The sequence below is a fragment of the Aquarana catesbeiana genome, linkage group LG11, assembly GCF_042186555.1.
Source record: "Aquarana catesbeiana isolate 2022-GZ linkage group LG11, ASM4218655v1, whole genome shotgun sequence".
NCBI classification, from domain to species: Eukaryota; Metazoa; Chordata; class Amphibia; order Anura; family Ranidae; genus Aquarana; species Aquarana catesbeiana.
The window spans coordinates 212,579,312-212,723,490 of NC_133334.1; the positions used below are offsets into that span (position 1 = coordinate 212,579,312).

The 144,179-nt window shown below is 44.2% G+C and overlaps 1 protein-coding gene across 1 annotated transcript; it reads left to right on the forward strand.

Annotated features, from left to right (window-relative positions):
* Positions 1–35,956: 35,956 nt before the first annotated feature.
* CTSW (cathepsin W) lies at positions 35,957–107,824 on the forward strand. The gene is made up of 11 exons (XM_073605270.1): positions 35,957–36,189; positions 36,281–36,335; positions 50,170–50,283; positions 51,693–51,832; positions 71,655–71,748; positions 77,458–77,538; positions 81,451–81,567; positions 84,171–84,235; positions 84,318–84,408; positions 102,766–102,824; positions 107,662–107,824. Exons 1-11 carry the CDS (start codon positions 36,118–36,120, stop codon positions 107,752–107,754), a joined length of 981 nt encoding a protein of 326 aa, XP_073461371.1. The 5' UTR covers positions 35,957–36,117; the 3' UTR covers positions 107,755–107,824.
* Positions 107,825–144,179: the final 36,355 nt, after the last annotated feature.

Sequence of the window (144,179 nt, forward strand, 5' to 3'; positions counted from 1 at the left end):
GTCATTTGGGGGGGTTTTGAACTGTCCTGGCATTTTATGCACAACATTTAGAAGCTTATGTCACACATCACCCACTCTTCTAACCACTTGAAGACAAAGCCCTTTCTGACAATTTTTGTTTACATGAAAAAATTATTTTTTTTTGCAAGAAAATTACTTTGAACCCCCAAACATTATATATTTTTTTAAATCAAATGCCCTACAGTTTAAAATGGTGGGTGTTTTTTTTTTTTTTTTCACACAGTATTTGCGCAGCGATTTTTCAAACGCATTTTTTGGGGAAAAAACACACTTTTTAAAATTTTAATGCACTAAAACACACTATATTGCCCAAATGTTTGATGAAATAAAAAAGATGATCTTAGGCCGAGTACATGGATACTTAGCGCGAGAGCAGGGGGGGACAGGGGTGCTTTTTTTTTTTTTTTTTTTTTTTTTCTTTATTATTTTTTTGCTTTTTTATCTTATTTTTAAACCGTTCCTTTCATTTTTTTTTTTAAATCATTTTTATTGTTATCTCAGGGAATGTAAATATCCCCTATGATAGCAATAGGTAGTGACAGGTACTCTCTTTTGAAAAAATTGGGGTCTATTAGACCCTAGATCTCTCCTCTGCCCTCAAAGCATCTGACCACACCAAGATCAGTGGGATAAATTGCTTTCCCAATTTCCCAATGGCGCTGTTTACATCCGGCGAAATCTAAGTCATAAAATGCTCGTAGCTTCTGGTTTCTTAGGCCATAGAGATGTTTGGAGCCACTCTGGTCTCTGATCAGCTCTATGGTCAGCTGGCTGAATCACCGGCTGCATTCTCAGGTTCCCTGTTGAGACAGTAGAGCCAGAGAAAAACACGGAAGATGGTGGGGGGGGGGCATTCCCTCCCACTGCTTGTAAAAGCAGTCTAGAGGCTAATTAGCTGCTAGGATTGCTTTTACATGAAAGCCGACCGCTGGCTGAAAAGAATGATACCAAGATGATACCTAAACCTGCAGGCATCATTCTGGTATAACCACTCAAAGTCGTGAATGGCGTACCTGAAGACAAAAAAAGGTTAACAATAAAGCACAGTAAACAGTAAAGTATAAAAAAATGCATACCTGAAAAGCAAACATGATAAAACATAATAACAATAAAACATTGCAGAACAGAATACAGTAAAAAAGAGCAGAACAATAGAGAGAGAATAGAGAGAGAGAGAACAATAAAACGACAACTATTTTTTTTTATTATATATTTTTTTTTGTGTTTTTTTTTTTTTTTTTACACTGTTTTTGTAACTGTAACTTAATAACGGTAACCGGTTCCAGGTTCGGGTCTCTCAAAATGCGATGGCATCTTGGGAGACCCTGTGAAAGTGTGCCTAGTCTGTACAATGCTGTACCCTACGCTAATACTGAACTAGTGTATGGTAGCGTTCAAAACATTCACCAATGCAAAGACCAGGATTGTCAGGACAGGAGGGACAATAATAGCGGGTGTCACGCCTATATCCGCGCTTGCTGCAGACACAACATCTTTATTGGGGGATTCATTGGGTAGGGGTACTCGGGAGGACATAAAGAAAATGCCTCTCATGCAACCGACTGCATTTGGTTGGAGATGTGAATGGGGGAAGTACGGGTGCTGCAGAAGTGGTGGGTTCCCAATTAGGATTGGCGAATGTAGCAGGAAGGGCACTATGGGCACCACGGGCCTGTGTTTGTCTTCTTGGTGGCAGCGGGACACTACTTGTGCTTGCCACCTCACCAGCTTGAACTGCACTTATGGGACTCGACACGTCACCAAGTGTTACTGCAGTGCTGGTTTGACTACGACCAGGGTGTACTAGGCCGCTGGTGCTTGCCAGTTCACCAAAATGCTACCAAAAAAACTGTTAGCGATCGCAGGGATCAGGCCTGACTCTGCGAACGCTGCAGTTATGCGTTTAGTGTTTTGTAAGTGACAGTGATCGATCGATACTGCACTTGGGTGGGCTGGGCTGGGCCGGGCGGAGGGGCAAAACGCAGGTCCTAGCAGGTATCTGGGCTGATCCCGCTAACACTGCGTTTTTGGGAACCCTAAACTGCTGGGGACACTAGTATAGGTCTGATCGGATCAGATATTGATCCGTTCAGATACTATACCACTAAGGGAGGCGTATGCTGCGTGCGTGGGTGTTAGCGGTACTGGCGCTAACCTGACGCTGCTTGGGGCTGGTGCTTGCCAGTTCACCAAAACGCTACTAAAAAAACTGTTAGTGATCGCAGGGATCAGGCCTGACTCTGCGAACGCTGCAGTTATGCGTTTAGTGTTTTGTAAGTGACTGTGATCGATCGATACTGCACTTGGGTGGGCTGGGCTGGGCCGGGCGGAGGGGCAAAACGCAGGTGCTAGCAGGTATCTGGGCTGATCCCGCTAACACTGCGTTTTTGGGAAGCCTAAACTGCTGGGGACGCTAGTACAGATCTGATCGGATCAGATATTAATCCGTTCAGACACTATACCACTAAGGGAGGCGTATGCTGCGTGTGTGGGTGTTAGCGGTACTGGCGCTAATCTGACGCTGCCTGGGGCGACGCATATCACCGCCGGGCGATCAGGGGGCTAAACCTTTATTAGGTAATAAACGGCGGGTGCTCTGACACTATAAAAAATAAACGAACTAACCAGCGTCCCCCGTAACGGTTATACGGTGATCAGTGGTGAAAGGGTTAACTAGGGGGCAATCAAGGGGTTAAAACATTTATTAGGTAGTATATGGGGGTCCCTGTCGCTATAAAACGCTGACGACGTACGGTGTTAGGGGGGTACCCTAGACCTAAAGGGGGCTAATACTAACTGCCCTAACACAGTAACTGTCACAAACTGACACCATGCAGTAATCAGAAAAAAAAAAACTGCTTGGTGTCAGTGTGACGGGGGGAGGGGTGATTTGGGGGTGATCGGGGGGCGATGGGGGGGGGGGATCGGGGGTGTAAAGTGTGCCTGGCATGTTCTACTGTGAGGTGTAGTGTTTGTGCACTTACATTACAGTCTTCTCTCCTCGGCGCCGGAACGGAAACTGCCGAGCCGAGGAGAGATGACATCACATCCTCTGCCTGTGTGTACTACACACAGGCAGGGGAGGATTCTCATTGGCTGGGAGCGATCGCGAGGGGGGGGCCACGATCGGATGGCCTCCCCCTCATCTCTGATCGCTGCCAGACCAACGGCGACCGCCTCAGGCACCGGGGGGGGGGGGGGTCCGATCGAAGGCAATCATGTACCAGGTACGTGATTTTGCCTGCCCGTGCCATTCTGCTGACGTACATCAGCGTGAGGCGGTCGTCAAGTGGTTAAAAATTGTAATCCTATGCGATCCTCCCAATGACAACCCGTGTAGCATACACACCTCGATATGTCCGTGTCCATGAAATTTGCATCCCTGTATGATAATTGCAATAATTGCAGTGACAATCTGTAATTTACATCAAACTATATAAAAATGCATCAATATACAATAATCAATATAGAAATAAAGTGACCCATGTTTAAAGTGCTCTAGTGCCAAATTAATTCATGCATTAATCTGTGTCCACAGAATCGCAACATTAAGTCCATTCATAACTACTCCATTCTTCTAGTACTGATTGCAGCTGATAAAACAGATGATAAAATAGTAAAGTGCTCGTGTCCACTCTTGTGCTCCCCCTTTGGTGTACACCTAAGCTCGGTCAAACCACGCTTTTAAACCACCTCTGGGTTTATGGTCAGCATTCAGATGCTTGGATGGTTGCTACAATATTCATATGGAAAACAGAGGAAACTGGATAGTGTATTACCGTTTTAAAAGTTTTATTAAAAATGACAATATTCCCTATATTAGGGTACTCACATTTAATAGGTGCTATGAGCGCACCACTCTGTAACAAGCCAAACAAATATAAAGACGCTGTACTGGTGTGTCCTCTCCCACTCTGAGAACACTCCACTGTCTCACAAACCATCCTGTCCCCTCTCCAACATATGCTGATACCGGGAAATAACGTATCTTCCTCAGGGGGAATTCAATATATAGGAAATATTGTCATTTTAAATACAACTTTTAAAACAGTAATACACTATCCAGTTTCCTCTGTCCTTTCACCAACTCTTGGCATTTTTGACCCCCTATATTAAAGTGGTTTGACCGAGCTTAGGTGCAAGGTCACACGCTCTAAACTAGCCAAATGACCCTGATCAAAAGTTTACATGCCCCAGGTCTTAATACTGTGTATTGCCCCCTTTAACATCAATGACAGCTTGAAGTCATTTGCGGTATTTGTGGATGAGGCTCTTTATCTTTTCAGATGGTAAAGCTGCCCATTCCTCTTGGCAAAAAAGCCTCCAGTTCCTGTAAATTCTTGGGCTGTCTTGCATGAACTGCATGTTTAAGATCTCCCCAGAGTGGCTTAATAATATTGAGGTCAGGAGACTGAGATGGCCACTCCAGTACCTTCACTTTATTCTGGCAGGTCAACTTGGCCTTGTGTTTTGGATTATTGTCATGTTGGAATGTCCAAGTAAGTCCCATGCGCAGCATCCTGGTATGCAGCTTCCTGGCTGATGAATGCAAATGTTCCTCCAGTATTTTTTGATAACATACTGCACTCATCTTGCCATCAGTTTTGACCAAATTTCCTGTGCCTTTCTAGCTCACACATCCCCAAAACATCAGCGATCCACCTCTGTGTTTCACAGTAGAAATGGTGTACCTTTCATCATAGGCCTTGTTGACTCCGCTCCAAATGTAGCGATTATAGTTGTGGCCAAAAAGCTAAATTTTGGTCTCATCACTCCAAATGACTTTGCGCCAGAAGGTTTGAGGCTTGTCTCTGTGCTGTTTGGCATATTGTAAGCGGGATACTTTATGGCATTTGAGTAGTAATGGTTTTCTTCTGGCGACTCGACCATGCAGCCCATCTTTCTTCAAGTGTCTCCTTATTGTGCATCTTGAAACAGCCACACCACATGTTTTCAGAGAGTCCTGTATTTCACCTGAAGTTATTTGTGGGTTTTTCTTTGCATCCCAAACAATTTTCCTGGCAGTTGTGGATGAAATTTTAGTTGGTCTACCTGACCAAGATTTGGTTTCAACAGAACCCCTCATTTTCCATTTCTTGATTAGAGTTTGAACACTGCTGATTGTCATTCTCAATTCCGTGGATATCTTTTTATATCCCTTTCCTGTTTTATACAGTTCAACTACGTTTTCCAGCAGATCCTTTGACAATTCTTTTGCTTTCCCCATGACGCAGAATTCAGAAACGTCAGTACAGCTGTCATATACCAGATAAGACCAGAACTGTGTGGACTGCAACAGAGTGAACCAGACATAAATAGGTGAAAGTAAGTTTATTAAGGTAAATGCATATACATGTGAACACACCACCAATACAGAGTGAACAAACCAAACAACCAAACAGTGATAATACACAACCAGCATATGTAGCAAAGGGAGTACCAGAATCGTAGTCAAGCCAGGCCAGGGTCATAAACAGGAGATCAGTAGCTGGGAAGGGAAACAAACAGGACAAGAGAGGATGGATGGATCACAGGAGGGACGGGTCAGGTACAAGGCTCAGGGTTTAGGTAACAGACAGGAAACAGGATCAACAGGTTCCAGGAATCAGGCTTCAGGTTCAGGAATCAGGTTTCAGGATCAGAGTAACAGGATGCAGGCTGCAGGTCAGGGCTCAAGGACAATACCAGGGCAACATGAGTGTGCACTTGCCGGGTATTTATTCTGCACCTGCTAATTAAAGTCAGGTGACACCTGTCTGCAGAGGGGAATACCTGCTCCATACTGCCAGGATTTCTCCGCTGGTAGACGCCAGTACTGCGGTCCAAAGGTGACAGAATACCAGCAGGAAAAAGCTCTTCTGACAGCTCAAAACTGCCAGGAGACACCTGCTAGTGGACCTCAGTACTGCACGCCAAATCATCAATATTACCAGCGGAGGAGACCTTTCCTGACAGTACTGGATGAAAGATGCAAAGGGTCTGTCAGGAGTCCAGAAACTCGTTGACCTTTTATACACACAAACGCTAATTACAAGCAAACAGATCACAGATGAGAATGGTTACCTTTAATAGCCATTCAAACCCCTTTGTGTCAACTTGTGTGCATGTTATCCGGCCAAAATCACCAGGGTATGTAAACTTTTGATCAGGGTCATTTGGGTAGTTTCTCTTGTCATTATGATTTAAAAAGAGTAAACACAGTTGATTGATAATAAATGGCTTCAGCCAAACGCTAAACATGAGTGAAAGAAAAGTTTTTGTGTTATCATTCATATTCTCTGAAAAATGGCCAAGAAATCATAAATTCTGCCAGGGTATGTAAACTTATGAGCACAACTGTACATGAGTGAACCTGGAATATCTGTCAATCACTCCCAGCCAGGAGCAGCATAGGGATGTAAAGATACCCTATAAACTACCTAGACTATACACATATAAACGAAAGTCCGAGAATGCCACCCCCTTTCATAGTTATCTTACAGCAACTTTCTTAGCATGTCCTTTCAGATAAACACATAGGGGGTTATTTACTAAAGGCAAATCCACTTTGCACTACAAGTGCACTTGGAAGTGCAGTCGCTGTAGATCTGAGGGGGACATGCAAGGAAAATAAAAAAACAGCATTTTTGCTTGTACATGATTGGATGATATAATCAGCAGAGCTTCCCCTCATTTCAGCTCTTCCCCTCAGATCTAAAGCGACTGCACTTCCAAGTGCACTTGCAGTGCAAAGTGGATTTGCCTTTAGTAAATCAACCCCATAATATGAATAAGAGTTTGCTTAGGTTGGCACCGCTCATGCCACCTGGTGGTCAGTATATGAAACAAATCTTGGTACACTAGACAGTCCATCATTCAAAGTATGAAGTAAGAAATGTGCCCCTTTTTGCCACAGTCTACTCTATCTAACTAACTACACACCCCAGTGTCCTTGAAGCTTCAAAGTCCTTCAATATATACAGTGGAACTTTGGATTACGAGCATAATTCGTTCCAGGAGAATGCTTGTAATCCAAAGCACTCGCATATCAAATCGAGTTTCCCCATAGAAGTCAATGGAAATTAAGATAATTCGTTCCACATTGACTTCTATTGTATGCAGTACCACATGTGGCCAGAGGTGGGGGGGGCGCCGAAGAGACTCGGAAATGCTCGGAGCCGCTCGGATGCACTCGGAAACCCTCAGTGAGGCTCGGTAAAACTCAGGAACTAGTATTTTCGAGTGTTTCCAAGTGCATCCGAGCAGCTCCGAACAGCTCTGAGTGTCACCGGAGCCCCCGCACCTTTAGCCAAATGCGGTACTGCACACCGCAGAGGTTTGAATCCTGCTCGTTTTGTGAGACAACACTCGCAAGCCGAGTCAGGATTTTTTTAAAGTAACAGCTTGTATTGCGAAACGCTCATTAACCGCATTACTCGCAATCCGAGGTATTACTGTATATATTTTTAAAGCAATGTTTCCCAGCAGTTTCCCTTCTTTCAGGGACAACTCCGGGGATAAGAGGCATGACTGCGATCAGGCAACAAGCAGCCAGTCATGGTGCAAGGGACGGCACTTCTGAACACAGGTCCCCTTGCAATGATACGCTCAGTCTGTCCATATAACAGCTGGGGACTGAGAAAAGGGTTCTTCATTGGTTGAAGAACAAACGTGGAAAGTCACATCAAAAGGTAACTTTTCAGAGAGAGACACATTGGCAACCTCATAGCATTAGCCAGCGTGACTCAAGTGGGCACTCCCTGTATCTGCCAGCAGCATTCAGTCCCAGCAATACAGCCAACAGGAGTGTTCCCCACTAGCAACAATTCTTATACAAAAGTGGAGTGGCCTCTCAGCATAGCGTCCTAACTTCACAAAGCACACACTTGTAATCCACAAGGTATTGGTGAAACACAATTCAGTATTATCTACCAGTAATATCTGGGATCTGGCAACTTCAGAGCCTTTCCTTTGGTATTTACTGTGGTAATGTAGTGCCAAATATACTTCTTGTTGGGCCTGTTGATGATCACACTGTCTAAGTTGATTTTGTGACTATAGCCCCAGGTGTGTACTGAAATGTACCTTTCGGCTATCTTGGGTGACAATTTTGGAAAGTCCACCCACAAAGGGATCTGAAGGAAATGTTGCACAGCTTCATCCACCCATTGTGTTTCCTTGTCTTGAATCTCTTCCTCCAGATGAGCCGGTACATAATATACAGGGGATACAGTTATCCTTATTCCTCCGCCACTTTTTTTAATGATCATGCGCTGCATTTTAGACAGCCTGAGCAGCATTTTAGGGTCTCCATACCCAGGTAGGACGCGTGCATCTGGTGCATGCTGAACCGGGTATCCTGCAACAGCATCAGGTTTGCAGTCAAACTTAGTGACATCTATCGGTTTTGCAGGGATCACTTTAGAGACCCAATTTTCCCAGCGATTCTCCTCAAAAGATTTGGTAACACGCACGGTTGAAACGGTATTAGTAGATAATTCAATTCTAACATTTGCAGTAGGCCCCAGAGGAATCTCATCCTCTTCCAGGTCACATAACTGCTCCTCGTCACTATCATTCCACTTTCCAGTCCAAGACAAATTGTCTGAAAACAGTTCAGAGATCCCCTCAGAGGGGTTGTCAGAAATGGATATAGTGGAGCATTCTTCGGCTGGGAGATAGTTGCGCGTGGATCTGGCTTTAATTGGCACAACCGCATTGTCTCCCTTAATGGCCACAGGTATCACCTCTCCCACTGGCACACCACTTTCACCTCTTGCAGGCTTACCCAACTCCGATATCATTTTTCCCAGTGACTCCGACATCAAGGAGAGCAGGTGGGCCCGACCATGGCCTTGAGGGGCAACTGGAGCGCTGGGTCCGGAAAAACAGTCGAGACAGGAGGAGCAGCTTCTCACACAACTCGGGTGATGGCAGGTGGACTCTTAATATCACTCCCAGCTGGGGTAGCGGCATTCTAGTCCCACTCCACTTGCAGTATCCACGGAGGTTGGGGCGGTGAGACTACCTCGAGCAGGGGTTCTCAGCAACGTCCACAGACGATCCAAGGCCTCAGATGCGTGGCCAAACTGGAAAACTTCCCGCAGATAGTTACATAGTTACATACATAGTTACATAGTTAGTAAGGTTGAATAAAGACACCAGTCCATCCAGTTCAACCTGAGTGAGTGTGTGTCTACAACCCTGACCCTTGTTCCTAACCCTGTACATTGCACACTCACATCAGTCCCTACCCTCAATCCAAGGTCCCCATTCATATACTAGGGCCAATTTTGGACAGAAGCCAATTAACCTACCAGCATGTCTTTGGAGTGTGGGAGGAAACCGGATCAGTCCCAAGTTCTCATAACCTCAAGCCGTGTACAGGGCAAGACTACCCTTAGGTGTGTACCACACTCCGGTGTCAGTCAGAAAACATTTTTTGGTTGGTTCAGACCAAGGCCAACGCCCAGAGCATACATCTTCCAATCCGCCATTCGCCATTGCACTTCCAAACTTACATAGTTACATAGTAGGTGAGGTTGAAAAAAGACACAAGTCCATCAAGTCCAACCTATGTGTGTGATATGTCAGTATTACATTGTATATCCCTGTATGTTGTGGTCGTTCAGGTGCTTATCTAATAGTTTTTTGAAACTATCGATGCTCCCCGCTGATACCACCGACTGTGGAAGGGAATTCCACATCCTTTCCTTACAGTAAGGAACCCTCTACGTAGTTTAAGGTAATACCTCTTTTCTTCTAATTTTAATGAGTGGCCACGTATCTTGTTAAACTCCCTTCCACGAAAAAGTTTTATCTCTATTGTGGGATCACCAGTAGGGATGAGCTTTCTGTTTGGGTTGAACATGAGTTCGACTCGAACATTGGCTGTTCGCCTGTTCGTCGAAAAATGAACATTATGGGCCATTCACACCAAATTCGAGTGGCGCGTAACAGCCCATAACGCACTGCGGGAGCGCAGTGCATTGCTGTCTGATGATTGACCAAGCATGCACTATGACCTGCATGCTTTGGCCAATCACAGCACCGTCAGCAAAGAGAGCCATAATTGGCCAAGGGCAGGGTGCCTTTGGCCAATTATGGCTCAGGGAGTTAAGTCCACGCCCCACACTATATAAGGCCGCCTGCACGTCGGCCCTGTGTAGTGTGTTGCTGGCGTTGATGGAGAGAGTGTCATTTCATTTAGATTGAGCAGGCAGGCGATTCAGCTGCAGTGTATTTATTATAAATATACATACAGTCCGTTCCTGGTTTACTCTTTCTAATATACTTCAGGCAGGCAGGTGATTCAGTTAGCTGCAGTGTATTTAATATATATATAGACAGTCAGTCTCATATATATATATTTATATTTATATATATATATATATATATATATATATATATATATATATATAGCAATAATTCACGGTGGATCTGCTGATTTATTATCGGGCCTGTTCTCTGATCTCTCCACGCCTCTTAACTTGTTCAATCCCCTTGACACAGCTGTAGTGCAGTGTTGTAGTGACACTAATACCAATTATAGCTGTCAATATATACACATATATATTTCTCTGACTCTTATATAGATATATACCTCTACCTGAGTGCTTGTGACTCCACCTGCAGGAGAAAAACAACACTGCACACAAACTTCTGTAATAACCAAAATAATCTCTCTTTTTACTTAAATGATAGGTATATATAAAAGTTATTACAGTGACTACACTATCACACCAACGTAGTGTGACAGTGCAGTAAATATTTACAATAGTCTTTTTACACAACACAGATATACATAGATTTATCCACACACACAGAACCTTCTTGAAAAAAAATCCCCTGATTAGTGCGTCTCCAGGTGGGACCAATGTTCAAAGCAAAATCGTATAAGCTCTGGACACCTTCCCACCTCCAGCACACTGTAGCAAGCGCAAGGACACAGGAATGCGAATATACCACACTATAGATGTCAGGGAGCTCCCCCTGCTTTAAACAGTAAAGTCACTATCCCTTTATGAATATTTGCAGGGCCCTGCAATAGGAGAGATAATCCTGACGTCTTCAATCTTCGCTAGCTATCAATCAGTATTTGTAATCCACAAGAGAGTTCTTCTGTAGTGTTGCGCAGTGCAAGGTGATACACAAAGGTTGTTATAATCAGGCAAATTGATTGCGTGTTCTTACTTGAAGGAAAACAGACATGTAGCACTGGTAGATTTTCATCTATCGCTGATAGGTAAATTTAGTGGGTTGCTTATTATAGGAAGTTAGTTTTGCCTGTGTTCCAGCTTGGCTGACGTTGCGTGTAGTTCCACATTGTGCCGGTGGGTGTCGTTGTCACCATCGGCAGGTGTTGGAAAAGCAACGTGTTGAAGTGAATGAGTGCTCCTCTGTCCCGGGGATAACTCGGTGGGGGTGGTCCTCCGAGTTGCATCCTGGCAGAGGGTATTTATGGGACAGACGCCATGTTTTAGGGTTCGTTTTCAGCCACCTGCTGGCCCTCCTGGCCGACAGGTATGCACTAGGAATACCACCTCGTGGTCCTCCGTTCCGGAGGCCCGCGTCGCTGCGGCGTGTGGGTGGGCCCAGAAGCCTGTCTGGGGCCTACCACAGCAGCGGAGGAATGGTCCTGAGCTGTCTATCCTGAGTGAAGAAGCTGGACAACCGAGAAGATCCCAGGGGAGGACCCGTCATGGAAGGATCATGCGGAGTGCTGGTCTGGAGAGGGGCCTGGTGACTCGGTTGGAGGATACATTCCAAAGTAATCTTACAGTATAGTACTGCCGGGTTGGCTTAAAGGTTCAAGTACTGTATCTGACGTTCACCACAAACCAATACATCATGTGGCAGAGGATCGTACGGGTTTTATTCCAGATAAGTCTGTGGCAGAGACTTTTGTTCGTGCTGCGTGCTGGCTGCTAGGCAAGTGAGAGATGTCTATCCAGGCGGGCAAAGATTAAATCCTACGAAAGGGGAGACTATTCAATTACAAGTGTTCAATTACAAAGAATGTTCTGAAGAAATACTACAGAAAGGTATTTGAGCTTCCCTGCAGCTTTCCTACTACTTCTTTCCTGCTACTTCCCTTGTTCATTTTATTAAAGCATTGGAAAACCTACTCAAGTGTTTGGTGCTTATATCGTCCAGAGGTAAACTCAACGGAACCCTAGACCCGGTGCCGGTGAAACAGAGGTATCGAGAGTGAAGGTAACAAGCCCGCTTAAACCACCGAGAGTTATTGCTACAGACATCTAGTATCAGTCCCTGGATACTGAAGTCTGTGTAAATGTAATGCTTCCCAACTAAATTGTTCTGTGAGACTATCAGTCTCAGCAACACTTTGTAACAGCTATAACTGTGTGTAATGTTGAACTAACTTCTGGGCGTTAGCCCTCTCACCGCACCGGACCCGGACAGATGGATGTCTCCGTTTCAGCAGTTCTCAGTCCATATGGAGCCACCACCACACTGTCACGCTGCTCCATTCACTAACGACCAGGAGTCCTCGGTTATCTCCTCCACAGGTCTCCGGAACGATCATTTCCGCTGCTCCAGCACACTGTGATCAATAGCAGGATCCTTGCTGCTGCTCCACTCCTTCACAAAGTAGGCCGCAACCCTGTGGGACACACACACCCACAGAGTTCTGCTGGCAGGCCACGCGTCCCAGGAACAAGAGACCTAAGATGGCCACTCCCAGCCCCTTTATATCCTCCCCACAATGCAGTTCAGTTCTCCTCTGGTCCATGAGCATTGTGGGTAGGTCATCATTAATGTCCAGAAGTAAACAATCAATCACTTCCATGTCACTTCTCAGATTGATGAAAATAAAAGTATTGTACCCTTATAATTGGCCACTAGATAGCACTATATCAGCTTGTTACCCCTTAACAACAACACATATGACTAGAAACAAAAGTTGTCAGTGATATATATATATATATATATATATATATATATATATATATATATATATATTATATATATATATATATTCACTGTATCCAGTTTAGCTATATCTCACTGCAGTCTGTTCCTGGTGTACTCTTTCTAATATACTTCAGGCAGGCAGGTGATTCAGTTAGCTGCAGTGTATTTAATATATACAGTATCTCACAAACGTGAGTACTCCCCTCACATTTTTGTAAATATTTTATTATATCTTTTCATGTGACAACACTGAAGAAATGACACTTTGCTACAATGTAAAGTAGTGAGTGTACAGTTTGTGTAACAGTGCAAATTTACTGTCCCCTCAAAATAACTCAACACACAGCCATTAATGTCTAAACCGCTGGCAACAAAGAAGTGAGTACACCCCTAAGTGAAAATGTCCAAATCGGGCCCAATTAGCCACTTTCCCTCCCCGGTGTCATGTGACTTGTTAGTGTTACAAGGTCTCAGGTGTGAATGGGGAGCAGGTGTGTTAAATTTGGTGTTATCGCTCTCACTCTCACATACTGGTAACTGGAAGTTCAACATGGCACCTCATGGCAAAGAACTCTCTGAGGATCTGAAAAAAGGAATTTTTACTCTACATTAAGATGGCCTAGGCTATAAGAGGATTGCCAAGTCCATGAAACTTAGCTGCAGCAAGGTGGCCAAGACCATACAGCGTTTTTTTCAGGACAGGTTCCACTAAGAACAGGCCTCGCCATGGTCGACCAAAGAAGTTGAGCGCACATGCTCAGCGTCATATCCAGAGGTTGTCTTTGGGAAATAGACATATGAGTGCTGCCAGCATTGCTGCAGAGGTTGAAGGGGTGAGGGGTCAGCCTGTCAGTGCTCAGACCATACGCTGCACGCTGCATAAAATTGGTCTGCATGGCTGTCGTCCAAGAAAGAAGCCTCTTCTAAAGATGATGCACAAGAAAGTCCGCAGTTTGCTGAAGACAAGCAGACTAAGGACATGGAATACTGGAACCATGTCTTGCAGTCTGATGAGAACAAGATAAACTTATTTGGTTCAGATGGTGTCAAGCGTGTGTGGCAGCAACCAGGTGAGAGGTACAGAGACAAGTGTGTCTTGCCTACAGTCAAGCATGGTGGTGGGCAGTGTTGCCAACCGCCTGTAGATTTACGGGCAGCCCGTAAAAAGAAGGCATTTTCCCGGCGCCCGTGAAAGCCCGTAGTACGGGAAAAGTGCTGTAAAAATGGCGGTGATCCGATCGGGTCAGAACTGCGCATGCGCAAATCCGGAAATACCCGAGAAAATCTGATTCTGAGTCGCCTAGTCTGACTCCTGCAGCCTCTGCTCAGCCCACCTGACGCAGCGCAGCCAATGATGTCAGCCTATTTTCCCGCCAGCCTATAAACAGGCAGGAGCCGAGCGGGTGGACGGAGGAGCCAGCGGCCAGCCTGAGCCTCGTGCGGAGTGGAAATGGGGTGTGTGACTTGAGTCTGACCAATCAGGAGATGCAGCGGCGGACTATGGAGTGTACACACTGGACCACACACACAGCACACCGTGATCTCACAGCCTGCCCTGCTGCCCAGTGTGTCAACAGTTTCTGCCTGGTGAGTGTAGCAGTAAGCAGCTGCAGTTCCAAACTTACCAGCCAAGCTATAAAGAACGAGTCAGGGACACGGGAGTTAGTGGACTGGAGCCTCTCGCTTGGCAGACTAGTCGGACAGATGGTGATGGCTCTCTCTCTCTGATGATGACTGTGAGAGACAGACGTGACCACGTCCTGTTGTGACGAAACGGCGTAGGGAGGGGGAGCTACGTCCCGACGACACCGCGATCCATATACCCGGAAGACACGGGTTACTTTGAAGCCGGCCGGCTTTTTCTTACGTGTTTTACTTCTATACTTCTGTAAGTGCAACCTTTAATTTTTATATTCAATAAAACGCTGGTTTTATGCTATGTGGAGCACTTCTGTTTTTTGCATGGTGACATTTCCTTGTTTGCGGAGGCTGGTGGGAGAGAGTCCCTGGATCTGGATGCTGCCTTTAAGATCCCTGGCTGGGGTTGCAGCCATCCGCTCCCTGGGTCTCCTGTAATTAAGAGACCATTTTTGTCTGGTAAGAGGCAGCAATTTTTCCAAGAGGTGGAGGTCTGTCTACGCACTCTAATTTTTACCACAGCAAGATTTTGTTACATTATTTCACAGAGCACTGGGAGACAAGTTATTTTCTTTGCATATCAATCTAGCACGGATGGACTTCCATTATTATTGTTTTTGTTGAGTCACGGACTTATTTTGGGTTTATTGTATTTTTATTTTTTTATTCATTTATATTATATTTTTTTCTTCATTCATCACGGTTCAGTTTTTTAGTCACAGATTTGTCACATTATTATCCCTACAGTTATTTGAGATATTTACTTGTCACCGATTGGGTCATGCAATATTGATCCTTTCATACGGACATAGTCAATGATTTCTGTGTCCTATTTAACCAACAGCATTTATTTTTAAAGCGTGTATTTACATTGCTCAGCACTCTTATGAAATTCATCTACCTAATGATCACTATTCACCTTCATATCTTTATGAAGTTTTTCTACCTCTAATTTTTAGCGCGACTTTTTTGATATATATATGAGAGACAGACAGGCCAGCCCAGTGCCCGCAGGAGTCTCAGGCCCAGTCTCCAGTTCACCCAGTGAGAGAGTGAGTCAGTTAGTCAGTCTTAGATGGGTAGGCTGCGGCAGGACCAGAGGTCGGAATCGGAAATTCCCAGGCTGATGATTGATGGCTCATTATGAATGATTCATGTGTTGTGGGGGGGAGTCTCAGGTGGACCTGTGGTGCGCAGCAATTAATGATGTATTGTGTTAATGCATGCATTGCTGCCCTGGGCCTGGCCCCTGCTGCTGGGAGATTCTAAAATTAATAATTGTGGTGTGTGTGGGGCTGCAACTTGCAGGAGTGGGACCCAAAGATCAAGCATTTCTGAATTCATTCAGTGGTGCTGATGTTATCATTCATCATTGTTGTGCAGAGGCTCAGGGCGGGCCCAGACAAAGCCCCTCAGTGGTTGCCCCTGACCTGTGAGTGCTGTGCTCCCTCCACAGCCCACTCAGTGGAAGATGCATGCTTGCTGCAGTTAGTATTGCTAGTAAGTTTGGTTTCTGGCTGGGGCACCTGGGGACTGTCCACATGACCATCTCCTGTACCATGTCCGCAGTCTCTGACCATGTCCTGTAATATGTCCGCAGTCTCTGACCATCTCCTGTAATATGTCTGCAGTCTCTGACCATCTCCTGTACTATGTCTGCAGTCTCTGATCATCTCCTGTACTATGTCTGCAGTTTCTGGCCATCTCCTGTATTATGTCTGCAGTCTCTGACCATCTCTTGTACTATGACTGCAGTCTCTGACCATCTCCTGTACTATGTCTGCAGTCTCTGATCATCTCCTGTACAATGTCTGCAGTCTCTGATCATCTCCTGTATAATGTCTGCAGTCTCTGATCATCTCCTGTACCATGTCTGCAGTCTCTGACCATCTCCTGTACTATGTCTGCAGTCTCTGATCATCTCCTGTACCATGTCTGCAGTGTCTGATCATCTCCTGTATCATGTCTGCAGTCTCTGACAATTTAATCTTTTATCATGTCTGCAGTCTCTGACAATTTCATCTTTTATCATGTCTGCAGTCTCTGAGGGGGAGCCTGGAGAGGAGTCAAGAGTGGGAGTGCTGCTAGATTGGGGATCACGAGAGAAGTCAGACGTGTGGACTGTGTAGCGGAGACTATCGGATAAAACCAGAGCCGTCAAGCTGGAGTTGCCTGACTGAGCCCTGCTGCCCTGCACGGTGCACCTGAGAGGTCAGTCTGAGGAAGGGCCACTGATGTAAGGGGGGGGGGGAATGAACACAATAATGTAAGGGGGCACTGAAATAAAGGTTAACTCTTATATCAGTAACTCCCCTTACCTTAGTGTATTCACTCTCCGGAAGGTAATCTCTGGTCACCAGAGTCCCCCCCCTCTCATTAGATTTCCCAATGTTCCCCTTTACATCAGAGTCTGCAGGATTTCCTCTTATAGTGCAAGGGAGAACTCTGCGGACCCTGATGTAAAGGACAATGCTGCAGACCCTGATGTAAGTGGGAATTCTGATGTAAAGAGGAGCGCAGAGCCCCCCCCCCCTTACATCAGAGTTCCCCCTTAGATCATGATCTGTGGCATTGTCCTTTACATGAAGGTTCGCAGAGTTCTCCCTTGCACTGTAATGGGGAACTCTGTGCTGGCTGTGTTATATTAACATGACCTTCATGTTAATAGAGAAATTCGATTTTTGACTTTTGTTTAACTTAAACACATTGCTAATAGCACTAGCTACATGTTTATAGTTTAAATACTAAAGGTTGCACAGTATAGCACCGAAAACAGCCATTTTAGGTACTTTGAAGTGCCAGTACAAAAATGGTGTTGTTTGTAATTTTTAGGCATCTTGCCAGTAAATTTCACTTGGGGGGGTTGGCAACACTGGTGGTGGGAGTATCATGGTCTGGGGCTGCATGAGTGCTGCCTGCACTAAAGAGCTACAGTTCATTGAGGGAACCATGAATGCCAACATGTACTGTGACATACTGTATCAGAGCATGATCCCCTCCCTTCAGAGACTGGGCCACAGGGCAGTATTCCAACATGATAACGACCCCAAACACACCTTCAATAGACCACTGCCTTGCTAAGGAAGCTGAGGGTAAAGGTGATGGACTGGCCAAGCATGTCTCAAGACCTAAACCCTATTGAGCATCTGTGAGGCATCCTCAAACGGAAGGTGGGGGAGCGCAAGGTCTCTAAAATCCACCAGCTCCGTGATGTCGTCAGGAGTGGAAGAGGACTCCAGTGGCAACCTGTGAAACTCTGGTAAACTCCATGCCCAAGAGGATTTAGGCAGTGCTGGAAAATAATTGTGGCCACACAAAATATTGACACTTTGTGCCCAATTTGGACATTTTCACTTAGGGGTGTACTTACTTTTGTTGCTAGTGGTTTAGACATTAAAGGGGTGTTCTGGCCGCAATTTTTTTTTAAAGTCAGCAGCTACAAACACTGTAGTTGCTGACTTTCAATAAGGACACTTACCTGTCCAGCAAGCCCAATTCGTCCATCGGCTCAGCTGCAGGTGCCTCCATCTTAAAGAAGGAAAACAGGCAGTGGAGCCTTGCGGCTTCACTGCCCATTTCCTACTGCTCCCCGAAGAGGAGGAAGCGCCGCGTAATAGGAAGAGGCAGATTAGGAAGACTGCCTAGCAACAGGGGTTTCAGGTAAGTTAAAAAAAAATTTTTTTCAAATGTTTTTTTTTTTTTAACCGGTTCAATACAGGGCATTTTCACCCCCTTCCTTCCCAGGCCAATTTTTAGTTTTCAGCGCTGTTGCAATTTAAATGACAATTGCGCGGTCGTGCGACGTTGTACCCAAAAAAAATTGACGTCCTTTTTTCCCCACAAATAGAGCTTTCTTTTGGTGGTATTTGATTACCTCTGCGGTTTTAATTTTTTGCACTATAAACAAAAGAAGAGCGACAATTTTTAAAAAAAAAAATATTTTTTACTTTTTGCTATAATAAATATCCCAATTTTTAAAAAAAAAACAAATTTTTTCCTCAGTTTCGGCCGATACGTATTCTTCTACATATTTTTGGTAAAAAAAATCGCAATAAGCGTATATTGATTGGTTTGCGCATCTACAAAATACGGGATAGATTTATGGCATTTAAAAAAAATATATATTTATTTATTTTTTTTACTAGTAATAGCGGCGATCGCGATTTTTTTTCGTGACTGCGACATTATGGCGGACACATCGGACACTTTTGACACATTTTTGGGACCATTCACATTTATACAGCGATCAATGCTATAAAATTGCATTGATTACTGTGTAAATGTGACAGGCAGGGAAGGGGTTAACCACTAGGGGGACACAAGGGGTTAATTATGTTTCCTAGGGAATGATTCTAACTGTAGGGGGCGGGGACGTACAAGGGGAGGAGACCGATCAGTGTTCCGCTGTACTGGGAACACAGATCGGTCTCCTCTCAACTGACAGGACGTGGATCTGTGTGTTTACACACACAGATCCACGGTCCGGCCCGGTTAACGGGCAATCACGGGTGCCCGGCGGACATCGTGGCCACCGGGCACACGCACTGGGTCCCGAGCAACGCGGCGGGCGCGCACGCCCCTAGGCGGGCGGGAAGCCCAGGCTGTCATATGACGTCCACCCAGGATGGTATTTACATCCAAATCAGGTGAACGGGGTAGGAATTACAACAGTTTGTATATGTGCCTCCCGCTTTTTAAGGGACCAAAAGTAATGGGACAATTGGCTGCTCAGCTGTTCCATGGCCAGGTGTGTGTTATTCCCTCATTATCCCATTTACAAGGATCAGATAAAAGGTCCAGAGTGTGCTATTTGCATTTGGAATCTGTTGCTGTCAACTCTCAAAATGAGATCCAAAGAGCTGTCACTATCAGTGAAGCAAGCCATCATTAGGCTGAAAAAACAAAACAAACCCATCAGAGAGATAGCAAAAACATTAGGTGTGGCCAAATCAACTGTTTGGAACATCCTTAAAAATAAAGAACGCCCCGGTGAGCTCAGCAACACCAAAAGACCCGGAAGACCACAGAAAACAACTGTGGTGGATGACCGAAGAATTCTTTCCCTGGTGAAGAAAACACCCTTCACAACAGTTGGCCTGATCAAGAACACTTCCCAGGAGGTAGGTGTATGTGGGTCAAAGTCAGCAATCAAGAGAAGACTTCACCAGAGTGAATACAGAGGGTTCACCACAAGATGTAAACCATTGGTGAGCCTCAAAAACAGGAAGGCCAGATTAGAGTTTGCCAAACAACATATAAAAAAGCCTTCACAGTTCTGGAACAACATCCTATGGACAAATGAGACCAAGATCAACTTGTACCAGAGTGATGGGAAGAGAAGAGTATGGAGAAGGAAAGGAACTGCTTATGATCCAAAGCATACCACCTCATCAGTGAAGCATGGTGGTGGTAGTGTCATGGCGTGGGCATGTATGGCTGCCAATGGAACTGGTTCTCTTGTATTTATTGATAATGTGACTGCTGACAAAAGCAGCAGGATGAATTCTGAAGTGTTTCGGGCAATATTATCTGCTCATATTCAGCAAAATGCTTCAGAACTCATTGGATGGCGCTTCACGGTGCAGATGAACAATGACCAGAAGCATACTGCGAAAGCAACCAAAGAGTTTTTTAAGGGAAAGAAGTGGAATGTTATGCAATGGCCAAGTCAATCACCTGACCTGAATCCGATTGAGTATGCATTTCACTTACTGAAGACAAAACTGAAGGCAAAATGCCCCAAGAACAAGCAGGAACTGAAGACAGTTGCAGTAGAGGCCTGGCAGAGCATCACCAGGGATGAAACCCAGCGTTTGGTGATGTCTTTGCGCTCCAGACTTCAGCCTGTAATTGACTTCAAAGGATTTGCAACCAAGTATTAAAAAGTGAAAGTTTGATGGATGATTGTTAATCTGTCCCATTACTTTTGGTCCCTTAAAAAGTGGGAGGCACATATACAAACTGTTGTAATTCCTACAATTTTCACCTGATTTGGATGTAAATACCCTCAAATTAAAGCTGAAAGTCTGCAGTTAAAGCACATCTTGTTTGTTTCATTTCAAATCCATTGTGGTGGTGTATAGAGCCAAAAAGATTAGAATTGTGTCGATGTCCCAATATTTATGGACCTGCCTGTATGTTTTCAAATACACTTTCAGGCAGGCAGGCAGGCAGGTGATTCAGTGATCTGCAGTGCATAAAATATATATACAGTCTCCTACATATATATATCCACTGCATTCTAGTCTAGTCAAGCCTGTATCTGACTGCAGGCCATTCCTGGTGTTCGTTTTCAAATACACTTTCAGGCAGGCAGGCAGGCAGGTGATTCAGTGATCTGCAGTGCATTAAATATATACAATCTCCTACATATATATATCCACTGCTTTCTAGTCTAGCCAAGCCTATATCTGACTGCAGGCCATTCCTGGTGTACTTTTTCTAGTAAACTTCAGGCGATGTTTTGCTAATAAAATTTTACAACATGTCTGGAAGGCCACCAAGGAAAGGCAGACGCTTACAGGCCACTAGAAGAGGGCAAGCAGGCTCTGTGTCTACAGCCAACAGTGCTGGTCATGGACATGGTGCATCCTCAGCACGTGGCCGTGGGGCACGCTTGTCCTTTTTTTCGGCAGCTGGCCGTGTTGATCTACAACATGCAGAAGAGTTGGTAGAGGGGATAACTAAGCCATCCTCATCCTCCTCATCCTCTGTCACCCGGGCTTAGAGTAGTTTGCCTGCCAATGCAGCTGCCAAAGCGGCCTATTCCATCGGCTCAATGTCATCAGTCACTCCTTCCCTAGCCCCACCATCATGCACGGAGGAGTCCCCCGAACTGTTTGACCACAGTGTCGGGTACATGCTGCAGGAGGATGCGCAGCGTTTTGAAGGCTCCGATGATGATACCCAGGTTGTGGAAGGCAGTAATGTGAGCCCAGAGAGAGGGGGTGCCCAAGAAGGACAAGAAACTGGCAGTCATGTTCCCCCACTGTCCTGTCACCATTTGAGGAGGCCACGAGGATGGTGAGCAGTGACAGTGCATGCATCAGTGATACTGTCCCTCTTGTCTTCCTGTTGGAGCGCACACTTCGTGGAATAATGGATAGGGCACTTGAGGCAGAACAGAGGGAGGAAGAGGAGGACTTCCCTACCTCTCAAGGCCCCCTTTATCCAGACAGTATTCCTGCAGGCCCGCTGATCACACAGGAAGAGGAGGATTGTGTCAGCATGGAGGAGGAGGCTAGCACTTAGCATCAGCAGCAGTCTTCAAGGGATCGTTTTCAGTCCCCAGAAACCCATGGACTTGCACGTGGCTGGGAGGAGGTGGCTGTGGATCATGTCATCCTTAGTGACCCAGAGGACTCGGGATCGAATGCCTCAGCAAACTTTTGCTGCATGGCCTCCCTGATCCTGCAAAGCCTGCGAAAGGACCCTCAGATTCATGGTATCAAGGAGAGGGATCATTACATGCTGGCAACCCTTCTTGATCCACATTACAAGGGTAAGGTTGCGGAATTTATCCAGCCTTCGCATAGGGAGCAGAGGATGAAACCTCTTCAGTAGGCCTTGCAGAAAGGTTTGTGCAATGCGTTTCCAGAGCCTGGGAGGTTACAATTTCCTGGTCCTCCTGGACAACATGTTGCTGAGGCTTTGGTCAGTCACCGAAGGAGCGGTGGAGAAAGTGGCCGTCTGATGCATTCAAACAATTCTTTAGTCCGCAGCCCCAAGGACTGATCGGTTCCAGCAACCATCGCCAGCGTCTGATTTACATGGTGCAGGAATACCTAGGGGCAAGATCAGACTTGGAGAGATTTCCAACCAAAAATCCACTGGGTTACTGAGGATGGATTACTGGCCAGAGCTTGCACAATATGCAATTGAGCTACTGGCTTGTCCTGCATCCAGCATTCTTTCTAAACACACATTCAGTGCTGCTGGAGGTTTTGTAACCAGTCACAGACTGCGCCTGTCCACAGACTCAGTTGATCGGATCACCTTCATAAAAATGAATTAGTCTTGGATCACCAGCTACTAAGCACGTGATGCTGATGTAACCGATTAATTTTTCTATGAATGTGAGATCCCTTGAAGACTACCTATGCTGAATGACTATCCTATTATGTTGAGTGACTATCCTATTCCTCCTCAATGTTCATGTTGATAGCTTATAAGAACATTTTTGTTTCAGGGCACCACCACCAGTGCCTAAGGCCTCATGCACACGAGACGCTGTTAAACTCGCGTTCAGAGGCAGTTTGACACTTTTTTCAACTGCCCCTGAACCCATTCAATGTTATCCTATGTGTCCATGTACACAATCTCGTTTTTTAGCGATTTTAGGCAGTTGCATTTAACCTTGTTTTTCCAGAAGCAAAAAAATGGGTTTAGACGCAAACGTTTTCCACGTTTCAGATGCTAAACGCGACTAAACGCAGCTAAACGCCAGTACCGCGTTTAGCCGCGTTTGCGTTTATAAGTGTTTTTAAAGAAACATTTTACAACCCGACTTTGGGGCCCCATATCTCGGGGCCACTTGGTGCTGAACACGTTTTTAAAAGATGAAACCAGCGTTTAGAAATGCCTGTTTTGCCACGTTTGCATGCCGCATTTAGCCTGCGTCTAGAAGCATCTGCAGAGCAGAGAATGACATTTTGCAACCCAAATTTGGGGCCCCGTATCTCAGGACCACTTGGTGCTAGGAACCCCAAATTTGATGTGCTAACACTATAACATATCCAAATTTGGGGTTCCTAGCACCAAGTGGCCCCGAGATATGGGGCCCCAAATTCAGGCTGGAAAATGTAATTCTCTGCTGCAGAAGTGCATTGACTTTGGGGCCCCCTATCTCGGGGCCACTTGGTGGATATGGATATGTTATGTTATAGTGTTAGTCCAACTGTGTTATTTATTTTCTTTTGACCATAAATAAATGGATGATTTAAATTAAAACACATAAAGTCTTTTCATAAACTCAAATATCCATTTATTTATGGTCAAAAGAAAATAAAGAGGAAGTCAACGCTGGAAAAAGTCTGTGGACAAGAAAATTGGGATCTTGAGGAGTCCATATAAGAGGGAGCACAATCTGGTCCAGGAATCCCAGAGATCAACAGCAGCAGCAGATGATATAGATGTCCCCAGACTGTGGTACTACAACAGCCTGCGTCTTCTGTCAGACCAGACTGAACCCAGGTCATCACTTTCTCCTCTTCCCTGCAGCCTTTCCTCCACGCTGCCCTGCACCCTTCCCTGCAGCCTTCCCTGCAGCCTTTTTTGGAGGCTGTGGCTCTGGTGTTTGAGTTGTGGCAGGAGGAGGAGAAGGAGGAGGAGGAGGGGGGCTGCCTCATGTAATTGTGTGTTGCTGGTTAGCTCGCCCTGCAGCCCCTTGTGTATTGTTTCCCCAAACAGTCTCTCACAAATGAGGCGTTGGCCCCACTCCATTTGAAGCAGCCTGCTGGCTAAGTAGCACCCATAGGCCTCTTCAGCTTCGGGGGGGCTCCTCAAAAAATTGGTGGCCTCTCGCATGAGGTGCAGGGATGCCTCCTGTGTCACCGTCCCCTTCCTGGCCCTTTTTGTATGAAGGCGGAGGGGAGGCACTTGAGATTGTGTCAGGCTCCTACTGGGCCCAGCCACCTCCTGTCTGACACTGGGTCCGGCCACCTCCTGTCTGACACTGGGTCCGGCCTCCTCCAGGATGACGCTGGATCTGGCCTCCTCCAGGCTGTCCATGGGCCCGGCCTCCTCCTGCCTGCCACTTTCCCCATGTTCCTTCTGGCTGCCCTCATCCTGTGTATAAAAAAGGGACATAGTTTTAGTTTTTTTTTTTTGGGTTCATTAATGACACACAATTTGCTTCTCATGACTTGCAAATTCAATATGAATACATCTCTTAATAAAAGAGTCTAGAAATCAGACACCATAATTTTTTTAAGCAGGTGACAAACATATTTGGCCACTACTGTCAATTGATATGTATACATCATTTTTAGTAGAAAATTATTTTAATCAATTATAACATCCAGTTAACATCATTAATATTAGGACAGTAAATATTTTTGAAATTAATTTACCTGACTCCAGATGGTCACATCCGGTTCTTCCAGGATGGAAGACCCAGCTTGGTCCTCATCAGCCTCTGCTGGGGTGGAGGGAAGGGTGCATGGAAGAGTGCATGGAAGGGTGGAGGGAAGGGTGGAGGGAAGGGTTGAAAGTGATGCCCTGGCTTCAGTCTGGTCATCAAGAAACCGTAGTTTATTGTAGTACCACAGCCTGGGTACATATACATCATCTGCTGATGCTCCTGATCTCATGGATTCCTGGATCTTGTTATGCTCCCTCTTATACATGTTCCTCAAGATCCCAATTTTCTTTAACAACATCTCCATCGTTGCTTCTGGGATGGTCGCCTGGACAAATGTCAGAAGTCTCTCCAGCGTTGACTTCCTGACATGCTTCAAATAAAATTGAGGGTGTTTGACCTCCCACAGATTCCTCATCTCTCTGCATTTGTCAATGAAAGCCGACAAAAATTCTGGCTCTTTAAATTTGGCATTCATAATGTCTGTAAAAAGATAAAGACACAAGACAAAAAACACTTATGTTTCTGCTAAACCCTCATCATCTTATCCCTATGTAGGCCTCTTCAATCTGTCAAGCCATATAGGCTGCTTGCTACAAAGTTTTGACCAAATTTATAAATTTAAAATTACCTTCGTTTTGTAGCGTCCCGGTCCACTATCACCTACGCACAGAACGTACGTACAACACAATACGTAACAACGTTTTATACACTGCACATGCGTAATACTCCGCCTGCTTGGCCCGCCCCTGACGTTCTTTTTCTTTACGCATATACCCCGCCCTTGACTCTACGCACAGAACATACGTACGACACATGCGCAAGACCTCTCTTTATACACTGCGCATGTGTGAAACTCTGCCTGCGTTGCCCGCCCCTGACGTTCGATCTTAACTCATATTCTCCGCCCATTCTTTCTACGGTGCGTAGTGGGATGAATAATGGCGGAGACACATCAGGTGTGTACTACCTCAGGTGTGTACTACCTCAGGTAGCGACGAAAGCCCGGAGGCCGGAATGTCACGATCTGGGAAGCCGAGATTTAAGGCCTCCAATATGTCCTTTAAAGAGATGGTGGAAATGGTGGCAATTCTTAAAAATAAGGACTATGATGAGAAGTATGGACCGTACGCCCGGCCAAATTTGAGAAAAGCCAAAATAATGGCGAAGGTGGTGAAGACATTACATCTTTCTTTTGGGGTACGGCGCTCGAAAGATCAGATTCGGAAAAGATGGTCCGACCTCAAACTCCGGGAGCCGGATCAGTACAGACGGATCCATAAAGTGCTGAAAAAAAGTAAGTACTTGTTGTGTGTTCATATTCTGTTTATTACCTTGTATACTGCTCCATGTGCTTTTCTTTACTGTACGAGTTTTTCATCGTTTGAAACGATCTTTTAATAAACCTCGTTACATATATACAGATCGATTCTATCTATCTATCTATCTATCTATCTATCTATCTATCTATCTATCTATCTATCTATCTATCTATCTATCTATCTATCTATCTATCTATCTATCGATAAATAGAGATAGATAGATAGATAAATAGAGATAGATAGATAGATAGATAGATAGATAGATAGATAGATAGATAGATAGATAGATAGATAGATAGATAGATAGATAGATAGATAGATAGATATATCTATATCTATATCTATATATAGATATATAGATATAGATATATATATATAGATATAGATATTTATAGATAGATATATATAGATATCGATCTATCTAGATATGTCTTTATAAAATTAAAAATTTATTAAACTAGGAACTCTACACAAACAGACAATTTGTACACCACTTCACTACAATGTTTGAAGATTACTATGTACTAAAATATCTGTGTGCTAAGTATATCACATAGGGGAAAAAACACTCAGCCAAGATGAACCCAGTCCCCCCCAACCGAAAGAACATACTTGGGAAATCAGCCCAAGCCCCACTGAGGATGTGGAGGAAGGAGAGGTGGGCAACATGGGCACCCCACCAGGTGAGTGTCTGACACACCAGCTTACGGTAATCTATGTATGGCTGCATATTTTTTGATGAAAAATTTAACTCTATTTTAGGTGATCTGGTTGTGCTTGACTCAAGCAACAGCGCCACCCCCGAGGATGTTTCGGAAGTATGCGACATGGGCACCCCACCAGGTCAGTGTCTGAGACACCAGCTTATGGTAAGGTAATCTATGTATGTCTGCATATTTCTAAACGCATCTTTTTTTCATTCAATTTTAGGTCCGAGTGACAATTTTACTACAGACAGTGCCCAACGGCTGATTGCTCAAATAATGGCCTGGAATGGGGAAATAGATCAAAAGCGGAATCGGCTGGATCGTATGCAGCAGGAAATGAAGGACATGATCGATGGTTTGGGTCGAATCTAAATGCCCTTTTTCAACCCAAAAAACATCGATCATGTTCTTCATTTCCTTGTTTGCTGACCCCATTCTGGGCCTTCTCTTATTTATTTTGTAGAAATTATATGCCTGTTTAACAAAAAAAAAAAATGTTAAAAAAATGGAGGCCTGTTTAGAAAAAAAATAAAATAAAAAAACCTAAAAATAGAGGCCTGTTTTCCAAAAAAAAAAAAATAAAAATAAAAAAATAGAGGCATATTTTCCAAAAAAATTTTAACAAAAATAGAGGCCTGTTTTTACAAAAAACCAAAAAAAAAAAAAAAGAGGCCTGTTTTAAAAAAACCTAAAAAAAAAAAAAAGGCCTGTTTTTAAAAAACCAAAAAAAAATTAAAAAAGAGGCCTGTTTTTACAAAACCAAAAAAAAAAAAATATATATATAGTAAAAAAAAAAAAATGACCTAATTATATTGTTTTTTTGACTATCCAAATTTTTTACTAATGCATAAGTGAATGTATACAGAATGTTAAAACATCTGTTTAGTAATTAACTAAATGTGTGGTTTGTTATTTCAATGCTCAGTATCAGTTTGTTTAAATTTAAAATAGTTGTTTACAGTGACAATGGTGCTTATTTAGTCAAGGAAAATACACTTTGCACTACAAGTGCTCTACCATAACCTAGGAGAAAGCCAAAAAGAAAGGCAAGCAATAAATATAATTCAATATTTCATCAAGATTTTTAATTTCGATAATTTAAAGTTCCTGGGGCATTGCAATGGCCCCCCTACCCATAAAATAATTTACATATTTCTCTCAAACTTGACGGGCACTTTGGGGGGCCAAGCCAGTACGGACAGTATCCAGGCCCGTCAGATTGTCACTAATAAGTCCGGCCTCAGGCCCAACTGGCACAATATAATTTGTAGAATGTTTGTTCAAAAAGTTGTGCAGGATGCAGCACGCTAAAATGATGAAATTAAGTTTGTATTCCGCCAAGTTAATGGATGTTTGAAACAGGCGGAACCGGCTGGCCAGAATCCCAAAAGCATTCTCAACAACTCTTCTCTCTCTGGCCAGCCGGAAATTAAAAACCCTCTTCTCCGGGGTGAGGGTTCTTTGGGGGAATGGCCTCATGAGGTGCTTGCTCAGAGCGAAGGCTTCATCTGCTATGAAGACAAAGGGGAGTCCTTCCACGTTATCCGCATCAGGTGGCAATCCCAGGCCACCACTCTGGAGACGCTGGCAGAACTCCGTCTGGACAAATACTCCTCCATCCGACATCCGGCCATTCTTCCCCACGTCCACATAGAGAAATTCATATTGTGCCGACACCACCGCCATTAAGACAATACTATGGAACCCCTTATAATTAAAATAGTATGACCCCGAATGGGGTGGTGGCACGATGTGGACATGTTTCCCATCTATAGCCCCTCCACAATTGGGAAAGTCCCAACGGGTGGCAAAATGGGATGCCACAGTCTACCATTCCTGTGGCGTTGAAGGAAACTGGGGAATCAAACAAGAAAACAAAACTCAGTAATTTAGAAAAGAACATTGCAAGAACATTATACACTTAAAACATTATTGCCCAGCATCAGTATAACATTAAATAATTGAAATCTTCTTGAATAAATAATATGGAAAGGCACACTTATCAGATTGCTCACCCCCTCTGATGGCACATTGTTACATTTTAGGGGGTGGTGAAATTAGAAATTAAAAGTTTAAGGACACGCAGGGTTTTATTGACTAAAGGCTACAAGACTGTGCAGTTTGAAAAGTGCAGTTGTCGCACTCTGCAAGTGCAGTTGCTCCACAGCTTAGTAAATGAGGTAAGGTAAAAAGGCTTCATGTTGCAAGGAGTACCCAATCACATGCAAGGGCAATTAATCCAAACACTTTGTCGCTTGCACATGATTGGATGATGGAAATCAGCAGAGCTTCTGCTCATTTACTAAAGCCCTGGAGCAAATGCACTTGCAGAGTACAAATGCATTTTTCAAAGTGCAACATATATTTGCTTTGTGAAAATCAACACCACAGAACATTATAGCAAATTATTAGGGGGGGGGGGTTTGGAAATCAAGTTAATGACACGCACACTATTTGGATGGAGTTTAGGTGGGGGAAGGGGTTTGGAAATCAAGTTAATGACACGCACACTATTTGGATGGAGTTTAGGTGGGGGAAGGGGTTTGGAAATCAAAGTTAATGACACACACACTATTTGGATGGAGTTTAGGTGGGGGAAGGGGTTTGGAAATCAAGTTAATGACACGCACACTATTTGGATGGAGTTTAGGTGGGGGAAGTGGTTTGGAAATCAAGTTAATGACACGCACACTATTTGGATGGAGTTTAGGTGGGGGAAGGGGTTTGGAAATCAAGTTAATGACACGCACACTATTTGGATGGAGTTTAGGTGGGGGAAGGAGTTTGGAAATCAAGTTAATGACACGCACACTATTTGGATGGAGTTTAGGTGGGGGAAGGGGTTTGGAAATTAAGTTAATGACACGCACACTATTTGGATGGAGTTTAGGGGGGGTTTTGAAATCAAGTTAATGACACGCACACTATTTGGATGGAGTTTAGGGTAGGGGGGTTTGGAAATCAAGTTAATGACACGCACACTATTTGGATGGAGTTTAGGGGGGTTTGGAAATCAAGTTAATGACACGCACACTATTTGGATGGAGTTTAGGGGGGGGGTTTGGAAATCAAGTTAATGACACGCACACTATTTGGATGGAGTTTAGGTGGGGGAAGGGGTTTGGAAATCAAGTTAATGACACGCAAACTATTTGGATGGAGTTTAGGTGGGGGAAGGGGTTTGGAAATCAAGTTAATGACACGCACACTATTTGGATGAAGTTTAGGTGGGGGAAGGGGTTTGGAAATCAAGTTAATGACACGCACACTATTTGGATGGAGTTTAGGGGGGGGTTGGAAATCAAGTTAATGACACGGACACTATTTGGATGGAGTTTAGGGGGGGGTTTGGAAATCAAGTTAATGACATGCACACTATTTGGATGGAGTTTAGGTGGGGAAAGGAGTTTGGAAATCAAGTTAATGACACGCACACTATTTGGATGGAGTTTAGGTGGGGGAAGGGGTTTAGAAATCAAGTTAATGACACGCACACTATTTGGATGGAGTTTAGGTGGGGGAAGTGGTTTGGAAATCAAGTTAATGACACGCACACTATTTGGATGGAGTTTAGGTGGGGGAAGGGGTTTGGAAATCAAGTTAATGACACGCACACTATTTGGATGTAGTTTAGGGGGGGGTTTGGAAGTCTAGTTTATGACACGCACACTATTTGGATGGAGTTTAGGGGAAACAAAATACAATGCAGCTGACTAAATACATTCAAACTGAGTAGACTAGGTGGATATGTGCCCAGCATTGTATGCTGGGGAGGTTAGTGAAGGAAAATATACATGCATGACAAAAAAGAACAGGAAAAAATTACACCATGCATGAGGAGAAAAAGGGGACATTCACACTATATTGCAATGATGGTAAGTAGTGTTTGAGTTAAGAAATATATTACATTATCAAAGATTAAATAAAATAACATGTGATGCTAATAAAAGAAAAATTTCTTACCTTAATATAGTCCTTCTGCAGGACCTGGATGATGGCAGAACAGGTCTCTGGGATAATGATCCCCAGAGCCTGGGGGGAGATGCCTGTCAAGAACTTGAGGTCCTGCAGGCTTCTCCCTGTCACCAAGTACCGCAACGTGGCAACTAGCCTCTGCTCCGGAGTGATGGCTTGCCTCATGCAGGTATCCTGCCTGCTGATATAGGGGGTCAGCAAAGCCAACAAACGGTCAAAAACGGGGTCCGTCATCCGGAGAAAGTTCCTGAAATCCTCAGGATTATTCTCACGGATCTCACGGAGCAATGGCATGTGACAGAACTGGTCACGCTGGAGCAACCAATTCTTGGTCCATGAACTCCTCCTCGCCCTGTTCATGGACTGGTCTTGGGCTGAAGAATGAACTACAGCACCAAGCACATACAATGCACGAGCTCGACGACGAGTACGTACAGGTAACATGGCTTCAAAACGGTCGGCTGGTCAGAACGCACTTAACAGAACGCACTGAAGAACAGCAAGGCCTGTGAAGAGCGACCTGAAAATCAGGAACGAGCGGACAATAAAACAAAGATTTCTCAATGCCAACTGACCAAACGCACTGAAAAGCAGATACAAACCTCACAAGCACAGACTGAACAACAGTTAAAACGAACTGAAAAATACGAGTCTCACAAGCGCGAATCGTCTCTCACCAAACTTCTACTAACACGAGATAAACACGAGATTAGCAGAAGAAGCCCAAAGGGTGTCGTACGGGCTATTAACACGAGATAAACACGAGATTAGCAGAAGAAGCCCAAAGGGTGTCGTACGGGCTATTGAACTTTCGTTTTATAGTCTCGTCGGACTTGGTGTACGTCACCGCGTACTAGGCTGTCGAACTTTTGTGTGATCGTGAGTAGGGAAGTCCGTTCGTTAGAAAGTCTGCCTCAAGTCTGCCACAAGTCAGCAAAAAGTCCGCCGAAAATCTGTCAGACGGGCTGTCGGACTTTTGTAGACGAAAAGTCCGACTGTGTGTACGCGGCATAACTGTGAGGGCTTACAGTGTTGTGGCACCACCACCACCAAAGGCCCAATTTTTCTGCCCCTGTTTAACAGGGGCATGTAATTACAATTCTTGATATAATATTTCACAGCAGGGCCCATTCCAGCGCCCACCAAGAGTAACTGTGAGTAACTGTTAAACAGGCAGTCCCCTACTTTCAAACATCCGACTTACAAACGACTCCTACATACAAACGGAGGGAGACAACAGGAAATGAGAGGAAATCTACCCCTAGGAAGGGAAATTCTCTCCTGTAAGAGTTAATATGGGAAAAAGGTGTCTCCACTGATGCTTTATCACCAATCCTTGTTTCCCTAATAACCCCAAATTTTCAAAATCCAATTGTCATTGGGACAGAAAGTGAGGTGAAATCTTCTGAACAGGGGCACAGACTGCAAAACAAATGTTACAGGGGTGATAACCCTTCCCTATATTATCCAAAAAGCTTAAAAATAGATTTTTTGGCTGAAGCTACACTTACAAAATGTACCTGATCCAAATTACAGATTATACTTAAGAACAAACCTACAGACCCTGTCTTGTTTGGACCACCTGTATACTGCTGTTCAGAGTATATATGGCCGGGGGGGCCCCACGCGTTTTCTTTTTTTAATTTGGGTGCGGGGTTCCCCTTAATATCCATACAAGACCCAAAGGGCCTGGTAATGGGCTGGGGGGGGTACCCATGAGGTTTTTCTCAATAATTTTCATCCATATTGCCGGGACCCGACATTACATTACAGCCGCAAGTAGTTTTAAATGACTTTTATTCCTTTAGAAATGTAATTTTGTGCAGGAACTGTTCTAAACACGGGAAACGTGCGCCACTTTACAGGCATACTATAGTCACCCCCCAGGTATGATATTTAAAGGAATATTTCACTTTTATTTTTTCACTTTAAGCATTATTAAAATCACTGCTCCCGAAAAAATGGCCGTTTTTAAAACTTTTTTTTGCATTGATACATGTCCCCTGGGGCAGGACCCAGGTCCCCAAACACTTTTTAGGAAATAACTTGCATATTAGCCTTCAAAATTCGCACTTTTGATTTTTCATGTTTGGGTACCATAGACTTTAACGGTGTTCAAATGTTCGCGCAAACTTTCGGTCCGTTCGCATGTTCTGCTGCGAACCCAACCGGGGGTTGTATTCGGCTCATCCCTAGTCACCAGTACGGTATTTGTAAATTGAAATCATATCCCCTCTCAAGCGTCTCTTCTCCAGAGAGAATAAATTCAGTTCTCGCAACCTTTCCTCATAAGTAACATCCTCCAGACCCTTTATTAGCTTTGTTGCCATTCTTTGTACTCGCTCTATTTCCAGTACATCCTTCCTGAGGACTGGTGCCCAGATCTGGACAGCATACTCCAGGTGCGGCCGGACCAGATTCTTGTAGAGCGGGAGAATTATCATTTTATCTCTGGAGTTGATCCCCTTTTTATAGTGTAGTGTTTTTACTTAGTGTATAGATTGCATTCATATTTTTGCCACCCAAATGAATTATTTTACATTTTTCTACATTAAACCTAATTTTCCATGTAGTTGCCCACCCCATTAATTTTTTTCAGACCTTTTTGCAAGGTTTCCACATTCTATGGAAAAGTTATTGCCCTGCTTAGCTTAGTATTGCCCGCAAATACAGGGATTGAACTGTTTACCCCATCCTCCAGCTCGTTTATGAACAAATTAAATAGGATTGGTTAAAGCACAGAACCCTGGGAAACCCCACTACCCACCCCTGACCATTCCAAGTACTCCCCATTTATCACTACCCTCTGAACTCGCCCTTGTAGCCAGTTTTCAATCCATGTACTCACCCTATGGTCCATGCCAAGGGACCTTATTTTGTACAGTAAACGTTTATGGGGAACTGTGTCAAATGCTTTTGCAAAATCCACCACGTCTACGGGCCTTCCTTTATCTAGATGGCAACTCACCTCCTCATAGAAGGTTATTAGATTTGGCAAGAACGATTCTTCATGAACCCATGCTGATTACTGCTAATTATACCGTTCTCATTACTAAAATCATGTGTATAGTCCCTTATCATCCCCTCCAAGAGCTTGCATTCTATTGACGTTAGGCTAACTGGACTGTGATTCCCAGGCATGTATTTTGGGCCCTTTTTAAATATTGATGCTACACTGGCTTTTCTTCAATCAGCTGGTACCATTCCAGTCAGTAGACTGTCAGTAAAAAATAGGAACAATGGTCTGGCAATTACTTGACTGAGTTCCCTAAGTACCCTCAGGTGCAAGTCATCTGGTCCCGGTGATTTATTAATGTTAAGTTTCCCAAGTCTAATTTTAATTCTGTTCTCTGTTAACTGCACCATCTTCTCCAACCCACAACCAGGCACACGTGGCAGTACTTCCTTATTCTCCTCTGCATGGTGAGATACTTTCTGGAAAATTTAGCAACCACCTTTTTCCTTCTGCAGCACACCAAATCTGTAATGCAGTCTGTTTTAACCCTAGCAGCACTGGCGGGAAGTGTCAAAAGACCAGGCTGATACTCTCCCATGAGCAATGAGACTTGCTGGTTCTTCCCCACACTGTTGGAATGCATAATAACACAGTCTATAAGAAGTAGAGATGTTACTTTCCATCTTCCCAAGGAGCCAGACGAAATCCTGATGTAGCTGTAGCCGGTTGCTATGGGAGACTGCTGCGAGAATAACACCTTTGCTCACATCGGGTGCAAATGTAGCAAAGTCCCAAGCCTCTCTAGGCCTAAGGGTGACCTCCTTAGTTAGGGACAGCTGACATCCTTCCGTGTAGAGTGGGTTACAAGGCATGGTGGGTGTAATGCAAGGTGGATTGATGGGCGCCAGACACTTCTTGAATGCAAAGAGATTTACTATCTCTTAAATAGAACTGTGGGAGAGAGCGTTAGGGCCAGGACACCCATACGTAATGCAATTTTATTTGGCAGACTGTGAGATTTCTATAGGCAGATAGCCATGCAGGGAAAGCTAGACATTACCACATCTGAATGAGTAGGACTGCTGTCTCCTATGGCAACAATCTTGTAACAGTTTCTAACAAAGGTTTCAATGAACTCTCTCTCGCTTTTTCTACAATCTCCTATTGTAGAACTTTACTCAACTGAGCTCCCATTCTTTCACTAGACTTCCTGATCCACTTGCCACTGGATCCCCTGAGCTCTTCCAATCTTCTCAACTCGGTATCTTCCTCAAGCGTCACCCCCCCGCGTCCCTGCTGGGTCCCTAGCTTGGCACTCACAGATACTCCCCAAGTGTCATCTCACTGGCCTGCTTGGTCCCTGACTTGGCACACAATTATGCTCTGCAAGCGTCACCTCCACTGGCTGGGTCCTTGACTTGGCACTTGCTGAAATTTTCCCACTTCTTCCCCATCCCTGGCTGGTAGAAATAATGCTTTGGTACTTGCTTCAGCTACTCACAGTGGTCCCCGGTAACAAGGTGGATGGTCCCTTAATGGCGACAGCGTTCCCCTCTACCTCCAACCATGACAGGTTCTCCGGCCGGCTGAACCGTTACTTCTGGTTGGACTACAAGCTCGCAGTCCCAACCCTACGCTGCTTCTTGCTTCTGGATAGGCCCTCAGACATCCTAGCAGCCAGATGTTCCCAGGATAGGCCTTAGGTTTATGGCCTAACAGCCCAGGGCAATACAACACATATCCACCTAAACAGCCATCCTGGTGGCACAGAACCCCGATCACCTGACTCCACCCAAATTAATAGGTTTTCCCAGCAGGCCAAGGGACCCAAAAAGATCCCTGCCCATTGCCTGAGACACTCCATTCATTCCCAATCTGTTCTTGCAATGCCCTTGTCTTATCTATTGTCACCAGATACCCAGCCATCTAGCAGACAGAAGCAGACAGAAGAGAGAAGTGCCAAAATTAAGGCGAAAGCAACTGACCTTCTGACAGTTGGTCATAGCAATTATCACTTGGCAAATAAATTTAATAGAAACCCTGCCTAAACATCAGGGTGCTACATATATAACAAATTTCTGCCATGGGCATAATAAAACATAATTTTGGGATCTCACACCTTTGGTGTGGCGCTCTTTCTGTTTCCTGTATAGTTGGATGTGTCTGAAGACCCCCCTCCGTTAGGGTGTTTTTTTTTAACATTTGCGGGTAATCTGACTGAAGCAAGATAGCTTGATCAATAGGATGGTCTTTGAGAACACCGGATACCAGTAATAAAAGATCTAGCACCTCTGTTTTTAGTTTGATTTTCTTTCTGGCTCAGTTTGCATCTATTTTGTGGTTTCTAATTTTTCCTCTAAACTATCATTTACACTACTGTGCTTGGTTTCCTTTGTTGATAGTGACCTCACTTTCACTTTTACTAGGCAAATTTTCTTTATATTTCCTTGAAGATATGATCATTTACTCCAGCATTTAGAGCTGTTGTATGAAAGTATCAATATGCTACTGCTTTGTGCCATCAGTGCTGTCATGGTCCTTTTCCCAGACCCATCCTGTACAAGCTCCGAACTGGTGAGTGCCCATTAGATTCAGTGAATAAATGGCAACTGAAATATTTGACATGTGATTTTGCTGGTTACTGATTATTGTTCTTTTTTTTTAGGTCCAATTTGCACACTTCATACAGCAGTTTAACAAGAGCTACAGAAGACCTGAAGGTATAACCTTAGCAGAGAGGTGTCTCTGAGAAGCAGTAAAAGTTCTTAAGTTGGCTTAGGTTGAAAACTATAATTTTGCTTGTTAACCATTATCTTTTAACATTTTAAATCAGTGTTTCTCAAACCTTTTGTCTTGCGACACACCAAAAAGTTCTAAAAATTTAGATTAAATTAAATTAAATTTTTTAAATTTAGAAAAGATTTAGATCACGGCACACCTGAAAAGATTTAACAATTTTTGTGGTGAAGAACTTATTTATTTTTACAAATATGTTTAAATTTAAATTTAATGTGAAAGATGTGCCTGCTTTCAAGAGCAAATCAGATTGAAGCGAAGCTCCAAATTTGGCAAACGGAACAAACAAATGGAACAGTCTCTATTATTATAATACAAATAGAGCGATCGAGTTCTCCCGAGATCTCGCACAAGTCTTGCGTTACAAAAGGAAGCAATGAATACCAGACTGACAGAGATTGCTGATGTTATTTTTTTAACTTTTGCAAAATTGATTTACCATTTAATTTTTTGACATGTTCAAGGTTTCAAAACACTAGCAATTTTAAATATTTTTCAAAACTCCCATGGCACACTTGCAAATCCCAAGCGGCACACAGTTTGAGAATCACTGTTTTAAATAGTACTTTTTAACTTAGATTGTTTTTCCTTAATGATTTGGGGCACTCTTGAGTAACTGTACAACAATGGGTCAGAGTAATAATCTGTCAGCCCAAAATGTCTATATCATAATAAAACATGCCTAGAGCGGTATTAAACCCAATACCAAAAATGTAATATATTGCAGCTTACTAATTATTAGATGTGGTGGCTGCATTCGTTTTCCTTTTTTAAGGCTTTTTCCCTTTGTTGTCACCGGGTGATCTGGCTGGTAACACACCTCCTGTAGAGTGCTCCCACTCTGAATGAATGAGCACAGGAGCACCTTTTGACAGCAGCATTGTCAGTCTGGGTGGAGGGGAGTGTTAGATGTACTAGCAGATTTAGATACACTAACCAATTAAAGACAAACTCCAGCTTAGACTGCAGTTACAAATCAGTTACAGCAAAAGTTTACCTATATAAGTAAATGCTGATTATTGTAAGCAGCTCTGTCAGTGGTAAATGGTTTCTCTCAGCCCTCTAAATGCTACATTTGCCGGAGAGCTTGTTCTGTTGAAAAACAACAGACTTACTGGTCAGATCACCAGGGAAAAATAAAGGAAAGCAAGAATTGGTAGGATGTAATATAATAAATGTTTGGTTTTGAGTTTAATGCCGCTTTAAAGCATACTTCAACTTTTACAGTCAAATGTTTGAGTAAAATCCACTATGTGTTTGTTGTGTGTCCCCATTCAATTAGTGTCTGAGCTTTTACGCTCCTCCTGGGACCAATTCTGAAGTAGGAATGCTGCTCACAAAGCTTCCACACCTAAACAAGTGCTCCCACCCTACTGCAAACTCTTAGGTGCTGGCTCTGCACAAATGTGTAGAAGAAGGAAGGAAATCCTGGACTGCCGCACTCCATGAAAAAGGCATTTTTATTGGCAAAAATTTGTAAAAATCCAACAAAACAGTCACATCGAAAAGTGGATAAGACAGGGATTAGAGGCTAACACGTTTCACATCAAATGATGCTTACTCATAGCTAATTTAACAAAGACCAACTATGTGCATATAAGGCCCCTTTCACACTGGGGCGGTGGGGGCGTCGAGGGTAAAACAGCACTATTTTTAGCGCTGCTTTACCGTTGTTTTTGTGGCGGTATTTGGCCGCTAGCGGTGTGGTTTTAACCCCCGCTGGCGGCAGAAAAAGGGTTAAAACCGCTTGCATAGCGCTGCTATAGCCGCGGTATAGCCGTGCTGCCCCATTGATTTCAGTGGGCAGGAGCGGTGAAGGAGCGGTGAATACACCGCTCCTTCACCGCTCCAAAGATGCGGTTTGCAGGAGTTTTTTTTTTCTCCTGCCAGCGCACCGCTTCAGTGTGAAAGCCCTCAGGCTTTCACACTGAAGAAACAGTAGAGGCACTTTTAAGTCGGTTTGCAGGCGCTATTTTATTGCAATAACGCCTGCAAACCGCCCCAGTGTGAAAGGGCTCTAAAGGATAATTGAAAAAGAAATACACCAATCAAAATTTAACAATTCGATGGTTACACCTTCTGCACGATTGGTTCTTGAAAATCCCAGGAAATAAGGTGCACCTGTGGAATGAAAGAACACTAATACAAATAAACCATAAACCAATACAGAAGAGTACTGAGAAAAGTGTCTATAGTAATACTAGCATTATATGGATAAATAGTTAATAACTAAATAACTAAACTTAATAATATATTTTTCCTGTAATTTGCCCGTTGTTCCATTGGTAATTCATTACATCCCATTCTCTGGAATACATCCATGAATTTGCTATGGGTCTTTTAATTAGAATCATGCTTTTGTTTGTAGCTGGTGGGGTTGAGACTTTGCATCTCGCCATACACCCGCTCACAAGTCTTTAATCTTTCCCGCAGCTTATATACATTCTATTATTTTACCATTTAGTGTTTTTTTTCAGTGGTCCTTTAGTAGCTCGTTCATATGATCATCACTTTGTTTACAGCAGATGGGGTGAGACTTTGAGTCTTGCTATACACCTGCTCTTTATTTTTCATTTTGTTTGCGGGTTCAGCACAGTAGCTCAAACATATTTCATATATATAAATACCATTTGTTTTTCCTGGATAAAGGAAATTTCTAGTGATGTTCTTTGTTTCCAAGTATGAGCTCAATTTTGTCTGCAGTGGGAGGAGTGAGACATCAGGCTCCCCAATACACCTGCTCATAACTTTAGTACTTCTTTGTCGAATAGTTCCGGTGTCTACTCTCCCTTTTCCCAAGCATATACCCCCTTCATGCTTCTCCCCCTTGGCCCTGTTCCTTTAGTTGTTCTTTGAATATGTTTTGATATAGAAGCCTAGGTCCTGGTAGTTTCTTATACATCCATGTCTTCATTGCCCTTTACCTGACGAGTTATCTAGATTTCAAACGGACCCAATAAATTAACAAAACCATTTTTTAAGCATGATATAATATATTATTGACTAATAGGGTCCTTTCCATTTTGGTATTTGTGGGCAGTAGCACGTTTGTTACTACAACAATATCTTTTCAAACATACCTTTTTAAGATTACATTACATTAAATATTTCATAATAACATTGTTTAGTATGATTGAAAGAGAGATGTTATTCTCTCCTTTCTTTTCATACAGATGTGTTCAAAGTTAGTCGGACATTAATTTTTGTCTATTGTTTACACATCTACTTATCTACTTACTTTATTTGTATTAGTGTTCTTTTATTCCACAGGTGCACCTTATTTCCCGAGATTTTCAAGAACCAATCGTGCAGAAGGTGTAACCATCGAATTGTTAAATTTTGATTGGTGTATTTCTTTTTCAATTATCCTTTATATGCTCATAGTTGGTCTTTGTTAAATTAGCTATGAGTAAGCATCATTTGATGTGAAACGCATTAGCCTCTAATACCTGTCTTATCCACTTTTCGATGTGACTGTTTTGTTGGATTTTTACTAATTATTGCCAACAAAAATGCCTTTTTCATGGAGTGCGGCAGTCCAGGATTTCCTTCCTTCTTCTGTTATTCTGTTAAATTTATTTATAAATGATATAGAGGGTGGGATAAATAGCCTGATCTCAGTGTTTGCTGACGACACAAAAATATGTAGGGCAATAACAACACAGCAGGATATAGAAACTTTACAAGAGGACCTGTATAAAATAATGGAGTGGGCTACTCCATGGCAAATGATGATTAAAATGTAAGGTAATGCACTTGGGGGGTAAAAATATAAACACAACTTAATCATTAGGGGGAGAACCCCTAATGTCTTCCAGGATGGAGAAGGATCTAGGGGTCCTAGTAGAAGACAGACTGAGCAATAGCATGCAGTGTCAAGCTGCAGCTACCAAAGCCAGCAGAATATTAGCATGCATTAAAAAGGGAATTTACTCCAGAGAAATGATTAAATAAATCATTAAATTAAATGATTATTCTTCCATTTTATAAAACTCTGGTTAGGCTCATCTGGAGTATTTCGTCCAGTTCTGGTCACCAATCCTGAGTAAGGATGTGCTGTAGCTGGAGAGAGTCCAGAGAAGGACAATTAAATTAATATGGGGACTGGAGGACCTCAATTATGAGGAACGACTACAATCGCTAAATCTATTCTCCCTGGAGAAGAGACGGTAGAGAGGAGAAATGATAGTGATTTACAAATATCTCTAAGATTGACCCCGGCGTAAGTATGAAACTTTTCAGTCTCAGGGAATGTAAGAGGACACTGGGCCACATGATGAGACTGGAAGAGAAGCAGTTTAACGTTAAGCTGCATAGGAGGTTTTTTACTGTCAGGCGGTAAGGATGTGGAACTGTCTTCCACAATCAGTAGTGTTGGCAGGAAGTATGGATAGTTTTAAAAGACTCTTGGACTCTTTTCAAAAAGAATATACGGGGATATGGGAAATGTTTTTTCTACACACACACCTACACAGGTTGAACTGAATGGACTGTTGTCCTTATTCAACCTTACTAACTATGTAACACCCAGGTAAAACCCACACAGTCTGTTTTATTCAATAAATAGTTCTTAATTCCTATGTTTCAACTTTAAAGATCAAAAACTATTGGAATTCACTTTTTGTATCAATACAAGGTGGATTCTGCTTTGGGTTGCTGCACTTAAAACCTAAGAATAACGATAAATATGCTTAAATACAACACTTTAGCTTCAATATCCCCTAATATTAGTTTAACATAGTGTCCAATTTGCAAGTGGGGTATGTTTTCTTGCTAGATATACTAGAATGAGGGTCATAATATCATGAATGATAGACCAGTCATAGTCACCATATGTCACTATTTTCCAAGGTTTTAATAAATGTAAAAAATCTAAAGAACTTAATGATGAAAATTAATGAAATTAATGAAATTAAGATAGTGATTTACTAAATCTTTCCCCATGGCTGTTAAAAAACTTGTATAAATGCAGTAATGGCAGTGCTTCCAAATTTAAAGACAAGTAATTGATAAATAGTTAAAAACTTCTTTAGGCTGTTCGGCTTCAAGCAGCCTAGCAGATATAACAAATAACCTTAACTAAAACTAACTACCCCCCCTTAGCATTTTTTGCATGATTTTATTTTACAAGAAGTCAATTTTTTATTTGTTTTTCTTTTTTTCATTATTTTGTGCAAAGAAAAAAAAATACTCATTTAAAAATGATTTAATATACAGTATCTCACAAAAGTGAGTACACCCCTCACATTTTTGTAAATATTTTATTATATCTTTTCATGTGACAACACTGAAGGAATGACACTTTACTACAATGTAAAGTAGTGAGTGTACAGCTTGTATAACAGTGTAAATTTGCTGTTCCCTCAAAATAACTCAAAAGAAAAGCCATTAATGTCTAAACTGCCGGCAACAAAAATGAGTACACCCCTAAGGGAAAATGTCCAGATTGGGTCCAATTAGCCATTTTACCTCCCCAATGTCATGTGACTCGTTAATGTTACAAGGTCTCAGGTGTGAATGGGGAGCAGGTGTGTTAAATTTGGTGTTATCACTCTCACTCTCTCATACTGGTCACTGGAAGTGCAACATGGCACCCCATGGCAAAGAACTCTCTGAGGATCTGAAAAAAATAATTGTTGCTCTACATAAAGATGACCTAGGCTATTAGACGATTGCCAAGACCCTGAAACTGAGCTGCAGCACGGTGAGCAAGACCATACAGAGGTTTAACAGGACAGGTTCCACTCAGAACAAGCCTCATTATGGTCGGAGTAGTCCTGTTTTCAAGCTTTTCATTTTTCATATATGTCATCCAAACTGTTCTAAAAAAATTCCATAAAGCCGCTACAATAACCAGTAAAAAAAACCCCAATGGCTTAATGTCAGGAGAGAGAAAGAAAAAGGAACCTCCAACAGTTGTTCACCTAAGGGTTGGGGAAGGTTTCAAGTGCTGCGGGGGAAACTCCAGGACAGCTCGCCGCTCAGCATTCTTCAGGTATCTTTCAGCCATTATTGTCTAAACCGCTGGCAACAACAGTGAGTACACCCGTAAGTGAAAATGTCCAAATTGGGCCCAAAGTGTCAATATTTTGTGTGGTACAAAGAAGGGGTGACCAACTCGTTTAGGAGAAAAGCCGTGCCACGTCCAATAATGCATAAATACAAAACAATGGGTTCCCCTAGGTGGACTTTACCGGCACTTGCATAGACAAAAAGAAATTATAAAAGTAGAAGCTATTATACATAGTAAAAACATATAAATTTTATTCATGTTGAAGAATACAAATATTAAAAACAAAAATAGATGTCTAGAATAACATGGTAGTACTACATAGTGAACGTGATAAACATCAAATAATAGGCAATAACGAAAGGAACCAGAAAACTCTTCTCAAGCCCGACGCGTTTCGGGGTATTTAGTGTTTGTAGGGTCCTTCTTCAGGGGCATAGTTGAGAAAGAGGGGTTCATCTAAACTAATTGAAAAAATGAAAAATGAAAAAACAGGGGGTCAAATGTTAGTAGGACTATCAGTAAATATCCAGTAAGAGATTGAAGTGATCAAATTGATCGCCTACCTGACAGGATTTCATTGATTGCTTGTAGAAAGGAGGTTTTTGTTAAAAGCAAAGAAAACCACAGAGAAAGGGCAGGATGTAAAAGTGAGCAGTAATGGTATAACAAGTATAGATAATATTGTTAGGTAATGAGGGCTGCAAGTTGGTGGGCAGCCGTCTCCATAAAGGAGTATAACAGTGCTCCCGTCCCGCCCGACCCGGGCGTGCGCAAGCCAGAGCGATATGCTGGGGTCACAGGAAGGCGTCTCTAAAAAAATGAGAGAATTGAGGAACCTTTAGAAAAGATCCAGTATAGGTGATTTAAGGAGTAAATGATTCAATAAACTGGTGTAAGCAATAATATGCAGAGGGAGCACACTAAAGATACTATATATATGGGCAACAAACTTGATGGCTTGGTGCAACCGAGAAGTACAGTGCAGATTCATAAAAGAGATCTAGCTTGGAATGCATTAGGGTAGAGAAAAATGTACATATATATAAATGGATGTTATAATAAAGTTGTTGCATGGTAAAAGAAGATAATAGATACAAAAAATATATATACCCCGGAGTGAGTATATGATATGCATGAGTATTAAAGAATTCTATCGTTGTACATCCTAGGAGCTAGAGTAATGTAATTAAGTATATCATGATGGTATATAGGAAGTAAATAAGAAACAAATATGTTAATACAAAACCCATATGTGTGTGCTCCCAATAGTCTACAGGGACTAAGAGCCATAGAAGGCTAGTAAGTAATGAACAAGCGAGAGAAATGGAACTGTATAATTGTAAATGTGTAAACAATAAAGGGAGAGATATTACTGCACCTATGACAATAATGCTTGAATGAAGGAAAAGTGAGAAAAAGTATATAAGTGGAGTAAAATACCTTAAGAAGACAAATAATGTAGCCAGCCTCACAACCCAGCGTCCGGCGTGTATAGCGCCTTAGCAGGGAGTGATTGAGGCTGGTTTAAATGGTGTGCGGGCTCCAATTAGCTGGCGTCAAAACGAGGCACAGCTGTGTAGTGGAGACCGTCAGCTGAGACGCCCTGTACAGACCTCCCCGAAGCGAGGCGCATGCGCGAACGCAATGACGTTGGAGCGACGTCGCGCACACCCGCCCCACCGGCACGGAAGTGCCACTCCGGCGAACTGAGCATGCTCGCCGGAGTGGCAACATGGAGGCAGTGGGCGTGAGATGGAGAAACGCCCAAGTGCCTCCCTAAGCGCCGCCCCCTCGTTTTGACGCCAGCTAATTGGAGCCCGCACACCATTTAAACCAGCCTCACTCACTCCCTGCTAAGGCGCTATACACGCCGGACGCTGGGTTGTGAGGCTGGCTACATTATTTGTCTTCTTAAGGTATTTTACTCCACTGATATACTTTTTCTCACTTTTCCTTCATTCAAGCATTATTGTCATAGGTGCAGTAATATCTCTCCCTTTATTGTTTACACATTTACAATTATACAGTTCCATTTCTCTCGCTTGTTCATTACTTACTAGCCTTCTATGGCTCTTAGTCCCTGTAGACTATTGGGAGCACACACATATGGGTTTTGTATTAACATATTTGTTTCTTATTTACTTCCTATATACCATCATGATATACTTAATTACATTACTCTAGCTCCTAGGATGTACAACGATAGAATTCTTTAATACTCATGCATATCATATACTCACTCCGGGGTATATATATTTTTTGTATCTATTATCTTCTTTTACCATGCAACAACTTTATTATAACATCCATTTATATATATGTACATTTTTCTCTACCCTAATGCATTCCAAGCTAGATCTCTTTTATGAATCTGCACTGTACTTCTCGGTTGCACCAAGCCATCAAGTTTGTTGCCCATATATATAGTATCTTTAGTGTGCTCCCTCTGCATATTATTGCTTACACCAGTTTATTGAATCATTTACTCCTTAAATCACCTATACTGGATCTTTTCTAAAGGTTCCTCAATTCTCTCATTTTTTTAGAGACGCCTTCCTGTGACCCCAGCATATCGCTCTGGCTTGCGCACGCCCGGGTCGGCACTGTTATACTCCTTTATGGAGACTGCTGCCCACCAACTTGCAGCCCTCATTACCTAACAATATTATCTATACTTGTTATACCATTACTGCTCACTTTTACATCCTGCCCTTTCTCTGTGGTTTTCTTTGCTTTTAACAAAAACCTCCTTTCTACAAGCAATCAATGAAATCCTGTCAGGTAGGCGATCAATTTGATCACTTCAATCTCTTACTGGATATTTACTGATAGTCCTACTAACATTTGACCCCCTGTTTTTTCATTTTTCATTTTTTCAATTAGTTTAGATGAACCCCTCTTTCTCAACTATGCCCCTGAAGAAGGACCCTACAAACACTAAATACCCCGAAACGCGTCAGGCTTGAGAAGAGTTTTCTGGTTCCTTTCGTTATTGCCTATTATTTGATGTTTATTACGTTCACTATGTAGTACTACCATGTTATTCTAGACATCTATTTTTGTTTTTAATATTTGTATTCTTCAACATGAATAAAATTTATATGTTTTTACTATGTATAATAGCTTCTACTTTTATAATTTCTTTTTGTCTATGCAAGTGCCGGTAAAGTCCACCTAGGGGAACCCATTGTTTAATATTTTGTGTGGTCACCATTATTTTCCAGCACTACCTTAACCCTCTTGGGCATTGAGTTCACCAGAGCTTCACAGGTTGCCACTGGAGTCCTCTTCCACTCCTCCATGACGACGTCACGGAGCTGGTGGATGTTAGAGACCTTGCACTCCAGCACCTTCTGTTTGAGGATGCTCCACAGATGCTCAATAGGGTTTAGATCTGGAGTCATGCTTGGCCAGTCCATCACCTTTACCCTCAGCTTCTTTAGCAAGGCAGTGGTCATCTTGGAGGTGTGTTTGGGGTTGTTATCATGTTGGAATACTGCCCTGCGGCCCAGTCTCCGAAGGGAGAGGTCATGCTCTGCTTCAGTATGTCACAGTACATGTTGGCATTCATGGTTCCCTCAATGAACTGTAGCTCCCCAGTGCCGACAGCACTTATGCAGCCTCAGACCATGACACTCCCACCACCATGCTTGACTGTAGGCAATACACACTTGTCTTTGTACTCCTCACCTGGTTGCTGCCACACATGCTTGACATCATCTGAATCAAATAAGTTTATCTTGGTTTCATCAGACCACAGGACATGGTTCCAGTAATCCATGTCCTTAGTCTGGTTGTCTTCAGCAAACTGTTTGCGGGCTTTCTTGTGCATTATCTTTAGAAGAGGCTTCCTTCTGGGATGACAGCCATGCAGACCAATTTGATGCAGTGTGCGGCGTATAGTCTGAGCACTGACAGGCTGACCCCCCACCCCTTCAACCTCTGCAGCAATACTGGCAGCACTCATACATCTATTTCCCAAAGACAACCTCTGGATATGACGCTGAGCACGTGCACTCAACTTCTTTGGTTGACCATGGCGAGGCCTGTTCTGAGTGGAACCTGTCCTCTTAAACCGCTGTATGGTCTTGGCCACTGTGCTGCAGCTCAGTTTCAGGGTCTTGACAATCTTCTTATAGCGTAGGCCATCTTTATGTAGAGCAACAATTATATTTTTTTGAATCCTTAAAGAGTTCTTTGCCATGAAGTGCCATGTTGAACTTCCAGTGACCAGTATGAGAGAGTTAGAGCGATAACACCAAATTTAACACACCTGCTCCCTATTCACACTTGAGACCTTGTAACACTAATGATTCACATGACACTGGGGGAGGAAAAATGGCTAATTGGGCCCAATTTGGACGTTTTCACTTAGGGGTGTACTCACTTTTGTTGACAGCGGTTTAGACTTTAATGGCTGTGTGTTGAGTTACTTTGAGGGGACAGCAAATTTACACTGTTATACAAGCTGTACACTCACTACTTTAGATTGTAGTGAAGTGTAATTTCTTCAGTATTGTCACATGAAAAGATATAATAAAATATTTGCAAAAATGTGAGGATTTTACTCACTTTTGTGAGATACTGTAAGTCCATCCACTTCAACCAATGAAAAAAAAAGAGAGCGCAAATAGAAAATATAACTTTATTGGAACAATGCTGTAGCATGCAATGATTATTCACATTTCTATGATTTTTTTTCTGTATCTCTTAGTAAAAAAATTATTTAAGTATTTTGTGCTGAATTAAAAAGGAAACGAGAGTAAGTGTAAAGCAGTAATTTATGCTCTTAGCAAGTGCTGACTGAAGCCATTTGGAACCCAAAATAGAAGCAGTTTTGCCAACAATAATAATTTTCACCTCTCAAATACATTTTTGATTCTTTCAATTCTTTTTCACACCTCTATAAAGACAAAAAAAGCAAACAATTAAGTTCAAACCCAATCAAAGAAAGTAATAACAACTTTACATTCAAGCCTAAAGGTACCAAGCCCTCAAACTTATACAGTATATCGAAAAAATTACAGGACTTTCAAGGTATCAATATATAACAAGGTTTCATGAAGTCAGCAATTTTTATTCAGTCCAGTAAAAGGTTACATTAAAAAATATTACTATGCTCATGTTGCTGAAAAGTATATAACAATCTTAATACATATACCCCGGATACACCAAATATTTAAAGATGGACATGAACAACAGTAGATGCTCCATTGTAGCAGGGAAAATATCTTTGGGGTGTCGAATTTCAATGTGTCTCCTGGGCCATCACCCGCTTCTTCAGGAAAATTTGGGGAGTTCTCATTTGTAAAATAGGTTATAATCTCCATTGTCACCTAAAGAATAAACTTTTTCATGTGAACATCATAAAGGCAGGGTTTTTTTTAGAATATAGAATAGAATCCCCTTAACCACCACCTTAACCACAACCACACCTATAGCAGAAAGATGGCCGGGGGATCAATTATCCTGACTGAGCATCATATGACGTCCAGCAGGATAAGCCACTTGCGCGCACCTCGGTAGCGATCAATAGTACAGTGTGTCACTCTAACACACTGCATCTCCGATCTCAGTAACGAGCCTATGACATAGGCTCTTTACCATGTGATCAGCTGTGTCTAATCACAGTTTATCACATCGCAACCAGAAAGTGCTGTTTATCGGCTTTTCCTCTATGCTCGCTGACAAGGCGCAAGTAGAGGTGAGCCAATCAGCGGCACTCCTGACAGGCATTGATTATGAGTGCAGACCCATCAAGGATGACCACAAGTGCCCACCTAAAGCGCCAACCCGTGCCCACCAGGGATTTCAATCAGTGCCTACCAGAGATTTCAATCAGTGCCTATCAGGTATGCTAATCAATGCCCATAGGATGCCAATCAGTGCCCAATATGGCAATGATACATGCCTTTTAGTGGAATCAGGCAAAGTATGATGGGATTTAGTTGCAAATTTACTGGGTGCAATCTTATTTTTTAGGATAGGAACTTTTCTGAAGATGGAGGATGGTCTGTTATCAATAATGTTTAGCAAGAAAGGATCTTGTGACAAAATTCCCCAGTGTCTGGTCAGAATCAATCCCATTTTTCTATACTGGTTGTGAAATCTTGTGATAAACAGGTTGTCCGCTCTGATTGTTAGAGATTTCTTTCAGTTTACCAGGAAGGTAGTGGTTGTCTGCCTCAAAAATCAACTCCTCTGGGTACCCTTTCTCTAAAAAGTTTTGTTTCAGAAAGGAACATAATCACACTGCCTTGTACAGTTCTGCCTAAGATGACAGAATTGTCCTTTGGGTATATTGTTTACCCAGGAAGGATGGTGGCAACTGATACAATGTAATGTAAATATGAATTACCTGCTGTGGGCTTGGTATAGTTCCTTGCAAGAATAGTGCTATTGGCATGTCCTAGTTCCAGATCTAAAAAAGCTAGGGTTTCACTATGTTAGATAGAGGTGAAAGATAATCCAAAAGAATTATTGTTACAGTGTGCCATGAATTGGTCCATTGAGGAGGGAGGACCATCCCATATAATTAGAATGTTGTTGATGTACCGACTGTAATATATGAGATGGGAGGGGAAGGGGTTTTGCTGGCAGATAAAAAGGGACTCCCAGTATCCCATTAGCACATTAGCATATGACGGGGCAAAATTAGTGCCCATAGCTGTTTCATGGATTTGTAGGTAAAAGTCGCTGACAAATTTGAAATAATTGTGTGTAAGGCAAAATAATGTAGTGTCAAGTATAAGGTTAGCTTGTCTGGAATTTAACATACAATCTTGGCAGAGAAAGTGTTGTAATGCTAACATGCCTGTATCATGAGGGATGGCTGTGTAAAGAGATGTAACATCTAAGGAAACCTAGGTATAATTAGGTTCCCAAGTATATGGTTCAGTAAGTTTAAGTAGATGTATACTGTCATGGATGTAAGGGGGGAGGTTTTGAGCCAGTGGCTGAAAAAGGCAGTAAGCAGCCAACAGGTGTCCATGAGGTGTTGAATTGAACAGGACACAGTTGTAAGAGAGCTATGGGCTGCCTGGCTACTGGGATGCTGCCTGGGCTCCTGTGGTCCCTCTTCCGAACCCCTAAAGCAGGTGGGAACTTTAAACCCTGCTGTGGGACAGGTATATACTGGTGGTGAGCCAAATAGTTGATTTCTATGCCTGAAGTTTTTGAATTATTTGATTTTGTTGTATGCTGAAGAAAAGCTTTTTTTCATTTGCCTTTAAAAATAAAAACTGTTTACTTTTGCAAAGATTAGTTGCTAGTGATCTGGATTACCCATTATCACAATATACAGTATAAATACACACACAACATCCAGGCGTGTCACATTTTCATACACAGATTTTGCTGAAAGGTTGACTGTTTTTCATCTATTGTTTTGCTGATTCACTTGCTCCATCAGGAGATAGTTGTATGTACAGGTATTTCCAGTTTACAGAAAGAAATGCACAATATTATCACTCTTATTCTTGTACGCCATCAGGTCATAAACATCTCCTGTGTGTCCCAGACCCTGGATGCATTGCTAACAAATTAGGTTGCATGCACTGGAGACATCTATCTATCTATCTATCTATCTATCTATCTATCTATCTATCTATCTATCTATCTATCTATCTATCTATCACGTAGTATTTCATTTTGTGTCAGTAGAATAGCCTGTGTTACCCATAGTATGTTCGAGTATGTGTAACCACCTCCTAACCAGCTACAGCTTGTGATTTTCTTTATCACAGAATTCTTGTACCGCCTATCTGTATTTTCCAAGAATATGGAGGTGGCAGCTCGTTTACAGAGAGATGAGATGGGAACAGCAGAGTATGGTGTGACCAAATTTAGTGATCTCACAGGTAAGCATGCAAGTACAATCCACTGCATAGGGATAAATGCTCAATAACTTCAGGATGCTGTACTAGTCTGGATGGATGGTGCCTTCTTCTTTATAGACATATATAATTTCCCTCTCCACCCCTAGACACTTTTCTTGTAAAGAACACTAAGGGCATATAGACATTTCCACCAGCAAACCTTTCTTGTAGAATAATGGACTTTTTGTTTCAGTTGACATCATCAACTAACAGTTCAGGACTGTAAAGGGCCCTAAGAAAGGGGCAGAAACATGGTTAGTGATATTCTCATTGGCGTATAAAAAAGACTATTGTTCTACAAGAAAGATTTTGTAGTGGAAATGTCTATATGCCCTTAGTGCTCTTTCACACAGGTGGCGGTATGCCTTCTGAAAAGTGATCTTGGGTGTATTTCTTTTACTATCATAATTCACCAGTGTAATATTTAATGTGTATAGGATACACATACTTACTGCATGAAAATTTGTTTCATTTGATGGTTTCCTGTTAATTCTATTTTTTAGTACATTTTGTTGTGACTATGCTAATGGTTTCCGTATATTTCTTAAAAAGTCTGTGTGGAACAGTGCGTGGGGGAAGGTTTACCACATAAGTGAAAATGTTTTTAAGCTGTGGTAGCTCCACTGATAGCTGCATTCACATACAGTTATCTGTATTAGTTACCTTAAATGTACAGTACTCTCAAATATATCTACATTTGTAACCCTTTCTCTGTCTAATAAAATGTGTTTTTGCTTTAATATGCCTGTCCTGGCAGGAAGTGAAGGGAAATCTCCCCAGTGTTAGCACAGGCAGCAATAAACCCTGGCAGAGGCTCTAAAGCTGGCCATTAGATGGATCAGTTTTTATTTTTTTTGGATCAGCCATCCAGCTGATCAAAAATATTCAAACCGATTTGCCCCATCCACACATTCGAGGTGGATGAGGGAATCCTCCACCAGTGCTTTTGTATTGTGAAAGTAGGGACTCCTACTTCAGAATATACTGCACAGTACTGCAGCCTAAAGGGAGCGGTTAAAGATTAATTAAAATTCGGCCAGTTCCTGCTGAATTGGCTGAGTTTCCATCCATCTATGACGAGCGTTACCCTTCTCTACTCTAAAATCTAAAATGAAATATAATGTTTTGGCTGAATTTGTAAATCTCATATGGGATAGCTAGTAACAAACTATTCTGTATTCATATTGATAAATTACTCTTGACATCATAGTCTTTTGTTCATTGCATTTCTAAACATCTAACTAGTAGTTTAGTATTATACTGTTTTATCCATCAATAAAAGCAGGATGTTGTAAGAACGTGATACCAGTTATTGCCTTGCTCAGTTAAGACTTTCTTTTAGTTCCATACATTCTGCAGGAAACTGATTGCAATATGTCATTTTTCTATAGCTGAAGAATTTAGGAGTTACGGAATAAAATCCAGTATTGGTATGGATTTATCCAATCTAAAGCGAGCAGCAACGTCAGCTACATTTCCATACAGTCATGATTGGAGGAAAATGGGAGTTATTTCAGAAGTGAAAGATCAGGTAAGAAATTTTTAAGAAAATGGAATAAAACATACTTTACTAATGCTGTTAAAGCCCAACTTGTGCCAACACTCTTTTCTACAGTGAGGACATTTGTTAGGCCTTGCCTGGAATAGGCTCTGAGAAAGGTCCGGAGACATCTACATCCCACGATCTCTGCTGGAGTTTATCAGCCGTTAAACTGAAAGATTTTCAATATGAACAACAAAACAGATTTCATATGGGGGGGTGGGATCTGGGGGGCCCCCTTGTTAAATGAGGTTTCCAGGCTCCAATAAGCCCCCCACCCGCAGACCCCCACAACCACTGGCCAGGGTTGTGGGGACAAGGCCCTTGACCTCAAAGCACCCTCCCTATTTTGAAGGCAAGCGACCTGGTATGGTTCGGGGGGGGGCACTCGCTCGCCCCCCCTTTACTGGCCTGCCAGGCTGCTTGCTTGAATAAGAGTCTGGTATGGATTTTGGGGGGGACGCCACGCCAATTAAAAAAAAAAATTGCAGTGGAGTTCCCCTTAAAGTCTATGCCAGACCCAGAGGGCCTGCTATGGATTTTGGGGGGGACCCCATGCTGTTTTTTAAAAAAAAATTGGGTGTGGAGTCCCCCTAAAATCTATACCAGACCCAAAGGGCCTGGTATGGACGGGGGGGGGGGGACCCATGCTGTTTTCTTTCTGAATTCTGTCATAGGGTTCCGCTTATCCACTGTATTATATACTGTACACTGACAGCTTGAAGTCTTTTGTGGTATTTGTGGATGAGGCTCTTTATCTTCTCAGATGGTAAAGCTGCCCATTCCTCTTGGCAAAAAGCCTCCGGTTCCTGTAAATTCTTGGGCTGTCTTGCATGAACTGCACGTTTGAGATCTCCCCAGAGTGGCTCAATGATATTGAGGTCAGGAGACTGAGATGGCCACTCCAGAACCTTCACTTTATTCTACTGTAGCCAATGACAGGTCGACTTGGCCTTGTGTTTTGGATCATTGTCATGTTGGAATGTCCAAGTACGTCCCATGCGCAGGTTCCTGGCTGATAAATGCAAGTGTTCCTCCAGTATTTTTTGATAACATACTGCATTTATCTTGCCATCTATTTTGACCAAATTTCCTGTGTCTTTTGCAGCTCACACATCCCCAAAACATCAGTGATCCACCTCCGTGTTTCACAGTAGGAATGGTGTACTTTTCATCATAGGCCTTGTTGACTCCTCTGCAAATTAAGCGTTTATGATTGTGGCCAAAAATTTTTGGTCTCATCACTTCAAATGACTTTATGCTAGAAGGTTTGTAGCTTGTCTCTGTGCTGTTGGGTGTATTGTAAGCAGGATACTTTGTGGCATTTGCGTAGTAATGGCTTTCTTCTGGCGACTCAAGCACGCAGCCCATCTTTCTTCAAGTGCCTCCTTTTTGTTTATCTTGAAACAGCCACATCACATGTTTTCAGAGAGTCCTGTATTTCACCTGAAGTTATTTGTGTGTTCTTCTTTGCATCCCGAGCAATTTTCCTGCCAGTTGTGGCTGAAATTTTAGTTGGTCTACCAGACCATGGTTTGGGTTCAAAAGAACCCCTCATTTTCCACTTCTTGATTAGCCAAAGGACAAGGATTGGAGTGTCATTTTTCTCCAGTCCTTGCTTCTGTTACTCAGTGTCTGAGTGCTGACATTGTAGAGAGCAGACCTCTGTGCAGCAGCTCCAGCCATCTGGCCACCCAGCCACCTAGGACTCATCCAGGACTCCCCGAGCAGAACTGCACCGGGACCCCCCCTACCTATCCATCACGTCGTCCACACCATCCGGACGCCGTGTTCAGTCCGCCGGCCGCACAGACCCATCCCGCAGGAAACTCTGCGGCTCCGGCCTAGCTCCGGCCAGCCCCGAATCGCTGCCTCACCTCCCACACCTCCCACAGCCGATCAGCAGCCTGACCAGCTGGACCGCGCCCCCCTCCTACCGGATCCATCCTCTCACCATCCATCATAGCCGGACCGGGAACATAGCACTCGGATAGCCCACGGCTCAGGCCTAGCCAGCGGCCATCTTGGGACTCCCTAGCATCCAGACAGCCCGCGGCTCGAGTCTAGCCGGCGGCCATCTTGGTCCTCCCTCCTGAGGCCACAGCACTCCACCGGCCCTCGGGGATCATCCCGTCACCTCCAGGTAGGACCCACCATCCCACGGACTCCCCTCACTGTTCACGGTCCCGAACCACCCACTATACCTCCACCGGGGCACCACCGCAGCCGCCGTCCGATTGCCCTGTCCTCTAGCAACTAGACGCGGGGAACAGACTGTGGCTGCGGCCTTGCTCCAGCCAGCCGGCCACCTCATACCCCTCCCACACTTGTCCAGCAGGCCCCCGTGCCCCTCTACACCTGGAACACCCCCTCCTCGCTACTGGAACTCACTGCAGGGGCACAGGTTGACACCGGAGGCCAGGATGTCCACAGCTCTGGCCGTGCCCAGCGCCTATCTCAGATTCTCCTAGACGCAGCACCAGTCCATAACCAGTAAGTAGTGGCCAGATCCCCCTTTCCCCCTTCACCCCCTCCACAGCCCCCCCTTCCCCCTCTCCCCCATCTTTTCTTCTGGACCATCCTTTACAGGTAAGCCCACAGGGGTACCCCAGCAGTTGATCCAGGGTCCTCGAGTCTGATCGCCCCTCGGGGGGTCAGGAAGGAATTTTTTCCTCTGCTGCAGCAATTGGCTAGCTCAGCTAGGGGTTTTTCACCTTCCTCTGGATCAACAGGAGGGTGGTAGGTAGCCCCTTCATCACCCCCCTCCTGAACTTTTCGCACCATCATCCAGCCTGTCAACTACACTACTCCCGTAGCAGTGGCAGCCATCTGATCCCTCTATTCCCCAGCAAGCTCATCATCGCTACATCAGTACCATCATCTGATCATCCTTCCATCAGCAACTTTGTCTTTCTCACCATGTGCAATTTCAAAATCACAGCGGATGCCCTCCACAGGCTAAGAAACACCGCCTCAACTTTACCAATCCCCACCCAATAAAAACTAAAAAAAGAACAATTACTAAGGACCAACCCACAATCAACCATCAAATACAGGGAGACACCAATCCAACCACAACAACTAGCATGCGCCCTGATCAACACCAGATCTGCAGTCAAGCACAGACTGGAAATCCACAACTTCATCATCGAAAACAACATAGATTGCCTCTTCATTACGGAAAGCTGGCTAACACCCGACTGCAACACCATCCTAACTGAATTGGTGCCTGAGAACAACAGGATCCTAACTGAGCATAGAACAGGAAAAAAAGGAGGAGGCCTAGCAGTGATCTTCAAATCGCACCTTGTGTTCAGCAAACCAACTTTACAGAACTCAGTGCCTTTCATGGAGACACTCTCCCTGCATCTTCAAACAACACCCCAAGACACCACTCACATACTACTATGCTACAGACCACCAGGACCAAAGACCAATCTCCTTACACCACTCACTGAATTCATTTCAATACACACCCTGAAAACCAAAAAGTTTCTGGTACTTGGAGACTTTAACCTCTGGGCAAACTCTACCCAAGACCCTATCGCGACCGCCTGCATTAACCAACTGGAAGAACTAGGTCTTCAGCAGCTGATAAATGCTCCCACGCATGGTTCAGGACACACTCTAGACCTCATCTTCAAACAAAATATGGACATCAACATATTCGACAACACACCACTACCATGGACGGACCACCACGCTATAAAATTTAAAATCACCACTAACACCACCCTCCAAAAACAGAACCACGCAACAACTACACACTGGAACAGATCTCAGAAGAAACTACACTCTGAACTCTTCAAAACCACATTATCAAACAAAATACCATTGCTAAACTTAAACCTCTCAACGGAACAAACAGTCAACTCCCTAAACAAGGCATTACTATTAACAGCAGAATCAGTGGCGCCAAAACGCAGAACACTGATCCGCAAAAAAAAACTCGAGATGGTTTAATGGCACTCTCACCCTACTCAAGCAAGAACGTAGAAGAGCTGAAAGAGCATGGAGAAGAAATCCTACCTAGGAAAACCATACAAACTACAAAGCACTCACTGTGAAATACCACAAAGCAATCTTCAAAGCCAAAAAAGAACATTTCTCGAACACCATCTCAACTGCCTTAAACCGGCCATGGGAGCTTTTCAAAATGAATGAACAATGAACCCAACCTGCTTAGAGCCCCCAGCAAACAAAACTCAAGAATTCCGCAATGAGTTATCAAATTTCTTCATCGACAAAATCGACAACATTCGAAAAACAATTCAACAGAAAAAAACAACCAACCTCACTCAACCAAAGCAAAAAGAGGATATCGACACGAACATCACACAATCACCGAATTTCTCTTTGACCTCAATCACCACTGACACCACCAAAAACATCATCAGAAGCCTTCGAGACAGCACATCACCAAACGACATCATTCCCACAAAACTCCTGAAAGAATGTTCCAACATCTTGGCCCCTACTATAACACACCTCATAAATCAGTCTTTCAAAGAAGGGATTGTTCCAACCACCCTCAAGCAAGGCATTGTTAAACCCCTGCTAAAGAAACCCAACCTCGACCCTAAGGACCCTAACTACCACAGACCGATAACAACAATCAATACCATCTCCAAGATTATGGAGAAAGCAGTAGTACAACAGCTACAACGCCACCTGGACACACACCAACTCCTGGACCCTCTGCAATCAGGCTTCCGCCCAGGCCATGGCACAGAAACGGCACTTCTCAAAATATGGGACGACGCCCTTGAAGCAGCAGATGACGGAGAATCATGTCTCCTGGTACTGTTAGACCTCAGTGCAGCATTTGATACAGTGGACCACAATACTCTACTTGCTTGCCTTACAGAAGTAGCAGGAGCCACAGATTCTGGTCTAAAATGGTTTGCATCCTTCTTAGAGAATTGTTTTCAGACAGTGAAACTAGGAGCATTCACCTCTGAAACCCGTGCAGTCTCCTGTGGAGTCCCTCAGGGTTCACCCTTGTCACCAGTGCTATTCAACATCTACATCCGCCCACTCCTCAAAATCATCAGAAAATCGGACCTCTGCTTCCACTCATACGCTGATGACACCCAATTCTACTTTCGCATCACCGGACAAAAAGACCATCATCAGCAATTAGAGAAATGCCTCACTTCCAGATGACTGGATGACTATTAGCGCCCTCAAACTCAACGGTTCAAAAACAGAACTTCTTCTCCTACACGCTAACCAAAATTCCGAAACTAAGACCCCGTGGACACCTCCCACCATCTTTGGACAGACCATCTCTCCAAGCACCAAAGCCAAGAGTCTCGGAGTCATCTTTGACTCAGAAATGTCAATGGATGCACAAATAGGATCAGTAGTTAGTGGTTCTCACCATCTCCTCCACCTGATACGTAGACTCATCCCCTTCATCCCAGAAGAGGACAAAGCAGCAGTAGTTGGAACAATCATCAATTCCCGACTCAACTACGCATACTCCCTCTACATAGGATTACCCCAATATCAGCTTGCGCGCTTACAACTCATTAAAAACATGGCGGCAAGACTGCTAACAGGAAAAAATCGGATCACATTCAAGACCCTCTGCCTCACCCACAAATGCATACAAGAAAACGCCCCTCAATACCTTTGAGAGAAAATAAAACACTACACACCCAATCGCAGTCTTTGACCATCTAACAAAAACCTCCCCCTCATTCCCAAATACTGCTACAAATCAAAAGGAGAAGTAAGATCCGCAGTCCAAGGATCACGGCTATGGAACGCTCTTCCGACTTACATCCACATGGAAGAAAACCATCAGGCCTTCAGGAAAAAACTCAAGACCTACCTCTTCTAAGAAGCTGACAACACAGAACGCATCTAGCGCCTTGAGGTGATTCAGTTCGCATTTACAGCGCTTTACAAATCATTCATTCATTCATGCATTAGAGTTTGAACACTGCTGATTGCCATGCTCAATTCCTTGGATATCTTTTTATATTCCTTTCCTGTTTTATACAGTTCAACTACCTTTTCCGCAGATCCTTTGACAATTCTTTTGCTTTCCTTATGACTCAGAATCCAGAAACATCAGTGCAGCACTGGATAAAAGATGCAAGGGTTTGTCAGGAGTCCAGAAACTCCTTGACCTTTTATACACAGGTGAGGATGGTTACCTTTAAAAGCCATTCAAGCCCCTTTGTGTCAACTTGTGTGCATGTTATCAGGGTATGTAAACTTTTGATCAGGGTCATTTGGGTAGTTTCTGTTGTCATTATGATTTAAAAAGAGTAAACACAGTTGATTGATAATAAATGGCTTCAGCCAAACACTAATGCCCCGTACACGCGGTCGGATTTTCCGATGGAAAATGTCCGATCGGAGCGTGTTGTCGGAAATTCCGACCGTGTGTGGGCTCCATCGGACATTTTCCATCGGATTTTCCGACACACAAAGTTGGAGAGCAGGAGATAAAATTTTCCGACAACAAAATCCGTTGTCGGAAATTCCGATCGTGTGTACACAAATCCGACGGACAAAGTGCCACGCATGCTCAGAATAAATAAAGAGATGAAAGCTATTGGCCACTGCCCCGTTTAAAGTCCCGACGTACGTGTCTTACGTCACCGCGTTTAGAACGATCAGATTTTCCGACAACTTTGTGCGACCGTGTGTAGACAAAACAAGTTTGAGCCAACATCCGTCGGAAAAAATCCTAGGATTTTGTTGTCGGAATGTCCGAACAAAGTCCGACCGTGTGTACGCCCTATAACAATGGGTAAAAGAAAAGTTTTTCTGTTATCACTGATATTCTCTAAAAAAGGGCCAAGAAATCATAAATTCTGCCAGGGTAAACTTATGAGCACAACAGTATGTGTGTATATATATATATATATATATATATATATATATATATATTAGGGATGAGCTTCGAGTTCGAGAACTCATGTTCGACTCGAACATTGGCTATTTGCCCGTTCGCCGAACAGCGAACAATTTGGGGTGTTCGCAGCAAATTTGAAAGCCACAGAACACCCTTTAAAAGTCTATGGGAGAAATCAAAAGTGCTAATTTTAAAGGCTTATATGCAAGTTATTGTCATAAAAAGTGTTTGGGGACCTGGGTCCTCCCCCAGGGGACAAGGATCAATGCAAAAATTTTTTTTTAAAACGGCCGTTTTTTCGGGAGCAGTGATTTTAATAATGCTTAAAGTGAAACAATAAAAGTGTAATATTCCTTTAAATTTTGTACCTGGGGGGGTGTCTATAGTATGCCTGTAAAGGGGCGCATGTTTCCCGTGTTTAGAACAGTCTGACAGCAAAATTACATTTCAAAGGAAAAAAAGTCATTTAAAACTACTCGCGGCTATTAATGAATTGCCGGTCCGACAATACACATAAAAGTTCATTGATAAAAACGGCATGGGAATTATTCCCCACAGGTGAACCCCGAACAAAATTAAAAAAAAAAAATGACGTGGGGGTCCCCCTAAATTCCATACTAGGTCCTTCAGGTCTGGAATGAATATTAAGGGGAACCCCGGCCAAAATTTAAAAAAAAATGGCATGGGGTCCCCCACAAAATCTATACCAGACCCTTCAGGTCTGGTATGGATTTTAAGGGGAACCCCGCGCCAAAATTTTTTAAAAAAATGGCGTGGAGTCCCCCTAAAAATCCATACCAGACCCTTATCCGAGCACGCAACCTGGCAGGCCGCAGGAAAAGAGGGGGGCGAGAGAGCGGCCCCCCCCTCCTGAGTCGTAACAGTCCACATGCCCTCAACATTGGGAGGGTGCTTTGGGGTAGCCCCCCAAACCACCTTGTCCCCATGTTGATGGGGACAAAGGCCTCATCCCCACAACCCTTGTCCGGTGGTTGTGGGGGTCTGCGGGCGGGGGGCTTATTGGAATCTGGAAGCCCCCTTTAACAAGGGGACCCCCAGATCCCGGCCCTCCCCCCTGTGTGAAATGGTAAGGGGGTACAAAAGGACCCCTACCATTTCACAAAAAAACTGTCAAAAATTTTAAAAATGACAAGAGGCAGTTTTTGACAATTCCTTTATTTAAATGCTTCTTCTTTCTTCTATCTTCTTTCTTCTATCTTCTTTCTTCTATCTTCCTTCGGTTTCTTCCTCCATCTTCTTCTTCTTCTGGTTCTTCCTCCGGTGTTCTCGTCCAGCATCTTCCTCAGCGGCGTCTTCTTCCCTTCTTCTCCTCGGGCCACTCCGCATCCATGATGGCATGGAGGGAGGCTCCTGCTGTGTGACGCTTCTCTCTTCATCTTCTTCTCTTCATCTTCTTGTCTTCATTTTCTTTTCGGGCCGCTCTGCATCCATGATGGCATGGAGGGAGGCTCCCGCTGTGTGACGCTTACGTAACCCCGCCCCCTTCTGACATCACGGGGAATGGCACAGGGAAGTCCCGTCAAGTCCCCGTGCGTCAGAGGGGGGCGAGGGCACCAGGTGGCTCCGCCCCCCCATTATTTAAGAACCGTCAGAAGAGGAGAAGCGTCACACAGCGGGAGCCTCCCTCCATGCCATCATGAATGCGGAGCGGCCCGAGGAGAAGAAGGGAAGAAGACGCCGCGGATGAAGATGCAGGACGAGAACACCGGAGGAAGAACCAGAAGAACCAGGAGAACCAGAAGAAGAAGAAGATGGAGGAAGAAACCGAAGGAAGATAGAAGATAGAAGATAGAAGAAAGAAGATAGAAGAAAGAAGAAAGAAGAAGCATTTAAATAAAGGAATTGTCAAAAACTGTCTCTTGTCATTTTTAACATTTTTGACAGTTTTTTTGTGAAATGGTAGGCGTACTTTTGTACTACCTTACCATTTCACACAGGGGGGGAGGGCCTGGATCTGGGGGTCCCCTTGTTAAAGGGGGTTTCCAGATTCCGATAACCCCCTGCCCGCAGACCCCCACAACCACCGGGCAAGGGTTGTGGGGATGAGGCCTTTGTCCCCATCAACATGGGGACAAGGTGTTTTGGGGGGCTACCCCAAAGCACCCTCCCAATGTTGAGGGCATGTGGCCTGGTACGGTTCAGGGGGGGGACGCTCTCTCATTCCCCCCTCTTTTCCTGCAGCCTGCCAGGTTGCGTGCTCGGATAAGGGTCTGGTATGGATTTTTGATCAGATTTTTGAGCAGATCATGACCTCCTCCCTTCGGAGACTGGGCTGCAGGGCAGTATTCCAACATGATAACGACCCCAATCACACCTCCAAGAAGACCACTGCCTTGCTAAAGAAGCTGAGGGTAAAGGTGATGGACTGGCCAAGCATGTCTCCAGACCTAAACCCTATTGAGTATCTGTGGGGCATCCTCAAATGGAAGGTGGAGGAGCGCAAGGTCTCTAACATCCACTAACTGCGTGATGTGGTCATGGAGGAGTGGAAGAGGACTCCAGTGGCAACCTGTGAAGCTCTGGTGAACTCCATGCCCAAGAGGATTAAGGCAGTGCTAGAAAATAATGGTGGCCACACAAAATATTGTCACTTTGGGCCCAATTTGGACATTTTCACTTAGGGGTGTACTCACTTTTGTTGCCAGTGGTTTAGACATTAATGGCTGTGTGTTGAGGTTTTTTTGAGGGGACAGCAAATTTACACTGCTATACAAGCTGTACACTCACTACTTTACTGTACTCACTTTTTTGAGATACTGTGTGTATAAATATATCTATATATAGATATATATATTATCCTGACTGCACTGTATTTATATATACAGTATCTAACAAAAGTGGGTACACCCCTCACATTTTTGTAAATATTTTATTATATCTTTTCATGTGACAACACTGAAGAAATTACACTTTGCTACAAAGTAAAGTAGTGAGTGTAGAGCTTGTATGACAGTGTAAATTTGCTGTCCCCTCAAAATAAGCCAACGCATAGCCATTAATGTCTAAACCGCTGGCAACAAAAGTGCCTACACTCCTAAGTTAAAATGTCCAAATTGGGCCTAAAGTGTCAATATTTTGTGTGGCCACCATTATTTTCCAGCACTGCCTTAACCCTCTTGGGCATGGAGTTCACCAGAGCTTCATAGGTTGCCACTGGAGTCCTCTTCCACTCCTCCATGACGACATCACAGAGCTGGTGGATGTTAGAGAGACCTTCCGCTCCTCCACCTTCCATTTGAGGATACCCCACAGATGCTCAAAAGGGTTTAGGTCTGGACACATGCTTGGCCAGTCTATCACCTTTACCCTCAACTTCTGGAGGTGTGTTTGGGGTCATTATCATGTTGGAATATTGCCCTGCAGCCTAGTCTCGTAAGGGAGGGGATCATGCTCTGCTTCAGTATGTCAGTACATGTTGGCATTCATGGTTCCCTCAATAAACTGTAGATTCCCAATGCCGGCAGCACTCATGCAGCCCCAGACCATGACACTCCCACCACCATGCTTGACTGTAGGCAAGACACAATTGTCTTTGTACTCCTCACCTGGTTGCCGCCACACATGCTTGACACCATCTGAACCAAAAAAGTTTATCTTGGTCTCATCAGACCACAGGACATGGTTCTAGTAATCCATGTCCTCAGTCTGGTTGTCTTCAGCAAACTGTTTGCGGGCTTTCCTGTGCATCATCTTTAGAAGAGGCTTCCTTCTGGGACAACAGCCATGCAGACCAATTTGATGCAGTGTGCGGCGTATGGTCTGAGCACTGATATGCTGACCCCCCCACCCCTTCAACTTCTGCAGTAATTCTGGTAGCACTCATACAGGGGCGTATCATCAAATCAGTGGGCCCATGTGCAAGATCCCAAGTGGGGTAAAAAAACTGCGGTGCACTAAGTGAGCTGCAACAAAAAGTGGGTGTGGTTTAAACTCTGCTAAATACTGGGCGTGGCTTAAAGGGGTGTGGCTAACAAGAGTCTGAGTTTAATTACAGAATGTGATAATGTAAAATTGTGAATATACATGCAGAATGAGGGGGCAAAAATGCCAAGTGTGAACCTGTGAAGAGAGAGAGAGATAAAAGGTGGTTAAAGGGAGAGAAAAGGGGAGAGGGAGAGAAAGGGGGAGAGGGGGAGAGAAAGGGAGGGAGAGAGCGAAAAAGGGGGGAGAGTGAGAGAAGGGGGAAGAGAGAGAGAGAAAAGGGGAGGTAGAGAGAGAAAGAGGGATAGGAGAGAGAGAAAGGAGGGCGAGAGAAAGGGGGAAGAGAGAGAGGGGGAGGGGGAAGAGAGAAAGGGGGACGGAAGAGAGAGAAAGGTGGAGAGAAGAGAGAAAAAGGGGAAGGGTAGAGAGAGAAAGGGGGAAGGAAGAGAGAGAAAGGGGAGGAGAGAGAGAAAGGGGAGGGGAGGAGAGAGATAGAAAGGGGGAAAGAGAGAGAGAGAAAGGGGGAAGAGAGATAGAGAAAGGGGGAAGATAGAGAGAAAGGGGGGAGAAGAGAGAGAGAGAAAGGGGGGGGGAGAGAAAGGTGAGGGAGAGAGAGAGGAGGGGGGAGAGAAAGGGGAGACAAGAGAGAGAAGAGGGGGAGAGGGGGAAAAGAGAGAGAAAGGGGGAGGGATAGAGAGAGAAGGGGAGGGAGAGAGAAGGGAGTGGGAGGGGGGGAAGAGAGAAGGGGGGAAGAGAAAAGCGAAAGGGGGAGGGAGAGAGAGGGAAGGGGGAGGGAGAGGAAGAAAGGAGGAGAGAGAGAGAAGGGGGAGGCAGATTTAGATAAAGAGAGAGAGACGTGAGGAGTCTGCAGCCCACGTTGTTTCCTTTACCGAGCAATGCCTACTTAGTCCAGGTAAAGCAGTGTGTCTGTGTCAGACTTGGCTTGGCTGCAGGTTCTTAGTTCAGTGGCATAGTGTAGGTTGTCAGTGCCCAGGGCAAGGAAAGTAATTTGTGCCCTCTAAAGCCTGGTGCACATTATTCGTTTTTTTTTTTTTTTTTTCATTCAACCTAATGCTCAGGAGGAGCCACTGTACTAAAAATCTGATGTTAATAGAGCAATCTTCTTGCTGAGCTATTGTGCTCTGATAGGGGGACTGTCCCCACACCAGAACACACCAGTTAGTCTCTCAGAAATTGACTGAAAGCGCTGACTGGATTGCCTGTCAGCAGACCTTTTCCGGTCATGCCCCATTCGGCCAGCTTCTGTTGGACCGGCTGCTGTACACACACACTGAATGTTGAACCGGTCAATGCCACCCAACAAAAGTGAGTACACCCCTCACATTTTTGTAAATATTTTATTATATCTTTTCATGTGACAACACTGAAAAAATGACACTTTGATACAATGTAAAGTAGTGAGTGTACAGCTTGTATAACAGTTTAAATTGTCTGTCCCCTCAAATTAACTCAACACACAGCCATTAACGTCTAAACCGCTGGCAACAAAAGTGAGTACACCCCTAAGTGAAAATGTCCAAATTGGGCCCAATTAGCCATTTTCCCTCCTTGGTGTCATGGGAGTCATTAGTGTTATAGGGTCTCAGGTGTGAATAGGGAGCAGGTGTGTTAAATTTGGTGTTATCACTCTCACTCTCTCATACTGGGCACTGGAAGTTCAACATGGCACCTCATGGCAAAGAACTCTCTGAGGATCTGAAAAAAAGAATTGTTGCTCTACATAAAGATGGCCTAGGCTATAAGAAGATTGCCAAGATCCTGAAACTGGGCTGCAGCAAGGTGGCCAAGACCATACAGCGGTTTAACGGGACAGGTTGCACTCAGAACAGGCCTTCCAATGGTCGAGCAAAGAAGCTGGAGTGCACGTGCTCAGCGTCATATCCAGAGGTTGTGGGAGGTCAGCCTGCCAGTGCTCAGACCATACACCGCACACTGCATCAAATTAGTCTGCATGGCTATTGTCCCAGAAGGAAGCCTCTTCTAAAGATGTTGCACAAGAAAGCCCACAAACAGTTTGCTGAAGACAAGCAGTCTAAGGACACAAATTACTGGAACCATGTCCTGTGGTCTGATGAGACCAAGATAAATTTATTTGGCTCAGATGGTGTCAAGCATGTGTGGTGGCAACCAGGTGAGGAGTACAAAGACAAGTGTGTCTTGCCTACAGTCATGCATGGTGGTGGGAGTGTCATGGTCTGGGGCTGCATGAGTGCTGCCACCCCTGGGGAGCTACAGTTCATTGAGGAAACCATGAATGCCAACATGTACTGGGACATACTGAAGCAGAGAATGATCCCCTCCCTTCGGAGACTGGGCCGCACGGCAGTATTGCAACATGATAACGACCCCAAACACACCTCCAAGATGACCACTGCCTTGCTAAAGAAGCTGAGGGTAAAGGTGATGGACTGGCCAAGCATGTCTTCAGACCTAAACCCTATTGAGCATCTGTGGGGCATCCTCAAACGGAAAGTGGAGGAGTGCAAGGTCTCTAACATCTACCAGCCACGTGATGTCATCATGGAGGAGTAGAAGAGGACTCCATGAACTCCATGCCCAAGAGGGTTAAGGTGCTGGAAAATAATGGTGGCCACGCAAAATATTGACACTTTGGGCCCAATTTGGACATTTTCACTTAGAGGTGTACTCACTTTTGTTGCCAGCGGTTTAGATATTAATGGCTGTGTGTTGAGTAATTTTGAGGGGACAGCAAATTTACACTGTTATACAAGCTGTATACTTACTACTTTACATTGTAGCAAAGTGTCATTTCTTCAGTGTTGTCACATGAACAGATATAATAAAATATTTACAAAAATGTGAGGGGAGTACTCACTTTTATGAGATACTGTATATATATATATATATATATATATATATATATATATATATATATATATATATATACACTAAACTGCCTGCACGCCACTTACTAACCTGCCTGCGCTGTATATATAATCTACAGTACACTGACTACACTGTATATATACTGTATATATATATATATATATATATATATATATATATATATATATATATATACACTAAACTGCTTGCACGCCACTTACTAACCTGCCTCTAGCTAATGTTCTCTCAATCATAACACTATATGCGGCTGCCATGTAAGCTAAGCAGCCTTATATAGTGTGGGGTGTGGACTTAGCCCCCTGAGCCATGATTGGCTAAAGGCACCCTGCCTTTGGCCAACCATGGCTCTCTCGCGCTGTGATTGGCCAGGTCAGGTGCATGCTTTAGCCAATCATCAGATGTCAATGCAGTGCATTATGGGGCATTCTGCTGCGCTTGTCAGGTGCATGCTTTAGCCAATCATCAGATGTCAATGCAGTGCATTATGGGGCATTCTGCTGCGCCTGAATTTGCCACGAACGCCCCATGATGTTCGCTATTTGGCAAACACCCGATGTTCGAGTCGAACTTACGTTCGACTCGAACATCGGGCCCATCCCTACAGGTCATGTTTGCATCAGTATCAGGTAGGGTTTACATCAGGATAAGGTCAAGATTTTACATACTTTTTCTGAGAGCGATCTGGTCTGGTCACATGATCTCCCCAGGGGCTGGCTTCGGTGAACAGGAGAGATTGCCAACAACAGCTGCCGAGCCTGGGCAGTGATGTAACCCATAGGCTTACGATGGGGCATCCATAGTTGGCTGTCCCTCCTCTTCCCTGATGACAGCGGATCACATGACTGGACCGGATCGCTCTCAGAATTGGTAAATATACACATCTTTCTTTCACAGCATGGATAGAATAAGGTTTAGAAGGGGGTCAGGAGCAGGTTTAAGCTTAGAATAGGATGGACTTCTACTTTAGCCACTTCAGCTCCGGAAGGTTTTACCCACTTCCTGACCAGGCCATTTTTTGCGATACTGCACTACGTTACTTTAACGGACAATTGCGTGGTCGTGAGACACTGTACCCAAATAAAATTGATGTCCCTTTTTTCCCACAAATAGAGCTTTTTTTTGGTGGTATTTGATCACCTCTGCGGTTTTTATTTTTTGCGCTATAAACACAAAAAGACCCACACTTTTGAAAAAAAAAAACAATATTTTTTAGTTTCTGCTATAAAACATACCCAATAAAATGTTTTTAAAAAATCTAATTTCTTCATCAATTTAGGCCAATATGTATTCTGTTACATATTTTTGGTAAATATATTTAGGGACTTTTTATTTTTTTTTATTGTTCTTACTAGTAATGGCGGTGATCAACGATTTTTAGCGGGACTTCGACATTGCGGCCAACAGATCTGACACTAAGTGACACTTTTTGGGGACCAGTGACACCAATAAAGTGATCAGTACTAAAAAAATGCACTGACACTGTATAAATGACACTGGCAGGAAGGGGTTAACACCAGGGGTGATCAAAGGGTTAAGTGTGCTCCCAGGGGGTGCTTTCTAACTGTGGAGGGAATGGATGCACTGGAGGAAAAGAGAGATCCGTGTTTCCGCTTAGCTGAAACACAAGATCTCACTTTTGCTCCCTGACAGAACAGCGGTCTGCCTTGTTTACATAGGCAGACTGCTGTTCCGTCCCTCCTCTGAACGATCGGCGAGTCCCAGTGACCCGCTGATTGGCTCCCGCTGTGTCCAATCACAGCAGGAGCGACGATTCGATGAGGCGCGCATGCCCCCTAGACTGCATGCACAAAATCACGTATAGGTATGTGATTTTGCGCAGCTGGGCTACCCTGCCACAGTATATGTATAAAATATAACTAATTGAAAGGTCTGTCCTTCTCACCATCCCCCCTTCCAAATTTTATTCCCTCATTATTCTAATGAATGATTTCTCTAGAGCCTATCTCTTAAGTTGGCCATAGATGGATCGAAATTTAGTCAGTTCAGCAGGGACCAGTCAAATTTTGATCCATGTATAGCCATTTTTGTTTGAGAAAAGTCAATCATTAGATTGTGCTATCAAAATACAACATCCCAGTTTCGTCTGTCAATCGCTTGAGTGGATGGAGGAATCTGTCTTCTTTTTTTTTTTTTTCATTTAGCCCTCTGGCTGAACAAAAAAATTGAATCATCTATGGCCAGCCTGTAAGCAGGTGCTTCTGAAACGTTCTGTGTATGTCAAAGGTTTTTATTGTATTGTGTTATCTGCTCTGGGGTTGGTTATTTCAACTGTATTTTGAGTAAAGAAAACTTTGCAAAAATATAGGTTTCTTGCACCCAAGGCCATCTATAAAATTGATTGGACCCTGGGCAAATATTTTTTTGCCCCCCCCCCCCCCCCCCCACACACACACACACACGTAAGCAGCCAGCTATAGACTGAACTTTTTTTTTTTTCCTGCAGCCACAGGTTGTAGGAAAGAAAATTTCTAGATTCATTCATCAACACAGTGTTGACAGGGGATTCTGGGGAGAGAAGCTAGTGGCTAGAAATAATCACATGTAAAATCTGACAGGCTGGTTGTACCCAAGTTGTATAGATGGTTCCTTTCAGCCTGCCCATACATGGTTCCTGCTGAACTGTCCCAGATGCGAACTGTCTATGGCCAGCTTTATCTAAAAAAAAAAGTTACTAATGTACACATAAAGAACTGGTCTACACTCATTGATTGGTTGCTAGAGTTTGCTGCACATCTCTACCACTCACCGATTGGTTGCTAGAGGTTACTGCACATCATTGCCACTCACCGATTGGTTGCTAGAGGTTACTGCACATCATTACTGCTCACCCATTGGTTGCTAGAGGTTACTGCACATCATTACCATTCACTAATTGTTTGCTAGAGAGGTTACTGCACATTATTACCATTCCCTGATTGGTTGCTAGAGGTTTCTGCACATTAATACCATTCCCTGATTGGTTGCTAGAGGTTACTGCACATTAATAACATATACTGATTGTTTGCTAGAGAGGTTACTGCATGTTATTACCATTCCCTGATTGGTTGCTAGAGGTTACTGCACCTTAATACCATTCCCTAATTGGTTGCTAGAGAGGTTACTGCGCTTTATTATCATTCACTATTTGGTTGCTAGAGGTTACTGCACATAAATACCATTTACTGATTGGTTGCTAGAGAGGTTACTGTGCATTATTACCATTTCCTGATTGATTGCTAGAGGTTACTGCACAATAATATCATTTACTGATTGGTTGCTAGAGGTTACTGCCCATTATTACCATTCACTATTTGGTTGCTAGAAAGGTTACTGCACATGATTACCATTCACTATGTGGTTGCTAGAGGTTACTGCACATTAATACCATTTACTGATTGGTTGCTAGAGAGGTTACTGCACATTATTACCATTCCCTGATTGGTTGCAAGAGGTTACTGTACATTAATACCATATACTGATTGGTTGCTAGAGAGGTTACTGCACATTAATACCATTCCCTGATTGGTTGCAAGAGGTTACTGTACATTAATACCATATACTGATTGGTTGCTAGAGAGGTTACTGCACATTAACATCATTCACTAATTGCCAGCAACTTACCCTGTGTCCTCTTCTGCAAGCTTCTCCGGTCCTGCCCCCGCCATCAATCTCTTTCCTGCTGACAAGAGTAGAATCCACACACAGTCCGGTCTGTGTGTTTGATTTCCGCGCTGCTGACCGAAGAAGGGGGGGGGCAAGCAGGGGAACACAGAGCCGCTCTGTTTCACTTCCTGTCATAGTAGCTCCAGTTCTAACAGAGGGAGAAGCACGACTTGCGGTACGTACAGCCCACAGCTGTGCCTATCTCCTGTCACAGCGTAGCCACTTGAATTAATGGGCTCGGAGAGCAAGCGGGCGGGGAATCGGCTGCACCAGCTACACATATAAAAATATTTGCGGGCAGTGCGGGCTCGGGGGGCAGCTGCGATGGGCCCCACAACAATGATAGGGCCCAAGGCAACTGCCCCGTTTGCCCTGCATTAAAGATGGCCCTGCTTGCACCGTGTCCTTGGTTGACACCTTAAGCCCCACCCACAAGCTTTAATTTAGTTCTTTACAGTTTCACTTTTTTCTTATTTGTTGTTTGTTTTTAAACAATTAGAAAATGGGGCTCAATGGGTTTGTCATAGCCAAAGGTTTACTACTCTTGTATATATTCTGTTTGCACCAGAGAATGGTAATAGATCTAATGTTCCTAGTGTTTTGGAATTCATGTTGAAATATACAGTACATGTTTATATAAAGACCATTCGCACCCCATACTAGCACATTATGACAGACTTACATTTGAATTGGAAGCCTCCAGTGCTGAGCTGTCACTGCTCCCGGTGCTTCCATCTTTGCCCGATCTTTGCTCCAGATTCACACTCTCTGGCCATTTGATTGGCTGGGCCGTGATGACATCACTCTCGTGTTTGTGGCCGGAAGTCACCATCGTGGCACAGCACTCTCTGTAGTGATGACACACACAGTGTTCTGAGAATGCAGAGAGTACTGCACATGTGCCAGTGATGTCATCTTCTGGGGCTGATGTGGGCTGATATTAATATCTAATAAGCAGTTCAAGTTCCACCCATTTTTAAGGCACCTAAAGGTAAGACTTTTTATAAACTTACCTGTAGGACAAAATTAAAAATAAGATTTCCATACCACTTTAATACTTGACCCTGCCAATTTCTGCATTTTCTGAGACCTACTTTAAAAAGGCAATGACTCATTCCTAATGCTGCAGTGTCCCCCTTATACTTTTATCCATTTGGCTGCTGTTAGTGCACCCTACTGGTTGGTTGACATCTGCTCTGGCTATTTGGCAGATGAGACTAGGATGTCTTGTAATTGTAATTGCCGTCGGAATAAACTCTGAAGGTTTCTCCGACGGAATTCTGCTAAAGCTGTTTTGCATACACACGGTCACACCAAATTTCGACTGTCAAGAATGGGGTGACGTACAACACATCACCAGAAAGACCAAGCGCTTCCGTCTCGTACTTGCTTCAGAGCATGTGTTGTTTTTGGTGCGTTGGAACAGCATACAGACGAGCGTTTTTCCCGATAGTAATTTGTTCCGCCGGAAAAATATAGAACATGTTCTCTATGTCCGTCTGAATTTTCGATGGAAAAAGTCCGATGGGGCATACACACGGTTGGAATATACAATGAAAAGCTCCCATCGGACTTTTTCTGTCGGAAATTCCGCTCGTATGTACGCGGCATAATTGATACTTTTGCATGACAGCTTGGCCTGTTACAGAACATGATAAAATAATAATTTTACAGGCAGGACCAACAGGTAACAAACCTATGTAATTCAGATAGAAAAAACTGCTGGGATAATGCTATTGATCAGCTGCATCTCATGTCATTTTTTACCGTAGTTACATTTTAAAGTGGAACTTCACTCTCTCAATCAACATTGACTATTTGTAATCCTTATGTTGCTAGCATTAGTAAATAGATAGGAAAGTATATCATATTTACTTGTTTCAAACTACATTTCTTCAATCAGTTCCTGGTTTCCAGGCCTAGGCAAAAGATGTCATACATCCCAGGAGTCTTCAGGAGAGTAGGAGGGGTTTTATAAGCTAAGCACACCCCCTGCTTGCATACCTGAGCTAAGGGCAGATGGATTCTAGGAAGTAAATATATCATCTGCCCTTACTCAAGATTGCTCCAGCCAGAAATTCTAGGGTTTGTTTTCCAAAGTGAATTCTCAGCAAAATAAAGCATGGAGACATGGATGGATGGGGGAATTTGCTTTGCATATTAAAAATAAATTAAATAGCCTTTTTGGTTTGTGGCGCTCAGATGCAGTGTAGTTCCGCTTTAGATTCTCAGTTTCTGTTGTAAACACAGCTGTTTTACAGGCTGAAGAATCAAAGATTATTTAGAAATATAGGTGTGGAAGCATTTCAAGGAAAAAACACCACAGACTAAAGGCTTTGATATTTGTTATTATTAAATAATCTATGTTAATGCTCATGTTATTCACAAGTTCAAAGATTTGTAATAGTTTTCTGTTTATTATAAATGCTTCCATTTCATTAACAGGGGCAGTGTGGATCCTGTTGGGCATTTGCAGCAGTTGGCAACATTGAGGCACAGTGGGGAATTCAAGGATCTCCTAGGAACCTCTCCGTACAACGTAAACTTTTATCATTTATCTTACAGACCATCATCACCCTCTGTACTCAGATATTCACTATAGGTAGAATCGAAACACGTTATTTAGAGCACATTTCTAAATACTTTTACATTTTCCAGAATAAATGAAAAATAAAAACCTGCTACAGGCCCGTTTATGTAGTAATGGAGGGTCTCACCTACATCATAACTAATGTTGTGTGAACATACATACTGTTACTTGTGTTACATCAGCCCTCAAATTTTCCACTCTCCTACCTGCATTTTGTGAGTGGAAAATGAGGGATGGCGAGCATGGGCTGCCTTGGAATGGGGGAGGGGGATACGAGCACCACCAGCAGGCGGGGCTGTATGGGAGCTGTTCTCCCAGCGACCCCCGAGTGAAAGAGAGAGGAGAGCAGGTGGCCGGATCATAAGAGTGCAGAGGAAGTAGGAACATCGCTGTTACAGCTTTCATTAGAATTGCAGAGTGTCAGTGTTCCCCGTGCACACTGTCTCACACAGCCCCGCCTCCTCGCCCGGGTACTTTGATAGACAGATCACCCATCCAATGGCGGGATGTGTGACGAGTATCAAAGTACCCGCGCCAGGAGGCGGAGCTGTGTGTGACGGCAAGCAGCCGGAACACTTGGCAATTCAAATGTAAGCTGTTACAGTGATGTTCCTCTGCGCTCTGATTATCCGGCGATTCATTCGCTTTGCTAACACACACGCTTAGTGAACAGCGAGCACCCAGCATGGCGCCCGCTCTTCACCTTTTTGGACATCTATTAGAGCCTATGTCTCTAATCAGGTGCTTACAAAAAATACAGCGCCACTGTAATTCAGGTGCCCGGCGCCCGAAAAGGGGCTGGACACCTGAATAGGGGGTGGCAGCGGCGACCATAGATAGATTCATGCATTGCATGAATCTTTCTATCTATGGTGATAGCGAGGCGACAGGAGAGAGGGGGCGGTGCCCGTACGCCCTTTATGGACGCACCGCCACTGATACTGTATGTGTGTGTACTGTATGTATATTGTGTATGTGTACTGTATGTGTGTGTGTGTACTGTATGAATACTGTATGTGTGTATGTATACTGCATGTGTTTGTATACTGTATACTGCATGTGTATGTATATTGCATGTGTGTGTATACTGTATGTATACTGTATGTATACTGTATGTGTGTATGTATACTGCATGTGTATGTATACTGTGTATGTATACTGTATGTGTGTATGCATACTGCATGTGTGTGTATACTGTATGTATACTGTATGTATACTGCATGTGTGTGTATACTGTATGTATACTGTATGTGTGTATGTATACTGTATATGTGTGTCTATATGTATGTATACTGTGGATGCATGTGTGTATACTGTATGAACCAGGTGTGCCCACTGCTGCTCAACAAAAGTCAATATAATGCTCCCATGCTCGTGAAAAATGTACTTGTTGCCATTTGGAGCCATCTGATTGGTGCACTACAGAGCTCGGCCTCGGATCAGGCAGCAGGTCTGGGTACACACCTGTGCAGTGAAATCATGGCACACATCAAGCATGGCCTTTATTCACATGCCCCACTGCCCGATCTGAGGCCAGCCACAGCAGTTCACTATTCAGCTGGCACTACGACTCATTTGGGCAGTTTAGAGGCTGCAACAAGTGGATTTTTTCTAATTAAAAGCCTTTTCCCGACAGCTGCCTGCCATACCAAGCAAAGGTGCAAAGGTGTGTATAAGGGGACACGGATGGAAGGTGACACTATGGGGGCTCTGCCATAGGGTGGCACACTGGGGGGCTCTGCCGTAAGGTGGCACTCTGTGGACTGTGATTTATAGGGAAAAGTTGGGAATCTGATGTAAGGGAGGACTCTGATGTGAGCTTGGCGCCCATCCTGACTGCTGTACTCTATATGTTGTTTTGTTTGTTACTTACTCCTGGCATGAAGGCCATCTGTAAGCCTGGGGGCCCCATAATCTTCTATTGCCTGGGGGCCCCATGAGTGGTCAGTCCGCCCCTGGTTTGAGGCCTCCTTCACCCCCAACTTTGCTCACATCTGTAAACTCTGCCCCCTACTTACTGCATAGTATACCCCTCACTAATCTCTCCCCCACATCCTAGTTTAAAAGATCCTCCAACCTTCTGGCCATTTTGTCCCCCAACAGAGCTGCACCCTCCTTATTTAGATACAGTTGGTCTCTGCTGTAGAGCCGGTAAGCGACTGCAAAGTTAGCCCAGTTCTCCATGAACCCAAAACCTCTTTACATTAGATCCTCAGCCACTTGTTTAGCTCTTGAAGCTCCTGCTGCAACTCTGGTGTGGCTCGTTGTGCAGGTAGTATTTCTGAGGCTACTACCTTGGAGGCCTTTTTCTTTAGTATAGCAATATAAATACGACCCACCTGAGCTGTTCCTCGAATAGGTGAACTAAATAGCTAGATTTGGCCAGTTCGCCCAGACCTTGAGCTGTTGCAGCCAAAAATCATTAAGTGCCAGCATTATTACCGCCACTATTTGAAAACTTCTGGCCATCTGCCAGCTTTTTCTTATTGTAAAAAAGCCAATGGGTATCCTGGGTGATGCCGTTGACCAAATATGTTTTGTTTACTTTGTAGAAAAGCCAGGGAATTGTCATTTGCAATGGGCGTATTGGTGGGAGAGGATTGTCATTAAAACACTCATTGTGCCATAGGAGCATTGTTCATTGTGATTTACATTAGATTGACATTGGGTCTGCGCAATATGACTGCCACTGGATTTACATCGGGGGACATTGTTTATTTATTTAGTAAAACACTTTTTCTAAGGTGTCGGTGTTTTTATTTACTATTGTACTTTTTTGTGAATGAGTAACAAGGGGCACTATGTACTCATTCATGTAAGAGGATGACCAAATACCTTGGGGCCTCCTTTTTTTAAATTCTGATAAGTCTTCTCCATGCAGACCCCCACATCTGCCAGGCCAGGTATATGAAGATAAGGCTCTTGTCTCCATCAACATGGGGACAAGGTGCCTTGCAGAGGAGGGCATGTAGCCTGGTATGGTACTGTAGGGGGATGTCATGTCACATTCACTGCTTTCTGGCCAGACAGGCTGCATGCCTGAATTATGTATGTATTTTGGGGGCATCTTATAATGTTTCTATCCTTTTTCCCCTTGTTAAAATTGCGATAACAGAGCATTTTCTACATTATAAAAGATCTAATGGGACCAACCTCTAAATCTATACCAGACCCTTATCCGGTAGATAGGACTCTAGGATGATTATAGAGGGGGGCCCATGCTTGTTTTACAAAGAGAAGCAGGGCTGCTGGGAGAGGTAATTTAGTAGCAATAGACTAAATGTCACACCCAGTCTTAAGAAATTGCCCAAGCATGTCAGGTAACTGTAAAGGAAATGTCTAGATTTATTGTTTCTCTTTACGCCTTTTTTTTTTTTTTTTACCAAAATCTTGGTAACCTTTTTTTTATCAAAAACCGTAAGCATAAGCAGATCTTTGTTTTGTTCTCATTTGTTTGGTAATACTCTAATACAACGAGTATATACAGACCTGGAATTTGAAAGAAGGAACCATTAATATAAATACAGAATGTACAATTTGTTCCTTCCTATGAATGTATTAGCACTGAAGATGAACATAACCTGGATTAACCTCCCAAACATAAAATTGGTTAGTACACTGCATTTCAACCACACATCTGTAGAACTCTTACATTGTCATCTATCTGGATACATGTCAAAATTATTAAAGGGTTGGTCTACACACAACAGGTATGTGGGAGAGGCCACTCGCCCTGCAGGTATGAGTACCTTTCGCCGTGAACGCTCTCATCAATGCCCGGGACCTTACGGGGACTGCGGCCATGTGAGGATCAAACATTAAGGCTAGTCCCCGGACTTAGAGATGAGCCATGTTACTTTGTGCAGTAACAGAGTAGTTCCCCTGAAAAGTGCTGCCCGTGTCACTACACACTGTTGTCTGAGGTATGTTGCATTTAGGAGGGACACTGCTGAGCCCAAGCCCTCTGAACCAATCCAGCGTACCTCTGCCACCTCACTCCCAGTGACAGAATGGGGTCCTGCCATGCGCTTAGCGCGGACCTCATGTGTCCACTTGTTAACTTCTTTCTTTCCGTACCATGCGGCCAGGGCCGTCTTAATAGCATCATGGGCCCCTGGGCAAAGTAATGCTCTGGGGCCCCTACAATGGAGACAGCACAGGTAAACAGACATCAAGTAGGTAGGAGGCAGACAAGCGGAGCTTCCCCTTTTGGGTGGAGCTCCGCATTAACTACATGAACAATCATTCTGTACAGCAAAGAAACAGCGGGAAAATACTACATACATAAAGTAACAAAGCTGTCCTGTGCATATAATATATCTGCTAGAATGATGCTCCGGACAGTTGTAACAAGTATAGACACGGCCGCCAATAAAAATCATGAGGCACCATCCAGCCTGAGAGGGCCTCAGATACCCACAACATTGTAACCCCTCTACATCTTATATACATCCAGCACTCCTAACTCAGCCCAACCCCCCCCCCCCCCCACACACACACAAATACACACCAGGTTTCCCCCTAAAATTGTTATCCTGTTACCACCTCCACACCCCTGGATTCTCAACCCCAAATAAATAACTCCCCTGCACTCTGACCCCTTTACACCTTAGATATCCCCCCAGCACTCTGATCCCTCTACACCTTAGATATCCCCCCAGCACTCTGACCACTCTACACCCCTGATATCCTGCAGCACTCTGAACCCTCTACACACCAGATATCCCCCAAGCACTCTGACCCCTTTACACCCTAGATATCCCCCCAGCACTGTGACCCCTCTACACCCCAGATATCCCCCCAGCACTGTGGAAAAAAAAACAAAGTTCACTGGCTGCTTTATGTCTCGGAGTGCCTGAGAGTGAATGCAGGGCTGGGCAGGGTGACAGACAAACCAAAATTTGCAGCAGCCCTTATGGGGGTACCGCTACACAGGGGTCCAGCCCCTATTACCACAGGAGACTGACCACTGGGGAAGAAACCAGATCACCGACCCCCTTGCTACCAGAGGACCCATCACCTGCACCAGGTACCACACTTAATAACCTTCTGTTGTGTGCCTTGCACTAGTTCTTGGTTACCCATGCCAACTGCATTACTCCTCTTGTTTGTATTCCCGAGTAGACCTTTTACTGCTTTACTGACCCTAGTCCTTTCATATGTCCAGAACCGCCATGCACCCCTTTAAAGAATTTCAGACAAGGCTAGGAACAGCGGATGCAACTTTTTTGGGCAATTCAGTCCAATGTGAACAAATGTGAAAACATCCCCTAACTATCTCTACTTGGCTGCCCAGACAGGCTTTGCCCCATGGGCAAGCCATTAATGTTTCCGTAGGCAACCTGCTTACAGGTATTTCAGTTTTTGGTAAATGCTGGAGAGTCAAATCATCAAAAAATATATTATCTTCTAAATACTAGGGACTGCCTCAACTCACTAGTTTTCACTTTAAACTAAAGGTATACAGTATATATTGTGTGTGTGTGTGTGTGTGTGTGTATGTATATTGTGTATATATATATATTACCATTATATATAATTTTTTTTCAAAATGTATTTTACCTCCACATGCAAATGAGATATTACTGCATTTTACTGTTTTGTGAAGTGATTTTACCACTTCAAAAAACTGACAAGTGGTTCCTGTTCTCTTCCCAGAGGTTATAGACTGTGGTCCATGTGATGATGGCTGTAGAGGAGGATACACATGGGATGCATACATCACTGTTCTAAGGGAAGGTAAAAGTTAAACATATATATACTATGAGGCACCGGCAAGTAAGGTTGTGGGTGGGGGGATATGTGTCACCTAGGTTTTTCATCTACACATCATTAGGAGCTCCAGGTTTTCTATCTGTCATGATAAACAAAACATTTGTTTTCTCCTCTCCTGGGTCCTGGAGCCTGCAGACTTTGTAGAACGTTAAATAGGAAAAGCCTCCAGTCTTAGGTCCACATTTTAAGCCATAGATCCAGTCAGTGAGCTGACTCATGCTCACTGCTCCCTCTCACTTTGCCATGAGAGCCTGCTGCTGGGTGAAAAGGCTGACTGCTGACAGCAGAACAATAAAAAGTACAAAGCTGCTTGTGTGTTTTAGGAAACCTATTAGGGGCACCCTGTTAGTCAGGAACTGTCACAAATTGAATTAGTGACTCGGGCAAGCAAAAAATGTGTTTGTTTTATGCTATAGACTTGCTGTACAAAGTCCTGCATTACAACTGTTTGTTTACTGCCTTGCTAAAAAAGTGTAGGACAAACCTGCTTGGACTATTACTTGGTTTACATGGCACATGCATGGCTTACCACTGCCAATACCAGTTAAGTCTGCCCCCCCTAATATATATCTACTGTATATATATATAAATATATATATATATATATATATATATAACCATAAGTAACTATATTACCAAAAGTATTGGGACACCTGTCTTTACACGCAACTTTAATGGCATACCAGTCTTAAGCTGGCCATACACCATACAATTTTCTTATTCAATTTTCTTTAGATTTACCTTCAACTATGTAGTATAAGGGCCTGTCTGGTTGCATACAAATAGAAAGTGTTTAGGTCTGACCTCATATTATATGGTTTTGGTAAATCTAAAGGAAAGTTGTACAAGAAAATTGTATAATGTATGGTCAGCCTTAGTCCGTAGGGTTCAATATTGAGTTGGCCCACCCTTTGCAGCTGTAATAGCTTCAGCTCTTTTGGGAAGGCTGTCCACAAGGTTTAGGAGTCCTCTATGGGAATGTTTGTTTGACCATTCTTCCAGAAGCGCATTTGTGAGGTCAGGCACTGATGTGGATGAGAAGGCCTGGCTCGCAGTCTCCACTCTAATTCATCCCAAAGGTGTTCATCGGGTTGAAGTCAAAACTCTGTGCAGGCTAATCAAGTTCCCCCACCCCAAACTCGCTCATCCATGTCTTTTTGGACCTTGCTTTGTGCACTGGTCCAAATCATCTGGTGGAGGGGGGATTATGGTGTGGGGTTGTTTTTCAGGGGTTTGGCTTGGCCCCTTAGTTCCAGTGAAGGGAACTCTTAAGGGGTCAGCATACCAAGACATTTTGGACAATTTCATGCTCCCAGCTTTTTGAGAACAGTTTGGGGATGGCCCCTGTCTGTTCTAACATGACTGCACACCAGTACAAGCAAAAAGTAAGGTCCATAAGGACATTAATGAGCAAGTTTGAAGTGGGGGAACTTGACACAAGAACACAGCGACAGCGGTGCACAAGGTAAACAAATGTCCCCTCCATGCCAAGCTCCTGCAGGCCTTCCCATGGACACCCTGTTATCTGACATTCCTCTCCACCAGCAAAGCTAAAACTTTTTCACATATAATTTGCTGCTTAAATAACAACCGGGATGATGTGAGCAGAAGGGCCAGGGAGGAGAAGCAACTACTGAAGAACCACAAGTTGCAGCATGACCACAACATTTCAGCATGCCTCTTTCTGTAAAGTGCTGAAGCCAAAGATGGCCCAAATGTACAAGAAGTATCGGAAGCTTGGGCATGCTGGGTCTTGTAGTTACTCAACACCAAAGAAGACAAAATTTTCCAAGGTCTGCTACATTACACTGCAATTGTCAATCCACAACTGCCCTGCTGGAGAAGTCTGTGCATGTTTGGCAGAATGAATTGCAAGCAGGTCATTCTAGCGGCACCGTTTTAAATTGCCACATAAGCAGAATAACGAGTTGGAGTCTGTGCACTGCAAACTTTACAGTGCGTAGCTCCCAGGGACAAATCCTAACAATGGCTACTGCCCTGGGAAACAGGAACGAATGGCAACCTTACCATGGCTCCCTTCATGGACACAGTTGAGTCAGCATAGCCACTCATAGCCAGGGACAGGAAGTGTGCTATTTGCAAGATTGCTAATAAAGGGAAAAATAACACAGCCACTTTCTCTAAGAACTGGTAAGCTGCAATGTCATACTTCCCAACTTTTGAACTTTGGAATGAGGGGCACTTGAGGGAGGAAGTAATCTGTGGAAAAATGTTGGTGGTCAGCAGGACGGAAGACAGAGAGTCAGTAGGGCAGAAGACAGGGGAAGTCAGTAGGGCAAGGTACAAGGGTCAGCAGGACAGAAGACAGGGGATCAGTAGAGCAGGGTCCAGGGGTCAGCAGGACGTAAGACAGGGGGTCAGTAGGGGGACAGAAGATAGGGTGTCAGTAGGACAGGGTACAGGGGTCAGTAGGTTGAAAGACAGGGGTTTATTATGGAAGCATACAGGGGTCAGCAGGACAGAAGACAGGGGGTCATTAGGGTAGGGTACAGGGGTCAGCAGGATGGAAGACAGGGGGTCAGTAGGGTAGCGTGCAGGGGTCAGCATGGCAGAGCACAGGGGGTTAGTAGGGCAGGGTACAGGGGTCAGCAGGACAGAGGACCGGGGTCAGTAGAGCAGGGTACAGGGGTGAGCAGGACTGAAGAAAGGGGGGTCAGTAGGGCAGGGTACAGGGGTCAGCAGGACAGAACATGGGGTCAGTAAAGCAGGGTACAGGGGTCAGCAGAATGGAGGACTGGGGGTCAATAGAGCAGGGTACAGGGGTGAGCAGGATGGAGGAAAGGGGGTCAGTAGGGCAGGGTACAGGGGTCAGCAGGACGGAGGACCAGGGGTCAGTAAGGTAGGGTACAGGGGTCAAGATGGAGGATCAGAAGTCAGTAGGGCAAGATACAGTGTGTCCCCCTTTACGCTTTACACTCACTAATGACTGCCCCTCCCCCCCAGTCACATGGGACCCCCATCAGGTACCAGCAGGCTGACTCTCCTTTTGAGCCCAGTGATCAGTGGGCAGAGCTTTCCATCATGGTTAAGGAGGCCCCTCCTCTGCAAACGTCACTTACACAGTGACAGATCGCCGTTCTGGCAGAGTGGAGTACATGCTCCCCGCCTCCTCCTCTGTACAGGGAACAAAACATCACAGTAGGAGGAGGAGGGGGCGGGTTCAGTGCGCTCCACTCTGCACTGTGCATGTGTGTCAGAGGCAGCCGGACCAGCGAGGAAAGATGCTGGCTGGTGGCTGCCATACAGAGTGATGCCCGCGGCGTGCAGGAACCAAAACATCCTGCACGTGCCACGGGTGATCCGGAACTCAGCCCTGATTCGCCGGTGTCTTGCCGAATAAGTTCCCTCGGCGGATAAGTTCCCTCCCCTGTACTGCGCAGGCGCAGCGCCTGCGCAGTATGAACTACTAACACCCGCCGGAGATAGCCGAAGCTCAAGATCAACAATCAGCTGTACACGGCGCCTGCGCTCTGGGTCCAGGTTGCTTCCCTACCATCCAAGTGGACCTAGAGGGGGAATCTAAAAGAGCCGAGCGCGGCGAGCGAAGCGAGCCCGCGAGGGGCCCTCCTACAGGCGCCGTGTACAGCTGATTTGGACCTATTCCCCTTCGGCTATTTCCGCCGGATCCTACTGCGCAGGCGCAGCGCCTGCGCAGTAGAGGGGGGGTCCTTATCCGCCGAGCGGAACTTTCTCGGCAGAACACCGGGACTCTGGGACAAGCACCAATTTCTGGGATGATCCCAGCGAATCAGGGATGGTTGAGAGGTATATGCAATGTATTGTTTTGGGGATAAGATGTGCTTTAAGTTCTTTGTGCATTCCTTTGGTACTGATTGACATACATTTTTTTTGAAGGAGGATTAGTTAGTGAGAAAGAATACCCATATTCTGCTGTAAGAAAAAACTGTAGAAAAGGTCTCACACCTATAGGATGGATCCAAGATTTTCAGATGCTTGCAAAGAATGAAACAGGTGAGGATGGATGGTCCTACTGAGGCCTTGACTTTCTAAATCTGGTAGTAGTTATAACAAATAAAAATCAATTTAAGACCTCTTACTTGGTACTTCTATTTTTCATATGAGCTTTGTTACCTTTACCTATACCTACTCATTGATGTTAGTTATGTCCAAACATAGTTTAAAATATAACACCTGAAGAAACACTTTAAAGGGAAAGTGTATTTTTAGCAAATATATTTGAGTTACTTTTGTAGTGTTTACCCCAAAGTAATTTGTTATGCGAGTTTCACTTTTTTAAACATCTGCTCTTCATTTTTTGTTATTGTTTTAAATGTAGAGCTTTGTAGATTAGCCTCTAGAGTAGGGGTCTCCAAACTTTATAAACAGTTTACTGTCCGTCAAACTTTGGGGGGGCCGGACTGTGGCCAGTGGGAGAAGAAAATGTTCCAGCATCAGTGGGAGTAAACAATACTCCATCATCTACATTGGGGGAAGTAATAGTGCCCCATCATTGGTATCAGTGGGAAATATAGTGCCCCATCATTGATGTCAGTGGGAAAAATAGTGTCCAATCGTTGGTGCTCAATCATTGGTATCAGTGGGAGGAATAGTGCCCCATCATTGGTATCAATGGCAGGATTAGAGCTCCAACGTCAATATCAGTGGGGGAAATTGTACCCCATCACTGGTGTCAGGGGGAGGCATTGTGCCTGATCATTGGGGTCTAAAGGAGGAATAGTGCCCCATTGTTGGTGTCATGGCAGAAACTATGCCCCACTGCTGCTGACAGTGGGGGGCAATAATGCCTCAAGGGCTAGATAAAAGCATGCAAAGGGCCACATCCGGCCCCCGGGCCGCAATTTGGAGACCACTCCTCTAGAGGCACAGAAGATTAGCTACTTCAATGACTTTGTTCATCTGCTTAACAGCTTTATAGAAAAGTAAATTCTCTCTGATCAAGGTCTTAATTTTGAATCACAGATTTTTTGGAGTTGTGTTGGTTGAGTGGAATTTGTAAGTGGCATATCACTCTGTAGCATTCAGAAGGGAATGGGGTGTGTGAGCTCTTTAACCAAACTCTGTTGGGGATGATTCGTATTCTGGAACAGGGGCATCAAGAACGCTGGCCTCAGTATGCGGTGATTTGGTTTAGATCTACAATCACATGGTGCATGGAGCCACAGGGTAAACACCCTTTTTCCTGATATTTGGATGATGTGGTCCAGTACCTCTAGATCTGCTGTTGGATGTACTGTACCTGAACCTGGAAATTAGAGCCTTGCTGGGAGCCTTGCCCCTACCGCATTGAAAATCATCCATTTGGATGGTTGCCTGTGTATGATGTTGTTGTGGAAAACCGGGGAGGACTAGGGAAACGCTTGCATTGGAATTAGTTATGACCTTGTGTTTTCAGATCAGACTCTACTTCTTCACCATTTAATGTTCATTATGGTCACAGAATGGGGACTTGTTCAGATCAGGGAGGCTCCTCTAGAGTTTTTATCTCCAATAGAGACCAGTTTGGAGGTTCAACAGGAACCTCTTCCTGACACTTTTGCTGCTCAGGTCAGGCAGGCCCTACCTGAAAAAAATGCCCATTTAGAAAAACAGTCCCTACTGGGCTCAAGGTCTCAGAGTCCCTGTAGAAAATGCCCATTGTCAAAGATGCCTCCCTGCCAGTGCTACCAGGGGACTCAGGCCTGCTAAATGTTTTGTGAAATATTCTGGTTGTCTATATTATTCTGTATAATGTTTACCTATGTGTTGATTTTTGTCATGCCAAGGACAGCATCTGTTAAGGGAGGGAGTGTAGGCAGGTGCAGGTTGCATATTCTACCAGCCTGTAAGTGGCAGCATGCCACTTCTTCAGGTGAAAAGAAGTTCCAAAAGGAAAATTGTTTCCTCATGTTGGCTCCAGCAGCAATCTTGAGGAGGACGGCTGTCTAATTGGACACTGAAATCCCACAAGCTTGTTGATGACCATCTTTATGGGGGAATTCACAGGTCATTTGTGTGTGCCTGGAGCATGTGTGTGGACAGGGACAGACTGCTGGCTAAGGTCAGAATAAATAAAGCAGGGAAAGGTTCTGGATGAAGGGAGGGTCTCCTCACTGTGTATATTACACTCTGGTACCTAGTATAGAAAAATTGGATAGCTTCTTACAGCAGGGAGCTTTGTCATTAGTCACATTAGTGCAATATTACCACCCAATTCTGTGGAAGCACTCCTCCTGTACTTGTAATTGTGGGATGGCTTTTCTGAGCTGAGTATTATTACTGCTGTTCTTTTGCTCCTCTCCTCTCCTGATCAGTGTGTTGCTGAAAATGTAACTGTTTAAATCAATACAAGATAAATACAGGATCTACTTGGTAGTTTCTCCTGAGTTGGGTACATTCTTCTTAGGCCCTGCCTACACACTTGACTAAAAAAAGTTGTGTTGAAATAAAATATTGCCTGATTGACCAGTGTCTCATACCAGTGTGTTACCAATTACTCCTAACACCTTCGTTAATAAATACACTTTTGCTAATCTAAAAATAATGGAAAAGCTACCACAGGTGTAAGATATATGGTTTCCGTTATACCTCTCTAACATCTTTCATTACTCTTCCAGAAATGATCTCTTATGTTGGAAACCATGGAACTCTGACAGTAATTATCAACAACGTGTTGCTACAGGTTAGTGGACAATGATATGGTAAGCATTGAATCAAGGTAATAAAATTAAGTTGTTCACAAGATCTCTTCATTGTTTTTTCAGCATTACAAAAGAGGAATCGTACATAATCTTCACAATAACTGCAGTCCAGATTATATCAATCACGCAGTCTTGATAGTAGGATATGTTAACAGTAAGTAAAAGAGCATTATAAATATTGTCTACTTAGACACATATAAGAAAAAACACATTTAAATACTTTAAATACTGGTTATAATAAAATAGAAAATAGAGTATATAATATAGATAATAGTAGATTATAGTCCAAATCTAGAACAAGATAAGTCAGCAATTGCATGTTTAACCTAAACTTATTACACCATAAAATGCATATTTGGGAGCTGTTTTGTCTGTCAAATTATTTGCATTTCTGACTGTCCATTACTGAGATTTACAAAACCCTGCCAATCAGACACTTTCACACAGGTGGACTCTGCCAGCAGATCCGCCTGCTCAGCAGGGAATTTGTCCGCTGATCCGCACTGAGCAGGCGGATGACAGGTCTGTGTCTTCTCCCCTTATGAAGAGCGGTCATGAACACAGCCTGCTTTACTCTATGGGCAGTTGGATGAAAAAAGACTGCTTGTCTGTTTACATCTGACTGTCATCTGATTTGATTCATCAGACAGATGGGAAACAGATCCCTCATCCACCTGTTTTTAATGGATAGGTTCAGATCGAATGTCGGCTGGTGTAAACGGACACCTGTCCGTTTACATCCGCCGTTCCATAGAGGGAAATGGATGGGCCGATCATGTCTGCTTGTCAGATTTTTAGGTGGATCCGTTTGGACCATCCATTGCCCTCTATAGTCTGCCTGCGTGAAAGGGGCCTAATGATCTGACTTTTCTGTACAGCAGTTAAGAAATATTGCCAGAATTTATCTTTACCCCCAACCTGTGGTTGGACGATGAAAGATCTGCTGCAGACTGATATACTGTATATTTGTTCAAAATCTAGCTTAAAAAAAAAGACAGCCTATACCTTTCCCCATTAAGGGAAATTATATCTTGTATAATAAAATATTATGACTTTGGGGAACATGACAGCTGTACTTGGCTTCAAGAGTTAGTCCACCCAAAAATGACATTGTGGTAGATCATTTTAGACTGATTTTGTCCCTGTCTCCCTATATGTCTTGGATACTCAAACAGCAAGCCCTCTGTAGAATATGTATGTGTGAGGACCTGGGGGTGGGAACAGGACGTAGGAAATTATGAAGTGAAACTAGGAAAAGGTTCACATGCTGTTCACTGCTGGATGGGAATAAACAAGTTCTCTACAACATTTATCTGACTATTCATCATTACTTCCACAAAATCTACATGGTGACAGAAGTGAGATTGCTGAAACATCAAGGCTCAGAATTTACGTGGCATACAACCCCTAATCTTTGATAATGACATTGCTAACAACTGGCTGAAATTCAAAAGAGAATGGGATGTGTACAGCAAAGCAGGACTCTCAGACAAGTCAAAAAAGGTACAAGCTTACACTCTTCTCAGTTTTGCTGGTTCAGATGCACTAGATAAATCTGAGTCATTTCATTTTCATGACAAAGAGGACAGAGAGGGCAGAGAGGATCCTGATGTCTTAATCAAGAAATTTGATGAGATATGCTTACCACAATGTAATGTGATAATAGACAGACATGCATTTAACATGATGGCTCAGAAACCCGCTGAAAGAATCCAATCCTATGCAGCCACACTGAGACTGCTGGCTACAAAATTGTATTTTGGTGCACTAACAGATGAAATGATTCTTGACAGGATTGTATGTGGTATCTACAATCATGCAGTTCATGCTCAGTTTTTCAGGGACAAAGATTTAACACTGGACTCAGCCATCAGAATATGTATGTTGTTTGAACATTCTAAAAGGGCCACTAAGGAACTAAAAAGACAGGCAGAAGTGTTTGTGGTCCAACAGAACAAAAGACAATGCAGCAACTGTGGTAGTGAACGTGCTACTAAGCACAACAAGTGTCCGGCTTTTAACAAAAGGTGTAACTCATGCAACAAATGGAATCATTTTGCAAAATGTTGCAGGTCCAAGCCTCAAAATAGAGGTGCGTGGATGACACCATCTAGTGAAAATATACAACAAAATGTGCACAGAATTAATGAAGTGGAAAGTGATGATCACCAAAACTGTTTTCATTGTGAAAGTGTGAACCTAATTGCAAATAAAGGAGAAATTTTTACCACTTTCTCAACTGCATGCAACAAACATGTCAAGTTGAAAATGTACACTGGTGCCAAATACAATGTCATGTCCTTATCCCCATTGCACAGCATTGACCCCAAAGCTGAAACTGATTAGTCAAATAAAGTAAATCTGATAGCTTATGGCGTTCAAACAATTCAGACACTGGACACGTCTACCTTGGATCTATCAGGGGACAAGCTGCTATTCCACATTGTGGATATAAATGTTAAGAGCCTACTAGGCTTACCAGACAGCACACGTTTAAATCTAATCCAACTCAGTGCAGAAGTACATGCAGTTCAACAACAGGTTGACCGTATATGAGGACTTATTTTGAACTGACACTGTTGGTAGGCTTCCAGTCATGTATCACATGCGCTTAGATGAAACGGTACAGCCTACTGTTTGTACCCCTTGAAGGATCCTACTGGCTATAAAAGACAAAAAGTCTTGCAAGAGTTGGAAGGGATGACTAGACTGGGCATCATTGCACCAGTGCAGGAGGCCACCCCCTGGGTGGCTGCCATGGCAGCAGTAGTCAAGAAAGATAGCACTGTCCGCGTATGCATTGATCCTGTGCACCTCAATAAGGCACTCCTGAGGCCTTATTATCCATTAAAAACTGTAGAGCAAGTGATCGCTGATATGCCACAGGCAAAGGTCTTCAGAATTCTAGATGCAAAATGTGTATTTTGCAAATGTGTATATTTACAACAAATTTTACTCCCATATGGGAGATACAAATGCTTACAGATGCCATATGGAATGTCAACTGGAAGCAAAGTCTTTCAGAGATGTATAGAACTACTCTTTGCTGGACAGCCATGTGAAATAGTTGTGGATGATATCTTGATTTGGGGATCCTCCGTTGAGGAACATGACAAACAACTTAAATGCGTACTAAACCATGTCAGAGCCATCAATATGCAGCTCTACCAAATGTCACTTCAGGGTCTCAGAGGTGCCATATGTTGGACACCTTCTCACGGATAAAAGTGTCAAGCCTGACCCAGAAGAAAACAAAGCCATCCATCAAATGCCTGCTCCAGAGGACTAACACGGATTGCAAAGGTTTCTTGGCATGACCAATTATCTCTCGAAGTTCATTCATCACTACAGTGAGATAACATCTCCACTCCGTTAGCTTCTGTGCCAAGATGTCGACTGGTGTTGGACTGAACAACATGCTGTTGCTGTAGATACATTGAAAGTACAATTAACCAGTCCACCTGTCCTCCAGTATTTTGATGTGCATAAGCTGGTAGTATTGTCTGCTGATGCTTCCCAGCATGGTCTTGGCGCAGTCTGTCTTCAAGATGGGAGGCCTATGGTTTTTGCATCAAGAGCCCTTACTGAGACTGAAGCATGCTATGCTCAAATTGGGAAGGAATTATTGGGACTAATATTTGCCTGTGTAAAATTCCATGACTATATCTATGGCCGCCCTGTGACTGTGGAGATGGATCATAAGCCACTCATAATCATATTGAGAAAACCCCTGCACACAGGATCTGCGTGCATCCAGTGAATTATGCTAAAGCTTCAACGCTACCACCTGAATGCAATCTATAAACAAGGCCGTGAACTGTTTCTTACGGATGCTCTTTCACGTGCACAACTCCCCACTTCTGATAATTCTGAAGCTATTGAGGATTATGATTGGCTCTGGATGGGGTGTTGTCAGGAACTAAAGCAAGAAACACAGGCAGATGCCACCTGTCAGCGCTTCATTGACATCACCCTCAATGGGTGCCCTGGCTCCTTTAAGGAAATTCCACATGATATCTGACAATTTTACTCTATAAGGGATGAATTGATAGTGGACGATGGATTAATCCTGTGTGGTTAGGGACATGTCATCCATTACTCTCTCCAGAAATACTACTTGACACAGCTCCATCAAGGTCATCCTGGCATTCATTCCACTAAGCGAAGGGCACGCGAAACCTTATTTTGGTCCATTATATATACTGACATTGAAAGAGTAGTTTTCAGATGTGCCCCCTGCAATGCACAGCACCAGATGAGAGAACCTTTAGCTCTTCACCAAATACCTGACAGACCATGGTCTATCACAGCAGCTGACATATTTGAGTGGTCAAACAAGGATTACCCGGTCTTGGTAGATTCGTACTCTGGCTGGTGGGAATTTGATGTCCTCCCAAACACTTCCAGTAACACAGTAATCAGAACATTAATGAGGATATTCTCCACACATGGAATTCCCCATCAATTGATGACTGACAATGCAACATCATTTTCAAGTAGAGAATTTAAGAACTTTGCTCACCAATAGGATTTTCAGCATGTTACTAGCAGTCCCAATTACCCTAGATCCAATGGTCTTGCAGAGCGCAGTGTAAGGTCGCCCAAGCATCTCCTAGAGAAATGTTCACGTGATGGTTCTCATGTTTATGCAGCCCTACTCAACCTCCGCAACACACTTAGGGATGGCATGCCTTCTCCGGCACAACGTTTACTATCATGACAAACCAGGACTCTGATTCCCATGGTTCCATCCCAGCTCCTGCCAAGAGTGGAGACTGATGTTCAGGCTGCTTTATTTCCACTCAGGCACAAACGAAAGATAAGCCATGACAAATCAGCCAGATGCCTTTCTCCTCTGGAGCCTGGGCAGGTGGTAAGTATGGAGACAACCCATGGGTTTGACAAACTGCCCACGGTTCACAGAAAGGCCTGCCATCCAAACAGCTATGTTGTCCATTCTGATGGTCGGACCTATGTAAGGAACCGCCATCACCTCCTACAGGTACCTTAATAATACTGTACTGCTGCTGCCCATGTGCCTATGAACACTTTAGGACCCCAAGCACAGCCATCTGCTGCTGTGCCAACTGACACTTCCAACAACGGATGTAACACACAGCCACAACAAAATTATGACGGCGACAGGCTTGAGGTTTCAGACTCGCAAGCCCCATAAGTTGTTACGCGATCTGGAAGAGTGTGTAAACCCAATCCAAAGTTCCAAGACTTTATCACACACTGACTTTTACTCAGTATTTTGTTTTATATTGTAGTTTGTTATTGTTCCTTGCTATACTGCATTCCTTGTTGGTTCTATATTACACTTCATTTATATATGCATACATTTTCTTTAAAAGGGGAAAGATGTATAATATGTATGTGTGAGGACCTGGGGTGGGAACAGGAAGTAGGAAGTTATATAAATGAAGTGAAAGCGGTCAGGGACCAGCACTGATGGAGCTGAAGAACTCTCTTAGCTGCAGGGAAAGAACTCCTCCAATGAGATTGGGGGGGAAGCGAAGGGAAAGGATAGACAGATTCTGGTGGCAGGAGACTCAATTCTCAAAAGCACAGAGAGGGCAATCTGTGACAAAGACCTGAAGCGCCGAACTGTATGCTGTCTACCGGGTGCTCAGGTTCAGCACATCAAGGATCTGGTGGACAGGTTACTGGGAGGGGCTGGGGAAGACCCGACTGTTATGGTGCACGTTGGCACCAATGACAAAGTCAGAGGCAGATGGAGTGTCCTAAAGAACGATTTTAGGGACTTAGGAGCTAAATTGAGGAAAAGGACCTCCAAGGTAGTATTCTCAGGAATACTATGGGTACACCAGAAAGGCAGAGGGAGATTAGGGTAGTAAACAAGTGGCTGAGGAGTTGGTGTAGTAAGGAGGGGTTTGGGTTCCTGGAGAACTGGGCCGACTTCTCAGTTGTTCACCAGTTCTATAGAAGGAACGGACTGCACCTAAATGAGAAGGGTGCAGATCTGCTGGGAGTGAAGTTAGAGGGTATTTTAAACTAGGCAACAGGGGGGGGGGGGCGGGGGTCCAGAGGTAGAGATAGTCAGCAATGAACATATTCCAGAAGGTAGTATTTGGGGCATTAGTTGTAGGTTGACCAAAGCACATAAACCCGAGGTAAGTATAGTAACAAGTCCTATTTGCAATCTCGGAACACCCAATAAGAGGACAGTATGCGACTGGTCTAAACTAGGTAGCATTTTCACCAGTGCCAAGAGCCAGGCGGACAAGATGGGTGAACCAGAGATACTGTTGAACTAGGAAGATTTAGATTTTGTGTGAATTTCTGAGACCTGGTTCAACAGCTCTCATGATTGGCTGGCAACCATTCAAGGGTATTCCCTTTATCACAGGGATAGAGAGGGTAAAAAAGGGGGAGGGGTGTGCCTATATATCAAGAATTATGTACAAGTGAATGTGAGAGATAACATCAATAAGGGAGCTAGGGAGGAGGTGGAATCCTTATGGGTAGAGCTCCAAAGGGATGAAGCTAAGGGGAAAATAATACTGGGAGTATGCTATAGGCCCCCTAACCTGAGGGAGGGGGGGAGACGGACCTCCTATCACAATTTGTATTAGCAGCAAGGATGGGAAGTGTTATCATAATGGGGGATTTTAATTATCCAGACATAGACTGGGTGGAGAGAACCACGCATTTGTCTAAGGCTTGCCAGTTCCTAAATGTCTTGCAGGTCAATTTCATGGGTCAGATGGAAGACGCACCAACTAGAAACAAGACGTTACTAGATCTACTGATTACCAACAATACAGACCTGATCATGGATGTGGAAATACAGGGCAATTTAGGAAACAGCGATCACAGGTCAATTGGCTTCAGTATAAATCACACAAATAGGAAACACAAGGGGAACAGACACTGAATTTCAAAAGAGCCAACTTCCCTAAACTACGAACCTTGCTAGAAGATATAAATTGGGATAAAATCTTAGGAACAAAAAACATGGAGGAGAGATGGGTTTGCTTTAAGAGCATATTAAATAAGGGCATTAGCCAGTGCATCCCATTGGGAAATAAATTTAAAAAAGCGAACAAAAGTCCTGGATGGTTTAACTCCAATGTAAAAATGCATATAAAAGCAAAGAAGATGAAGGTATAGGCCTTCAAAACATACAAGGCTGAGGAATCATCATCATTCAGATTTTACAAAGAATGCAACAAAATATGTATATGTATATGTGTGCAATTAGGATGGCTAAGATAGAAAACGAAAAAAAACACATAGCGGAGTAGAGCAAAAAAAATCCCAAGAAATCCTTTAAGTATATAAACAGTAAAAAAAGGAGGACAGACCACATTGGCCCCATAAAGAATGAGGAAGGACATCTAGTAAAAAAGTATTGGGAGATAGCGAAGGTATTGAGTTTATTTTTCTCCTCAGTCTTCACAAGGGAATCGGGGCTTCAGTAACCAAAACTGCAATGTTTGTCCTCATGACACATCACAGGAAGCACCCTCATGGCTAACAGAGGACAGAATTAGAAATAGACTTGGGAAACTCAACAATAATAAATCACCGGGACCAGGTGGCTTGCACCCAAGGGTACTTAGGGAACTCAGTCAAGTAATTGCCAGACCATTGTTACTAATTTTTACTGACAGTCTACTGACTGGAATGGTACCAGCTGATTGGAGAAAAGCCAATGTAGCACCAATATGTAAAAAAGGGACAAAATACATCCCTGGGAATTACAGACCAGTTAGCATATCATCAATAGTATGCAAGCTCTTGGAGGGGATGATAAGGGACTATATACAAAATTTTAGTAATGAAAACGGTATCATTAGCAGTAATCAGAATGGATTCATGAAGAATCGTTCTTGCCAAACTAATCTATTAACCTTCTATGAGGAGGTGAGCTGCCATCTAGATAAAGGAAGGCCCGTAGATGTGGTGTATCTGGATTTTGCAAAATTTGACACAGTTCCCCTTAAACGTTTACTGTACAAAGTAAGGCCCGTTGGCATGGACCAAAGGGTGAGCATATGGATTGAAAACTGGCTACAAGGGTGAGTTGAGAGGGTGGAGATAAATGGGTAATACTTGGAATGGTCAGGGGTGGGAAGTGGGGTCCCCCAGGGTTCTGTTGCTGGGATCAATCCTGTTTAATTTGTTCATAAATGACCTGGAGGATGGGGTAAACAGTTCAATCTCTGTATTTGCGGATGACACTAAGTTAAACAGAGCAGTAACTTCTCCGCAAGATGTGAAAACCTTGCAAGAAGAACAAATTAATGGGGTGGGCAACTACATGGAAAATTAGATTTAATGTATAAAAAATGTAAAATAATGCATTTGGGTGGCAAAAATATGAATGCAATCTACTCAATAGGGGTGAACCTCTGGGGGAATCTAGGATGGAAAAGGACCTGGGGGTCCTAGTAGATGATAGCCTCAGCAATGGTATGCAATGCCAAGCTGCTGCTAACAAAGCAAACAGAGTATTGGCATGCATTAAAAGGGGATTAACTTCAGAGATAAAGCGATAATTCTCCCACTCTACAAGACTTTGGTCCTGCCTCACCTGGAGTATGCTGTCCAGTTCTGGGCACCAGTCCTCAGGAAGGATGTACTGAAAATGGAGCGAGTACAAAGAAGGGCAACAAAGCTAATAAATGGTCTGGAGGATATTAGTTATGAAGAAGGTTTGCGAGCACTGAACTTATTCTCTCTGGAGGAGAGAAACTTTAGAGGGGATATGATTTCAATTTATAAATACCATACTGGTGACCCCACAAAAGGGATAAAACTTTTTCACGGAAGGGAGTTTAATAAGACACGTGGCCACTCAATAAAATTAGAAGAAAAGAGGTTTAACCTTGAACTGCGTAGAGGGTTCTTTACTGTAAGAGCGGCAAGGATGTGGAATTTCCTTCCACAGGCGGTGGTTTCAGCAGGGGGCATTGATAGTTTCAAGAAACTATTAGATAAGCACCTGAACGACCACAACATACAGGGATATACAATGTAATACTGACATATAATCACACACATAGCTTGGACTTGATGGACTTGTGTCTTTTTTCAACCTCTCTGTCAGAAACCATGAAATCAGATCGAGACAGAAGTACAGTTAAATCACACTTGTTTAATAATAAAAATAAATAGAACAAACATAGTCAAAACATAGCCAGAGTTCAGGAACCAGAACAGATAGTCAGACAAGCCAAACGTCAGGGAGCCGGAGATGAGCGTAGTAAAACAGGAAGCAGGATCTGGAGCCAGAAGGGATGTCAGCCAAGCAAGTCTTTTAACAGGAATGCAGGAGAGCGTCTCTGTGATGTTGACTAAGGCTAAGGCAGAGATTCTCTGGGCTGGATGGCTTAAGTAGGCAGGACTGACGAGCAGGATATCATCAACAGCTGAGTACCTGTGGACAGATAGGAGCTGGCAATTAGCCGACAGCTAAATGGCCAGCTCAGAGAAGGATAGGCTGAACCCAGTCCTGACAGTACCCCCTCCTCAATGACCCCTCCCTCTCAGAGGACCACCAGGCTTAAGGGGAAAACGTCTATGGAAATCACGGATGAGGACAGGGGCATGTACGTCTGAGGATGAGACCCAAGAGCATTCCTCCGGACCTTACCCCTTCCAATGCACCCGGTACTGTATGTGCCCACGGAACCTATGGGAGTCAACAATGGACTGTACTTCACACTCCTTATGGTTCCCAACCTGTACAGGGTGAGGACGTGGCACTGAGGTGGTAAAGCGGTTGCAGAGCAAAAGGTTTTAATAAGGAGACATGAAATACATTTGAAATACACATGTTAGAAGGAAGGTGTAATGAGTAAGCCACTGGGTTAATCCTGCAAAGAATACAGAAAGACACAATAAACCGAGGTGCGAACTTCAGTGAGGGAGCACGAAGTCGGAGGTTGCGAGATGACAGCCAGACCCTGTCCCCAACCTGGTAGGAAGGTTGCGGTCTGCGGTCAGAATGGAGTCTGTACCTATCATTAGCATGTCACAAAGCCTCCTGGACTTCTGCCCAAGTGGAACGAAGACCACGGAGATGCTCCTCTAACGCAGGAATACTCTGCGGAACAAATAAGTCAGGCAACATGGAAGGTTTGAAACCATAGTTCACCATAAACTGGAACAATCAGGAAGCAGAATTCAAGGCACTATTGTGACCAAACTCTGCCCACGGTAATAGATCTGACCAGTTGTTATGATGGTCAGAAATATAGCATTGTAGGAATTACTCCAAGGACTGATTGGTTCGTTCTGAGGCCCCATTACACTGCGGGTGATATGCAGAGGTAAAAGCAAGCTGAATTCCCAACTGTGCACAAAAGGCTCGCCAGACCTGGGACACAAACTGACTACCCCTGTCCAAGACAATCACCTTGGGTAGCCCATGTAAGCGAAAGATCTCCAGAGCAAAAATGGAAGCCAGTTCCTTAGAAGTGGGCAACTTCTTTAGTGGAATACAATGAGACATTTTTGAGAACCGGTCAACCACCATAAGGATAACTGTGTTGCCCTGGGAGTTGGGTAACTCCACAATGAAATCCATAGACGGGTGAATCCAGGGCCTCTCTCCATTGGGTATGGGTGGTAGGAGGCCCACTGGAAGATGTCGTGGAGTCTTATGCCCTGTACACACGGTCGGACATTGATCGGACATTCCGACAACAAAATCCATGGATTTTTTCCGACGGATGTTGGCTCAAACTTGTCTTGCATACACACAGTCACACAAAGTTGTCGGAAAATCCGATCGTTCTGAACGCGGTGACGTAAAACACGTACGTCGGGACTATAAACGGGGCAATAGCCAATAGCTTTCGTCTCTTAATTTATTCTGAGCATGCGTGACACTTTGTGCGTCGGATTTGTATACACACAATCGGAATTTCCGACAACAGATTTTGTTGTCGGAAAATTTTATAGCAAGCTCTCAAACTTTGTGTGTCGGAAATTCCTATGGAAAATGTGTGATGGAGCCTACACACGGTCGGAATTTCTGACAACAAGGTTCTATCACACATTTTCGAATGGGAAAATCCTATCATGTGTACAGGGCATAACTCTGAGCACACACGGAACAGGCAGCTACGAAGGCGGTTACATCAGCACGTAGACTAGGCCACCAGAATTGTTGGGAAATGGCCCAAAAGAGTTACATAGTTCCATAGTTATATAGTAGGTGAAGTTGAAAAAAGACACAAGTTCATCAAGTCCAACCTATGTGTGTGATTATATGTCAGTATTACATTGTATATCCCTGTATGTTACGGTCATTCAGGTGCTTATCTAATAGTTTCTTGAAACTATCAATGCCCCCCGCTGAGACCACTGCCTGTGGAAGGGAATTCCACATCCTTGCCGCTCTTACCGTAAAGCACCCTCTACGTAGTTTAGGTTAAACCTCTTTTCTTCTAATTTTAATGAGTGGCCACGAGTCTTGTTAAACTCCCTTCTGCAAAAAAGTTTTATCCTTATTGTGGGGTCACCACCAGTATGGTATTTGTAAATTGAAATCATATCCCCTCTCAAGCGTCTCTTCTCCAGAGAGAATAAGTTCAGTGCTCACAACCTTTCCTCATAGGTTGATTCTTCCCAGGGTGGCCAGCAGCCTTGGGAGAATGGTAAGTCTGGAGCACGGCAGTATGGAGACTCTCTGGGACAAAGCAGCGGTCACAAGGTTTCTCAGGAGGAGCATGGACCTGAGCAGCAAGAATTTTGTCACCCAAAGGAGAAGTGAGACTGGTGCGAACCGTAGACAGAATACGATCAGGAGGAATCACAGGAGCCAGAACCGACTCCAACATGGAAGTGGAGGAAAATTGTTGTGACAAGGCGTCAGCCCTTACATTCTTAGTACTGGGTAAGAATGAGACAATGTAATTGAAACTTGACAAGAAAAGAGCCCATCGTGCCCTTCTGGGAGAGAGGCGTTTAGCCTCAGACTAGAATGTGAGATTCCTATGGTCAGTAAGAATGAGAATAGGCACAGTGGTACCTTTGAGGAGATGTCTCCATTCTTTCAGGGCTAAAATGATCGCCAACAGCTCTCTGTCACCAATCTCATAATTGCACACCGCAGGTGACAATTTCTTGGAAAAGTAGCCACAAGGATGCAAAGCGCTCTCAGAGGTAGGATTTTGAGACAGAAGGGCGCCAACTCCAGTGTCAGAAGCATCAACCTCAAGGATAAAAGGCAACGTAGGATCAGGATGTGCCAACACAGGAGCAGAAACAAAGGCAGCCTTGAGACTCTCAAAGGCCTTAACGGACTCCGAAGACCAACTCTGTGGGTTACCGTCCTCTCTGGTCATATCAGTCAGGGGCTTGACCAGAGATGAGAAGTTACGAATAAACTTACGATAATAGTTGGCAAAGCCCAGGAAACACTGCAGAGGACGTAAACCCACGGGTCGGGGCCACTGTAGGACTGCAGAAGGTTTCTCTGGGTCCATTGAAAAACCAGCAGTGGAAATGACATAACCCAGGAATTTAACCTGTTCACGATGGAATTCGCACTTCTCCAATTTACAATAGAGATTGTTCTCTTAGTTTCTGAAGCACACAACAGACATCTGTGTGGTGGCTCTCCAGGGACTTGGAAAATATGAGGATATCATCGAGATAAACCACAACACATAACTGCAACAAATCTTGGAGGACATCGTTAATGAGTTCCTGGAAAACTGCCCAGGCGTTACAAAGGCTAAAATTTACGAGGTACTCATAATGGCCTGTTCTGGTAATAAACGCAGTTTTCCACTTGTCGCCCTGCTTAATCCTCACGAGATTGTATACCCCTCTCAAATCAAGCTTTGTGAAAACCGTTGCTCCCTTGAGGTGGTCAAATAACTCCGTAATCAATGGAATCGGATAGGCATTCCTAATCGTGAAAGGATTGAGACCTCTATAATCAATACAAGGTCTCAGTTCACCACTCTTCTTCACGAAGAAGAAACCAGCAGGGAACGAGGATTTGCGGATTTCGCCTCGAGAAACTGCATCAGCAACATACTCCTCCATGGCCTTATCCTCTAAGCCCGACAAAGGGTAAACCCGGCCACGAAGGGGTATGGCACCAGGTTGAAGGTCAATTGCGCAATCATACGGACAGTGTGGAGGCAAACTACCAGCTTGACCTTTGTCAAAGACATCGCTAAAATCGCAGTACTCCTCCAGCAGGGAGGAGAGTGAAGAGGTGCACAGGACCTTGGCTACCTTCTGGAAGCATGTCTTACTGCATTGTGGCGACCAGGAGAGAACCTCAGCACGGAGCCAATCAAAAGAGGGGTTGTGCCTTTGTAACCAAGGATAACCAATAACCAATGGAAACTTAGGTGAGGAAATAACTTGGAATTGAATTATCTCATGGTGAAGAGCCCCTATGGCCATGGACAATGGAACCATCTCATGAGTCACATGAGCAGGCTGTGGGTGTCTCCCGTCAAGAGCCTCAATGGCAAGTGGAGTGTCATGCAGTGGACTCGAGTGCTTCGATACAAAGGTAGCATCAATGAACAGGCCTGCAGCCCCAGAGTAGGGATGAGCCGAACACCCCCCTGTTCGGTTCGCACCAGAACATGTGAACAGGAAAAAAGTTTGTTCGAACATGCGAACACCGTTAAAGTCTATGGGACACGAACATGAATAATCAAAAGTGCTAATTTTAAAGGCTTATATGCAAGTTATTGTCATAAAAAGTGTTTGGGGACCTGGGTCCTGCCCCAGGGGACATGGATCAATGCAAAAAAAAGTTTTAAAAACGGCCGTTTTTTCAGGAGCAGTGATTTTAATAATGCTTAAAGTCAAACAATAAAAGTGTAATATCCCTTTAAATTTCGTACCTGGGGGGTGTCTATAGTATGCCTGTAAAGGGGCGCATGTTTCCTGTGTTTAGAACAGTCTGACAGCAAAATGACATTTTGAAGGAAAAAACTCATTTAAAACTACCCGCGGCTATTGCATTGCCGACAATACACATAGAAGTTCATTGATAAAAACGGCATGGGAATTCCCCAAAGGGGAACCCCGAACCAAAATTAAAAAAAAAAAATGACGTGGGAGTCCTCCTAAATTCCATACCAGGCCCTTCAGGTCTGGTATGGATATTAAGGGGAACCCCGGCCAAAATTTAAAAAAAAAAATGACGTGGGGTTCCCCCTAAATTCCATACCAGACCCTTCAGGTCTGGTATGGATTTTAAGGGGAACCCCGCGCCAAAAAAAAAAAAAAAAAACGGCGTGGGGTCCCCCCAAAAATCCATACCAGACCCTTATCCGAGCACGCAACCTGGCAGGCCGCAGGAAAAGAGGGGGGGACGAGAGTGCGGCCCCCCCTCCCTCCTGAACCGTACCAGGCCACATGCCCTCAACATTGGGAGGGTGCTTTGGGGTAGCCCCCCAAAACACCTTGTCCCCATGTTGATGAGGACAAGGGCCTCATCCCCACAACCCTGGCCGGTGGTTGTGGGGGTCTGCGGGCGGGGGGCTTATCGGAATCTGGAAGCCCCCTTTAACAAGGTGACCCCCAGATCCCGGCCCCCCCCCTGTGTGAAATGGTAAGGGGGTACATAAGTACCCCTACCATTTCACGAAAAAAGTGTCAAAAATGTTAAAAATGACAAGAGACAGTTTTTGACAATTCCTTTATTTAAATGCTTCTTCTTTCTTCTATCTTCCTTCATCTTCTGGTTCTTCTGGCTCTTCTGGTTCTTCTGGTTCTTCCTCCGGCGTTCTCGTCCAGCATCTCCTCCGCGGCGTCTTCTGTCTTCTTCTCCTCGGGCCGCTCCGCACCCATGGCATGGGGGGGAGGCTCCCGCTCTTCTCTTCTTCTCTTCTTCTCTTCTTCATTTTCTTCTCCGGGCCGCTCCGCAATCCATGCTGGCATGGAGGGAGGCTCCCGCTGTGTGACGGCGCTCCTCGTCTGACAGTTCTTAAATAACGGGGGGGGGGCGGGGACACCCGGTGACCCCGTCCCCCTCTGACGCACGGTGACTTGACGGGACTTCCCTGTGGCATTCCCCGTGACGTCACAGGGAAGTCCCGTCAAGTCACCGTGCGTCAGAGGGGGGCGGGGTCACCGGGTGGCCCCGCCCGCCGTTATTTAAGAACTGTCAGACGAGGAGCGCCGTCACACAGCGGGAGCCTCCCTCCATGCCAGCATGGATTGCGGAGCGGCCCGGAGAAGAAAATGAAGAAGAGAAGAAGAGAAGAAGAGAAGAAAAGAAGAAAAGAAGAAAAGAAGAAGAGAAGAAGAGAAGAGCGGGAGCCTCCCCCCCATGCCATGGGTGCGGAGCGGCCCGAGGAGAAGAAGATAGAAGACGCCGCGGAGGAGATGCTGGACGAGAACGCCGGAGGAAGAACCAGAAGAGCCAGAAGAGCCAGAAGAACCAGAAGAACCAGAAGATGAAGGAAGATAGAAGAAGACTTTAAATAAAGGAATTGTCAAAAACTGTCTCTTGTCATTTTTAACATTTTTGACACTTTTTTCGTGAAATGGTAGGGGTACTTATGTACCCCCTTACCATTTCACACAGGGGGGGGGCCGGGATCTGGGGGTCACCTTGTTAAAGGGGGCTTCCAGATTCCGATAAGCCCCCCCGCCCGCAGACCCCCACAACCACCGGCCAGGGTTGTGGGGATGAGGCCCTTGTCCTCATCAACATGGGGACAAGGTGTTTTGGGGGGCTACCCCAAAGCACCCTCCCAATGTTGAGGGCATGTGGCCTGGTACGGTTCAGGAGGGAGGGGGGGCCGCACTCTCGTCCCCCCCTCTTTTCCTGCGGCCTGCCAGGTTGCGTGCTCGGATAAGGGTCTGGTATGGATTTTTGGGGGGACCCCACGCCGTTTTTTTTTTTTTTTTTGGCGCGGGGTTCCCCTTAAAATCCATACCAGACCTGAAGGGTCTGGTATGGAATTTAGGGGGAACCCCACGTCATTTTTTTTTTTAAATTTATGCAGGGGTTCCCCTTAATATCCATACCAGACCTGAAGGGCCTGGTATGGAATTTAGGGGGACCCCCACGTCATTTTTTTTTTTTAATTTTGGTTCGGGGTTCCCCTTTGGGGAATTCCCATGCCGTTTTTATCAATGAACTTCTATGTGTATTGTCGGCAATGCAATAGCCGCGGGTAGTTTTAAATGAGTTTTTTCCTTCAAAATGTCATTTTGCTGTCAGACTGTTCTAAACACAGGAAACATGCGCCCCTTTACGGGCACACTATAGACACCCCCCAGGTACGAAATTTAAAGGGATATTACACTTTTATTGTTTGACTTTAAGCATTATTAAAATCACTGCTCCTGAAAAAACGGCCGTTTTTAAAACTTTTTTTTGCATTGATCCATGTCCCCTGGGGCAGGACCCAGGTCCCCAAACACTTTTTATGACAATAACTTGCATATTAGCCTTTAAAATTAGCACTTTTGATTTCTCCCATAGACTTTTAAAGGGTGTTCCGCGGCATTCGAATTTGCCGCGAACACCCCAAATTGTTCGCTGTTCGGTGAACTTGCGAACAGCCAATGTTCGAGTCGAACATGAGTTCGACTCGAACTCGAAGCTCATCCCTACCCCAGAGTCGATTAGAGCCTGTATCTCGACGGACGACTCAGCCCAAGAAAGGGTAACTGAAACCAGGGGCTTAATCTTCTGGATAACTGGGGACGAAACCACGCCACCTAAGCTCTGTCCATGACAGGACCTCAAGGTTTGGGCGTTCCCTGGATGGGTAGGACAAGACTTCAAAAAGTGACCTTCCTGGCCACAATAAAGGCACAATCTCTCCCTCCTTCTAAAGCTTCTCTCATCCACAAAGACCCGTGAAGCCCAAGTGCATGGGTTCATCTTCATTGACCAACTCGGTACCAGGAGACATGGGAGGTGAGGGAGTCATGGGTGGGACTGCAAAGCTCGGAGGCAAACATACAGGAGGCTTCCACAAGTGCTCCTTAAAAGAGAGTCTTTCTCTCAGTCTGGAGTCAATGAGGATGGCAAACGTGATCAAGACAACAGGTTTTTGCGTCTCCCATAGAGGGTTTGCCCAGACCAAGGCTCTCTTAGAAAGCAAAGATATCACAAAACCTACTTTGCTTCTGTCCGTGGGAAACGCCTGGGGCAGCATCTCAAAGTATATCTCAACCTGGTTGAGAAACCCTCTGCATTGAACTGGGTCACCCCCAAATCGCTGGGGAAGCGGAACTAGACATACCTCTTATAGAGGTAGTACTTGTGGTGGGTGCCTGCACAGAGACTAGCGCAGCAGCAGGGATGGCCTGCAACTCAGGTTGTACCGGAGCAGCCACAGTGGGAGATTCCAGGTGAGCCACCCGACTCAGGAGCGTTTGTAGCGCCATGGCAAACTGATCCATGCAGTGATCTTGCTAATCCAATCTGGAAAAAATATTACCAACAGGCAGAGATCCTCTGGGCTGGACGGCTTAAGTAGGCAGGACTAACAAGCAAGATATCATCAACAGCTAAGTACATGTGGAGAGATAGGAGCTGGCAATTAGCCGACAGCTGAGCGCCAGCTCAGAGAAGGAAGGGCTGAACCCAGCCCTGACACTCACCTACTACGTAAACTATGAAGTGAAACTAGGAAAAGGTTCACATGCTGTTCACTGCTAGCTGGGAGTAAACAAGTTCTCTACAAGATTCATCTGACTATTTATAATTGCTTCCACAAAATCTACACCCTCTCTGCCACAATACCTGACTCACAAGGATGTTTTTGCCAACCTTTGCATGGTCCAGCATCTCCTGTTGCATTCTTTATGCTATAAAATACATTAAAAACCCAATATTGAGAGTGGGATCCCTTCATAATGGGCACAGCATGTGAGCAGACCCAAGAACTAAATTATAGCATCCAGCAGAAACTGGAATGGCATTTTTGGGTGGACTGGCCCTTTAAACTGTTATGTATTTTCAATGAGCACACATGATTTTCTCAATTGGTACTAAATGGCCTAATGTGGGCTATGAAAATATTATCCATACCTTAAACCACTACCTCCCAGCTTAAACAATAACCAAGGACAGGATGGTTGCATGGTTTTTATATTATCGCATTCAGGGTTTTTTTCAACTTGTTTTAAAAACTCCATAAAATGGGGCGGTTCTTTCCTGTTATCAATGACCAGAAGGGAGTAAAATGTGAAAGTGATTCTTTTATCACTAGCAAAGGAAAATTTCCCCCTTTCCCAACCAGAAAAGCAAAGTGGTGGTTACCTTGTTTAGGTTTGGTTTCCTCTGTATCAAGAGTGAAAAAGCATAGATTGGACTATTGTTGTTAGCTATGCTACTAAATGAGTTAAGGGCATTTTGGTATTCTAAATGATAGGAATTTGCCTCTGTAAAATTTTGTTATAAACATATTTAATTCTCTATATTCACATACTTTGTTGGTTGTGCTTGAGCACAGTCTACATCACAAATTTAACATGTATGTACATTCTCCTTTGTCATGACATAACGAGACTTATATTTTACATTTAGAGAAACCTACACCTTACTGGATTGTAAAGAACAGCTATGGTCCTAACTGGGGAGAGAAGGTAAACACTGCATTCATTTGATGTTCTTCTACTTATTACAATTTATAGCCATCATTTTTCTATGGCTATGAGTGTTAGCCATGGGCAGAGAGGGTATGTAACACCCCTACCTCACCCCTTTGTACAAAATGGAGCAGTCTAGAGTATTTAACATGAAGTACAGTTCATTATACAGTAAATTGTCAGCAGTAGGTAATGTACAAGCATACCCCACAATGGGACCAGGGCATGTATGTAAAATAAAAATGTTCTTAAAGTGAAGCAATATCTTCTTTCACTTGCATGTAATGCATTGCAATAGTCATTTGCAGGAATAACTGATTACCTAGGCAAGCTGGCCGACTCTAAAATCGGATATACTGGGAGCAGTGCCATGTCAAGCTGACCAAGATTTTCCATAGATGCCAATGTGTCCATACTCGCGAGTGTACGTAAAGCGGGGTATGCCTGCACAGAATGGGTGGAGTGAAGTACATGGCATAGTGGTGCATAGTGGTGTCTGTTTGATAACAGCTCTCAGTCTTGGGAGCACTGTAGAGCTCAGCTTTGAGTTTGACGTTAGCTATACTCTATCTCAGGAACTGTGCTCCTGAAACACAGAGGAGAATGCAGCTGTTAAACCAACATTGCAGCCCTGCAGATTACACAGGGAAAGTTGAACTGTCAGTTTAATAGTTTGATGAAAGTGGCAGTAGGATAAACTCCACAATACTTACCTCCCTTTAATGGTCTAATGTTCCTTGCTGGCACCGGCATCTTCTACCCGGCTTCTTTTGGTGTGGGATGTCATTCCTGCGCATGCTTAAAATTGCAGTTATCCCGACACACACACGCTGTGCCGGAATGCAAATGTGGCTCAGTGTACATTCCAAAGAAGACTGTGAGCAGGCAGGTAGGTTTATTTTATTGTGCAGAATAGACACTGCATGTCCCTTATGCAACAAAGAACCTATCTGCTCACAGTTTTCAAAAGTGGGACTTTCAGAATTTGTAAAAAAAAAAAAAACAACCATATAGTAAATGACCTGTAGTATAAAAAAAAGTGCTTCTGATTTTGAAGGCCCTGCAATATTTGCGCAAATTATTATAAAAACAATTTTTGCTATAAATACACTAAAATCAGTATTAGCACATTTTGCAAAATTCCTGCTAAATTCTTACTAAATATAAAATCTTAACCTGTGCTGAGTTAATAAATAACAAATATTTGTAAATTTTAAATTGCGCCTTTTTGCAAATTGGTGGAAATCAAGCATATGCAAAAATTTCTCAAAAAATCTGGAGGTTTTCATTTTTAACTTACAGCTTTCAGAGTTTGAAAAGGACCCCCAAATCATATATTTTCTGAAAGCACATGACCAGGAGAATCAAAAGAAGGTTCTAATGATTTTTAAAGCCATACAATATTTGCGCAAAAGTTTATAACAAAATTTCACTAAAAAAACACTAAAGTCTTTATTTGCACACAATTACGCATAACCTACAAAATTCTTGCTAAATTCCTACTAAGGCCTCGTTTACATGGGGCGTATGCCCCATGGAGAGCCATGTTTACTTGCACGGGAATGCACAGGTATTCTGTGCACCCCTGTGCAGGTAGTCCTATTCATGTCAATTGGGATGCTGCAGCTGCAAATACAGATCTGTGTGGGTGTAGGTATATAGCCCCAAATGCAGACAGTGTGAGTTCAGGGACAAACACACACATAGATGTCAAGTTGGGAGTACTGACTGTGTCCATGCAGCTGCTGGGTCCCAATTGATATGGATGGGACTGCCTGCACAGGAATGGACGGGACACCTCTGCATCCCTGTGCAGCTAAAAATGGCCTCACTGTAGTATGACCCACCTGAACAAGGCCTTAGGCCTTGTTTACACTTGCAGTTGGGGGGCAGCAAAAATGCATGATTGAGCTGCGTTTCTGCTGCCCGCCAACCACCCCCCATAAGCTGCAATAGAAAGCTTCGCTTTGCACCCACAGTACAGTTGACCCGACTTGGAGTGATGCCGCCATTTGAACGCTACACAACCAAGTCTGAGGAAACGCTGGAAAAGGCCAAATGGGGTTAAAACAGGGGGAGGATGCATCTAATCACTTCCTCACTACTTGTCCTATCTTCTAAAGCGCGATACGAATGCGGATTGGGCTTCAGCAGCAGGGAGCGATTTAGATGTATGTTTAAATCTACCCTTATTAGGTTTTTTATTTTTATTATTTTTTACATTTTTTTTGTGGGAGGGATGAGGGGGTTTGGAGAGACATCATGGGTCTAAACAGACCCCTAATGCCTGTCAGTAGCTTCTGAAACGCGATCAAAACACAATCTGGATCTCAGTGGCAAGGGTGCTTTAGATGCATGTCTAAATCTACCTTTATTAGGTTTTTTATTTTTACTATTTATTACAATTTTATTTTTTACATTTTTTTTCTTGGGGCAGGGCAGTTGGGAAAGACATCAGGGGTCTAAACCCCTAATGTCTCTTTTTTGAGACAGAGAAAGGGACTGAAGACAGTCCCTTTATCTGAATCCTGACCCGCACTGTATATGTATGACATATTCATTCACAAACAGACACAGAGTAAACACAGGTTCATTCATCACGGACAGGGAGTATCGCTATTAATCACTTTGTTCATTCAGGAAAGGAAGGGGGTTGGTAAACCCCCCCGCTCTCCATCCAGACACATTGCACTCGCCGATCTCCCGGGCAGCAGTTGCAAAGAACGCTGGCTTGCAGAGCTGCATGGAGGGGCCACCGGAAATCGTGAGGGGGGGCACTGAAGGGAGTGCCATCAAGGGGGGGACATCAATTTAGGAAAAAAAAATGTGAATCTGCAATTGCCGGCAGGAGTCACAGCGGAGGGAGCCGGTGTTCTATCGAGAAATGTCTCCCGTCGAAAAATGCCCCAGATGGGTATGTGCATGCGCAGTAACAAACGTCAATCCAGCTGATATGTGCTGGCGTGATGTAAACACAGCGCATGCGCAGATCGTCGGAGGCATTTCTCTACGGGAGACAGTATTCAACGGGCAGTATTCAAAGCTATGCAAACAGCGGAGGGAGACCGTATTTGTCAGAATGTGCCTCGCTGTTGAGGCGAAGGGCAAGTTTTGTCTGTGTTGCAGGATGGGTTTGGTGTGTTAAATGGCTCGTTTTGCCTGTGTGTAAGGGCGGGTTGCAACACACACAAAACCGGCACTTCAACACACCCACAACAGCGAGGCAGAATTGGAGAACTACGTTCCCCCGCTGTTTGCATAGCATCGGATAATGCCTCTGACTATCTGCACATGTGCTGTGTTGATGTCATGCCAACTCATCAACATATCAGCTGGAGTGACGTTTGTTACTGTGCATGCGCTGACCCATCGGGGGCATTTTTCGACGGGAGGCATTTCTCGATAGAACACCGGCAATTGCAACGGATCCATAGAGATCCATGCTGGGGGGGAAGGGGGGCGCTGATGCTAAGGGGTAAACATTTGTGCTGGGGGGACAGATGTAGTAGGCAGAGGACAGTGTGGGGGGAACAGAGCAATCATTTCAGGCAGTTCAGAAGGGGGGGAAGCAGCGGGTGACAGGTAGAGAGGCAGCAGAGGGGTGGTGTTATTTTATCTGAATAACTCTTATTAGCGTCTTGTTAGCCACTAATCAGAGCTATTGTTTTGTTCAGCAGAGTCTGCTGAACATTTCTGATATAAGTTTATGGTCACTAAAGTGACCATGAGCTTATAACAGAAGAGGAATGTAGGTCCATACGGCGTACAGACTTGGCCACCTGCAAGCAGTTCTGTAGGTCCGTATGCCATACGGACCTGGCAGCGAAAGGGTTAAAGAAGAGGTAAGTATGACTTTAGTTCCTCTTTAAAATGCTTTTACTGGTTCTTGAGAATGTAAATGCTTTACTGTGTATGACCTTGGCACAGGTTCACTTAAATTTACATAAATTTACTAGTGAGTTTAAAAATTTTGTTTCTATAAATAATTTTACAGTGGTTGTAAAGGCTAAAGGTTTTTTAACCTTAATGCATTCTCTGCATTAGGGCAAAAAAACCTTCTACGATTAGCTCCCCCCCAGCCCCTCCTAAATACTTACCTGAGCTTGATCTCGATCCAGCGACGTGCCTAAGAGTGGCATCACTGCTCTCTCTCTCCTCACTGAACATAAAGGCAACCATGCTGGCTCCTGCTGCTGTCAATCAAATCCAGTGAGGAGGACAGGGGTGGGGCTGAGCCACACTATGTGGGGCTATAGACACACAGAGCTTGGCTCGGGAGCAAGCCCACATGTCTGTCCCCATAGCAAGTGCTTGTTAGAGGGGTAGACACTGAACAGGAGGAGAGGAAAGTGCTGGTGGGAGACCCAAGAAAAGGAGGTTCGGCACGCTCCGTGCAATACCATTGTACAGAACAGGTGAGTATAACATGTTTGTTATTTTAATTTTAAAAAAACAGCCTTCCTACTTGTTTGGTTGCCCAACTCTCACAACCTTTACTGACAAAATGTGGGAAATGTATTGACCTAGCGAATATTTTGTCAACTTGAAATATATCAGAAGCTCCTATTTAAAAAAATCTATATTTTTACAGAATAAACATCATGTAAAAGTTAACAATACCCACAAAAGTGTGACAAAAATGAGCATGACTCCCTATTACGCTCCAGGAATTACTGCAGGGCTGGATTAAAATATGCAAAACAGACTTGACATCATGCATTTTACTTTTTGCTGAAAATCTCTTTATACTCATCTAACTGTCTTTAAGTGATTACAACATTTATTTGCAGTACATTTCTTTCAAAGTATAACATTTTAATTCTTTAATTCACAGGGGTATTTTAGGATTTTTCTTGGAAAAAATATTTGCGGGATTACAAAATACCCAGTAGCTGCTATTGTGCAGAAGAAAAAAAGTGCACCATAAACTGTATGCTTACAAGTATCAGTGTATATTATCAATGTATATACAATGCCAATAAATGGAATTACTAAAAATACAATAAAGTGGTTCTAGAATTTGGTTTGTTAATTTGTCATCATTTTTTATTTTTTTTTTACCAGAAAATAGTTTTTATTGAGAAAAACATAGTATTTTGACAGACTGCAGCAGATACGTGCTTTACATTACATTGTATCATGTTGTAATGACTCCGAAACACATTACGAATAAGTAACTTTTAGTGCCGGTTCACACTGATGCAAGTTCATAACGAATGTGATGCGTCAAAAACATTCTAAATTCGCATGTCATCTATAAAGTCATTGTTTTCAATGACGGTGGTTCACATACATGTGTTGCGATTCCTCTACGAATGCGATACAATAAAAAAAAAGGGTCTTGTGCGAGTTTACAGCGTTGCGTTGCGAATTTAGTCTCCATAGACATCAATGTAAATCGTTCTGGAATCGCATTGTTGGTTCAGATATGTGCGAATTCCACCACACTACTCTCCACAAAAACCAGGAAGTACACAGGAAGTTAACACCTTTTTTTTTTTTACATTATGATTCCATTGGCTAGAACCAGGGCCGGACTGGCCTACCGGGATACCGGGAAATATCCCGGTAGGCTGGCTGCACAAAGTACCGCTGGGGCCGCTCACAGTGCCTGTGTCAGCATCAGCAATCTAAAGAGCGGCCGCCGCTGCTGCACTATGCCATGGCTGTGTGTCACTCACTGTCTGTGTGTGTCTCCGGGGCCGCTCACTGCCTGTGTCCTGACCTAAAGATCAGCAGCGGTGGCCGCCGCTGCTGCACTATGCCATGGCTGCCTGTGTCACTCACTGTCTCCTCCGGCGCGCCGCCCACCACACTCATCATGCCTCGCTCTGTCTGTGTGCCTGTGGGGGAGGAGCAGGAGAATGCCGTGCTGCTCCATTTTGCCTCGTCCCGTGCGGTGCTACAGCACAACAAGAATTAAGGTATTAAAAAAAAATATCTCTCTCTCTCTCTCTCTCTCTCCCAGATTATTAGCTGTATACCATCAAACACTGCCACTGTGCCCATAGATTGCCAACACTGTGCCCTGCCCATCAAACGCAGCCACTGTACCCATCAATTGCAGCCACTGTACCATCAAACACAGCCACTGTACCCATAAATTGCCACCACTGTGCCCATTAAACGCAGCCACTGTACCATCAAACGCAGCCACTGTACCATCAAACGCAGCCACTGTGCCCATCAAACGCATCCACTGTGCCATCAAACACAGCCACTGTACCCATAAATTGCCACCACTGTGCCCATTCAACGCTGCCACTGTACCATCAAACGCAGCCACTGTACCCATCAATTGCAGCCACTGTACCCATCAATTGCAGCCACTGTACCCATCAATTGCAGCCACTGTGCCCATCAAACGCAGCCACTGTACCATCAAACGCAGCCACTGTACCCATAAATTGCCACCACTGTGCCCATTAAACGCTGCCACTGTACCATCAAACGCAGCCACTGTACCATCAAACGCAGCCACTGTACCCATAAATTGCCACCACTGTGCCCATTAAACGCTGCCACTGTACCATCAAACGCAGCCACTGTACCATCAAACGCAGCCACTGTGCCCATCAATTGCAGCCACTGTGCCCATTAAACGCAGCCACTGTACCATCAAACGCAGCCACTGTACCCATAAATTGCCACCACTGTGCCCATTAAACGCTGCCACTGTACCATCAATCGCAGCCACTGTACCATCAAACGCAGCCACTGTACCCATAAATTGCCACCACTATGCCCATTAAACACTGCCACTGTACCATCAAACGCAGCCACTGTACCATCAAACGCAGCCACTGTGCCCATCAAACGCAGCCACTGTGCCCATCAATTGCAGCCACTGTGCCCATCAAACGCAGCCACTGTACCATCAAACGCAGCCACTGTACCCATAAATTGCCACCACTGTGCCCATTAAACGCTGCCACTGTACCATCAAACGCAGCCACTGTACCATCAAACGCAGCCACTGTACCCATGAATTGCCACCACTGTGCCCATTAAACGCTGCCACTGTACCATCAAACGCAGCCACTGTACCATCAAACGCAGCCACTGTACCCATAGATTGCCAACACTGTGCCCTGCCCATCAAACGCAGCCACTGTGCCCATTAAACGCAGCCACTGTACCCATCAATTGCAGCCACTGTACCATCAAACGCAGCCACTGTACCATCAAACGCAGCCACTGTACCCATAAATTGCCACCACTGTGCCCATTAAACGCTGCCACTGTACCATCAAACGCAGCCACTGTACCATAAACGCAGCCACTGTGCCCATCAATTGCAGCCACTGTGCCCATCAAACGCAGCCACTGTACCATCAAACGCAGCAACTGTACCCATAAATTGCCACCACTGTGCCCATTAAACGCTGCCACTGTACCATCAAACGCAGCCACTGTACCATAAACGCAGCCACTGTGCCCATCAATTGCAGCCACTGTGCCCATCAAACGCAGCCACTGTACCATCAAACGCAGCCACTGTACCCATAAATTGCCACCACTGTGCCCATTAAACACAGCCACTGTACCATCAAACGCTGCCACTGTACCATCAAGCGCAGCCACTGTACCCATCAAACGCAGCCACTGTACCATCAAACGCAGCCACTGTACCCATAAATTGCCACCACTGTGCCCATTAAACGCTGCCACTGTACCATCAAACGCAGCCACTGTACCATCAAATGCAGCCACTGTACCCATCAATTGCCACCACTGTGCCCATTAAACACAGCCACTGTGCCCATCAAACGCAGCCACTGTACCATCAAACGCAGCCACTGTACCCATAAATTGCCACCACTGTGCCCATTAAACGCTGCCACTGTACCATCAAACGCAGCCACTGTACCATCAAATGCAGCCACTGTACCCATCAATTGCAGCCACTGTGCCCATTAAACGCTGCCACTGTACCATCAAACGCAGCCACTGTACCATCAAACGCAGCCACTGTACCCATTAAACACAGCCACCGTGCCCATCAAACGCAGCCACTGTACCATCAAACGCAGCCACTGTACCCATAAATTGCCACCACTGTGCCCATTAAACGCTGCCACTGTGCCCATCAAACGCAGCCACTGTACCATCAAACGCAGCCACTGTACCCATAAATTGCCACCACTGTGCCCATTAAACACAGTCACTGTGCCCATCAAACGCTGCCACTGTACCCATAAATTGCTGCCACTGTGCCCCATCAAACGCAGCCACTGTACCCATTATTTGCAGCCACTGTGCCCATTAAACGCAGCCACTGTACCATCAAACGCAGCCACTGCACCCATAAATTGCCACCACTGTGCCCATTAAACGCTGCCACTGTGCCCATCAAACGCAGCCACTGTACCATCAAACGCAGCCACTGTACCCATAAATTGCCACCACTGTGCCCATTAAACACAGCCACTGTGCCCATCAAACGCAGCCACTGCACCCATAAATTGCCGCCACTGTGCCCATCAAACGCAGCCACTGTGCCCATCAAACGCAGCCACTGTACCCATAAATTGCCGCCACTGTGCCCATCAAACGCAGCCACTGTGCCCATCAAACGCAGCTACTGTAACCATCAATTGCCGCCAGTTTGCCCCATCAATTGCCACCAGTTTGCCCATTAAATCCTGCCAGTGTCCCCCCGCCCCGGCACTTACCTGTCTCAGGTCAGCGCGTTGCTCCACGCTCCCTCCGATAGGCATCCAATCACAGCGCCTGTCGCTTCAGCCAATCAGGTGACAGGTAACCAGACCCAGTGCACCTGATTGGCTGAGAGGCGGGTCAGTGTTAGGGAAGCGATTTATTTGATTTCCTAACACAGCACTGTGTAAGCAGCGAACGCACAGCAGTGTGCCCGCTGTTTACCAATTTGGAAGCCTATTAGAGCTGACGGCTCTAATCAGGCACTTCTAAAAACACCCCCGCCGCTGTAATTCAAATGCCCGATGCCCAACAAGGGTGCCGGACACCTGAATAGGGGGCGGGAGCAGCGACAATAGATAGGTTCATGCAATGCATGAATCTGTCTATTGAAGATTGACAGGTGCAATGGACGCACCGCCACTGCCCAGTTGTATTTCCCCTGGGTGCGGAAATCCCACCATGTTTTACATTATACATTCCTATACACTGTGTGCCCTATAAAAAGGAGGTGGGCATTAAGGGACAGAGTGGTGTGCAGGCAATTTGTTTTATTTTTTGTGTGCATTACTGGGCACTTTCACCCCCTTCCTTCCCGGGCCAATTTTCAGCTTTCAGCGCTCTCACACTTTCAATGACAATTGCGCGGTCATGCAACGCTGTTCACACAAATAGAGCTTTCTTTTGGTGGTATTTATTCACGACTCAGTTTTTTATTTTTTGCGATATAAGCGGAAAAAAAGAGCGGAAATTTGGAAAAAAAAACAATATTTTCTTCTTTCTATTTTAAAAGAAATCCAATAAAATCTAATTTTGTCATAAATGTAAGCCAAAATATATTCTGCTACATGTCTTTGGTAAAAAAATCATGTTAAAGTGTATAATAATTGGTTTGTGTGATCACGGACATATGTACGCAGATGATCATGCACAGATGTGATCACGGACATATGTGTGCAGATGATCATTGGGACATATGATTTTACTGTTACATATGTGGGGGACAGGTGTTTTTACTGTGTGGGGACATGTGTGTGGGGACAGTGTTTTGGGGACTTTGTGTGTTTACATTGTTTTGGGACATGTGTGGGGACAGTAGGCTGGTGATCAATGTGTAAAAAGCTGTAAAAAACAGCTCATTCTCACTGATCACTGGCCGGCTGCAGAGATCCGCTCTCCTCTCCGACAACTTCCGTGTGAGGAGAGGAGAGCCAATTGCCTAGAAAACGACTCTCTATTTACATCACATGATGGCTGTGATTCCACACAGCCGTCATGTGATCAGGAGGGCCAATCACAGAGCCCTATGTGCTTTTATATGTGTCTTATCTATATATAATGCACTCTTTAAATGTGCTTTAAAATGCATGGTTTTCCATTTTATGAACAAGAAAATAATGACGTTATGCTGTTGGGCTGGTATAATAATGCTATGGGGCTGGTATGACATTTTTTCCAGGGCTGGTTTTCATCCCCAGTCCGGCCCTGGCTAGAACATCAATCGCAGCTATGTCCAACTCCTGAAATTCGCGGTAAAATCGCTGTAAATTTGCGGTAAAATCGCACCTCACACAGGATAAAAAAACGGAACAAATTCACAGCGCTCAGTGTGAACCGGCACTAAAACATGAGTTAAACTTATGACTTATGGATGCTACATGAAAGAAATATACATGCTCATCCTCAAGATATTCCTTGCTGCTATATAAAGTTATTCAGTGAAAAAATAAAATCTCCACAAACACAGAAAGAAACAAACATCTAAAGCTGATAATAACATTTGAAAGATAGGGAAACAGCTTCACAAACTAACCTCTCGCTATCTGGATAATTACTCGCCATATATTCCTCAACCCTCCAATAACCTGTTCAAAACTAGTTGTTGTGGTGCAAGACCTGGAACATCCAGCCATGGCTGCTATATGGGGAAGAATTTTTTAGGAGCTTTTTTATGAAGGTAGGTTAATTTTTCTCTAATAATCACTGAATTGACCTGTCCTATCCATTGTCCCCTGGTGGGCACCCTGGGAGAGATCCAAAATCTAGCAATTAATTTGCGTGCAACGTAAAGTAAAATAGTAAAATAGTAATGCCACATATTCATGCAGTGTTAATTTATCCTCCTCCAGAGCGTCCAACAGACAGACAACAGGGTCACTTTTTATCTGGTAGTTGTAAACCTGGGATACCGTAGATATAACCTCCCCCAAAATGAAAAAGCTTGGGGCATCTTGGGGCATCTCCACAACATGTGTATTAGGTCCCCATGTTCTCGTTGACACTTCGGACACAAAGGACTATCTCTACAACCCCATTTATGCAGCTGCTGAGTTGTCCTACAAGCTCTGTGAAGCAGAAAGAGATGAGAGAGTTTCTGCGTGGCCGACACTGATCCCAAAAGTAGCAGCGGAAAGGCAAGCTTCCTATATATCTCCATCTATAGTGCCCATATCTCTCTCCCATCCGCTCCGGCAAGGCAGATACGAGGCCCCCTGTAACACACTTAGGAGCACTGAATAAATCCGAGAAATACCTTCTCTATGATAGGGTGGTTAGTCAATATGAGTCTTGAGGCCCTAGCATGGGCATTTAAGGCATGCCTTAGTTGGAGATGTTTATAAAATTGTTTTTCGTAGGGATATTATAATCCTGTTGTATCTCTATAAAGGCTTTAAGTATAGACCCCTCATATAATTGAGAAATATATTTAATCCCCACTTTCTCCCAATCACGAACCCCTTCCAACATTAGCATCTCCCTGTATTGGGAATTACGCCACAGTGGGGTACATGATAGAAAGCCAGTCACATTTAAATTGCCTTAGTATATTTCCACAAAGTTTTTAGTAGAGTAACTGTCGGAAAATCTGAAGACAGATGAGGAAAGCCTTCCTCCAAATGAGCAAGAGCAGAATAGTCCGATCCCTCAGGAATAAGCATGTTTCTAACTGAGTCCATGGGATCTGTTAACCCCCATCCCCCCAGTTGCTGCTGAATCTGAGAAGCTATAGAATAGGCTCTAGAGTGTGGGACAGCCAGTCCCCCCAGATCCTTTCCCATTTGTAAAGTAGTTAATCTAATGCGGGCCATCTTTGTACGCCATATTAATTCCCTCAACTGTGAATCTATACGCAAGAACCATTTTCGTGGAATCCAAATTGGAGAGTTGTTAAAGACGTATAACTGGGGGACCCACACCATTTTTATTAAATGAATTCACCCCGCCACCAATAAAGGAAATTTACAACACAGAGAGCACTTCTCACGGAATTTACATAGTATCGGTAATTAGGTCAATAGAATATATTCGGTTGGGTCAGGGGAAATCTGTATTCCCAGATATCTGACAACATCTGTTCTTTGTCCTCTTTTAAACCCCACTATCCCAGGCAAAGCTGGAATACGAGCAGCCAGGGGTTCCAATGCCAGGGCAAAGAGCAGGGGTGACAAAGGACACCCTTGTTTAGTGCCCTGGTGTAGCTCAAAGGACTCAGATACCTCCCCATTTACTCTAATATGAGCAAAGGGGGCAGCATAAAGCACCTTTATCCACTTAATAAATGTTTTACCCACTTCAAAACAAAATGCTCCAAGACCTCGCACAGATAGTACCATTCCACACTGTCAAAGGCCTTGGCAGCGTCCAGTGAAAATATTGCCCTGTTCCCTGTGTTGTCTCTGCGGATTCAAAAAGAGACATTTAAGATTCTGTGCTGTGGAGCGAGCCGGATTCAAGCCACATTGATCCCTTTAAACTATCTTGTGTATAACTTTCGACAATCTTGATGCCAATACCCTGGCCAATAGCTTGATGTCTGATGTTAATAGGAGAGATGGGTCGAATCTGCCGACAGAGCATCTTTACCCGGTTTTAACAGAACAATAATAATTGCCTTGTTCATTGATTGAGGTAGTCTCCCTAACTCTAGCGCCCCATTATACACTTTAAGCAGTGTGGGTAGCATTTGTTTTGCATAACACCCATATACCTTAGATGGAAGTCCATCTGTACCAGGGGATTTCCCATTAGGAGCCTGCTTTAATGCCAGGAGTTCCTCCTCCGTAATCGGATCATTGAGCCATTTTTCATCCTGGGCCGAAAGGGATGGTAGGGGGCATTCATCCAAGAAAGAAGCTATTTCACTCCCAGTGGGGTTCACCTTAGATGAATAAAGATCAGTGTAAAAGAAATGAAACACCAGCAAAATGTCTTGTGTCGAATTCCTAAGACAGCCCTAAGAATCATACAATTTGTCGATGTGCGCTGAACATTGTTGATTATCAGCAACACATACTGTATGTCCTGTGTTTTCTCCCTCCTCATAATGCTTTTGTTGTAGGAAAAAAACGTTTATTCTCTGCTAACTGGAGTTCTACCTGTCTCAACCATCGTCTGTGTGTGTTAACATAGGTCTCCTCCGCTCTCCCTGCTTCCATCAAAATAAATGTTTCCCAAGCTTTTGTAGAAGTTTTAATGTTTTTTTAATATTTAATGTTTTTAATAAGGTATATCAATTAACCTCTCAAAAAAGCCTTAGCTGTATCCCACACCACCCCAACATCTGCTGAATCCATATTAGAGCAGAAGAAGGATGTTAACAATTCAGGGGTGGAGTCCGGATCAGGAAACAGGGTTAACCAAAATGGATTTAATTTCCAGCTAAGTTGCCTCGGGACTGTAGGGAACACTAGTTGTACCCAAAAAGGGAGTGATCTGACATATGCCTTGGTTCATATTGGGAAGCGGCTAGAAGAAACAGAATAGAGCGGTTGTCTAGGCCCAAATCTATCCTGGATAAACCATCATAAGTAGCAGAGTGACATGAGAACATTTTTGTAGCTGGGCGTCTCAGCCTTCACACGTCTGTCAGACTGAGCTCTCCCACCAGGCGAGAAAAGGGAGTGGGTCACCCAGTAGAGGAGGAATTTTGAGAAGTAGGGGATAATTTATCCCAGTGGGAGTCTAGCAGATTGTTATACAGGAAAAAAGAAATATGATCTGAAGCAAACACAGTGACATGCCTCCATCTCTAAATGTATACACAAACAAAAAACAGGGGTCATGGGACTTTGAGTGAGGCAGGTCACTTGAGAACACATTGAGCAAAATAAAATAGTAATAATTTATTAAACGTTTCATAGTACACAAAAATGCATAAAATCAATGTCCAAATATTTTGCAGATATAAATACAGAAAGCTGACATATGACATTCATATAAAAATACTGTTCATATTGTAATAGTTAAGAAATATTCCCTATACAAATGTGTAATCAAGCTTACTATTGAATATCCAAGCATCTGTGGGGCTCTACATGTCTCGTGGATCGCTTACTGTCCACTCGTCAGGAGCATGATGCAAGGAGATCTAAGGATATAGATTGTATTAAAATGCAAAAATCTCATATAAATGTATTGAAGGAGAAAAAGACTGGCACTTTGATGTCCTGGCTTGCCTTTGGTTGGCCTTCCCCGCCCCACCCCCCTTTTGAACTGGGCAGTTCATCTATGCCACGGCCCCGTGCCAGACATCCGTTTTGGCACCCTCACTTCCCTCTGTGTCACGTACCTTACTCGAGGCCAAGATGCTGAGAGAGGCTCCCCTTGCGACTGAAGGTGGTACAGAGGGTATAATGCTCAAAGAAGCATGGGTTGCCAGCAGGGTGTGAAGGACTTGAGGAGATGACCACTTGCAGGCTACTTGAGCAGATAGCTGGAGTGCTGGAGTTAGACCTTAAAGAGCTGGGACAGGATACAGTGAGTAGGGTATCCGGAGAACTCAATAAAGGCCTGGCTGAGTATCCAACACTGGTGATCAGCTGAAACTACTTTAAGAGAAGTTGGTGTGGTACTAAGCAGGGTCATACACAGGTAGACAGACATGTGTAGTGAGAAGCAAAGTCTCTGAGACAAGCCAGAGTCATACACGGGCAAGCAGACAGGTTAGGCAGAAGAGCAGTCCTGAGGATAAGCCGGGGTTAGAACCAGGAGAAGATCAGAGTAGGTCAAGGAACAATCCGGGTCACAGCAAGATAACAGGAAACAGATGCAGGTTCAGGAACTCAGGGAGAGCTAGAGAGAATCCAGGGCAGCCTTTTATAGGCCATCAGAGAGTTGCGTCTGTTACGCTATGCGCGGGCCACCGCGCACGTGCCCGAGCTATCACATTCTGTCGCGCACCCGCAGGCACCAAAACGCAATTCTGCCGTGCATGCATGCGGGAACCCATCGATAATGTCTGAGGTTATCCCCCCCTTTCTTTTTTTTTCTTCAAGACATTTATATCAGATTTTTGCATTGTAACACAATCTATATCCTTAGGCTGCTTTCACACTGAGGCGCTATACAGGTGCTATAGCACTAAAAATAACGCCTGCAAAGAGCCTCTCCTCTCACTCCAGTGTGAAAGCCCGAGGGCTTTCACACTGGAGCGGTGTGCATGCAGGACGGTAAAAAGAGTCCTGCAAGCAGCATCTTTGCAGCGCTGTAGGAGCGGTGTATACACCGCTCCTAAAGCGCCCCTGCCCTTTGAAATCAATGGGTAGCGCTGCCGAACCGCCGGCATAGCGCCACTGCAGCGGCGCTTTGCGTGTGGTTTTAACCCGTTTTCGGCTGCTAGCGGGGGTTAATAGCGCCCCGCTAGCGACCGAATAGCGCCGCTAAAACTACGGTAAAGCGACGCTAAAAATAGCGGCACTTTACTGCCGACGCCACCAATGCCCCAGAGTGAAAGCAGCCTTAGATCTCCTTCCATTAAGCTCCTGATGAGTGGACAGTAAGCGATCCACGAAACATGTAGAGCCCCACAGATTTTTGGTTATTTAATATTAAGCTTATTAATACTTAAGTATTACAATATGAACTGCATTTTTATTTGAATGTCACATGTCAGTTTTCTGTATTTATATCTGCAAAATAGTTGGACATCGATTTGATGCATTTTTGTGTACTATGAAACGTTTAATAAATTATTACTATTTTACTTTGCTCAATGTGTTCTCAAGTGACCTGTCTCACTCAAAGTCCCATGACCCCTGTTTTTTGTTTGAGCAAATTGTTATAGTCTCCCACCTCTAGCAGCGGTGTAACAGGATAATGGGCCCTAAAACTCGCCAATGTTTTGAGAACCTTAGCCGAAAATGACAAAGGGATGTACATCCCTGCGATTATACAAGCCACCACATACAGTTTACATAGAATAACCACTTAAGGACCAAGCCTCTTTGTGAGATTTGTTGTTTACAAGTTAAAAACATTTTTTTTTGCTAGAAAATTACTTAGTGTGACGGGAGTCACTAATAGGGGCACAGGGTGAATGAGAACCCCACTATGATCTGTGCTAGTCAGACTCAATGCTGTATATATGTTTATATAATGTGCGGGCTGTTAACATAAGACTGGCACATTATGGCCCTAACCCTACAGCGGAGAGCATAGACCGAGTTATAGCGGCTGTGGATGCAAATTGGCTACAGCAAAGAGGTGCTGCAGCAGGGGGAGTGACAACAGCACCAACTGAAAGGAGAAAGATACATTTTGCTGCTTTTATAAATTTAATTGAAGCAGAAGGGGAGATTGATGGGTACATTGCAGATTTTGAACGGCAATGTGCCCTACACCGGATGCCCACAGAGGAATGGGTTACCATTTTGTGTGGGAAATTGTCCGGCCGGGCCAGTGAATCGTTCAGGGCCATCCCAGTCGAGGATATTATGAACTATGGGCTGGTAAAAGAAGCACTTTTGGCCAGATATGCCATCACACCGGAGGCATACCGGAGACGGTTCCGAGAGACGAGCAAGCAGACTGGAGACTCATATACTGAGTGGGCATGCCGCCTACACCGCACGGTATCCCACTGGGTCGCTGGATGCCAAGCAGTATCCGGGGAAGAGGTGCTGCAGCTGTTCCTGCTGGAGCACTTCTTTGACAAGCTGTCCCCAGAAGTCATAGAGTGGGTCCGGGACCGAAAACCTTTCACCTTGCCTGAAGCAGCTTGCCTGGCAGACAAATACACAGACGCCCGCAAACTGGATAACCCTGTGGTCAAGACAACAGCTCGGGTGTAATTTATTGATCAGCGGCACCCCCTCCAGCTGGCGCCGACCAACCACAGTTGTACCGCCCTACAGCACCACCTCCAGCGGCCACTTATTTTCGGCAGCCCAGGTTCAACTCCCAGGACTATTCGCAACCCCTCAGGTGTTTCGGGTATAAACAGCTAAGGCACAAAAAAACAGACTGTCCGTTGAATCCAGCCAGGCAGTCCCACTCGTGGAGAAAGCCAGCAGGGGGGAATCCCCGCACATCAATGCCTGCGGCTCACTGCGTTGAGGAGGAAGAACGTTGGGGCGTCCTGCACGAGGCTGATCCAGTACAAGCAGCTAACCAGGACAACAGGCAGCAACACAGGCAAACTGTCCGGGTTAATGGAAAGGTAGCCAATGGCCTACATGATACTGGCGCCACCATAACCCTACTACAGAAGAACCTCATCCCAGAGAGCCAAAACACCGGGGACACTGTAGTCGTAAGGGTAGCAGGAGGCACCATTTTCCGGCTACCCGTTGCCTGTGTTCACCTGGATTGGGGGGTTGGTTCGGGACACGTGAATGTGGGGGTGATGAAGGATTTGCCAGCAGATGTACTACTGGGGGATGATTTGGCCCCCCTCATTTCTGCTTACGCCTCGATTTGCGCTGCTGAAGCCAACCCAGTGACTACCCGTGCCCAGACCTGTGCTGTTGGAACCGGCCCGCTTGCTGCTGAGACCCAGACACTTCCATGTTTGGACTGGGGGCTGTGTGGAGCCAAATCAGGGAGGATGGAAGAGAACACCCTGTCGCATACCTGATTAGAAAGCTATTACCCCGGGAAGTGAGCTATGCAGCAGTGGAGAAGGAGTGCTTGGTCCTGGTCTGGGCCCTTAAAAAGTTGAACCCTTATTTGTACAGACAGGAATTTAGTTACCAACCACAACCCATTGGTCTGGCTGAACCAGGTCTCAGGAGACAATGGCAGGTTGCTGCGGTGGAGCTTAGCCCTGCAACCTTACAATTTCACCATCAGCTACCGACCCGGTAAGCAAAATGGCAATGCTGATGGGTTGTCCAGGCAAACAGACGTCACCCCGGCCTCCTAGTTCCAGACATCCCCAAGTTGAAGGATCAAGCCGGGTCTGCCGGAGTTTTCCACAAGGAGGGAGCCATGTGACAGGAGTCACTAATAGGGGCACAGGGTGAATGAGAACCCCACTATGATCTGGGGTGGTCAGACTTAATGCTGTATATATGTATATATAATGTGTGCTGTCTCATCCTGTTGTGGACTCTTTGCTGTGATGGTTGGGGTGTGACTTTATTTTATTGTCTATTGTGTCTGTCTGCCTCAACTATTATGGTCTTGCTGTGAGGAAAGAGGGAGGGGGGATTCCTCCAGCAGCCCCCGTTAAGACTGTTTACTGATGAGAAGTTAAGCACACCTGGCCTGTGTGTCCATTGTTATTGGACAGTTTAACCCACCAAGGGTGGGGGGGAAATGTTTCGAAGTGGGAACTGTATAACGTGTTTGAATATAGATTAATTCCTGCTTGAACCTGAAGACAGAGCGTCTTGTCTCGTACTTGGAGGGAGAATTATTTGTATGGGTTCCTTGTTCGGCTGATCGGAGTGTTCGGTAGCTGCCCTGGTGTTCAGGAAGGGAATGTCCTAAACGAATTTAACCCCTTTCGTACTCGGGGTGCCGTCACACTTAGAACCCCCAAACTTTACACATACTCCATACGCGACGTTTAAAAAATTCTACAGGTTGCATGTTTTGAGTTACAGAGGAGTTCTAGGGCTAGAATTATTGCTCTCGCTCTACCGATGGCGGCGTTACCTCACATGTGTAGTTTGAACACCGTTTTTATATGTGGGCGCTACTCACGTATGCATTCGCTTCTGCAGGCAAGCTCGTCGGGACTGGCACGTCTAAATTTTTTTTTTTTTATTTATTTTACCTTTTTAAAAAAAAAAAAAAAAATTGTGTCATTTTTATTCCTATTACAAGAAATGTAAACATCCCTTGTAATAGAAAAAACCATGACAGGACCTCTTATATATGAGATTTGGGGTCAAAAAGACCTTAGATCACATCAGATGTACACCCCAATGATGCAATTGATAACACAGACCTCATGAAGGACTGGTACTGGTAAATGTGAGGGGGAATTACTCCAGAACATCATAAAAAGGAGACAGTTCAAAATGAGAGGGATTGAATCTAATATAACTGAAATAAAGAACCTACTTCTACCCTTCGTTCATCTTAAAGAATATAAGGATAAGGAAAAAGAACTGCAGGAATCTATCAAAAAATATGACAGCAATATACAAGCTAAAAACAGAAAAAATTCAAAAGAGATGTGTTAGATTATAAAAATTCTAAAGTGTATAAATGGCAAACACATGGGGAAGACCAAGATGAAGAACCGGAAGACCCCTCTATGGAGGAAGAATCTGAAGAGCCGATACCTATTACCGCATTGGGCATGATGGGAGGTACACTGAGGAGAATGGAAAACTAAGAAACCAAGAAACCCACTAAGAAACCAAGACTTCGAAGGTTTGATCCTGGGGGCGTGACCGGATGTTGAGGTGAGGGAGAGCGCTGTAGTCGTACCCAGCCCTCGCCCCTCGCTCCTGCTCCTACAGCTGACATGAGCGCGTTGCGCATAGCGTGACCGGGAGGAAACCTAGAGGAGACGCCAAAGAGGGGGAACGCTCTGAGCATTTGGAGAAGCCGCTGCTGCTGTGACACGCCGCCCTACAGAGCAGGGACACTCGCACGGAGCTCTCCCGAGAGTGGCATCAGCGGCGCCTGTCCCAGTGAGAGAGGGAGGCGCCGACATCCGGGATTGAGCGGCGGTGTTGGAGCGTCCCTGGAAGGACCGAGCAGCAGAGGATCCTGCTCATAGCGCTGGAGGGGTGAGTAGGCTGCTGTTTTGCATACTCACCCACAGTATACTATAGCGCAAGGCCCTGCAGAAGAGTCATTTATTGCTGCAGATCCGGTGGGGAATAAGAATCTACACAGACCCAGGACAGAGTCTATCATAGTGTTGAGAACAGCAGCACCCTGTCGGAATGACAAGGAAGAGGGGAATGGAGGACGGGCCAGCTCAAGAAGGGACAGGGGCTCTTGGAACTCGTGGCACCAAGGAGAAGGGGAACCAAGTGGCCGCCAAGTTGGAGCGCTTTGCGCACACCCCAAACCAAACCCCTAAAAAGGCTAGCAGCACAGGGGGAGGTCAGCATCAAGCTGGCCACCCTGGGAGGAGAAGCCAGACTCAAGAAAACGGGACTGTGGTAGCTATGCCACCAGCGGGTCCGGCAGCAGGTGGGGCCCCGGGAAAGCAACAGGCCTCGGGCCTGGAGGGGGCGACAGGGGGAGGTCAGGGTGGCCCGGTAAATGAGAGGGAGCCATCTCTAAATGATATTTTCTTGGCTGTCAATACTTGCAAGCAATCAATCAATGGCCTGTCTGAGCAGCTTAAGGACATTAGAGATGAATTGCTTGCCGTTAAGGGAGAAGTGCGCGCAATTTGTACCCGGACAACAGCTCTTGAGGAGAGGCTTAGCCAAATGGAGGATGACGTGCATCCACTAAAACAAGAAGTAGCACTCATGAAAATCCAAATGAAGGACTGTTTGCAGAAAATGGACAGTATGGAGAACAGGTTGCGCAGAGAAAATCTGAACCCCATCCAATTTATGGAAGACTGGCTGAAAGAGAAATTTGGCAAGGACTCTTTTTCAAACATCTTTGCTATTGAGCGCGCACATAGGATAGCCTCCAGGGCCCCAGCTCTAGGAGGTCACCCCAGGCCCTTTATTTTTAAACTTTTATGTTTCCGGGACAAGGTCACCATTTTACAGAAAGCAAGAGAGTTAAGGAACATCCAGCACAATGGAGCCAGGATTTCAATTTACCCGATTTTTCCCCCGAGCTACAGAGACAAAGAGCTAAATTTGGAGAGTGTAAGCGAAAGCTTCAGCAATTGAGAATTAACTATGCGCTATTGTACCCGGCATGGTTGTGTGTCTCAGCTCTGGGGGAGGTCAGGTTTTTTTCTACCCCTAATGAAGTGCTAACTTGGCTAGAAAAGAATGAAGAAAGAATTAAGCGGGGAGAAGGAAGTTAGGCATCTCTGGAACTCTTGCTTGCTTGGTTTCCTTTTTGGTGTTTGTTTTCTTTTTTTTTTGGCTTTATGATGATGTGGTGTGAGAACGGAGCAGGGGGGAGGAGGGAGGGGGGGATTAAATACAAAAACACTTTTTGAGGTATTTGCACAAATTATACGCACAGTAACAAGCACAAATTTTTCAGTTAGGGGAAAAAGTCCCCTCCTACTGTATTTGCTGCACGGCTTTTTTTCTTAAGCCGCAAAAGGCTTTGAAGGTCACAATAGAAGCTTGAGGGTTAGGCCCAAAATTGGGCACAGGGGTATGGTGTAGGTGGGGGGGAGGGAGGGGGGGGGAGAGGGGGTTGGTGGGGGGGGGGAGTGGGGGGTGGGGGGTGTTGGGTGGTGTGGCAGGTGGAGGTACACAATCAGGGAAGAATGGTAGGGAGTGTGGATAAGGGTGGATGTGAGGTGGTCCAGATTGCTAGATTAAAGGGATTGAAAAAAGGTAGGATGATATATAGTATTCACAAAAAGGGGTGGTGTGGTTTAAGAGGAGACCAAAGTATTGCAAAGGCACCAGACCCAATGGCTCATGAGCATTGAAAGAAAGTGTAATAAAATCCCGGATATGAAAAAACGGGTTAATATATGCTCATGGAATGTAAGGGGGATAAAGGATAACCTTAAGAAACAAGTAATTTTTTCAATAGCCAAGAAGGGGAATGTCAAAATACTCTGCCTGCAGGAGACCCATCTGGTAAAAGATACAATTAAAACTTTAGGTAATAAGCAATTTCGGACACAGTTTCATTCTATTCACTCATCCTATTCAAGAGGGGTGAGTGTTTTGATAAGCACAGATCTGGCCTTCTCCTGCAGTCAGAGTAAGGTGGATGAATATGGAAGGTATATTTTTCTCTCTTGCTTAATAGAAAACAAAAGATATGTACTGGCCAATGTCTATATCCCTACCCCATTTAGTATGGTAATACTGGAAGATCTAGCCAGATTCATAGTGGATTCTCCAGGGACCCCGGTAATAGTAATGGGGGATTTTAACATGACGATGAATAAAAGCATAGACAGGTTCCCACCAAAATGTAAAACTGGAGAGGTCACCAGGAGCCCCCTCTCGCAATATTGTGATGAAATAGGGCTGGTGGATATCTGGAGGAGGAGGCACCCTGGAGAGAGGCAATATTCATGCCACTCCAGGACTCATGCCACCTTATCCAGAATCGACCTTGTATTGGGTAACGAGGAAGCACTAACTGTAGTGGAGGAAATAGTCTACGAGCCAAGAGGTGTCTCGGATCATACGCCGGTTATTACTACTGTAAAAGTAGGGGAACAATGCAGTAGAGGTAGCTGGAAGATTAACCCTTTTGGCTCGAACTTATAGGAGAGGAAGAGAAAATGATGGAGGGATTGTCAGAGTTTATTAACATAAATTTAGGATCGGCCCCGTTGGGGGTAGTATGGGACTCTCTGAAGGCTTACCTCCGGGGAGCCCTAATTCAGAAAATTGCATATATTAAAAAAAAGTCACAAGCAGAGGAACTAAGAGCCAAAGAAAGTGTAAGACTGGCAGAGGCGAAGTTTGTAGTAACACCATCCCAAGTTAGCTACGAGTGTTGGGTGGGGAGACAGGAAGAGTACAGTAGGGTATTCCGGGAGAAGATGGAAAAAATTAGATCTTTTCAGAGGCGGAGCTTTTTTGGAGAAGGAGAGCGAGTCGGGAAAGCTCTGTCCCTGATAATTAAGGCAAATGGCCCCTCGAGCGCTATACCAGCAATTGAGGGGAGGGAAGGAGTAATAAAAAAAACTACCCCCGATATATTAGGCGAATTTAGGACATACTTTGAGAGGCTATACAGTTGTTCTAAAACAAACGTGGAGGGGGAAATACAGGGCTTCTTTGAGGGGCTGAGGATAACTCCAGTAACAGATGAGGACCGGGAAATGTTGGATGCCCCATTGACTCTTAAAGAACTGCAAAGGGCAGTGGGAGACATGGTGGGCCAAAAGTCACCGGGCCCGGATGGTCTGCCCATAGAAATATTTAAAAAATATGGGGAGGTACTATTACCCTTACGCTTGGAGGTATTTAATGGAGCCAGGGAGGATAAGACCTTGCCTTCCTCTATGTCAGAAGCTATTGTAATAACTTTGCTGAAAGAAGGGAAGAACCCAATGGACATGACTTCATATAGGCCCATCTCGCTCTTATGCTTGGACATGAAGATATTGGCAAAAGTATTGGCCGCAAGGCTGAATAAGATAATTTCCAAACTAATACATGTAGACCAGACCGAGTTTATCCCCGATAGATCTACAAGTACTAACATAAGACGAGTATACCTTAACATGCAAATACCTATAGAAAATAGCGGTAAGAGAGCGGTTCTCTCATTAGACGCAGCCAAAGCTTTCGATTCTCTGGAATGGCATTACTTGTGGAAGGTGCTGGCGGAATACCAGTTTGGCTCTGGGTTTGTCCAGTGGCTAAGTTTATTGTACAACAATCCGAGGGCCAAGGTTAAAATTAATGGACAGTGCTCAGAGTGGTTCCAGGTGAGCAGGGGTACGAGACAGGGGTGCCCTTTGTCCCCCCTGCTCTTTGCTCTGGCAATTGAGCCCTTGGCTGTTGCTCTGAGGACGACACAGGGTGTACAGGGGTTTAAAAGAAGGAGAGGGGTGGACAAAGTGGCCTTGTACGCCGATGATATCCTGCTGTTTCTGGCAGACACGCAGGACTCACTGGAATTAGCCATGGGGATAGTTGAGGAGTTTGGTGTTTTCTCCGGGCTACTGGTCAACTGGGAGAAATCAGTGATTTTACCTATAAATCCCCTGAACGAGCCCCTCCCTCACCAAGCGTCCCAAGTCCAAGTAGTGAGACAAATGAAATACCTGGGGATTAATATATCTAATGATCCAGGACAGTACATATCCGGAAACCTAGTTCCACTTATGAAAAAGCTGAAGCAGAAGTGCCGAGTGTGGAGACGCCTGCCCCTCTCGGTTGCCGGGCGCTGCAACCTGATCAAAATGGTCTGGTTACCCCAAATCTTATATGTTCTGCAGAACTCTCCTGTTTGGATCCCCAAGCACTGGTTCAAAAAAATAGACAGCGTGTTCAGAGAACTTATTTGGAAAAATGGGGTGGCTAGGATCGGTTTGCGGACGTTGCGGCAACCGGAGGTGAAGGGCAGCCTGGCGGTACCAGATCCACAAGGCTATTTCTTAGCAGCCCAACTGCAACAAGTGGGAGGTAGTAACAGGCTAAGAGATGAAGGAGCAGGGGGCAGTATCCTGTTGAATGACACTGGACATGATACAATTGCAGAGGGCTTAGAGGCAGATTCATTCTGCACCAAATGCCCCACAACCCGGATGATGGTCAAGGTTTGGGTACAAGTTAAAAAAATTCTGGGATACACTGGTTTCACGGAATTTTCCCCACTCTGGGATAACAACAGCTTTAACGAGCTTAAAAAGATGGGGCGCTTTGAGGAATGGGATCGCCAGGACATTCACTACTTGGCACAAGTGTACAGGGCAGGGAGGTTAAAATCTTTTCGGGAGCTGGTAGAGGAATACGCAATCTCCAACAGGTCATTTTACAGATATTTACAAATCAAGCATGCCCTGGAGGCACAATTCGGGAAGGAAGCGCCAGTGTGGTGCGAAATGGCCTCTTTGAGAAAGCTGATTGACGCGAGCTCCACGAGGGGATTGATCTCTGACATGTATGTGGGGGGTATGGAGATGTGGTGGGGGGTATGGAGATTTGATCCACATGTTTTGGTGATGTCCCAAATTATATAGATATTGGAAAGGGGTGGTGGAAAAAATAAACTTAGTGTTTGGGACGTCGCTGAGGTTGGAGGCGAGAGAGTGCTTGCTGGGACTGACGGAGGACAAAGTGCCCACAAAGGACATACAGACAGCAAGGGTTAGATGCCTGTTTCAGGGAAGAAAGGCTTTTGCACAGCGCTGGCAGAGAAAGGAGGCACCAACGGTGCCAGAATGGGAGAATGCAGTAAGGGAGGTGATCTGTAGGGAAAAGTATATATACAAGAAGAGGGGTAACTATAAGAAATTTGAAAAAATATGGAAAGCATGGCTGGACCAGGACAAGTTCAGAATAGAAGGGGAGGTGGGGCAGGATGGTATGGGGTGGGTTTAGTTTAAAAACGTATGGTATGGTGAATGGTGGGAGGTTGGTAGGGGATGGGGTGAGGGAGAAAATGGGGGGAAAAAAGAAGAAACCCTTCTTGAAGTTTACTGCATACGGGTATTTTGAACTGGCACATATTGGAATGATAAGAATGTATGGACAAAAAGGAGGATATCAATGTGTCTCTGTTCATGGTGATGTTCCTTGTCTCTTTATTTTTTCTATTTTTTTTTTCTTTTTCCTTTGTAATGTAAAATTTTTTCAAATAAAAAGATGTAAAAAAAAAAAAAAAAAAAAGAAACCAAGACTTCAGGGGATATCGTTCCCCTTACAGAAGAGGGAATGGGGAATACAGGGATTTTCCCCGAGCTACATACCAGGACAGGCCGCCTGGGAGATGGAGACCTCGCATTCCCTACAGGAACACCGGATGGAGAGGACGGAATGCAAGTGGAGGACCATGGCCAAGAGGGCAATACCGGAGCCCGAGAAGGATGGAAGGTCCGAACACATATCAAGGATACGAAACAAACCCACAAATTGGAACCAGGAGAGACCATCACCAAGAAAGAAACACGGGACCCATATACAGGAACACAGAAAGAGAAAGCAGACAAGAGGAAGACGAGGAGGCAAGAAGAAGAAAAAGACCTCGAAACTATTAGGCCAAGGGATTTTCAACCTCAGCAATGTACAGTTCATGCAAGATGAATTAGGAGTGTTAGAATTGGAACTCAAATATGCCCCTAATAAGCCGCTAGATAAATTTGAGGCCTATATTGACCTCCAAAAGTTTCTAAGAAAACTCAACATAAAGAAACATTTTGCCATGAATCCGGGAGAAGCAAGAAGAGAAGACTCAGAGTTTGTGCATACTAATCTTAAAAACAACTCTATATTTAATCCTAAAACACCAAGCAATCAATGTATGAACACGTTTAAAAAAATGGTGGAAGAAGATATTAAAGGAATGGGAAAAGTAATAAGAGAGCACGGAACATCTGGAAAACCATTAAAGATATAGGAAATAAACACGAGGTGGTAATTAGGCCAGCAGATAAGGGGGGAGGACTGGTCATTTTAAATAAAAAGGACTATCAGGAGGAGATGAACAATCTTTTAAATATAGAGAATACTTATAAGAAATTAGCAGGGAACCCCAAGAGAAAATATGAAAAGATGTTGAAAACCTTCGTGGAAAAAGGGAAAACTAAGGGCATTCTGAATCCCAAAGAAGCTGAATATATGATATCAAACTCCACAAAAACACCAGTGGTATACTACACACCCAAAATTCATAAAAGATTGGAGAAACCACCAGGGAGACCTATTATAAGTGGGATAAACTCCATTTTTTCCAGACTTGGAGAATATCTGGATCAATTCCTTAAACCTTTAGTTAAGGAGTATTGAGCAGAAGGACGGGTCACGGGGAGTCGAAAAAGCATTACATATGAAGACGAGTATCAAGCAACAAATCAGTCACATTTTAGAAGGCCTTAAGCTGGCCATGGAATGTAACTACTTTTGGTACGATAAGAAATATTATGTACAAACAAAGGGTGTTGCAATGGGAGCCCGCTACGCTCCTAGCGTAGCTAATTTATTCATGGATATGTGGGAGGACAAGTACATCTACAGTAAGGATATACCCCAGATTAAGATGTACAGGAGATATATAGATGACGTAATCATCCTATGGGATGGGACATCAGAGAGCCTTACTAAATTCATTGAGGGTCTAAACATAAACAAGTATGGTATTACGTTTACTGGGAAGTGGAGTCATGATATGATCGACTATCTGGACCTGGAGATTTTTAAAGTGGGGGACACACTTTCCACCCGTACATTTTTCAAAGCTACCGATCGCAATGGGTACATTCCCACCTCCAGCTGCCATCACCCACGGTGGAAGTTCAATGTCCCCAAAGGACAACTGTTGCGCATTCGTCGTAATTGTGACACACTGGAAGACTTCTGCTATCAGGCTGATATCTTAATTAAAAGATTCCAAGAAAAAGGATATGAAATGGACAGACTTCTGAAACTGAAAAGTGAGATCATGACCATGGACAGAAACACCCTGTTCCTAAGTAGGAATAGAAATAAGAACAAAGAAGTCGATATAGCCTTTGTTACTGGGTTCAATAACCAATTTAAAGACGTTGAACGTATAATAAAAAGATACTGGCCGATCCTCAAGGAAGACCTTGTCCTATCAAAAATCCTGCCTGCGAAACCGAAATTCGTATATAGAAAGGCCCCCAGCTTAAGGAATTACCTTGTAAGAAATGTCATAGACCCCCCGAAACCAATTAAGATATGTCCTGACTTGAAAGGGTTTTTTAGGTGCCAAAGATGCTTGCCCTGTAGAGTTACAAAAAAGCAACCCAGAAAGAAGATCCTGTTTAAATCAAGCACCGACCATAAGGAATACAGCATCAACAAATTAATCACATGTCGAAGTACACATGTTACGTACATTATAGAATGCCCTTGCCACCTCCAGTATGTGGGTAGAACTACTCGCCCCCTTTTTGTTCGCATTTGGGAACACATTAAAAACATTAGAAAAGGGTTCCCTAATCATAGCTTGTCCAGGCACTTCGATGAGGTCCACCAAAGAGATCCTAGTGGACTCATTTTTTATGGTATCGATTCCGTGCAAGAGCATTGGAGGGGGGGTAATAGGGAAATTTTTATCTCTAGAAATTAGACTAGCTGGATTTACCAGTTAGGATCCCTTGCCCCCAAAGGGTTAAACATGGACATCGACTTAAACTGTTATATAGCTAACCCCTAAGTACTGGAGTTTTACCGGTACATATAGGTGGGAAGGTATAACAGGAGGATGTTAGCATTAGAATATATATTCCGGTTCCTACAATATTACACCTACATACCCATACACAACATCATAGGTTATGGCCAAGTATGTAACCATTGAGAGGAGGGTGGGATAAGTAGCTCACAACCTGGCCTCGTCAGGGAAGGGACCATTGGCTAAGATCTGGATTGAATACTACATCAATGGTAGTTATGAAGTGTATCATATGTTCAGTAAGGCAATATTATAGGGCACTGCCCGATTGGAATTGCCCTAATCTAATTAACAGTAGAGCTTAGATTACGAAGCGTTGTTCTTTTTTATTATTTTCTTTTATATATATTCTTTCTCATTTTTTCTTTTTTATTTTCTGTGTTATTTTTCCACAACATAGGAATTGGGGTCAGGTATTCTATCTTAGGCCAGTAAGGCTCAATATTGTAGAGCTATGTTTAATTAGCCCTGCCCTATTTTTACCATTAGGGCGGATATTACATATTGGTAGATATGATATTAACATTATATGTTATACTAAAAAGACATTTTATAACTATCATTGCCTGACTTAATATACCATACCATGGGCCTAGGTAGGGCACCCCCTTTTCTCGGGCACTAAATTGTGCACCGTATGTCATATCTATATTTTCTATATATGTCCCCCTTTTTTTATTTTTTTAAAAATTTTTCATTTTTTCATTTTTTCACTTTTTCATTTTTTCATTTGTTTCATTTTTTTTCATTTTTTTCATTTTTTCATGTTTTAATTTTTTCATTTTTTTATCCTCGTATATGTCGGATGGTAGATAACAGGCCTATACACAGCTTAGGTGCAGCTGTAAATTCAGCCTCTGGGGCTTTTAAGCATAGAAGGTGCACTATGCAACCATATCGTATTTTTTCTTGGTACTTTCCCTGATCGCTCTTAAAGATGTTCCCATCAGCTTAGGTAATTATATATCCCATTCTGCCAGGCCATGGTAATTTGGGAGATAGATATCATCTTTCTGCACCCCCTAGGATGTCAATAGCCAAATTCCCAAAAATTCTCTGAGGGAATTTTTTAGATTTTTAAAAAAAAATTTTTATATCAAAATGTTTTATATCTAGTTTTCTATATCCAGTCCGACTGTTTATACAAATTAATATATTTTTTCATTAATATCCCCTGTAACGCTCTCTATTACTACCATTTTTATGTTTATTTAATAATATATATCGTTATTTTTATTTTTATTCATTTTTTTATCTTTACCATACATGTAATCTATATGGGGCACTTGAATGTATTTACATGTATGGTAACTTCATTATATCTGTTTCCACTAATGATAGTTGTGGTGCAATTTCTCAATGTATGCTGGCATTGTAGCATCATCGCTATCATCCAACAGATGGGACCTTATGGAATGGATATTGTGATGTGCATGCAAATATTGTTTTTCAATGTAACAGACCTATGTATCAGCAATACAATGTATCAGCACCCATTCTTTTGGAGTGGTTAAATACAGACACAGCGGCTCTATTTTGTGTACAAAAATCCTCCTACCGGCAGATTTGGACGTGCCCATTATACAAAGAGGGGAGGTTCTATGGAGTCCGCAGGCTTACATATGAAAAATAGTATTATATAAAATGAATAACATGTTATGTTTATAAATATTGTTTTTATTGTATTAGATTCTAGTTTGTTCTGTGTAATGTGGACACCAGCGGCTTCGTTTTTAGTAACACATTCCCCCCCCCCTATCTTCATACCTTGCTGCGCCCATTATGCAATTAGGAGAGGTATCTTGGAGTCCGCAGGCCTATATTATGTGTGGAGCGTGAAGCGTCTTTGATAACGTCCTATGACGAAACACGTAAGGCGGAGTCACGCTCACACGTCACACCCGGAAGCTCTGGTTGGAACGCAAGCTGGGACGCACGCCGCTCCCGGCTTCCTGGTCTTGTTCGTTGCAGAGCTGGGCTGCACTGGGTTAGCTGCTTATGGTTTTTATGTACTTTTTGTGAATAAACCTGAACTTACTTCACTACGGAAGTCCCCTGTTTCTTCTTTCTAATGGAGGAAAACATATACTGATGGTGATGTGGCACGGAAGAGTCCATCTCTGAAACGCCAGCTGGGAACCTGAACCGGATTACCGGGACACATCCATAGAGGAACGGAGGTTAAGCTTGATTTCTAAGGGAACATCCACTCTAAGTTACCCACTCTATGCCCACTACCCCTGCAGGGGTGACTGCTTCTGGTGAGTGGGGACACATTGGGGGAGCACTTGGAGTCATCATTGCTGATGAGCACAGAAGTCACCGTTGATTTTCATCCTTTATTATTTATTATTTTTATTGGACTGCACAGAGATTTTGGTTTCTCACAGAGACTTTTGGTCATGTAGGGATTTTGTCTTTATATATAAGTTTATTCTAGCATTATGCATACACGGCCCTGATATACCTTTATAGACTGTGGTATATATGTCACATGTAATTATATTATAATTTATAATACTTTTTATTTTTATCTTTATTTTTATTTTCATTTTATATATACATATATACACATGTTTGGATGTCGGTTAGATTAGTTGATGCCACTTTGATTATTTCACTATATGCAGCAGCTAATTGGGCTGCATGCATACACTGAGCTCATTTTTGAATACACACTAATGCTGGTGTTTGTTTTAAGGGGCATACAGCCCTTTGGAATGTAAGTACACATTGAATAAACACTGGAGTACTGCACATCATTGTTACTTGTCCCTAGGGGCACACTGCCACAGTATAGATATATGTATCTTATATCACTGTATGGGAATTAGTGCACGTTTATAATTACCGTTACGCATAATTATAAGTGTCAAGTATACTGGGACCAGCACTATTTATGTTTATCTAATTCTGTATTGTAATTGGTTATTTTACCTTAGATCCCAATAGGGTAGCGCCATTTCCCCATTGTTTATATATATACTTTATTAGTCCTAATTGGGAACTAATTTAGGGGTAGGCTGCAACCCTCCAAGTCCTAAGCGCGGACTTTTAATTTATAAAAAGACCTCAGATCTCATATTTACACTACAATGCAATAAAAAAAAATGTAAAAAAATGTTGTCATTTAAAAAAATACTAAAAAAAAATGGCCCCTGTTTCGTCACATATGGCGACCCATCACATTTGGCTACCCGCTGGACTGCGCATGCGCAATGCCGCCATATGCATCCCAACACTGTTGCGATCTGCGCTTGTGCAGAATTTTGTGGCCGCACCCCTGAGTCCATGTTCAAGCCCCACCATCAAAGTGGACATAGAGTTAGATTATAAGTATGCCAAGCGAAGCGAGCGAAGTGAGCCTGCGAGGGGCCCTGTGGCAAAGTGGTGTCTTACAACAGTGTTGGAACGCATATGGTGGCGTCGCACATGCGCACTCCAGTGGATAGCAAAATGTGATGGGTAGCCGAATGTGACAAAACACCCTTTAGGAGCTATGGGCGGAAGTGACGTTTTGACGTTGCCTCCACCCTGCAATGATATGGAGACAGGTGAGGGCCATCTTCCCCTCACTCGTCCCCTCCCTCGTCTCCATGTCAGGCTAGGAAAAACATCCGATCGCCTCCGCCACTGCCGCCGATAAAAGTGATCTCGCGGCAAATCCGCTGCAGAGACCACTTTTATCTTAAAGCGGACTGCCCGCTGAAGAAGAGGATACCGGGGTTATGGCATCTAGTTGCTGCCATAACAACAATATTCCTCTTCAAAGTACTGACATATAATGACAGTGGGCGGTCCGGAAGTGGATAAACACATAATGACCATTGGGGTCTGTGAGCACTTAATTGCATGTAAATTGAGTCCCTTGCCACACAAATATGCTCACGCCTCTAGAATAAGTCGAGTAAGTTGTATGATACTGACAACTAAATATCCGTGATGACAGACAAGGAGGTGTATCAGGTGACAAAATGAGTTTCTTGAAGGCACGCAATTTCTGCCTTCAGACGTTTAATGTGTCATAATTTATCAGAAGTGCCAACTTCTTTGAGAAATGTGTGACTTCCTTTTCAAACCGATATAATCTAGCTACATAGTAACAGCATTTGTTTTCTGGTCTCTAGACAACCATTTGCAAAATAAAAAAAATTAAAGAAAGCAAATAATAAAACGATAAATGTATGTTTAGTACAACAACATAACAAATGAACTGAAGTTGCCCTTTATTCTGATTACAGCATTTCCTTGTGCTGATATTATTGGGTTGATTTTCTAAAGTACCTTGTAGGCAAATGGGTGCACTGCCATGCACAACTGTCTACTTTTAAATGGAGAAAAGATTTACTAAAGCACTTGTCAATAAATAGATGCAAATGCAAATTTACCAATGGTCACAAAATTAAGCGACCGTCCGGATGAGTTCACGTCCTAGAACCAGGTGCACAGCAGAGAAAAATCTTGTTTAAAACAAGCAATTTATACTTCCTTTACATATGTTGAACATTTTAAAGAATAACTGCTTTAAAAGAATTCAAAATTTGTCTGTATAAAGTAATACAGTGCCTTAAAAAAGTATTCATACCCCTTGAAATGTTCCACATTTTGTCATGTTAGACCAAAAACGTAAATGTATTTTATTGGGATTTTTTTACAAATAAATATCTGAAAAATTCAGCCCCCTTTACTCTGATAGCCCCTAACTAAAATCTAGTGGAACCAATTGCCTTCAGAAGTCACCTAATTAGTAAATAGAGTCCACCAGTGTGTAATTTAATCTCAGTATAAATGCAGCTGTTCTTTGAAGCCCTCAGAGGTTTGTTAGATAACCTTAGTGAACAAACAGCATCACGAAGGCCAAGGAACACACCAGACAGGTCAGGGATAAAGTTTATAAAAAATATGAAAATAATGATGAATCCGTGCAATGGGGGTAGGTAAAAAAGTGGTTCAGAACTGCTGCCTCCACAAATGCAATCACCACCGAAGTGGAAAAAGCTGAACTGAGAAGAAATTAGGTGTGGGTGCGGCGCTGTTCTGGTTTTATGGCAAAGTGTTATGACACTGTGATAACATACCACTTCAATACTGGGCCAATTCTGATATTTCTCTTCTACATGTAAAAATCATAATTTTTTTGCTAGAAAATTACATAGAAACCCCAAACATTATATATGTTTTTTTTAGCAAAGACCCTAGAGAATACAATGGCAGTTGTTGCAACTTTTTATCTCACACAGTATTTGCGCAGGAATTTTTCGAACGCATTTTTTGGGGGGAAAAAAACTGTTTTGTGTTTAAAAAAGAAACAAAACAGTAAAGTTAGCCCAATGTTTTTGCATTTTGTGAAAGATGAAGTTACGCCGAGTAAATAGATACCTAACATGTCACGCTTCAAAATTGCACACGCTCGTGGAATGGCGCCAATGTTCGGTATTTAAAAATCCCCATAGGCGATGCTTGGAATTTTTTTACTGGTTACATGTTTTGAGTTACAGACGAGGTCTAGGGCCAAAATTATTGCTCTCGCTCCAACGTTCGCGGCGACACCTCACATGTATGGTTTGAACACCGTTTTCATGTGAGGGCGGGACTTACGTTTGCGTTCGCTTCTGCGTGCGAGCACACGGGGACAGCGGAGCTTTAAAATTTTTTTTTTTTATTGTTAATTATATATTATTTTTTTTATTTTGACATTTTTTTGAAAAAAAAAAAAATTGATCACTTTTATTCCTATTACAATGAATGTAAACATCCCTTGTAATAGCAATATGACATGTCAGGTGCTCTTAATAGTGAGATATGGGGTCAGTAAGACCCCATATCTCACCACTAGGCTGGGAAGCCTGAAATAAAATAAAAAAATAAAACGAACGCCGCTTCCCAGCTGAAGCGGCGCCGTTTTTTTGAATGGAGAGGCCGGGCGTGACGTCATAACATCGCGCCCGGCCCCTGAAGATCATAGAGACTCCGGGGACCATCTGGTCCGCCAGAAATCTCTATGATCTACATCCGGCGCCGGCGGATCCACTCTTCGCCTCACCGATCGTAACGGTGAGTCGGAGCAAGCACCGGAGGTCGGCGGGAGGGGGGGGGACGTCCCCTCTCGCCTCCCATAGGAACGATCAAACGGTGGAACAGCCGCTATGATCATTCCTATGGTGTAGAGATTCGCCGGCTGAAACCGGCAATATCTGAATGATGTCTGTAACTACAGGCATCATTCAGATATACCCGCCCAAAGCCCAGGACGTCATATGACGTCCGTGGGCTGGAAGTGGTTAAAGTCACCTCTGATAGGTGAGTGAAAGTATGAAAATGTTGGTTGATAAAAAATTATTGAAAAACTTTATCCCAAAAAAGGAGTAACAATCAAAAGTGATTTTGCATAAAAATAGAAAATGATGTGTATGTAATTTGCTTCAGACAGTGGCTGATCCTATGCAACTCACTGTTTACCATGTGGTGCTGTTATATCAAAATATGCCCATGTATTCATACCATACATTGATTTGAAGTGCTAAGGTGAGTGGGAAGGAAAAAGGAGGGGGGGGGGGGAGGGAAATGGAAGGGAAAGGGGGGGGGGGAATCCAGTCAATGGTAAAGTGACTTGTGCTCAAAACAACAAGTGTTAATCAGAGAAAACAATGTTGCTTTGAATAGTCTTAATTATAGTGCACAGTTGATAGTTGTGCTTGAAAGCTTATTCCTCTTGGTAAACAATATTATTCAAAGCAATCTTCTTATTTCAGTGTTCATTAGTGACAGTGCTTGATATTCGAGCTCTTATGCCCCGTACACACGGTCGGATTTTCCGATGGAAAATGTCCGATCGGAGCGTGTTGTCGGAAATTCCGACTGTGTGTGTGGGCTCCATCGGACATTTTCCATCGGATTTTCCGACACACAAAGTTGGAGAGCAGGAGATAAAATTTTCCTACAACAAAATTCGATCGCGTCAATTCCGACCGTGTGTGGCCTGTTCTGACGCACAAAGTGCCACGCATGCTCAGAAGAAATTACAAGACGGAACAGCTCGTTCTAGTAAACTTAGCGTTCGCAATGGATACAGCACTTTTGTCACGCTGCAATGTTAAAAATAATACAGCGCACTCTCTTCTTCTTTATAATGTGACAAGAATTAAGTAGTTTTGCTGCTCGTATTCACACACACTTCTCACAAAGTTTTATTTTTGTTTTTTTATTGGGATTCCCTGAATATATTGTTATTAGTTGTCACATCTGACAGAATTTTTTTTTTTTTTTATTTAATTTTTTTGGGGATTTGAAGCTTTTTTTTTTTTTATTTAATGTTTGTATTTTTTCCAAGGCCGATCTTTGTTCAATGTTATTTTTATTTTTACTCCAGAATATTTTTGTGTGTCAAGTTACCCCAACACCATTGATATCTTTTATTATTTAATCTCAAGGAGATTGTTTGGTGTTGGTGTCCCTTGTTAATTTCACATTGTATATTTGAAATGTACCTGAATCCTCACAAAAAAACTGTCATTTTTGAAGTAAAACACATAGGAGAGTATAATTCAAAACAAAAATCCTTTATTAAGGGCTCAGAACCAAACAAAGAGGAAGGCAACACTGGATCAACAAGAGAAATTAGCGAAGCCTTGGACCCCCACGGCAGACATCAATTCTTGAACATCAAAATTGGTGGCCTGAGGAGTCCATATGTAAGGGAGGGCAGTCTGGTCCAGAATTCGCAGAGATCTGGATAGCAGCAGATGACATGTGTGTCCCCAGGCTGTGGTACCACAAGAGGCTGCATTTTTTGGCCGACCAGACTGGATCCAGGGTCCTCACTTTCTGGTCTTCCTTTCACGCTTCCTGGGAGGAGGAGGACCTGCAGGAGGAGGAGGAGGACCATCGCAAAGGTGTGTCTGAGCTGTCATTTGGCCCCTCATACCTTTGTTAAGAGCCTCCAATAGGGATGAGCCGAACACCCCCCTGTTCAGTTCGCACCAGAACATGCGAACAGGAAAAAAGTTCGTTCGAACACGCGAACACCATTAAAGTCTATGGGACACGAACATGAATAATCAAAAGTGCTAATTTTAAAGGCTAATATGCAAGTTATTGTCATAAAAAGTGTTTGGGGACCCGGGTCCTGCCCCAGGGGACATGGATCAATGCAAAAAAAAGTTTTAAAAACGTCCGTTTTTTCAGGAGCAGTGATTTTAATAATGCTTAAAGTCAAACAATAAAAGTGTAATATCCCTTTAAATTTCGTACCTGGGGGGTGTCTATAGTATGCCTGTAAAGGGGCGCATGTTTCCTGTGTTTAGAACAGTCTGACAGCAAAATGACATTTTGAAGGAAAAAACTCATTTAAAACTACCCGCAGCTGTTGCATTGCCGACAATACACATAGAAGTTCATTGATAAAAACGGCATGGGAATTCCCCAAAGGGGAACCCCGAACCAAAATTTAAAAAAAAAAATGACGTGGGAGTCCCCCTAAATTCCATACCAGGCCCTTCAGGTCTGGTATGGATATTAAGGGGAACCCCGGCCAAAATTAAAAAAAAAAAATGACGTGGGGTTCCCCCTAAATTCCATACCAGACCCTTCAGGTCTGGTATGGATTTTAAGGGGAACCCCGCGCCAAAAAAAAAAAAAAAAAACGGCGTGGGGTCCCCCAAAAATCCATACCAGACCCTTATCCGAGCACGCAACCTGGCAGGCCGCAGGAAAAGAGGGGGGGACGAGAGTGCGGCCCCCCCCCCTCCTGAACCGTACCAGGCCACATGCCCTCAACATTGGGAGGGTGCTTTGGGGTAGCCCCCCAAAACACCTTGTCCCCATGTTGATGAGGACAAGGGCCTCATCCCCACAACCCTGGCCGGTGGTTGTGGGGGTCTGCGGGCGGGGGGCTTATCGGAATCTGGAAGCCCCCTTTAACAAGGGGACCCCCAGATCCCGGCCCCCCCCCGTGTGAAATGGTAAGGGGGTACTGTACCCCTACCATTTCACTAAAAAACTGTCAAAAATGTTAAAAATGACAAGAGACAGTTTTTGACAATTCCTTTATTTAAATACTTCTTCTTTCTTCTATCTTCCTTCATCTTCTGGTTCTTCTGGTTCTTCTGGCTCTTCTGGTTCTTCCTCCGGCGTTCTCGTCCAGCATCTCCTCCGCGGCGTCTTCTATCTTCTTCTCCTCGGGCCGCTCCGCACCCATGGCATGGGGGGAGGCTCCCGCTCTTCTCTTCTTCTTCATCTTCTTCTCTTTTTCTCTTCTTCTCTTCTTCATTTTCTTCTCCGGGCCGCTCCGCATCCATGCTGGCATGAAGGGAGGCTCCCGCTGTGTGACGGCGCTCCTCGTCTGACAGTTTTTAAATAACGGGGGGCGGGGCCACCCGGTGACCCCGCCCCCCTCTGACGCACGGGACATGACGGGACTTCCCTGTGGCATTCCCCGTGACGTCACAGGGAAGTCCCGTCAAGTCACCGTGCGTCAGAGGGGGGCGGGGTCACCGGGTGGCCCCACCCCCCGTTATTTAAGAACTGTCAGACGAGGAGCGCCGTCACACAGCGGGAGCCTCCTGCCATGCTAGCATGTGTGAGGAGCGGCCCGGAGAAGAAAATGAAGAAGAGAAGAAAAGAAGAAGAGAAGAAGATGAAGAAGAAGAGAAGAGCGGGAGCCTCCCCCCATGCCATGGGTGCGGAGCGGCCCGAGGAGAAGAAGATAGAAGACGCCGCGGAGGAGATGCTGGACGAGAACGCCGGAGGAAGAACCAGAAGAGCCAGAAGAACCAGAAGAACCAGAAGATGAAGGAAGATAGAAGAAAGAAGAAGTATTTAAATAAAGGAATTGTCAAAAACTGTCTCTTGTCATTTTTAACATTTTTGACAGTTTTTTAGTGAAATGGTAGGGGTACTTTTGTACCCCCTTACCATTTCACACAGGGGGGGGGCCGGGATCTGGGGGTCCCCTTGTTAAAGGGGGCTTCCAGATTCCGATAAGCCCCCCGCCCGCAGACCCCCACAACCACCGGCCAGGGTTGTGGGGATGAGGCCCTTGTCCTCATCAACATGGGGACAAGGTGTTTTGGGGGGCTACCCCAAAGCACCCTCCCAATGTTGAGGGCATGTGGCCTGGTACGGTTCAGGAGGGGGGGGGCCGCACTCTCGTCCCCCCCTCTTTTCCTGCGGCCTGCCAGGTTGCGTGCTCAGATAAGGGTCTGGTATGGATTTTTGGGGGGACCCCACGCCGTTTTTTTTTTTTTTTTTTGGCGCGGGGTTCCCCTTAAAATCCATACCAAACCTGAAGGGTCTGGTATGGAATTTAGGGGGAACCCCACGTCATTTTTTTTTTTTAAATTTTGGCCGGGGTTCCCCTTAATATCCATACCAGACCTGAAGGGCCTGGTATGGAATTTAGGGGGACTCCCACGTCATTTTTTTTTTTAATTGTGGTTCGGGGTTCCCCTTTGGGGAATTCCCATGCCGTTTTTATCAATGAACTTCTATGTGTATTGTCGGCAATGCAATAGCCGCGGGTAGTTTTAAATGAGTTTTTTCCTTCAAAATGTCATTTTGCTGTCAGACTGTTCTAAACACAGGAAACATGCGCCCCTTTACAGGCATACTATAGACACCCCCCAGGTACGAAATTTAAAGGGATATTACACTTTTATTGTTTGACTTTAAGCATTATTAAAATCACTGCTCCTGAAAAAACGGCCGTTTTTAAAACTTTTTTTTGCATTGATCCATGTCCCCTGGGGCAGGACCTGGGTCCCCAAACACTTTTTATGACAATAACTTGCATATTAGCCTTTAAAATTAGCACTTTTGATTATTCATGTTCGTGTCCCATAGACTTTAATGGTGTTCGCGTGTTCGAACGAACTTTTTTCCTGTTCGCATGTTCTGGTGCGAACTGAACAGGGGGGTGTTCGGCTCATCCCTATTGGACTTCTCCCATAGACTTTTAAAGGGTGTTCCGCGGCATTCAAATTTGCCGCGAACACCCCAAATTGTTCGCTGTTCGGCGAACTTGCGAACAGCCAATGTTCGAGTCGAACATGAGTTCGACTTGAACTCGAAGCTCATCCCTAGCCTCCAATATGAGCGCCTCACACATGGCTTGTTGGCCCTCCTCCATCCTCTGCATTTTATATGCAATGACGGCAGCAATTTCCTCCTCCACGGTCTGTGGTGCTCCCAGGACCTCTGTAGCCCTCCAAAAGAGTCCTCTGGTAGCCTCCTCTAGGGCACTCCTCCTACTGCCACTTTCTCTTTTCAGGGGGGGTGGAGGGACCTGCAGATCAGCCAGCCGGCTCGGCCCGGCCACCTCCTGGCTGAGACTTCCCTGTGTATGAAAAAGGGACATGGTTTTAGTTTTTGCTTCATCAATCACAATCCTAAATTAGTACTCCCAACTAACATCTAGTTAACATCATTGATTAGACAAGCAGAAATATTTAGAGGAATGCTGTACCTGGCTCAATCTGGGCTCCTCCACATGCGGCCTGGAAGGCCCAGGTTGGGCGTCAGAAGCCTCAGCCGGGGGAGAAGGAAGCGTGGAAGGAAGACTGGAGAGGGATGGCCTGGGTTCAGTCTGGCCTGCCAGAAAATGCAGCCTGTCGTAGTACAACATCCTGGGGACATAGATGTCATCTGCTGCTCCGGATCTCTGTGAATCCAGGACTTTCTTGCGCTCCCTTAGATATGTGCTCCTCAGGCCACCAATTAAGATCTTTAAATAGGTGATGTCTGCCGTGGGGATCACCTGCTTCACAATTTCACACAATGGCACCAGTGCTGCCTTCCTCTTTGCTTGGTTCTTGAGATGGGGGTGGTTAATCTCCCACAGACAGGGCAGCTCCCTTAACATATCTACGAATACTGACATGAAGTCATTGTCTTTCAGTAGCATATCCATGTTCACTGCAAGACACAACACAAGACAAACCCTAATGTCAGACAAAACTCTCCTAATCTTGTTACAATATAGGCCTCAATGTAGAAGCAGTATAGGCACAAGTTTGTCTCTTACCTTCGTTCTTACGATCGGTGAGTCCAATGCTCCTTCCACCGCTCACAGATCGTACGTAATACGCACGCGTGTTACGCTTTATACACACTGCGCATGCGTGTAACTCCGCCCGCCCCTGACGTTCTTTCTAGTCTATTCCCCGCCCCTTTTCGTTCGGCGCAGTGGGGGAAGAGCACATGGCGGAGTCACAGCAGGTGCGTGATAATTGCAGGAACGAGGAGGAGGAGGAGGAAAGCCCGGATCCGGACATGTCCCGATCCAGAAGGAGACGTTTTAAGGCCACAAATATGTCCTTTGGGGAGATGTTGGAGATGGTCGACATCATGAAGAAGTCCGACTATGATGGAAAGTATGGGCCTTACCCCAACCCCAATATCAGAAAGGCCAAGATCATGGCGAAAGTGATCAAAAGTCTGCACAAGAATTTCGGGGTACGACGATCGAAAGATCAGCTCAGGAAGCGGTGGTCGGACCTGAAATTGAGAGAGCCAGAGCAGTACCGAAAGATCCAGAGAGTGCTGCAAAAAAGTAAGTAGTTGTGCTGTGTTCCTATTATTTCTGTCTTTATTCCGTTCGTGCTGCTCCGTATGCTTTTATTAATTGTAACGTTTAAAAGGGCAACTTTAATGTTCATGGGCCCATTATTCGTTCGTATCAAACATTTTTCTTTCGGCCTCTAAAACACCATTGTTTAGGCCATATGCATTTTCCCACATTTTTTTTGGGCCTACTTGGATGCCAAATATTTGTTTGTGTAGATGGGTTTGTTACTAGAATGAAATGCAAACTAGATTCTGTGTAAGGAGAGGACACTGAGCTGCTGTTTTCACATCTGGACAATGGAGCACTAGTGTGGGACACAAGAACACCATTTTTATTAGGGGGCCACACAGGTGCTCCAGTGTATACTATAGGGGGGGCTACATCTGTGAAGCTTGTACCAAACAGGTAAAGTATTGCAGCTTGACAAAGGCCAATAAAAAAAATACATCTTGGAACTCTGCCAAAATAGACAATTGTACCCCACTTCCAAGCAATGTTTCCTATTTATAGTTCTGCCATCAAATATCTGTGTGCTAATTATACCATTTTTGTTTTACATAGGGGAGAAAAGACTCGGAGGACACCCCTCATCCGAGGAGACCACAGACCTCCCACCTCTGGAAGAAGGGGAACTAACACCAACCCAAGAAGAGCAGGAGGAAGAAGAAGATGTGGTGGAGATTGGCACCACAACAGGTGAGTGTCTGCGACCACAGGCTCAGGTAAAAGAGATGGATGGTGGCAGATTTTTGATACCCGTTTTTGTTTTCTTTCTCTCTGTTTAGGTGATCGTGATGTGAGGGATCCAGAACGTTTCACATCAGAAAGTGCCCAGATCCTGATCGGGGAGATAATGGGGTGTAATGTAGAACTGCAAAACATACAACAAAAAATCAATGATGTGATTAAAAAAAATAATAACATCATTGATGTTTTGGGGCGAATTTAAAACCCCACAA

Excerpts from the sequence above, each read along its gene's own strand:
- CTSW (XM_073605270.1), top strand. The coding sequence starts at position 36,118 with ATGCTACTGCTTTGTGCCATCAGTGCTGTCATGGTCCTTTTCCCAGAC. Across the intron at positions 50,284-51,692 it reads CAAATTTAGTGATCTCACAG|CTGAAGAATTTAGGAGTTAC; the intron begins GTAAGCATGCAA and ends ATTTTTCTATAG. Across the intron at positions 71,749-77,457 it reads TAGGAACCTCTCCGTACAAC|AGGTTATAGACTGTGGTCCA; the intron begins GTAAACTTTTAT and ends TTCTCTTCCCAG.